This window comes from Melospiza georgiana, chromosome 17 (genome assembly GCF_028018845.1).
Source record: "Melospiza georgiana isolate bMelGeo1 chromosome 17, bMelGeo1.pri, whole genome shotgun sequence".
Classification (NCBI taxonomy): Eukaryota; Metazoa; Chordata; class Aves; order Passeriformes; family Passerellidae; genus Melospiza; species Melospiza georgiana.
In genome coordinates, this window is record NC_080446.1 from 6,032,731 (window position 1) to 6,149,629 (window position 116,899).

Below are 116,899 nucleotides of genomic sequence, written 5' to 3' on the forward strand. Positions count from 1 at the left end.
TTTCCAGGCTGATTTTCATGCAACCCCTCTTTTGTTTTCTCCCAACTTCACTTTGCTCGTGCTGTCCCTGCCCTCAGGGATCCATCGATCACTGTCACCTCCTCCTGCCCTTTCTGGTCACCACAGTCCTTCAGGGTGGGATGGGGACAATTCCATGCTGTGTCCTCGGAGAGGATCCTCTCACTGCACTGATGTGAGGGGTGGCAGGGCTGGCACACACACTCCTGTGTCCCCTACACTCCTGGCTTACCAAAACCCAGCTCAGACAGCCCAGGTGACTGCTGTCCCACCCGTCACATCCCCACAAAGCTGACATTTGGGGATTGTCCTCTTCTCTTTGCCCTGCTTGTGTCCCCATCCCAAAGCCTGGCTGCTGCCAGACTCATCACTCTGAGTGCTGGGCTGTGGCTGGCCAGGACTGCAGAGAGCATTCAGCAGATAGCAGGCAAGAGAACAGTGCCAGACTCGGGGTGATTACAAATCATTTAGACTTAGCAAAACCAGGCCATCCTAAATTTGCAGGCAGCAAAGGAGTGTTTGTGAGCAGAGCTGAAGTGAGTTATTTGAAGATGCTGCAGTACCTCTACATAAAGCATCAGAGTGGTGGCTAAATGCTACCCGAGGCAGAAGGGAGAGTCTGGCCCAGAGCTGCACCCTGGGCTGGGCTACAGCTCCAGTTTCTCTTCAGCTCAGCAATATTCCTGCACAGGGTAAAGCACAGGCCAAGAGGAGGATGGGACGTGCCAAGTGGTGCATTGCCCTGGCCAGAGCTGCTGCTTTGTGCTCCCCTGGCTGCAGGTGCACCTGCATCTCAAACTGGGCAAATGCAGAGGGAGGTGGTCAAAGGAAATCAGTCAAAAGCTCTCAGGTTTGGCCCTTAGAAAATGTTGGGGGAGAGCCTGGCTTCCCTCCCTCTTTTCTGAATTTACACCTCTGGGGCCACAGGTGGCTGATGGATTTTGTGAAGGGGTGTGATGGAAGCAGGATGGAGAGATGAGACCCACCCAGGCATGGATGTTCCCTGCCCTGATCTGCCTTTCCCCAGCTTCTGGTCTGGCCCATCTGCTTCACAAGAAGGTTTAGTCCGAGGGATGTGTGTCCAGCCCCAAGGACACGAAACCCAGGGAGAACTCCTCATCCCCAGGCACTGCCCAGGCTGTGGGGATGGCCTCAGCCCCTTCTGCTCTGACCTGGGTGCCCAGCATCGTGCAGATCTGCTCAGGAAAGAGGCCAAGCCCAGACACTTGGGCTGGGCAGCAGAGCAGAGGTGATTTACACCAGGGCTGGATGGAGAGCTGCCCAGGGCAGTGCAGCTCTGTAAGGGAAACGGGCTGTGCAACTGCCAAAGGAGAAGAGAAGCATCTGCTGGGGCACAAGGGAAGACATTGTTCAGGGATGAAGTCACTGTCTGAGGTCACACAGCCACTTTGTGCTGCATGTGCATCATTCCCACTGCTACCACAGATGATTCAGCATCTCCATCACCAGCAGTGATGGCAGGACTCCCTTGGGTGATGTCCTCTGGAAATTCTGGGCTGAACAGCACCTTGGCCTCCTTGGCAGTCAGTGGCATTGTCTTCTAAGGCAGGAAAACCAGGATGGGAGGTCAGGAGATCTTTGTTTGCTTTTTTCCCTCAGTGGGGTGTATTTTCAAGTGCTGTGTAAATGCATCAGTTGTCACCAAGACTTTTGAGTCAGAGTGACACAGGCAGGACCTCAGTGCCTGTGTGGGGTTAAGGTTCAGCAAAGTCTGGTGACAGATGAGGGAGCCATGGGAGAGGAGCTGCCCTGACTGGAGAGGTTTTCTGCATGCCAGTGATGTGTGCCCTGTGCTGGGTCTCTGCAGGGACCTGCCCAGGCTGACAAGGGGCTGTGCCTGATGCTTTAACTCCCCTCCAAGTGCAGAAGGGCAGCAGGCAGTTCAAATTCCCCCAGCTCAGCATCTGCAGCATGGATTCCACTTGCAATCTTGAAAAAGCTTTATAAATTTTTTAGAGCAGCCCCAAACGCCTGCTGAGTCGGCCAATCAGCTCCAGTGGATTAAGAAAACTTACTTTAAATTATTAACAGCACCCAGCCAGACACGAGGGTAGAGGTGGGAAGGGAGAAGCGCTCATTGCTCATTCCAGTGGATGCCACCAGAGCAGTCAGCACCAGGTTTGGCAGAAGATGTCCATTCACACCTAAAGGATGGTGCCATCTTATGGGATTTCCCTTCTCCCTCAGGAGCCCCCACCAACAGTGCCATGCAGTGCACAGGGTGTGCTGCATGTGGAGATGATGTCCCTTTGGGAAAGCTGGTCACATCCAGCCCCCACACACCTCCCTCTCCTTCCCTCCTCTTCCAGGCCCTTTGGATTCTCTCCTCTTGAGGAGCTGATCCCCAGCTGTACAGCAGAGCCAGCCCTGATGGTTTCTGACTTTCCTACAACCTCAATTAATTTTCCCTCCGCCAGCTTCAAATTTCAGGAAATACAATGACATTTGCAAACTCTGGTCCCCAAAGAAACGGCAATAAGCACTTTGCATCTCCCGAGGCTATTCCTTTTGCTTTGGACGTCCCTGCCAGGATCGGGGATGCTGGTCTGGATTTCCTCTGCTCGGCATCTGTTCCTGGAGGATTTTGTCCCTGTTTCCACGAGATGGCACCGATGAGGCTGCCACGGGATGCAGCCACCGCGACGCCTTCAGGGAGGACCGCAATGGAAAACGACTCCAAAACAATAAAAGTTGCTATAAAAAAAATGCCTCTGGTCTCCAGCTTGTGGTGTCCTAGCACACATCCTGGCCACGGCAAGGAGGAATTGGAGGAGAATTTGGTATTTTAAAATCCATCTCACCAACACAGCTCTGTCACCTGCCATGGGTCACACACACCCACCTGCTCCAACATGGTGCTGGTGGTTTCAGAATTAGCTTGAGCTCGCTGCAAGGTTTGCCAAAACCCACCTATGGTCCAGTTCAGGGGGCTGTTGGGTTTTTTATCATTTCGGTACGACCCCAAAGTGGATCATGTCAAACCAAGAGCAACGCTGCTTGCGTTCCTGCAAGCCCTGTGGGTCCTGGCAGTGATTTGCACATGGTGGGTTGTTGATCCAATCCCAAAACACAGATCCACATGGATTCAAACCCAAGGTTTGGCTGGAGGCAGGTTGTGGCCTCATGGGTACTGTGTTGAGATGCCCAGAAATTCATAATAGCTTTCTTTTCTTCATGCTTTGAAGTGGGTTTAAATAACAATATTTCTGTTAATTCTGTTTCACTAAAGATCGTGACCCAAACCTCCCAAAATGCTGCTGCTGCTGAGATCTCACTGCAGGCACCATCTCCCCTTTCTGCTGCTGCAGATCACCTTGGGCACCAACCCACATTGAAATGAGGCTGAAAGCTTGGCCCTGCTCTGAGCCATGAGCAAGTCTGAGTTAAATCCTCTGGGGTTTATATTTTTGCTGTTCTGCAGTTCCATCATTAATTACCTCACCACTTGTGCAGTGCTACCAGAGTCTCTTTCACAGCTCCCCTGGCATATTTCTATGGAAACGAAGCCGTGGTTTTTGTCAGGCCTGTTTTTGCTTTTAAAATAGCAGGAGAGGTGCAGACTTTGCTCCTGCTCTTCTCTGTCCCCCAGGGTTGTCCCCACTGCCAGGGGTTGGCTTCCATGGGGCACAGGAGCTGGAGGTTCCTGAACAGTGTGAGAGGGATATTCCCACAGCAATTCCTGTTTCTGCTGCTTCTAAGGATGCAGGAAGATCGTGCACATGAGGATGTTCTCCTGCTTGGAAATACCCAGGAAGAGGCACAAGCTGTCTCAGGGAAAACATGCCTTGGGAGCTGGGAAATGCAGGAGGAGCTGGAAGATGAGATTAGGCCATCAGGGGGATAACAGCCTTCTCCTGTGGCTGTGCTGTGCCTGCAGGGATCCCCAGATCCCCTTCCAATTTGTGGCACGCCAAGGACACGGCACTTCAGAGAGTCCAGGTACCGCAAAGACCTTGGGAATCAAATTGATTTCTGTGTTGGTGGATGTGGGGTGTGTGGTGAGAGATGATGAGCCTTGGTGGGCTGTGCAGAGTTTTGGGGATCTCGGCCCAGGGAGCCAGCCTGTGTCTGCCAGATGCAGAAATGGGATGGGAGAGTTTTGGGGAGCAGGCAGGGGGAGATCATGCAGAGCTCTCTGTAATTCAGCTGCATGCCAACTCCTCGAGGCTCTGCCTGGGGACACTCAGCACTGCAGAGCATCAGATGCTAATTAGGATCATTAAGGGCTTTGTGACACAAACAGTGACGATGATGATGCTGGTGCCTCTGGAGCTCTCCTGGGCAGGGCCTCGCATGGTGCTGCCCTTCACAGAGGCTGTAGAGCATCTGTTCCCAGCACTGTCTCCTCCTTAAGGCCGAGTCATGGGCACAGACAAGCTCAGGATGCCCCAGCACGCTGCTAACGCCTCCTCCAGGGAGGAAATGTCCCTTGGAAACATCCCTGGAATGATGCAGTGGATGTACAACTCTCACACCGCCTCCCTCCTTCTCCCTGCCCCACTGCACCTCCTGCAGCTCCCACTCAGGCCCCTCACAGCTCCTGGCTGGGGCTTTTTGGTCAATCCCAACCACTCAGCAACCACAACCCTTTGGGCTGGGGGAGCTGCACTGGGTGGAGCTGGGGGAGATGCACACCTTGCCTGGGGCTGCAAGGTTGTGATGGGAGTCAAGACACTGCCCTGGGTGAAGACTATGAGTTTTGGGGCTTCTTGTGAGACCTGAGTCATGTCTAGGCTTCAGTCAGGGAGAAATGTTTCTGTTGTGTTGTTTGGAAAGGGCTGGGGATCCACCATGTGTGAGGCAGAGCAGGATGTGGGGAGAGAAGGCAGTCTCTGTCACTGCTCCCAAAATAATGGGGGGATGACAAAGACCCAAAGTGATGCTGCTCACCCTTACAGAGACATGGGGTGCCCTATTTTCCTTTCTTTCAGTGGCATAACTGTAAGAGCTCAATTTAAGCCTGTTTTGCATGAATAAAATATAATAATGACCTTGGAAAATTATTTTAGAGGCTTGAACTGGTTAAGTAGATCCTCAAAACTGCCGTGAGAGCTGTTGCTGCTTCTGGCTGGGGGAATCACCTGGGTCAAGTGGTGGAGAAGGGCTGAGTGCAGGCTGACACCCTGAATATGGGCTCCCAACTGTCCTCTTTCCTCCTTATCTCCATCCCAGCCCCTCCTGTGCCCATCCCCACCATCTACTCTGAGTGAGACTACACAACCCCAGCCAACCCAGCCCCTCTCAGTGACAGACACACACACACAGCTCCACACCTTTTGGGTTGGTTTGGTTTGGTTTTTTTTGGGGGGAGGGAGGGAGGGGGGATTTGTCTGGTTTTGGTTTGTTTTTGTTTTTTTTTTTTTTTTCCACTGTGGATGTTGTACCAGTTTTATTGGTAAAATTAACATGAAGCCTCACAAACGCTGGAACATGCTTTTCCTTTTAAAGAATTTCCACTGGACCTTAATGGTGAGCATCCAGTCGTTGACATATAAACTCTTACAAGCTGATGTGCACACGTGCGCCCGGGGGAGTCGGTGGCAGCGTCCTGGTGTCAGGGATGGTTTCTGCGCGATGCACTGGGAGCCCACGATTCATTTGCCAGCCTTCTGGGCCTTCTGGGCAGACTTGGTGACCTTCCCAGCCCCACCACTCTTCTTCTCCACGTTCTTGATGACGCCCACGGCCACAGTCTGCCGCATGTCACGGACAGCGAAGCGGCCTGAGGGACAGACAGAGGAGGAATGCCAGTGAGACACCAAGGCTGGGCTCTCAGGGCTTGTCCCTGCAGGAATGCCAGTGAGACACCGAGGCTGGGCTCTTTGGGAGGGTGGTGGTGGGATCTACATCCTCCTACTCATGGTGCCATGTGCTATCCTTGCCCTTGGAGCAGGGACAAGCCCTGAGATATCAACCCTTGCTAGTCCTAATGCTCCCCTCTATTTAAATTACTGTTTTTAAACTTAAACCTAATTTCTTCTTTGCAAGCTTCCATCACTGCTAAACTTCCAGATGTGCAACATCAGCCTGGTCTAGTTGGAGGTGTATCTGCCCATGGCAGGGGGGTGGAACAAGATGGCCTTTAATGTCATTTCCAATACAACCATCCTAGAACTCAAGTATGGCACTTCCCTGCATTAAAAGGTGGCCTCCACTGAGCAAACTTCCTTCTTTCTTCTCCTGACCAGTTGTTTTAGGGCAGAGAGGTGGAAATGTTTCTGTGCTCAGAAACTATCATGGTTTAGTAACCATAAAGGAAAAGTCTTGCTGCTCCCAGAGAGAAGCAACCCCGCCTTTGGAAACCCAGCTCAGAAGCACATGGGGGAGTAAAAACCCATCCTCAGCTCCCTCCTCATCTAGCTGGGAGAAGCTCAGCATGCCTGGTGTGAGCTCTGCACCCACAGAGCCCTCACACTCCTCCACAGGAAACCTCCAAAGCGCCATTCCCTTACCAAGAGGTGGGTACTGGGAGAAGCTCTCCACACACATGGGCTTGCCAGGGATCATCTCCACGATGGCTGCATCACCCGACTTCAGGGACTTGGGGTTGTCCTCCAGCTTCTTGCCGGAGCGCCGGTCGATCTTCTCCTTCAGCTCGGCGAACTTGCAGGCGATGTGTGCGGTGTGGCAGTCGATGACGGGCGAGTAGCCAGCGCTGATCTGGCCAGGGTGGTTCAGGATGATCACCTGGGGGACAGAGCAGTGTCATGGCAAGGCTGGCTGTAGGAGCATCAGGGGTAGGATGGTGGGGATGGACGGAGATGAGAGATCTCTGAAGCCAGGCGGTGAAACTTGGGGTTTATTGCAAAGGGCCTGGGTGCAGAGCCCTGCTGGGAGCTCCCAGCCACAGCTCAGAGCAGGCCCGAGAGAAGAGAGGGGTAGAGAGGATGAGAGTGTAAGAGCATAAAAGGGTAAGAGAGCAAAAGCATAAGAGAGTAAAAGGGGTAAGAGAGCAAAGTTCCCTTTACAATACAATAAATTGTCTTCTGTATTGAATATTCTGATTCTCACTAACCAATCTAGTACAATATACAAATTCTGTAGCATTTACATACAGCCTATAAGAATCACTATATTACCATACTGCACTACATTTTAAACCCTAAAAACTCCTCTTTGGGCCCCTTCTGCCAAGCTAGTGGGATCTGCTCTGACCCTTGGATCTGCCTGCAAGCAGAAGGAATTGTTTCATCAAAAGGGGATTACCTTCAGCTGGCCACACCATTGTTTTCCCATTGTTCAGTAACTAAGGGATCTCAAAGCTTGCTTTCATTTCAATCTCACTTAGAGTTTCCATATTCTCAAAATCTTTTGCCACGCAATCATATTTATAAGGCTTTCCTGTTTCGTCTTCCCCAAGAGCTGGCAGCTGAGGGATGGCAGCAAGCCAGGCGTGGTGGCACCACCAAGCCCTGCTCACCTGAGACGTGAACTGGGCAGCCTCCTGCGGCGGGTCGGACTTGCTGTCCCCGCAGACGTTGCCGCGGCGGATGTCCTTCACGGAGACGTTCTTCACGTTGAAGCCGACGTTGTCACCGGGCAGAGCCTCGCTCAGGGCCTCGTGGTGCATCTCCACGGATTTCACCTCAGTGGTGATGTTCACAGGGGCAAAGGTGACCACCATGCCAGGCCGCAGGATGCCGGTCTCCACTCGGCCCACGGGAACTGTGCCAATGCCTGCAGAAAAACAGGGACAGAGTGCAGCAAAATTCAATCTGCTTGGTATATCCCTGGGCCAGAACCTGGGTTCAGCAAAAGTAAGATTTCTACACTGGTTGTCCCCAAAGAACATGTTTGATCCTTGCCAAAACCCCCATGTTTTCAGCAGATCAACACCAGGATCTTGATAATCACTATGAGTCCATCCTTCCTACTCAGAGTTTTTTTTTTAAATAAGTAACCCTGAGCAATCTGCATGCTCCAAAAGTTCTCCTGGAGCAGCTGTGGCATCTCCTGCATGGAGGACTGGGACATCCCAGCATGTGTGCAACAACACTGTCCACATCCCTGATGGCCACACCACCAGCTGTGACAGAGAATGAGGGTGGCTCATTACATGACTGGGGTCTTTTGCACCCTGTGTCACCAGGAGACTTTGGGGAAATTCCCCTTTGAAGGCACATGAAGAATGATTGAGAAAAACAACATTGAAAAGAGATTGAAGAGGCTGGCTGGACCCATCTGCTCCTCCACATCCACCCAGCTGCCCCCATCTCCCCTCTTCCTACAGTGTCTCTCCTCCCCAAGGACCTGCCTCCCCATAAAACCATATCCCTTTGCCCCAGCTGAGCTAGGGGAGGACACAGACCTGCTCACCACCTTTCATGTCCACTGCAAACAACAGCAGCCTGCATTAAAAACCCAGCTAAAATCCCACATTCGACCCCTGCAGTGCATGTGTCCTTGGAAAAGGGTGGGAAAGAGCTGGAAAAGTCTGTGCCTGCCTGATCCAGCAGCCAGGGAGTCAGCAGTGCTGTCCACTTATGCCAGCAGGTCAGAGAGCTCACAGAGGGGTATTTATAGCTGAGCAAAGTGTCCCCATCACCTCTGCAGAGGGAAGGGGACACGCGTCAGCCGCGGTGCTCCCTACATGGCTGGCACAGCTCGGCAGGAGGAGGTGCCAGTGATGGACACCAGCATTTGGGAAGCCTGGGCAGGTCACAGCCAAGCTGCCATGCACCAGCTTCAGTGGCCCTCCCTGCTGGTCTTGTCTCTCACCTGGGTCACAGAATGTGTGTTTTGCTGCCTCCAGCTTGCCTGGCCAGCCATGACCTCTGGGACACACAGATTTGCAGCCGTTTTGGCATCGTGTGTTGCCTGGGGGAGAGCTCACAAAGCTGCTGCTCCTCTCTGGTCCCTGGGCACCTTTGGGCATGTCCACCTCCACCCCAGACAGCCCAAGCTCAAATGGGGTTTTTGCCCTGGAACTACCACCCTTTTCTCTGAAGAGAAGAGTCAAATCCGTCCAGTTTCCCAACACCTGGAAATGTCATTCCCAAATTTCTGTGGAATGATGACTCAGTTAAGGCAGAGGAGGGGCAACGCTCACCTCCAATCTTGTAGACATCCTGGAGGGGCAGGCGCAGGGGTTTGTCTGTGGGGCGGGTCGGGGGCAGGATGGTGTCCAGGGCCTCCAGCAGGGACACCCCGCTGGCGTTGCCTTCTTTGCGCTCCACCTTCCAGCCTTTGAACCAAGGCATCTGAGGAGAGAGCAGCCAGAGAACCATGGAATCACAGGATACTTTGGATTGCATGGGACCTTAACAACCATCTTGTTCCACCCCTCTGCCATGGGCAGGAACACCTTCCACGAGACCAGATTACTCCAAGGCCCATCCAACCTGGCCTTCAACACTTCCAACATGCCCTGGGTGTGCCTGTCCTCAGCACCCAGAGGTAAATGCAGAGAGCTGTCCCACCAAGACAACATCCACAAAGTCAGTCCTCCCAAGTCCTGGCTTTACCAGGGTGCTGGGGAGCTCCTTCCACTCCACCATCCCTGCAGGTTTATCTGCTCCCCTCTGCTCAACCTCCCTCTCTCTCTTCTAGAAAGCAACACATCACTAACAGGAGAAAAAGGATGGAAGTGGTTAAAGCCAGCAAACTCACAGCCCACATCCAACACCAACCCCTGGGCACTGCACCAGCTGCCTGGATCCCACCCTCCAGGGATGCTGCCTCCAGCACAGGGACTGCAAGGTCTGCAGCCAAGCACCAGCTACAAAGTGCTCAACCAAGGTGCTCTCCAAGGCGAGCCCCAGAGAGATGCTTCTCCCCACCCTCTCCTGCTATCATCCCTCCAGGGTCTGGATTCTAAACCCTGGCTTAGGGAGGGTGCTGCAAACCCAGCTGCCAAGAGACAGCATTGCTTTTCACAGATGTTCCCTTCTCCTGCCTTAAAGTGGGTTTTGAAACTAAAAATTGCCCAGAAAAGAGGCAGAGAGGGGTGGGAATGGGCTCAGGTACCATGGTTGAATGCAGGGAACTACAGTGCTTTATTGGGGTGATGCTGCACATCTGGAAACTGTAGCAACACCTGGAGCTTGCTGGAAACAAAAATTTAGTCCTGGGTCTGAGGCAACCCTGACACAACAAGCAGAGGTCAGAGTCTGCAAGGCCATTCCCTGCCTCTGCACAGAGAGGGTTAGACAGTATTTTCCCATTATAATGTCAAATGCTTCCTGTGTGTCCCAAATCCATCACACATTTTGTGGATGTGGCTTTTTTCCCTTAGCACCAGCACCAATGGCACAGAGCAGTGGGCATGGGGGGCTGGGGTGAAGCAAGACCCCAAAGTGCCCCCAGCTTCAGAGGCATCCCTGCAGGATGTGGCTATGCCAAGTCTGGTTTCCTATCCTGCAATCTGCACCAGCTTTGGGAAGGAGAGAGGGAAAACATGCATCCAGGGAACTCAGCTTGCATCCAAAGCATTCAGGCCAGCCCCTTTAGAGGGTCACGTCTGACACCACTTGTCTTTCCTGGTGGCAGTGGCAGGAGGAGCCTGGGGACACTCTTGCAGTGGGTTCTGCCCAGGGCACTGCAGGTCTTGCTGTGCAGCCAGACCCAGAGCCAGGCACAGCTTGGCAAAATGGGAGCTGCATCCAGGCACTGAGGGAGCCTCAGTCATCCAGCTGTGTGCAGGATGACTCAGAGCTTCCCCCACCCTGCTGGTGCACGGCCCAAACGCCAGGCAGGGCCCTGTGCCAGCAGCTGCTGGTGGACACCTGCCCACAGGCTCTGCTCTCGAGGATGGTGACCACCAGGTACCCACAGCTCCTGTCCCTCTGCCCCACACAGCTCTGGCACACAGCAGAATAACAATCTCTGCCCATGTCCCTCTCTCCAGGGGACTGCTGACCTGCCAAGAATCAGGTAAAGATGAACTTAGAGACCTTCTGGGAACAAATCTCTGCAAAACCTCAGCATGGCCTCAGGGTGAAAGGCATCTGCAAAACCTGGTTTGTGCTGCCTCCTATGGCCATCCAAATAAAACCTCTGTCATGAGTTCCCCAAATCTACCCCCAAAGAGCAATTCCTACTCCATCACTCCTATGGCAAAAGCAGGATCTGACCAAATCCTGCAGGCAGAGAGGCTCCAGCTCCCCAGAATAACAGCTGAGCTCCAGCTCCTTAACACTCAAAGTTTATTTTACAGAGCAGTCGCCTTTCCCTGGTTTTTCCCAGCCCATGAGCACCTCAACACCCCCCACACACACACTGCAGTGTTGAGGCTGCAGCCCCAGGCAACCACACCAGAGACTGGGAGTGTTTGGGTTGCAGCATCCCATGGGGTGAAAATCTCCCATACCACATTGGAATGGCCCCATTCTGCCAGCTGGAACATCACAAAGCTGCTTCACAGAATACCCCACTTCCCAAAAAGCTCTCAAATGCCAAACTTTGATGGAAGCACAGCCCAGCTGTCATGTTTTCAGTTGGCCTTGGGATTCTGTGCAACAGGGCTGTGGGCTGGAGTCTCCCACACAGAGCCAGCTCCACCACACCACCCTTGCTCAGAGGCAACAGGAGCTGCAGGGACATCATGGCTCTAATCCCCACTTTCTGATAAGTCCCCTGACAGACAGAGAAGTCACTTGACTGCCTTGTGCTTCAGTGAAACCTGTCCAGAAATTACAAGGGAAAATAATCAGAGCTTTTTCAGGCGAGGAAAGAGAGAAGAGACATCTACACCAGGTTCCTGCTTAAGCTCTCACAGAGATGATGCAATATGAGGAGGAGGAGTCTGTACCCAACCCTCTCCAGAAGAGCTCATGCTCTTCCAGGCCAGGTTTTCTTCCCAATTCCCTAGGAGCCAGCTGGTTCCTTAGGACAAAGGAGAGAGTTGTTTCCTGCCCTGCCTTCTCTCAGGCAGCACATCACACTGGGAACCTGCCCAGAGACCCCTCTGGAGGAAGGGGGGTCACAGAGCCCCTCCTGCTCCGTGCCTCCCCTCTGCTGCCTATTTATAGGAGAATTGTTCAGGATCATCTTCCCAGCCCAGCAGCTGCTGACATTTGGAGCCTGCCTGATTTGAGGCACTCAGGAACCACGGGGCTGGGTTTGGCATGGCCGTGGCTGACCTTTATCCCAGCTCTGCTCCTCAGGGAGCAGGAATCTCCCAAGCACCCCAAAAATTCCTTCCTTCCAAGCCATCCCAAGCGAGCTGCCTTTCCTGTGCAGGGCAGGAGCTGTGTTTCATGGCTGTGTGAGTTTGCATTGCAGCACTCCCCTTCCTCAGGACTGTGATCCCTGACCTCCCTCGGTTGCTGCTGGACTCAAGGATTGCCTCACTCACCACAGAGCCCTGCCCTCACCCACAGGTGATGTCCTGAAGTCCCCCTAAGCATCAAATTTCCCATTGGTTTCACAAGAGACTCCTGGGGTGTCTGATCTGAGCAACTTGATCAAGGTCACACAGAAGTCACCAGGAGAGCAGGGACCTTCCCCTGGCCAGAACTTTCCAGCCCATCATTTCTTTAAAAGATTAACCCTGAGGTAGGTTTTCTCCAACAAAAGCAGTGTCAGAATAGTTATGGGCAGCCTGTCTGCCAAAAACCTCCATCTTTCTTAAGCTGGTGTGTGAAATGATGGCATGGGCACACCCAGAGCACCCTGCCTTTGTCTCCCCACCATCCCCATCACAGAGGGAGTAAAAACCAACTGGAAAAGGAGCAGCCTCAAAGGGATACTGTAGGGAACTGTGGTTTTGGCATGGGAAACCTGGTAATTCCTGAAGAAAACACCACCTGTAGGTGGTTTTGGCATGGGAAACCTGGTACTTCCTGGAGAAAACACCACTTGTAGGAGTGAGATCCCAGCACTGGAAGAGGAGGTTTGGCCACTGCAGTGACACAGAGCATGGATGGAATAGGGAACCTGAGACCCAGCTGCACTGTGGGAGCTGCTCCAAGCCTGACCCCAGATTGTTTTACTCCCCTCAGAAAACAATGCCCTAAAAAACACACCCTCCGCTCCTGCTGAGAGTGACAATTGCTGCTCTAATGTCACCATGAGCTCTGACAGGGTGAAAACTTCAAATCCAGCAGAGCCAGGCAGATCATCTCTTGAAGATGCCCATGTTTAGCTGTTGGGTGCCTGGCCTGGGCACAGCACCCACAAACAGTGAGCCCATCCATCCTGCCCAGGGCCAAGCAGAGCTCCATGGCACATCACCTGCTGCCCTTGTGCACAACGGGTGCATGAAATGCTTGCAGAGCACAGAGCTCATCTTCAGCCCAGGTCAGGATCCTCAGGGTGGGGGGAGAAGTGCAACACAAGGCACACTTACATTGGGAGAGGGCTCCAGCATGTTGTCTCCATGCCAGCCCGAGATGGGCACGAAGGGAACTGTGGCCGGGTTGTAGCCGATCTTCTTGATGTAGGCGCTGACCTCCTTGACGATCTCGTCGTAGCGCTTCTCGCTGTAGGGGGGCTCTGTGGAATCCATCTTGTTGATGCCCACGATGAGCTGCTTCACCCCCAGGGTGTAAGCCAGCAGGGCGTGCTCGCGGGTCTGCCCGTTCTTGGAGATGCCAGCTTCAAATTCACCCACACCGGCAGCCACGATCAGCACAGCACAGTCAGCCTGGGGATGGAGAGCAAGAGAATTGCTGCACAGCCCTGGTGACACCCCAAGGGCTTTGAGCAGCTGCCAGCTGCTGATCTGCCTTAAAACTGAGCCAGCTGTGCTATTTCAGACTTGCCAACCTCACACGGTTCTGCATTGTGGGTGGGAAACCAGTGTGGATCCCTCCTGGACTCTGACCAGGACCTCATCTTGATCATCTACAGACAAGGTTTTATTTAAAACCCTACTGAGGTCTTGCAAAAAACCTTCCTGGGTGATGGGTGTGATTCCAGGAATGGAAAGTGTTCCCTAGATTTGCTTTTGTACCAAAACACACAGCAGAAGCTGCCTGGGTTTGGCAGATAGCCATGCCCAGTCCAACTGGTACCTCACTGGAAATCTCACTGGGCATGCAGTGGGGTTAACTCAGCACCCATCAGTGACAGGGAGATGCAGGAATGTCCCACAAAGCAACGAGGGGAAACCATCCTACTCAGGAAGGGTAGGCCATTGGGTTTGGCAATATAACGTGGGACAAAGAACAGTTTGAGGAAAAGGAAGGAGAAAAGATCTGTGGAGCCTCCTTTATCCAATAAAACCTAGGGGATTGGTGGAATTTTCTTGTCTATCTCATCTGGCTGAGGCTAAAATAGTGAGGAGATGCTCTCACACAAAGGGCTGTAGCTCGCAGCATCCCAGCCATCAGGCAGGCCACATTCATCCCACCTTCTCATGTGGGTGGAAATGGGGTGGAGAAACCACCTCTTTGTGCCCAAAGAACCCAGGGAGGTGCAGGACCATGGCGTGCTGGGGCCCCTGGTGCCACCCAGTCTCTGGGGTGGACCCTGCTGAACACTCCTCCATGTCTGCTCTCTCAACTCCCCACCTCCCAAAGGACTCCAACAGCACCTGCACGACCCTGAGCTTGTGAAGAGCCCCAGCCTCTCCCCTGCAGCAGCCCCCTGTGCCCTGGGCCCCATCCCTCACCTGGGAGGTGCCGGTGATCATGTTCTTGATGAAGTCCCTGTGGCCAGGGGCGTCGATGATGGTGATGTAGTACTTGGTGGTCTCAAACTTCCACAGAGAGATGTCAATGGTGATGCCACGCTCGCGCTCGGCCTTCAGCTTGTCCAGCACCCAGGCGTATTTGAAGGATCCCTTCCCCATCTGGCCAACACAGAGGCAAGAAATAGTGAGAAATAGTGAGCCCACAGCACTGGTGATTGCCTCCCACTCTCCAGGGCACTTCCCAAGCTCACACAGCAAATATTTAAAGGTAAAATTGCCTAAATTCAAGATCTATTGGTGGCCTATTTACTAAAAAATACAGCTGAAAGGATATACTGTTCTCAACATGTTCCTCAGCAGGATGCAGGAGAGGCTGTAAGAAGAGCCATGAGGTGAATTTGTGAGTGGGGCTGGATGTAAAGGCAGCAGCCCATGAGGTCTCCTCCATGAAACACCCATCATGGTTCTGCACTGCTGCTGGGAAATCGTGTACAAAAACAAGGAAAGCTGCTTCTTGTCACACTAAATGTCTCTGAGAGGATATTTATATACTTATCCCATTTCCTAATGCTCATGGAGCTATTGAAAAATGGCTGTTTATGAGATTTATTTAATTTCCCCTCAAAGAGATGCATACACAGGAATGTGGTCTAGTGGTGGGTTTGCCAGTGCTGGTTGGACTCGATGATCTTAGAGGGATTTTCCAACCTAAATGATTCTCTGATTCTGTGATCTTAATCCATGACTGAGACCTGTGAGGCAGCCGGTTAGTGGGAAAGGGCATTGCTACATGAGTGAGCCCAAAGCTGGCAGGGGTGGAATGGGTTAAAAGAAATGAGAGATGGTTGCTACGAGCAGAATAGAAACGTGATTGATTTTTGCCACAGAGTGTGCAAATTCACAGGAAAAGCTTCTGTGAGCCGCAGCCAGACCAACTGTCGTTGCCAAATGGCCAAAATCTCAGCCAACATTGTAATGCAGGAAATCACGCTGGGGGAGATTAGCTCCAGTAAATCTTCGTGCCCTGTGATAAAGCACATTCCCTGGTAAAACCACGGTGGCACTTCTGGGCAGCCTTCTCCTTGGGGCTGGAGCCCTTTGATGTCACTGCACCAGGGAGAGCTGGATTTCCCTCCAGCCTGGAGGTCATGCTCCCAGTCTCAGCTGGGATCCTGACAAGGCGGAGATGGGGCAGGAGGAGCCCGCCCTTGCTGACCATACTGTGAGCTTGGCCAAAGCAAGGGGTTAAAATGGGCTCCAGCCATCAGCTCTTGGCCTCAGATACAAGGAGGTTTTAAGGTAGAGAAAGGAATTTAGGCCATTTGCAGATGATTTAATGGTTTCCTATTGTTAGGCAAGGTCAGAGCTGTGATACCCTGCTTCCATCCATCCATCCATCCATCCATCCATCCATCCATCCATCCATCCATCCATCCATCCCCTGCAATCACAGTTTCTCCTGCCCATTATCAATCATGGACAGAGGGAAGCACTTCTCAGTGGCAAGTACTGAACACTCCAGTGATGAGCCCCCCTCCGGAAAGAGGGCAGCATCCCACCCACACCTGCCCTGCCCACACCCTGCCCAGGGGCTGGTCTGCTGCTCTGCTCCATCTCCCACACTCCAGCCCTGCTCCCAGCCAGCACAAGGAATTAATGGTGACAGCCTGTTTCGTAACAGCTGAGTGCTGCGATGACTTTGCAGCTTGCTCCGGAGGATTAAGGGCAAAATCCTAAAGCCAGGGGCAAGACTTCCCCTCCTCAGAGGGGAGGCCAGGTCGAGGAGGTGATGCCCCATCTCTGCTGGGAAGCTGTGAGCTCTCGCTGGCATGGAAAAATCCAGAATCAAGTCTCTGCTCCTGAGCATCCTCCTGACACTGGATTTAGCAAGGGGGTGGAGGAGGAGCTTGCAGGTTTTTGGAATCACTAAATGGTTTGGGGTGGAAAAGACCTCAAAGATCATCTCATTCCAATCCCTCTGCCATGGACAGGGGCACTTTCTACTAGACCAGGTTGCTCCAAATTCCATCCAGCTTGGCCTTGAACACTTCCAGGGATGGGGCCACGTTAACCCTTTCCAGCACTCACATCAAACTCCCCCTTCCCAGGAAACAGGGAGGAGTCATCAGAGTGTGCTCATTCACTGCTGGAAATGGAGGCACAGCAGGGAATGGTGCATTTGTGCATTGCATTAATAATGGGCTCTTCTCGGGCAGGAGGTCAACTGCACATCCCACAGCCTCTCCCCCATCAGCAGCCTACTCCCTCCCTTCTGGATGGGGAAACTGAGGCACAGAGCAGAGCCCTGGCTCTCCCATGGCAGCTGAGTGGGAATCAGCCCCTTCTTGCCATCAGCCATGTCCACATACACATAACCATCTTCTCATCACGTGTGTGACCCCCCCCAGAGCTCGGCACCACACGTAACATGAAGACAAACGAGATCCTTTATTTAGCAAACAGTTTCCCTCCTTTCACGGGGTGTATTCAGTTACCCAGGGCTGGTGTTGAAAAACCCAGGGTATTATCTAGCTCTGCACAATACCTTCCCTGTTCAGTGCCAGAAATAGCCTGAATTTCCCTCATCGAACCCCAGTGGAGGGACAGCTTTCTATTCGGAGGCCACAAATACTGATTATTTAATTTTTTTAAAAAACAGAACAACTCTTCGTTCAGAGATACTGTTACGTCTGCCCTTGAATCAAAAGGGAAAAAAATAAAGAGAGAAATCCTCGCTCTTTTCTCTTAAATAAAACAACAGACTCTGGGGGTTTTTTGTTGGCCTTTTGGGTGCACGCAGGCCTCCATTTCCTGTGAATGCCACCTAATGGAAGCAAACCCTTCCCCAGCCCTGCATCAGAAAATGGAGTCTGTAAGCTCAGTCAATAGGCTATTAATAGCAGCCTCCGGTGCCCGCGGATCCTGGCAAGGCAGTGAAAGTGCCTGTTCAATTAAAATCACTGCAATCACATCGACAATATCCTCACCATGCCTTATCTGATCTTGTAGGTAAAGGGGGGGAATTCGTGGGAGGATATCAGCAATCATTTTAAACCAGGGGAGAGATATAATTCTGTATGGAGGAAGAGGCTCTTTGGCTTACAGATGCAAAAAAAAAAGGCTGAAAGTGAGGCAGGAAAATAAGGGATTAAGCTCAGATGCTATCGGAAAATGAAAAAGGTTAAGGCAAACAGACAGAAAAATGTGAAATCAAAAGTAGCAGCTCTGTAAATCTCTTTTTTTTTTTTTTTCAATTAAATGTGAGATTTTGACCAGAAAAAAAAAATGGGAAAAAAAAAAAAAGGAGGGATATCTGCATTCCCAGAGCGATGACGACAAGCCATCTTCTGAGTGACAGGAGCTGCCCCATGGATAACACAGCCAGGCTGTTCCTGGCTCACCCACCTCTCTAGAATTTACCATCATCAATTTCCCAGCACTCCCAATTGGCATTTTTCTTCCCAAGACTGTTTTTTCCTCTTTAATCTTGGGGTTTGCCACATTACAGGTATCAGGTGCTGTTTTGCTGTGTAACAGCTTCTAAATGCATGCACGATAAAATGGTTATAAATGCCACCATTGCAAGGGTCAAACAAAAGAATTTAACTTCAATGTTTGGATTTCCAGCCAGTTTTCTGTATCACAGTACAAACCAGACCTCCTGTCTGAGGAAAATGGGAATGAGGTTTTTCAACTGGATCAAATGAGTGGTCCAGCTGATGCTGCACCTTGCCCCCAGCAGGCGCTGGAAACTGATGCTTCAGAGTGAAATTCAGGCAGCCCTGACCCATGCAGGGAGGGATTATCAGGTTTTCCCCCCTCACACACCATAATTAGAAGGAATTTCATGCCTTGAAGCACCATGGTTTGTGGCTTTTCCAGAATCCTGGTGATTTCTGCATCTTGCAGACCTCGGCGTGCCCCTGCCCTCATTAACAGCCGGCAGCAGGGAGTCCCCCAGCTCCGGAAAAAGAGGGTGGCCAGCGCCCAAATGGCCTAATTTCCCAAGGCCAGAGAAATTGGGAGGACCCAGAGGCACAGAGGGAGAAAAACAGATGGGAACAAAGGGAGAAATGGAATGCTAGAGAAGGGCAGCACCAGCAGAAGGGGAATATTGCCCGCGGGAGCATCCCCGCGGGTGGGAACGCGGGGCGGGGGCGGGCTCCTCACCTCGGCAGCCTCCTTCTCAAATTTCTCAATGGTCCGTTTGTCGATGCCCCCGCATTTGTAGATGAGGTGCCCGGTGGTGGTGGATTTCCCAGAGTCCACATGCCCGATGACGACGATGTTGATGTGCGTCTTCTCCTTCCCCATGCTGCTGCTGGGCTACGCGGGGCTGGCCGGGGCGGGCGGCGCTGGGGAGGGCGGTGGGAACGCAGCTGCCTTTTTTTGGGGGGGGGAGGCTGCGAGGGGAAAAGAGTCAGGAGAGTCAAAATGAGCCCCCTACGTGCCAGCACCCTCCCAAACCTTTGGGAAAGGATGTCCTCCCCTCGCCCCACCTTCCCGCTGGACCATGAGCCCGGGGGTGCCCGGCCTCGTCTGGCAGCTCTGGGTCAGAGCCAGCGTGCCCTGGAGGAGGCCAGCCGGGCTATTTCGGGCTGCCATGTCCAGCCTCCAAGTCTCGGCAAGACGCCGTGTGTTTATCGGCATCTTGCCCTCCGCCTCGGAGACCCCCAGCTCCCAGCGCTACGTCATCGATGCTTCGAAGGTGCCCTTCCCTCCTGGAAAACCTTCCCGACGCTCAGGGATGCTCTTCTCGCTCTTTCCAAACCCGAGGGCATCTCCTGCGTGCCCTGGGAGGAGCCGAGGGTGCCCGTCCTCCCTGGGCTGCCCCCACCGCTCCCCAGCTGGGCACAGTTCAGGTGACAACAGAGTGTCTGCAAAGCGGGGCGGACAAAAATAGCCCTCGCCTGCTGCCCCGAGCAGGGCTGGAACAGCGGGGCTGCCCAGGGCTCCTCTGAGCCTGCACTTGGCGGGGGTTATTATATTTTGCTGGATGGAACAGAGGGAGGAGGCTGAAAACGCAAACGGATATATCCGGGGAACTGTCCTGGCATCTCCCGGCGTTGCCATGGCTCTGCAGCCGCACACAAACCGGGCACAATTAGGAGCTTTAATCTGACGTCTAAAAAAAAAAATCCAATTTCACGAATCTGCCCGTAGAAGTAAAGGAGGTCAGGAGGAGTTTGCGGCTCTAATAGCGAGTCAGTCATGCGGGTGGGAACATTCCCAGCGAGAAGCTTGCCCGGGCAGCAGGAGCGGCGGCTGCCCCGTCCCTGCTGCCCTTGAGCCCTGCCAGCCCCGATCTGGCCATTTTGCGGCTCCACGGAGATGCTCGGTCCCGGAGCTCCCGGTGCTGGGTGCGGGTCCCTCCCTGTCTGCCCTGCAGACCCCTGGCACACGGGGGGAGATGCAGGATCGCCTTGGGAATTGGGGAACTATTTTTTTTATTCCTTCCCCAAGGCGCCAAAGGCATCCCTGCCCATGGCCGGGGGGTTGGAAGGAGATGATCTTTTAGGTCCTTCCGACCCAAATCATTCGAGGATTCCGTGATTCTAAAGGCAGGGTGGGGGGAGGGGAGGGGGGAGCTGACGGGGGGGGGGGGATTATCAGGTTTTCCTCCTCACGCACAACATTTAGAAGGATTTTCACGTCCCGAAGCACCACTGCTTGCGTGCTATTCCCCACCTGCGGCAAGGACGCACCTGCGGGATGAAGGAATGGTCCAGCCCCATCCTTTCCCTCCCGGGGGTACCTGAACAGCACCCACACAGGGGAGGGGGGCACTGATGCACTGATGCCCCGCAGCCCCTGGGGCAGGGCACCCCCCCCGCATCCCCGCTGTCCCCCCCATCCCGCCGGGGCCCCGCAGCTCTTACCGGGGCGGCGGTCGGGGCGGCCAGAGGCTGCCGGCTTGGGCTCCGCCGGCTTTATCTCCGCGGGAGGGGCCCACCTATCGACGGCGGCAGCGCAATGCAGCGGCCCCCCCGCACTACGGCAATGCGGTACCGGGCGGGGGAGGAGGAGGAGGAGGAGGAGGAGGAGGCGGCGCGGGGGGGACGGGGGGAGGACGACGACGAAGAGGAGGAGGAGGAGGAGGAGAAGGAGGGAGAGGCGGGGAGGGAATGTGTAGGGATGGGAAGGAGGTGGAAGGATGGGAGATAAAGGGATGGAGGAAGATGGAGAGATGGGGGAAATGGAGAGGGATGGGAAGGTGGAAGGCCGAAGTCAGGGGGGGGCGGCAAGATGGAAGGTGGAGAGATGGGAGGAAGGTGGAAGGAGGAAAGATTGAGAGACAGGAGATGTGGAAGGTGAAGGCTTGAGAGGGAGGTGGAGAGATTGGAGGCAGAAGGATGGAAGGATGGGGGAAATGGAGGAGAAATGGAGAGGTGGAGGGATGGAAAATGGAGGGATGGGAAGATGGAGAGATGGAAGACTGAAATCAGAGGGTAACAGCAGGATGGAAGATAGAGGGAGGAGGAAGGATGGGAGGATAAAAGATGGAGAAACAGGAGAGAGGGATGATGAAGACATGAGAGGGAGATGGGATGGAGGAGATGGAGAGACTAGAAACAGAGGGATGGGAGGAAGACAGGTAGATGGAGGGAAGGATTTGTTTGGAAGACAGGGGAAATGATGGAAGTGCTGGCCCAGGGAGACTTGGACTCCCTGTGGGAACCTGGGAAGGGACAGGGCTGGCTTTGGAGGGGGCCACCAAACCCCACATCCCTTGCTGTGCCCCAGTGGTGAGAAGGGCTGTGCTCCTTCGGGCTGGGAGGAGAGGGGTCCCTGCAGGGCACAACACGACCCTGGGCAGACCCTGAGGGCACTGCCCCACATCTCTGTCTCATCAGTCCAGGAGCAAGTGACAGAGCAAGGGACAAACACAGCAAAACAGATTTCTGCATCTGCAACACGTGTGGGGGCTGCTCAAGAATTTGTGATATAACAACAAAATCTCATTTTTAATTGGAAATGGGGTTCAAGTCCTAGGAGGACAAGGAAACCATAAACCTTCAGTAATATAATGACATTTTCTTTGCATAAAAAAATAATATGTAGTGGTCAGAATATTTATGTCTGTGTCAAGTGTGGATTTCCAAGGCCAATCCAAAATTTTCTGTGTCCCAAAGCCAAATATAGGTCAAAAGAAAGCTAATTTTGACTAAAGCTATGAAATAACCCAGAACAATTTTATGGCCCAGACCATCCTTCCAGTGAATTTAACAGCTAATTTAGATACTCTTATGAAAATACTCTTACCTTCCTAGGCTAATGGCTAAAAACTTACTCATTATATGGATAAAAATGTTCCTAACTTCTCATTAGAGCTTAAAAGGAGGCCTTTTTTAATGAATATTATAGCTCATTGGTATTTTCTTAGAAATATGATAGTCAAGCTATCCTTTGTTTTTATGAAGCATTCCATGCACAACATAAAATGTACTGAGTGCCAGGAAAAATAAAAAAGAAACTTCCAAGGAGAAGCTCTAAGAGGATTTAAAGAGATTACCCCAACCTTGTTTTGGGACAGGGGTGGAAGATTTACCACAGGTCTGGATGGGCTGGAGATGGACAGCAAGTGTGATAACGTGGAGAGGGAGAGGTTTATAACTCTCTTATTCTTTCTATCCATATTTTAGTGCTTTGCCCTTTTTTTACACAAAGGCTGAGGCAGCCTGGAAACAGTGGGGCAATGGCTGAGTTTAATAATGAAGATGGGGATGGAGTAAATCCTGGTCACCTCTGCCAGGTGAGCATGGGATGGGCCTCTCCTGCCTCCTTTCCTTCTCCAGTAAATAGAATTTTTGTTTGCCCCCCTTTTCCCAGGCAGGAAGAAGGGAGCTGGGCAGTGCCCTGTTCTGCACTGAAATAGAGCCTGACGGCCCATCAGCCTATAAATAGTGCAGGACCTGAGCAGGAGAGAGAGCTCTCAGACCTGGCTAATCCCGGCTCCCTTAAGCCACTTTACCCCAGCCTGGAGAGGCTTAAAGCCACAGCTGTGTGCCCAGGTTTGGGCACAAAAGGCTCTTCCTTAATGCCAGGTTTGGCTGGCACCCGGGGCAGAGGACTTCACTGAGCACATGTGGTCCTGGGGACCATCAAGCTCAACAGCCATGCCTAAATGGAATAATATTCCCTCAGAAAAAATGGTGTGAATTTGCCCTTAAATGTTCAGCCGTGTGAAATTACAGAGACCCGAGGAAGTGAAATCCGAGGGTGGCTGAAGTTTGGCGTCTTGTCTGCCTCCATCTGGTGTGAGACCCAGGGCCCCCAAAACAATTCCCCTCCATCACACTGGGGCTTGATTCACCCTCCCTGTAAGCCACCACCAAATGATTTAGGGTGACTCAATAAAACAGAAATCCCCTTCCTCAGAAGGGATGGGTGTCGCAGACATCTTTTCATGAAAAATCCTTTCTTTAGGATTTTTCCTCTTGAGAAGCTGAGAGGCTTCAAGAACAAAATGTAAACATTTATTATCTGCTGCTGTGGAATGCAACAGGTGGATCTGTGATCGCTCTCATAGAGTTGTTTCTAATTAATGGCCAATCACAGCCCAGCGGGCTTGAGCTCTTTGTCCAAGCCACAAACTTTTGTTATCATTCTTTTCTATTCTTAGCTTAGCTAGCCTTCTAATGAAACTTTTTCTTCTATTCTTTTAGTATAGTTTTAATGTAATATATATAATAAAATAATAAATCAAGCCTTCTGGATTTATCTGACATGGAGTCAGATCCTCATCTCTTCCCTCAACCTGAGACCCCTGTGAACACCATCACAGATGGGCAGCCTGCACATAAACATGGCAGGGACCTCTTTAATCATCATCACCTCCACCCCACCCAGCCCCACAGCCTCTGGGTTGAGATTTGGTGCTTTAAACTAAGCTAAAATTTCCATTTGCCCACACGTAACAACTGGAATTTATTTTTTCCCCCCAAGAGGCCCTCACAGTGTAACTGGGAGAAGGAATAATCCGCAGTGCTGGTAATTTGTATGGATCTGGGATGTGAGCACTCCAGGCTGCCTGCCTGGATTTGCCTGGCTCTGGGGGTGTTCCTGCCCATGAATGTTCAGCTCACTGAGCAATTGTGTGTTTGTGGTTATAAAATGCAGCAGGTCTCCTCTGAAGGGGGGGGTTTGGGCAGGGCAGATGGCAGCCACGAGGAATGCCAGCCTGGATGCCACCCCAGGAGCTCTGGTCTCACAAGGGAGAAGTTGGGGCTGGACAGAGGGATGGCTGTAAATTGCTGCTTTCTTTCTATGCAAAGAAATAGAGTCCTTGAAAGGAAGAAGTGCAGCCTGGCCTCATGCAAGAGCCATTGGAAAAGCAGATCCAAGGTGGGTAGGGCAGTGGTTGTCCTTTAAAAGGCAGTTTGTGGACAGAGTGGAGGCTTTTAGGTTTCCTTCTTGCCATGTTCAGGCTTTCAGCTCCTTCCACACCAGTTTTGGAGGCTGGGGCCAAGGTTTTGCACCCTGATATTTCAGCATTTACCATCTGCTGGGAGTGGACAAGCTCTAAACACCAAGGCACTGACCATCCTTTGCTCATGTACACATCCTGCATCCCATGGCAATCCTGACTGCTGGTGCAGACAAATCAGGCATTCCCATTGCAGCTAAACCCAGATTAACTGGTGTTAGAACAGGGTGGGATCTTCTGCTGTACATCCCAGAGGTTTCTAGAGCATGTTTACCTGGGCTGGCTTTGGGGTCACACTTTCCAGGCCCCTATGTTTACATGCCATGACCCTCCCAGTGTGTTTGCCTGACAGCACTCCTGGCCCAGGGCACCAAATAGGAAAATATCACATGATTATAGAAACCCAGACTGCTTTGTGTTGGAAGGGATTTTAACCATCATCTCATTCCAACTCCACTGCCATAGGCAGGGACATTTTCCACTGGACCAGTTTGTTCAAAGCCCCATCAAACTGGCCTTGAACACTTCCAGGGTTGGAGTAGGTTTCATGAACTTCTAACATGAGCAGGTTTTTCAGCTCATGCTCGTGTTGTAAACCTGGAGAGGAGAGATAAAAACAGGATTTATGGGACAGAAAGGCAGGGGAAGGAGGAGAAAGGGAGTATTTTAAGGTCCTGCACTCAGCTCATGCTGCTGATACCTTTAAATTGGAGCCAGAGATTTAAAAATAAACGTTGGAAGTGATAACAAGACATCCAAGTCCTCCAGCCACTTGGCCAGCTGGGGATGGAGTCTGGTGTCACCCCTGATGGGACAGCACAGTACCTAGGGCAGGGTGGCTGCTCCTCAGGACCCACCATGGTGCTCACATGGGTTTGGTCACAGCCATTGGTGATCTGAGGTAGCAGTGCTGGAGGGACAATGCTTAAAGGCCTGGAAAACTGTCCCCATTCCTCCTGGGTGTCAGTGGTAGCACACAGCTCCAGGCATGCTCTTCCAGGAACCCCTTTTCCACCAAATATCTGAGTTATGGGGTTGAGGCTGTGGAGGATAAAGCTGCTCAGCCTGAGCTGCTGTCCATGTGGAAGCAGCCAGGATGAACATTTCCATGCCCTGAAATATCTTTTAGCACCAGGGAAGGAGGCAGGCACCATTTCATCCACATCTCATCAGGGACACTGTGACATTTCTGCTGCCTGGATGCAGCATCTGTGGGGGCTGCAGACTCTGATCCCTTAAATCTCCCTGTGAGCTGAGGATGGGGCAGAGCCCAATCTAGGTCAAGCCCAAATGAGATAAGGCACCTCTGGCCTGTGTTCAGTGCTGATTGCAGGATGCTGCCTTGCCCTGGACCATGCTGGGTTTTCAGCAGAGATGTCTGGTGCTGTGTCAAGCTGCACCAGATTGATGTGTTTGTTTTGGCAGCTGTGCACATCTCCCACTTAGGAAAAGCCTGATTAATCCCAGGGATGGCTTTTCCTATCAAACCACAGGCACTGAGTGAAAAGAGCCCTGGCTGCCCACATCTTCTGATGGCTTTGGTGGAAATGTTAAGTGAGATATCTGGATAGCAGCATGAGCTTTGGGTGCATCCAAAGGGTGAAAACAGGATCAGAGAATTTAATGAGAAATTTTTTTGCTGAACCAACCCCTGTAAAAGCCCTAGGATTTATATTGGTGAATAATTTGTTTTCATGTGAGGATAGTGACTGGTAGTGGCATCTCCCCTGATCCCACAAATGTGGGTCTGGGAGTTTTCTGCAGACATGGGTCCTGCTCAGTGTTGCTGCTGGTTTCTGCAAGATGATGTTCCAGTTTTTAGAGAGGAACAGATGAACCATAAGTCAGGAACTTGTGGAAGCAAGTTTACCACAAGCCTCTGGATTGCAGCAAGAGGCTGTCTTCTCTCTTCACTGGCTTTTCCAAATTGGAGACATCCCTTTTGCACACTAAATCAGACATGTTGTGACTCTCTATCTAACTCCCTCCACAATGTATTTTCAGATCAGACTCACAGCTCTGGGGGTCCTGATGCCAATTCCCTGTGCCCTTTGGGAACTCAGACTGCAGGTGAGCAGAGCTTCTCCCATCACCGTGGGGACAGCGATCCACGCCCTGATCTGACTTTGGTTTATTCTCCTGCCAAGGAGGCACTTGGGTCATTGCTGCACATGTCCCAGAAAGGCAGAGCACGAATTTCACATGACAGGTAAAATATGCAGCTCAAGCACCGCGCTTCAGGAAGGTCTTCCCCTGCATTTCCAGGACATTTCCCTTTCCAATTTAAACCCTACAGGCAGGGGAAGATGTCCAGGCATTTCTGTCAGACAGAAGCATGGGCTGAGCATGGGCTTGGTGTCGCCTCTGGCTCTGACAGAGACGGCCCCAGTGTGGCATCCAGGATGAATATTTTGGGTATGTTTTATCCATAGGTGGCAGCAGCTGCCTGCGCCGGGCGGACGCTGCCCTAATCCCAAACCTGGCACGGAGGAACAGGCAGGGGAGGAGGAGGAGGAGGAGCGAGAGAAGGAGGAGGGGAAAAGGAGAACGAGCCTGAACGCAGGTCCTGCCTGCTCCCTCCTCTGCAGCAAGAGTGCCTCAACAGAGGGAGGATTAGGGAAACGCCTCCGTGGGGCAGGATCAGGCTGAACAGCGCTGTGGAGAGCTCAAATCTGTCACTGACCAGACTGCCCAGAGAAGCTGCGGCTGCCCCATCCCTGGAAGTATTCAAGGTCAAGTTGGACAGGGCTTGGAGACCTCTGGGTTAGTGGGAGGTGTCCCTGCCCATGGCAGGGAGCAGGGATGAGATGGGCTTTAAGGTCCCTTCCAAGCCAGTCTGTGGTTCTGCTGCTGTGCCAGGATGAAGTGCTGCCTTCTTACCCAGGAAGAAAATTGCTGCATACTCTGGTGGGGAAGGGGCTGCTGGGCAACCTTTTATTGACCAGATTCCTGAAGCCACTGGGGTGTCACATCTGGTAACAGCATTGGGGTACCCCAAACACCCACTGATGCTGGCCCACGCGTGCTGGTTCCTTCAGCAGTTCCTTCAGTTCTGGGGCTTTTGCTGGCTTCTAGAAATTTCTGCCAAGTTCAAAATGACACAAAAGCCTCTTGCTTAATGGCCCACACAAATGGCAGATAACAAAAGCCAGTTGCCAGAAGCTAAAAGCCAGATTAAAAAAAAAAAAAAAAAAAAAAAAAGAAAACACAGAAACCTTGCTAAAAAGCAAACTGGAGACACTTGCAGTCCTGGGCTCTAGCCTAGAGGCTCTAATGAGAGGAAAACCAAAGAGAAAAATCTATCCAAATCTTGTCATCTGCTCATTTTGAAAGTACCATTTCTTGATCAATACAAATGAAATGTATCTTCCTCTTTTCAACACACCTGATACGAACAGGCTTTGTCCTGGGAAACCAGACTGGCTGCCCAATCTCCCCTGGCTGCTCTGTCCTACCCATGCTGCTCCTGCTGCATCATTAAGGCAAAATGGAATTGATTGTGAGAGGAAAAGCAGAACAAGGCACGAGCAAAGCCCCAGTTCACCCCTCATGGCTGTGGGGGCAGCATCACACCCCCAGTGTTATCTGCTTAATGAGGTGATCCTTTAAAAGCAGCCCCAAATGTGGGTGTAAGTGGTGAAATTGCACAAAGGGACTGGGGCAGGTTTGTTCATTTCTGCTCTATCATTAATTAAAGCAATTAGCCTGCTCAGGCTCGGTGGGGTACACAATCATCCTGTACCTGCTGGGGAGAATATAATCCATTATGGAATATAATCTTTCTATCAATACACTCTAATTGCTCTGTACATTATTAGGGGGGTGGAGGATGCAGGAATTCATCTCTAGGGAGGAACCTGAGAGATGACACAGGCTACACTAAAACAAAAGTGACTTCTCATGTCTGAAGCACTGACTTTTTAGCCTTCTATCATTCCTTTCCAGGCCAGGAAAATCTCCAAGCCTGTGCCCTGGAACTCTCCATGCTGTGTACCCAGGCAGGGCTGGGAGTGTCAGGACCCCGAAATCCAAGCAGTGCTCAAACCCAGTCACACAGCACAAAAGCAAAGCCTTATGCTGGGCATGAAAACAACCACGTGGCTGTTTCAACTGCCTGTTGGAATTTGTGTATTCAAAGTCCATCTCAACCTTTAGCCAAACCCTTCCCTGGAAAGCGCTGAGTCAGTATTATCAGTGGGGAAACTGAGGCACGGCTGGAGGAACTTGGTCCCCAGCTGGACCACGCATGTGCTTCTGTTGGCCCTTTAACCTCTGGGGTAAATTTTGTAAATAATCTATTTATTTACAGACTTTATTTACTTTATCTATTTATTTACTGCCAAGGCTTTCCCTGAAAGCTGTGCTGGCTGCTTTCCTCATGCAGTGTCCATGCCAGTGGCCATGGCAGTGGTCACTGTGGCATTCTTCTTGGGTCAGCTGGGGACAGGGCTCACATGGAATGTCCCCATGCTGGCGTGGTCATACCCCACTGAGAAACACACCCCTGTGGGCAGCTTGGCCTTTTTGCTGTCCCATGAGCTGTGCAGGGAGGTTGATGTCCTGGAGCAACCCAGGGCAGCCTCCCCTGGCACTGGGTCCTTGTCCTGAGGATTAAAGAATAACTCCAGATCAATAAGGAAAAAAACAGACTGGGGAGGAATGAAGCTCGTTGCATGGGGAGTTGGTGACAGAACCACCCCAGGCTGGGATGTGGGCTCCCTTCTTCCTTCAGTCCCTAAAACTGTTAAAGCATCACCTCCAAAAATGTTCTTTTCCACAGCTGCACCAAAACTGCAAGGTTTTACTGCAGTCCTCAGCATGCTGGGCTGCAAAGCTCTGCTCTGGAGCATTGCTGAATTTTAGGGGAGAGAAAATGAGCAATATTTTAGGTATAACAAGTACCAAACTGCCTTTGTGGAGACACCTTAAGGCTCTGGCATCTCTTAGAGCGTTTTGTTCTCAACCCCATTTCCATCCCAAACAGAAGGAAATTGTCTGTGGAGTTTCTGTTCCTCTTCAACACATCTGCTTCCTCTTGCACATCCATTGCCTTGGCTCTCCCAGCCTCACAAAAGCAGTTGTTCATGGAGCAGCAGCACCTGTACAGGATGCTACCCTGGTACCCAAACACAGAGGAGCTGCTCTGTGCTGTTGGTTGTACTTTGGCCTTGCCGCAAGCTTTTCCTCTGAAATAAAGGGTTATTTTCCAAAACTGATAAAGCCCAGCCAGCTCAGAATCCCTTGAATCCCTATTTATTTATTTTTCATGTTTACCTTTGTTTTAAACGCAGCATTGCTTGAAAGGAGAAAGAAACTTCCCCAGCTCGGAACTGGAGCTGAACCAACTCAGAGATGAAGAGATGAGGGGTGGGCAGGATTTTTGGGAGGATCATTACTGAAATTTAGGGGAGAAAAAATGAGCAATATTTTAGGTGTAACACGTACCAAACTGCCTTTGTGGAGATACCTTAAGGCTCTGGCTTCTCTTAAAACGTTTTGTTCTCAACCCCATTTCCAACCCAAACAGAAAGAAATTGTCTGTGAAGTTGCTGTTCCTCTTCAACACATCTGCTTCCTCTTGCACATCCATGGCTCTCCCAGCCTCACAAAAGCAGTGGTTCATGGAGCAGCACCTGTACAGGATGCTACCCTGGTACCCAAACACAGCTCTGTGCTGTGGGTTGTACTTTGGCCTTGCCGCAAGCTTTTCCTCTGAAATAAAGGGTTCTTTTCCAAAACTGATAAAGCCCCCTCGAATCCGTATTTATTTATTTTTCACGTTTACCCTCATTTTAAACGCAGCAAGGAGAAAGAAAGGAGAAAGAAACTTGTCCAGCTCGGAACTGGAGCTGAACCCCCTCAGAGGAGCAGGATGTTTGGGCGGAACCCCCTCTCTTCGCGCTCCGGGCGCTGCTGCGCCGTCCCTCCATCCCTCGGGGGTGTCCCCTGTCCCGGCCGCGACAGCGGCGCCCCGAGGCTGTCCGGGGCGTGTCGGGCGCGCCCCCGCTCCATTGGCGGCGCGCTGCTGGGGCGTGCCCGGCGCGGATAAAGCCGCGGGGCGCGGGGGCGGCTCGGCAGCGCCGCGGCTCAGGCCGTGCGGTGCGAGCGATCCGCGGCCCCGCGCCGGACCCCGGCCCTCCCTGCCCTGCCCTCCCTGCCCTGCCCGAGCCCGCCGGACCCGCACACGGCCCAGGTGCGCTGCCGGGGAGGGGACGGGGGGCCCCGAGCCTTTGCTTTGCCAGGGGGCCGCGCTGGGGTCGCTGTGGGGTGGAATTTCGCCGTGCCTCAGTTTCCCCGCTAAGGTTGATTCCCCCGCGTGTCCGGCAGCTGTTGGCAGCTGGGGCGCTGTGAGCCCCTGAGCGGTTTTTAGAGATTTCTTGGAGAACAAGGGGTCGGGCTGTGGGAAGAGTCAGCGGCTGGCAGGAAGGTGCTTTGTACCCGGAGGAGGGAAAGAACTGGAGCTCCAGTTCAGAAAGAATTTCTCCAGTTCAGAACTGGGGCTGGACCGCATCAAAGGTGAAGCGGGCGGGTTTATCCCGGCTCTGGCTGATGGGGAGGCTGCTGAGGACACGCTGGGGCTGGGGTTTCTTGCAGGAACACCCTCGGTGTGTGCCCCAGCTCAGGTCAGGCTGGGGCTGGAGTTTCTTGCAGGAACACCCTCGGTGTGTGCCCCAGCTCAGGTCAGGCTGGGGCTGGAGTTTCTTGCAGGAACACCCTCGGTGTGTGCCCCAGCTCAGCGTTTCTCTGCTTCTTATGCAACATCCGCCCCAGATTTTGTAACTCCAGATGTTGATCTAAGGAGGGGAGCTGGATTCCTGCAAGAAAATCACCCGGGGTGGGGCTGGGGGGTCGGGAAGGGGCTGTGCCAGGCTGTGCTCTGCACAGGCAGTTGTGTAGGACGGAATTATTTTGGCTTTGCACGTAGCTCTTGGAGCTCTGTGGGTTTAATCCCTGTGCAGTGAGCCCCAGCCGCCGTTCCCAGTGCAGGGCTAGGAATGGAACTCTGTGAATGGTTCCATTTGCACCCCTGCAGCTTTTGGGGGCTCAGGGCTGGGTCGGGGTGGGTGCTGACAGCTGCCTCTGTGCTCCCAGGTTCAGATCTGCACAAGAACCAAGATCAGGAACCATGGCATCCATCCCATCCAGCGGCTCGCTCATGGCCGCGCACAACTATCGCAGAAGTAAGAGCAGGCTGGGGCTGGGGGACTTGGGGGGCTGGGTGGGCACATGGGGGTCTCTGCCAGCTGTGGGGGGATGCGGCTCCAGCAGAGATGGAGCTGAGCTCGGGTCTGTGCTTTCAGCTGCATCCCCATGGGGGTGTTTGGTGAGGAAAGGGCACAGCCAGCAATGTCCCTGCTGCTGCCCACACCCTCCTTGGGCCCCCCAGCCCGTCTGTACCGGCTGCTGAGGGGGCTCAAATCTCTTCACTTGTTACTAAGATTGTAGGGGATGGGGTGGATGGTTTCACCTTGCACTGTTGCTTCAGAAGTGAGCTCCAAAACCAGTCTGGGCAATGGTTGCTCCTGGTTCCTCGTCCGGGAGAGAGTTTCTGGTTTAATGCATTGCTTAAACCAGAGGGAATTAAAGGATTCCCCCGAGATGAAAAAAGCAGCAGGCTTGGAGCTGTTGTACTGAAAGCACATGGATTATACACAGGAATTTGCATCCTCTTGGCCTCAAGTCATCTCTCAAAGCCACTAAATTTTATCCTTGGGGTTGCAGGTTTTTTCCTGCAGAGGTGTTAAGGTGTTTTTCTGCTCCCTATGATTGGAATGTCTATTCCCTTCCTAGTGGTTTTTGCTGGCCTGGCACTAAACTGGGCACGCAGTGGAGTGAGTCAGTGATGAGGCTGAGCTGTATCACCCAGGCACAGCCTCTCCAAGGCTGTGTTTTCCTTCTCATGGCATGACCACGGGTCAGCAGTGGTTCTGATGGCCGTGATTTTTCCACAGGGCGCCTGAGCTCCACATCCAGCACCAGCTCCTGCAGCTCAGAGTACTCTGGGGAGGTCATCCCCCATGGCCCAGGTGAGTGTCACCTGTCCTGGCATGTGGGAGCCCCTCCTGTGGGGTGAGCTTGGGGTGCCCAGGTTGCACTGACCTGGACTCTCCCTGCCATGCCCTGTCCTTGTTCCTCAGAACTGCCCAAGTCTGACCCTGGCCAGTGGTGGTCCAGCTTCTTCTTCGGGAAGACAACTCACCCAGCCATGAGAACGGTGTCAGAGTCCCAGGAGAGGTGAGTGCCTTGAGGTGACACGGGGTAGCAGCACCGGGGGCCATCCCCGCTGCATCCCCAGGGCGCATCCCGACCCCATGGACCACATCCATATGATCCAGGAATGAGCGCAGGGCAGCAGTGCCACACGCGGGGGCTGGCACGGTGGCTGACTGTCCCTGTGCTGTGTGTTACAGCCCGGTAGCCCTGCGGGTGGCCACAGCACCGATGGCCTGCGGGCTGGTGGCGGCCCCGGGCGCGGGACGGAGGCGCCACGCCAGCGAGTCGAGCATCACGGCCGCTCCCTCCCACCCGGCGGGCACGGCCCCTCCTCCCCTGTAGAACCCCGGCTGCTCCAAGCAAAACGCGCTGCTCCCTCGTGGAAAACCGCAGCGACCCCGACGATTCCACTCCAGCCTTTTTTACTCTCTCCCCGTGTAACTAAGCCCTCTCGAAGCACATGCAGGAACACGTTTGTATTTTACCCTCAACTCGTACAATGGCAATGAATAAACTTGAGCAGCCTTTTAAGACGTTGTGGGTTGTTTTTTGTCCGCAAAGCGGTGCTGGGGGTGTTGGTGGGGCTGGACCAGGATGATGGTTTGTCCCAGGATGTGCTGGTGCCAATATCACGTGCCAGCCTGGCTCCGTGTGTTTTGCACATGAGCAGGATCTGGCTGGGCTGTGCTGGTGTTGCAAACGCCTTCCCTCAGCCTCTCCTCTCCTTACTTGGCTCCGCAGCCTGTCCCTGCTGGCACTGAAGTTGTTTTGTTCCCTGAGCACACGGCTGCTCTGCGCTGCTCTGGTAGCTCCAGGGGCAGGAGCGAGTGCCAGGGCCTGAGCAGGTGTGGCTGGGGCTGGGGAAGGATTTGGGTAAACAGTGACCCCTCCATAATGAGGAGAGAGGTTAAACTTGCTCAAGGCATGCACTTATGGACCTGGATATCAGGCTGGAGCTCATGGTGTGGATGGCTGCACTGGATTTGCAGCCCTGGATCCCAACTGCCCCAGGTGCTGTTTCCCCTGATTTTTGCCTTCAATTATTCAATTTGGCTGTTTGATCTTTCTGTGACCAGCCCAATAGCTGGGAAAACAAGAGCCTGCATGAAGGGAGCGCCTTTGTTCCTGCTGGAGGCAAAAAGAAACCACCTTGCAGAGGTTCATTTAAAGGTGCCAAATCTTCCTGTCTGCTGCCGGCCACAGCACGAGGCGTGGGGCTGTCCTGTGGGCACTGGGGGCTGCAGCTGAGGCCGTGGGACCCCTGAGCTCTGCTTTGCCTCCTGGTGTCCCTTGCTGGCAGGACAAAGGGCAGGAGCAGCTGGGGCCAAGTGGCTGCTCTGCTTTGTGGCTGCTTGCAGGGGCATCCAGGGTCATTCCAGTTCTGTTGTTTTTACAGCGGGAAGTGTTGAGTAAGCTTTTCCCTGAGCTCTGGTCCCTGTCAGGGCAGAGTGTCTGTGTTCCCTGTCCCTCTGGGGGGCCAGGGCAGCACTGGCACCTCTGCTGCCCCTGTGTCAGTGTGTGCACCCAAGGGGGATGGCTTCAGGGCTGTTCCAGCACTCTGGGCACTGCCAGCACCCTGAAGGTGACCCCCATGTCCATGGCAGCAGCTGATCTGATGTGACTTCCAGCCAGGCAGCAAACTGCTGTTGTTGTTGTGGGGCTGCCTTTGAAATTCAAGAAACACAGGAAAATCACGATAAAATAAACCATTTCTGAGTAAGACAAGGCAAGGTGGGCTGGCTGGCTGGGACATGTGGTTGTGGCACTGCTTCAGGGTCTTCCCAGGGCCAGAAAAGCTCTTTGGGTGCTGCTCAACCCCAGGTGCCTCAGGGATCTCTTCTGCTGCTGGTTGCCAGCAAAAGCCACGTATTTTGGAGAGACAAATACTTTTTTTCCAAGCCTGAGAATCAGTGTGGACACACAAAGGTAAAGTCAATATTACTGTATTTGCTTGTTGGTCTTGTGATCATGGAGAGACAAACCCAGCAACTGTCCTCAGGCACCCAGGGGAGGCAGTGACAGGGCAAAGGCACCAATGCCACATCCCTGGCTTTCCTCTGGGCACGTTCCCCAGCCTGGTCCAGCTCTAAGTGAGCTGCTCTCTGATGCCATGAGCACATGGATGCTCCCCTATGCAGTGTTTGGATGCTGGATGAAGGTTAAGTTCATTCCCACATTGCTCCAAGGTGTGTTGGATTTACAGCAGGGACTGCAACACCTGTCAGTGTCTGCCCTTCTGCCCATGGTTCCTTGTCCAGTGAAGCAAAACTGCCTGGAAAACCCCTGCTGAATTAAAGGCTGTTTTTCTGAATGTCTGTGAAGTGTCACAGACTCAGACTCCTTCTCTGCTGGGAGTGGAGATACAGAGAGAGTCCAGATCCCCCAAAATGTGCTCCTGGGCAGCTTCATGGCATTTCTGAGAGCTAAGTCCTTGGCATTGCCTTTTATTGCTTTGGATTGAAAGGCTTTTAGGGCCTTTCTTATCCTTTCACAGCCTGCAGACATTTTGGAAAAGCATCTGACAGCCAAGCACATTTATTTTTGTTCTGTTTCTATCTCCACTGCTGTGGGTGTCTCTCTGCTCAAGTAACAAGTGATGAGAGAAAACTCTCATTTCACAATTCCATGGAACAGCCTCAAATTGTGGCAGGAGAGGTTCAGGTTGGATATCAGGACAAATTTCCACACTGAAAGAGTTCCCAGGCATGGGAGTCCCCACCCCTGGAGAGTTTAAAAGCCCCATGGATGTGGCACTTGGGGCCATGGGTTAGTGGTGGGCTCAGCAGTGCTGGGGGAATGATTGTACTCAATGATCTTAGAGGGTTTTTCCAACCTATGATTCCAGCTGATTTCCTGTGTCCTCATGTTGCTGCTGTGGTGGGATAGCAAGGGAAACATTGTGCAGTAGAAGATAATGAAAGGGGGTCCCCATACACTCCACACCTCCCTAATCAATCCCCTTCTTCCTGTAGGGAGGGACAAGCACCCACCTCCCACGGCATTCCACAGGGGCTGATGTCCCCCCTCTGCTTCCTTGATGGTGTTTTAACTGTTGATTAATGCAGATATTTGCTAAAAACTCGTGCTGCTGTTTTCTGCTCACTCGTCCTTTGCAGCAGCCCTCGCGCCACCCCGCCGCCTCCAGTGAGAAATATTTCTTTTCATTCCCTGCCTCTTGCTGCTGGGGGCTGTTTTGGTTTGGTTTATTTCCCTCCAGCAGCTTTGCTTCCCCCTCACCCTTCAAACGCTGATGTGGGCCCTTAAAAATAGAAATGAGCTGTGCAGCTGAAATACATTGCATTAGCCTGAGGCTGCTTCCAAATGCCACTGGGTCAAGGCTCCCATCCTCACACGGGCACATGCCAGGCTGCAAGTGGAGCAGGAGGCACCTGTAACAACAGGATTTGCAGTGCCCTCCAACAGCAGGATCTGCAGGAGGCACCTGTGACAACAGGATTTGCAGTGCCCTCCAACAGCAGGATCTGCAGGAGGTACCTGTAACAACAGGATTTGCAGTGCCCTCTAACAGCAGGATCTGCAGGAGGTACCTATGACAGGATTTGCAGTGCCCTCCAACAGCAGGATCTGCAGGAGGCACCTGTGACAACAGGATTTGCAGTGCCCTCTAACAGCAGGATCTGCAGGAGGTTCCTGTGACAGGATTTGCAGTGCCCACTCCGGAGCAGTGCTGGAGGGACTGGGACCCCAGCGCTCCTGTCTTTGTGGAGTGGATTAAGGAAAAGCCTGGTGCAGTTTTTGGGGGAGGGTTGCAGTGCCCAGCTCAGGCTGAGATCCTGGGAGCAGATAGGAAAATTTGGGTTCCCTCCCTCACCACCAAGTTTATCTACTTTTAGACAACAAGTAATGGCTCTGAGAAATGCCAAAACCCAGCAGACCGTGCTGGAGGGCACACCCAGGCTGTGGATTGGCTTTTCATGCAGCAGAGGAAGAGGAGGAGGAAGGAAAACTGCTGTGGACAGCACCGTGTCATTACATCCCCAAATTCCCTCTCCTCATCCCCAAGAGCTCACTGTGACTGCTGAGTGAGCTGTTTTGGGCCATGTGTGTGACAGGCTGGTGGCATCTCCAGGTACCCCACCATGGATGGCTGTGCCCCACACCAGCCCCGTCACCCCACGCACTCCCCTCTCCTCCTGCTTATTTTTGAGCTCCATCTGGTGGCAGCCAGACCTGCAGATTTACTGTTTTATTGCCATTTGAGCAGCCTGCTCTAGGGGGGTGTAACAAGGTGAGCTTGAAGGTCCCTTCCAACCCAAACCATTCCGTGATTCTGAGGTGCAGCAGCTCCCCACTGTGTTCCTGCCCTTCCTTAGTGTGCCACAGCCCTTCACCTGCTGGATGTGCCTTCAGTCTTTATTTTCCTGCAGGATAGGACCTGGGCTGGGCATAGCTGTGCTCTCTGCTCAGGTGTTTGATCAGGCTGCAAAATGTTTGTGCAAGGAGAGGATTTCCTCTTACAACCATGTCCAAACACAACCTGTTGCTTTTTCCATCTGGGAATACTCCAACCAGGAGCTGCTGGGACAGGGACAGGGACAGAGCAGGCTTCATCCCACCCCTAAACCACATTCCTGCCTCCCCTTTCCAGGCCCCTTGTGCTTGGAGACTTGCTCAGCCAAGAGCCAGACTTGTTTCTGCTGCTCTGCACAGCATGGACACTGCCCAGGCGTGGGGAATGTTACATAAACTTTATTAACTTTATAAATTCCAACGTTGCTGTTGGCTCAGTCCCCCTGGTCACCTGCAAAGGGGCAAGATGAGCTTGTCAGGAGGAATTCTAAACCCCTGCCAGTTGCCTTTCACCCACAGCCTGTCTGCTGCTGCTGCCACCACAATTGTGTTAGGGCTCTAACAGCCCCACTTGGGCTGCCCCTGCCTGCAGCTTTGACATTGTTCCAATTCCTGCTTTTCCATGTGTCCTTCCACTGCTGCCAGGGACAGTCCAGCCTCTGGGAGTGTGCATGGGCAGGGGGCAACAGGAACTTGGTGCAGCAAACTCTGCCGTGGCTAGGGAGGGACAAGAGGCTCAAGGTCCCCCTGCAATGCCAGATCCTGGGATTAGGGAGGAGCTGGGGGTGGTGGGAGCATCTCTTGGCCTTCCCCATGGGTGGGATGAAGAGTAAAGTAGGGTGATGCAGGGTTTTACCTTTGCTGCCTGCACCTGGGATAAAGAGGCAGTCAATATTAGAACACAAGAGATTCATTTTTCTTGGAATTACCACAGGATGGTGAGTGAGACAAGGATCCAGAGCAGAGCAGCCCAGTCAGGAGCTGACTCTGCAGAGTCCTCAGGGCCATGTGGGGAAAAGGGTGGCCGAGGCACACAGGGGTACTTGGGTGAATAGAGTCCAAAGAGACACAAGAAGGGTTTTATCTGCGGTTGCAAGAGTGGGGCTGTTTGCAAATCAGTGCTTCCTTGAACCCATCCTTGGTGGGCTCTTTGAACCCATCCCTGGAAGCGTTCACACCCAGGTTGGACAGGGCTTGGAGCAATCTGCTCTACTGGAAGGTGTCCTGTCCTTGCCAGGGGGGTTGGAACAAGAGGAGCTTTAGGGCTGTGCCCACCCCAGCCATTCCATGATTCCTGGGAGGGAGTGGAGCAATGTGCTGAGGGAGGAGCATCCAGCAACGCCCTGTGGATGCACACACATTTATTGATAAATACACCGAACACACACTACAAGATAAATCAAGCAGAGCCACAACTGAACATGAACTGCAAACCTTCACGTCTGTGTGGGGAGCAGCAGGGGCCTCCCACCCTGCTGAGTGAACGAAGATGTAAACTTTGAGTGATGCCTCCGTGGGGCTTCTCCAAACTGTTACACAGCCAAGCGCTGGCAACGAGCTCTGCACAACTTGTTGCTTTCTGCCTTGGCCACCTCCCTGCACCCTGGCTGTGAGGGGCCACAGGCTGTTTTCTGGGGGCATGTGCTTTCCTTGTAGCCCTGTCAGAGGGCAAACCAGAAGGAAGGAACTTCTTGGCAAGAGCTGGCCTGGAGGGGCTTGTGCAGGAAGGATGGTGGGAAGGGGTCCCTCAGGAGAGGGAGCTGAGCAGCCGCCTGTAGATGAAGCCCAGCTTCTCCCTCAGGGCCAGGAAGGTGGGACGCTCCTCTGTGTTGCCATTCCAGCACTCCAGCATGATGCTGTAGATCTCAGGAGGGCAGGGGCTGGGCCGGGGCAGGCGGTAGCCCCTGGTGATTTGCCGTACGGTTTCTTGGTTTGTCATTCCTGCAAGGAAGGAGGAGATGCCCCTGAGTCTGATGTCCCCAAAGGATGCCCTGAAGGTACACCTGCAGTGGCCAAGATGTCACTGGTGATGCTGTGGTGTCTCTGTGCCAGAGGGGTGGTAGAAAAGAGGACCTGGGATATCCAGACCAACTTTCTGCCCCCAGCTCCTGCACCTGCTCTGCAACCACTGAATATCCCTCTAAGCCATCCCTAAATGGACAATAACCTGCTCATGCTCCAGGAGCTGCTGCCATATCCCTTAGGGAAGGGACAATATAGCATTTCATGGAGTGGGGCAGCAGCCCTACCTTCATAGGGGATCTGTCCATACGTGAAGACCTCGTAGAGCAGAATCCCATAGGACCAGACGTCGGACTTGAGGGAGTAGGTGCGGTAGTTGGCTGCCTCTGGGGCCGTCCACTTCACTGGGATTTTAGTGCTGCTGCTGGTGGAGTAAATGTCATCCTGAAAAGCAATGGCAGACAGGACATGAGGGATGGGGTGAACAGCACAGACACAGCTTTAAGGGATTGCCTCCATCACGGGACAGCTCTATGAGCTCGAGTGGTGGCAGAGAGGGACCAGAGCATCCCCTGAGCTGACCTTGAGGAGCCGGGCAAGTCCGAAATCAGCGATTTTGCAGGTGAGCTCCTCTCCAACCAGGATGTTTCTGGCTGCCAGATCCCGGTGGACAATGTGCTTCTCCTCCAGGTACCTCATCCCATCCGCCACTTGGCAGGAGATGTTGAGCAGGTGGGAGGTGCCCAGGGACTTCCCTTCAGGACCTGTTAATCCAGACAATCCAAGCATTGGGGGCAATCTACCAACACCTTTTTTGGTGTTTTGGTTTGGAAGGAGACCCTGTGCTGGCACTGTGGGACATGAGGGTGATGTAAAACCTCAAATTTGTGCTCCTGTCTAACCATCCTTGTTGTACTGTGTGGGAAGTTCAGCACGGCCATGTGCTCCTCAGGCATGGGACGGGGTGGGCTCTGAGGAGCACCAAGGTCACAGATATCCATGGCTTGTTCAAAGCCAAAGGTGACTATCTGCCATGCAAATCTCCCTGCAGGCCTCTCAGCCTGCTGTACCAGTGAGCTCCAGCTCTGCTGCCGGAACCTCAACCAGAAACAAGGTCAGTGTTGGTGGGAAGGGGAGCACCCTGTAGAAAAACAGGTCTTGGTGGGAGAGGTTTGTTTGGTTGTGCTGGGTCAGGGAAAAAAAGGCCAAGAAAATTAAACTGGGTGATGAGTGGTCCTTGGCATGTTATGAGCTCTGCACATGCACAAACCCACGGGGAGGTTTGGCTGTTTCATTCCTAAAGAGGGTGGAGTTGTCCAAACACAGCAGTGAGATTCTGTGCTCTGGTGGGAGTGGCAGACTGGAGGAGGGATGAAGCTCCCTACCAAAGGGATTGGGCTCCAGGGGTTGATACAGACCCAGCCCACATGGACACCCAGAGGATCATGGCAGACTTTGTGTCCCAAGACCATCTCCACCCATCCATCTACCCATGGATTGCGCTGTGTTACCACTGATCAAACAGGGCAGAAACCAGGCTGGCACTCTGTTAGGGTCCCCATTCAGGTTCATAGGGCCCCTCTGAGGCACAGGAAGCAGTGACCCAGCACTCACTGTTGAGGTAGCTGTGGAGGTTGCCCTTGCGCATGAGCTCGGTGATGATGTACACGGGCTCCTCCAGGGAGCACACGGCGTGCAGCTGGATCAGCTTCTCATGCCTCAGGCGCTTCAGGTTCTGAATCTCCTTGGTGAAGTCTTCTGCTTTCATGTCAGCTGTGGGACAAAGCCAACACAGCCCTTGTGAGCCACTTTCTCATGTAGACATTGGGACTTCAGTGCCTCCAGTTGGGATGAGGACCTTTTTTACCTCCTCACAGCCCATCCCTGCTCTCAAAGCTCTCAAAGCTCTGCACAACCTGTGTTTCAGAGCCAAAGAGATGTTTTCCATGTGGCTTTGGTCCCATTTTCAGGTTCATTGTCCCATCAGGACTTGATGTATCACAAACCCACTTGATTTGATGTGATGTCACTTGTCATACACTCAGTGGCTGGAGCCATTTATAGGGATACAGCCCAAAGTTAGGTTTGTGCATAGAAATATTCCAATGGCTCCTCACCAGGTCCTCCTGCCATTTGCATGATAAAACAGTCACTGTGGCCAAGAGGATGAGGAAATAAAGGAGGGTCTGTCACCCTGATTTTTAAGATTTTCTAAGCCTTCTGATGTTGACATTCTTGTAATGAACTTTCTCACACACTTTCTGTAAATAACTCATTGTTTTGCATTCCTTTATAGAAGAGGAGAAAGTTGATAGACTGTTAGTTTGTCCAGTGTCATTGGAGAGGTGGCAGTCACCCTCCAATCCGCTGTCACTTTTAGAAAACTATAAATGTTAGAGTCAGAAAATAAACTTCCCTTTTTCTTCACCTTAAGAACAGCAGTGTGCGCTTGTGTTCTTTTGTGTCCTATAGCGACAAGGGTCAATGATAATGGCAGTGAACGAGAGACTCAGTTGGCTGCTGTCAACATCTGATTCTCCACGCACCTTTAATGATCTTGATGGCCACTGGCACGGTGTTCCTCCACAGCCCTTCCCACACCTCTCCAAAGTAGCCCTCTCCCAGCTTCCTCCGCAGGGTGAACTCCCAGCGCGGGCGCTCCCAGCCGTCCCTCTCGGGGGGAGTCTGTCAGGTGGACATGGAATGGCACACTCGGACCAGCCAGACAGCCAGGACCTGCTGCTGGGGCCTGCAGCAGCCCTTGGTGCCCACAGAGGAGCAGGACATGGTGCTCCACCAGCCAGGGCTGAGCCTGAGCACTGCCCGTCCCTCTGTGCTCACTGCAGGCACAGAACACACGGGGCATCCTCTGCATGAGCCCTGCTGGGACCCCAGCTGTGCAAGCAGGAGAGTTTGGAGACTACATGGAATACCAAGAGTTCATGATTCACTCCTCATCAGACCTCAAAAGTGGCTTTTCTCCATCCCCACCAATTAATAAAAATGCGTGAATTAATATTACTGCATATTATGGCTGATTTAGATTTTAGTTCATTGAACATTTATTTTGTCCCACACCTTTCAATTTCACTCTTGGATTATTCACATGGTTAATTGCTGTTTCCAAGTCATAATCAGTAGATGGAACTCTAATCAGGAAATGAGCTGGCAATTTGAGATTAATACTGTAATTAGACTTATGAGCACTGCACTAATTGGTATGAAAACTTTATAAAAGCCATGTGTTTTGTCTTATATTCTCAGGAAAAAATTGGAAGGGCAGGTATTTCCAGAATCTGTATTGAACGGAATTGTAACAACTTGGTTTCCAGTCTTTGAGACAGACAACACATTTCAGAAAATTCTGCTCAAAAATACATATAAATGCCTTAACGTGGCTGATCAAAGGCAATGCTGGCAGCTATACTAATGGTGGGCTTTAAATTTAGTTTAATAAACTCAAAACCCAAAGGGACAGACTAATTATTTCTAGTTTCCCTTTCCCTTTTCCCACCCCGGGGAGAGCTGTGCCCGTACGCACCGCGGGGCTGCAGGGCTGCAGCAGGGGGCTCTGGATGACCTTCCAGTGCTCCGTGTAGAAGGCGAGCAGCTCCTCCATGTTGGGGAAGGGGTGTCCCTTCTGGATGTAGAGGCTGCCCCGGGGGCTCTTGCAGATTCGGAAGTGGCTGACCTTGGCGTTGTTGCGCACTGCGGGGAAGCCCAGGTTGGGGAAAACTCAATTTGTGCAGAGATCAGTCCTTCCCCACCTCCCTGCTGGCTCCACCTTCTCTCCTTTAAAGATTCCAAGTCTTCTAATGAAGCTAAAGCAACACAACTCTCCCTTGGACTGCTTCATCTCACTCCCCACGTCCCTTCTGCTCCCACCTCCTGGCCCTCATTGTGAGCCAGGCTCCTTTGGACCACAGAGGTGATGCTTTATTATCAGGTGTAATTAATTAGCTTTATTGCTAGGAATAACTACACCATGGACTGCTCAGACAACATCAGAGCTGCTCCAAGAGGATAAACCAGGAGTGGCTGTGACTCCCACAGCTCAGGGACTGATGGTGGGATGTAGAGTTTGCCATGAATTTTCCTAGGATTACTTTTATGGGGATTAAAACAAATTGTAATAGTACTGCCTGGTCCAAAACATCCTGAATTCAGATTTCAGTATGTGGGAGCAGCCCAGGCCCTGGTAATCTGGAGTGGCAGCATATTTTTAAACAACCCTCAGATGACAAAAGCTGCTGGAATGAAATCCTGGGAGTTAGTGCCACGGAACCATCATTAAGCTGCAGTGAAATGTTTATGGCTTTCATACCCCAGACAGGAGCCATGCACTTTCCTTTGCCACAGTGATTCAACAATCCGTCCCTGCCCTGTAAACTTTCCCCTCACCCTCAGAAAGCAGACCATTCCCTTCAACAAGGTGCTGAAAAACGCTTTAAACTTATTCTTGTTTTCACCCCATGCTAAGCAAGCCAGGAGCTGTTCCTAAGGAGCAGTCTGCTTCCTTTCCTTGTGCTAATTATATCTGGATAATTGCCACAAGGTCACCTGAGAGAGAGTATTCGCCCTTGCTGCTCTCGCTGTCGCGGACGAGGAAGGAGCCGTGCTGGTTGGGAGGCGAGAGGAGGAGCTGCTCCGCTTCATTTCGGCTGATCTTGCTGAAGTACCAGCTGGGGAGCAGAGCAGAGGGGTCACAGCAGGGCAGGGGAATGCTGCACTGATGGGTCTGCATCCATTTCAGGGGATTTTGCACCCTCTGAGCCGGGGAGGGGGAGCAGCTGCTGGGATCCCACTGTTTGCTCATTCCTGCAGCCACCAAGCAAGTGGCACAGTGGCTAGACTGTGTCACAAAACCTGTAGACCAAAGCTGTTCCATTGGGTGGGCTTTACAGGCACTTGCTGCAGTTTATGGTAGCTCACTGCCTGCAGACAATTTCACAGAATCAGAGAATCCCAGAATGATTTGGGTTGGGAGGGACCCTAAAACCCCTCCTGCCATGGGCATGGACACCTTCCACTAGCCCAGGCTGCTCAAAGCCCCTTCCAGCCTGGTACTGAACACTGCCAGGGATGGGGCATGTCCTTCACCAGTCTCTGGACGCTGCTGTCCGGGTCTCAGCTCCATCCCAAGCCCTGAGGTGAGGTTTATACTCTTGGGCTGACAGCCTGTGGTAAATAAAGCACTGAACGACCTGGCGCTGTGTGGAAAATGCTCTGGAGAGGTTGTCCCTGTGTCCTGCCATGACACAGGGACATCTGCAGGCACGGGATCCCTTTCCACTTCTTGACCTGCAGCGCATGGGCAGAACCAGCTCTGAGCCTGGGCATCAATGGAAACACCTCTGGCAATTGCCATTTGCTGCTCCAGCCTTGGCAGTGCTGGCTGGGGACTTCACAGCACCAAGCCAGGGGAGGACCCAGCCAAACCCCTTTTCTCTGTCACCTCACTGAGATTCCTCACTGAATTCCTGTAAGGAAAGGCAGGTCGGCTGGCTGGATCCCGACACAGCGGGATGCACATTAAGACGCAGCTCCATCCAGCCTAAGGCAGCCAGGACGTGAGAAGCCAAAAGTTTCATTAGCTGGGATCGCCAGCGTCTGAGAAGCCGCGCAGGAAATTATACGTGATGGGGTGAACAAATTACCGGGCAGCTGCGAGGCGGCTCCGCGCAGTCTGCCTGAGCGCTCACGGCTCGCTCGGGCGGGGAAGCCGCGCACGGTCCGGCCCTGCCCCGCCCCAGCATCGGCAATGTCCCGGTCCGCAGCACGGGGCTGGGCACGGCCGCGCACGGCTGCTGCTCACACGGGGACACATACACAGGTACGCACAGGTACGCACAGGTACACACATATGTGCACACACACAGGTACACACACAGTTACACACATATGTGCACACACATGTACACACACACAGGTACACACAGGTACACACAGGTACACACAGGTACGCACAGGTACACACATATGTGCACACACACAGGTACACATACACAGGTACACACAGGTACACACATATGTGCACACAATGTACACACACACAGGTACATACACAGGTACACACACATATACACACATATGTTACATACACATGTACACACACTGGTATACACACACAGGTACACACATATACACATGTACACATACACACACACAGGTACATATACACACACAGGTATACACACACAAGCACACATGTACACACACAGGTACACACATACACACATGTACACAGGCACACGTACACACAGGTACACTCACGGGTACACACACACACATATGTACACACACAGGTACACACACATGAACACACACATGAACACACACAGGTACACACATATGTACATACACACAGGTACACACAAGTCCACACACACGTACACACGTACACACACACAGGTACACACACAGGTACACACACAGGCACACACACACAGATACATACATCTGTGTGTGTGCCACATGCTCCCCCCGTAGCCTGTCCTACTCTTCCATGCCACGGGAATAAGGCAGGGAGGGAGCCGACCCCGCGGTCCGCACCGGTGTGGTCCCAGCACAGCCCAGCCGGATGGATTTGCCTTCCTCAAAGCACACGCAGGGAGGGTCTCTCCTACCCCACCCGCACATCGGGGACCCTTCCCGGGCTTCTCCCGCTGCTCTCCTTCACCCCACCCAGCACAAGGCTGGCGCGGGGGGGTCCCCGGGGTGCCGCAGCCCCGCGCTGCCCGCGCTCGGTGACTCAGGGCACGGAGGGAACAGCTGTGTCTCGGGGCGCTTCGCCCGACGTGTCGGGACCAGGTTGCCTTATGCAACGAGGAGCTGGGCTTTTCCCGGCTGCCAGAGGGCTGAGACATGCCCCGAGCTCCCGGCCGGCTGGGAGAGGCACCCACCGGGAGGAAACCCCCAGCCCTGGATAAGCAGGATGGCAGCAACAGCTGGCCCTGCAGAGCTCTGGGCTTCCTGGCAGGTGCCAACCCAAAAATGCTTCTTCTCGTGCTCTCAAGCCATTTGGAGCTGGCAGGGGTCAGGTACAAGCTCCCCAGCTCCCTCTCTTCCTGCTGGGTCCCCTTTAACAAGACGGAAAGCAGTAGAAACAAGCAGGAGCCTTTGCAACCCTGCCCAGAGCCAGCCCAGCCCGTGCCAGGGTGATGCAGCCAGGAAGGGACACCGGCATCTCTGGCGCATCCCCCAAATCTCGCTGCCTCTGCCGAACACCTCCACCCTCCTGCCACGACCTGCAGGAGCTGCAGGGGCTGCAGGGGTGCCCAGGGGATTCAGGGATGCTCAGGGAAAGACAAATCCCCGCTCAGTCCCAGCACCGCTGATGACCAAAGCAGGGGACGGGGATCTGGTGCTCGTCGCCGCTGTGGAGGGTGAGCGCTGCCTCTCCCTGCCCGAGCCCAGCCTCCATCCATGCCCCGGTGCATGCAGAGCCGGGGATACTTACGGGCGGTGAGCAGAGGTGCCCTGGCTGAGGTTGGCCACGTAGGCAGCGGGGACGTAGCCCATGGCCGGCTCCCCCAGCAGCCGCCGGGCTAATACATACTCGCCCTCCTCTCTGAGGACACGCAGTTTGTCCCCTGCGCTTATGCTCAGCTCCTCGGCGCTGCGGGCTGTGAAAGCGTACAAAGCGATACAGAGAGACGACTTGGGGATGAAGGAAATGGAAGTCGCCTCCGAGTTGAGCGAAACGGAATCAGAGCCAAGATACCCCAGCGAGCAGCTCTCCGTCACGGAGCGGGGACGGAGCTTGTTCCAGAAGGATGTCAGGAAGGTCAGGCGCTTCCTGACGAACTGCTCCATGCCCGGCGATGCTCTGGATGCGTGGGCTATGCCCACCGGGAGGCCGGGGGAAAGGGGGATGCGGAGCTCCTGCCGCCGGCCGCGGAGCTCATCCTGCCGGCCCGCGTTACCCGCACGCGTCTGGGCGCTCGCCGGCCCTTCCCGGCCAACTTCCTATTTCTGAAAGTGAAACTGGTTCGTCTGGTGCGACGAGTCTGCCGGCGGGACGAGTCTGCAGGCAGGAGTCCCACGCTCAGACCCACGGGCACATCTGGGAGACAGGCACAGCTGGAGCCGGGCTTGCTGCTCTCGAAGAAGGAGGAGAACGGGTGTTGTCTTATTTAATCATTATTTTAAAGTGTGCTCTTTGCTTCTTACCAAGGCACCATAAACACAGCTCTCTGTTCTTCGAGCAGCTCTGGTCGCAAGTGGCTGACTCCAGCTAATAGCCTTCATCTCACTTGTGTGGGAGGATATTTTTTTTTCCATAGGACAATAATTGCATCCACAAATGTGGGAGAGTTAAAACAGAATTAAGGAAATAACCTTAGAAGAGATCTCAAGTGTTTGGATATTTCCTGGTTGGATATTAGGGGGCTTATAACACAAGATCCTTTGTTCCTTCAGTCTACAATGTCCTCCCAGAGTGACCCCACTAAAGCATTTGCCTCCTCACATTAATTCCCTGTTGCAGAGGATTCCTAGGGAATTAGCATCTCAGATCCACCAGGATCTGGTGCTCACTCAGCTTCCACCAGAAATGGGTCCCTCTCAGAATCAGGAGATCTTTTCCTGATGCAGGGTCTGAACCAGCCTCAGGTGCTTGCAATGCATCCACAGCCAAGCCCTGGAATGCAACCCCCAGCTCTCAGTGTCAGCACAGCCCTGGTCACACTTGGGCACTGACATGCTCCAAACCCCCTCCCAAATCCCACCACCCACAGCCATCACCCAAAAGACCCATTACCCCCTCACATCTTTCATGTGACTTTAGGTCACCTAAAGATTGCTCTGGTGAGAAATCCCAACTCCAATCCCCCAGCCCCCACCTAAACTTTGTCATTTAACAGTTCCATCTAATTAGTGGGAGTTGTTCACCTGGCAACCCCACTCCTGGCCTTGAGCCCATTATTTTGATTCTCCTCTGCTTGCAGTTAGCCTGTGTAGCTCATTTTGGGCATGTAGTTGGGATTTGAAAGAGGCTACTTAAAAAGATATATGAAAAATTAATTGTAGGAGTCTGGGCTGCCAACTGCAACCATGTGGGGTATGAGGAACAAGCTGGACCCACCCTTGGGTCAACAGCTCTAGACATGCTGTGTCCTCCATCCTGGGTGTCCCACGATGGCCAAAAAAATTGCAAAAGGATTTCCTTGTCTGGGTTTTGGACTCAGCAATTTCCTCACCCTCTCCAGGCAGAGATGCCCAGGGCAGAGGGCAGGAGTACAGAGCGCTCCTCAGCGTGGCCTGTGCATTCCTGAACTGATGAGAACTGGGAAGAAAGGGAGTCTTTAATAAAATATTCTGCTCCCTCCTTACCCAAGCAGCACCTGAATAGATGGGTGAGTCCCCCAAGGTCTCAGCTCAAAGCCTTGCCCCCAGTGCCACACTGGGTGTGCAAAATCTCCGTGCATTTTCCCACTGAGTGATGTCTCCGTGCATTCTCCCCACTGTGTAATGTCTCTAATGTGCATTTTTCTCACTTCACCATGAGGAGGGGAACTGAGGATGGAGCACAGAAGGGTTTGCAGACCAAAGGAAAGGGACACCCCCTCTGCTGTCCCTCTGCAGCCCTTGTGTGCTCCTCACATCACACTCCATCAGGAGCAAAAGGGGCTGCCTGGTTGTGCCCTGAAAAAAAATCTGATCAGATGCAGCACAGAGAGCTTGTGCCTCACTGTTTCAAATGAGGTCTCACTGAACTTCAGGTGTGCAAAAGGAGACTGTGAACTGATTTACCTTTATTGACCTTTGCCAGATTAGATCCTCCAGTGGTACCAGCGATAGATGAGTGCAGCTGATTTCTAACAGCAAGGCTTTGGATCTTGATTTGCACCTAAATGAAAGAGTACTTTCAAATGACAAACATCCCTGAGGACTAAATACTGCCTCTGAGCTGAGCCTACCAGACATGCAGAGCACACACTCATCCCTGCAAACCTCTGTCTGCACAGGACACACACGCACAGCTCAGCCCCATGCCAGGAAAGAGATGATAAATCACAATCTTTTTCTAGTATCTTTTTTTATTATTATTTTCCTATTCAGTTCCAGGAGCATTCCTGCTGCTTTGAATCCCTTTTAGTACTATAAAACACCTAAAAAAAAAAAAAATAAGAAAAAGCATGTTCGTAGAAGATTCTGGTCCTTGTGCTGTGGGAAAGAAAGTGGGAGTATGCAGTAAAAGTGATAAAGATAAGGAAGGCACAGATATCTGATGGATCAAGTATTTCCTCTTCAGTCCCCGTGACCAGCTTACAAAGATATATTAAAAAGCAATCCGTCCACAGGTTTGGGGTTGTGGTGGGCACACAGGGACTTCAGTTCTAGCACCACTAAGGAGCACCTCCAAAGAGCACCCAAACCAGCAGAGCTGCCTGCACAGCCCTGGTTTGGCTGCAGAGCACCAGGGAGCCACAAACACAAACAGCATTTTGCATCCACCCAAAACCCACAGCGTGGCCTCCCAGCCTAATTGACAGAAACCAGCAGCTCCCCTCCACTAATGAGAGCACACATTACACCTAATTAGCTGAGGTTCTGTGCCAGGTCCTGTTACGCTTCCACTCAAAATACATCTTCCAGCAAAGAGCCTTCTTGGAGGAAAAAAAGGAAGAGGAGCATAATTCCAATTAAGCCCCTAAATGGGAAGAAAGTTGGAGAATGGAGGTCATGCTGAGGAAAATGGCATTGAGGAATGGCAGGTGACTCTGGGGCCATGGGCTGTGCCACTTGTCACACACAGCTGGCAAAGCACAGCTGGAGATCCAGGGGGGCCACACCTGGCCCCCAACCCTGAGGTTCCTCTTGGTCTTTTTGTTGGCATCAGAAGATGGCTGGGGTTTCCTCTGGGCTTCATGTGTCTTTGTCTTTTATTTTGTAGTGATTTCTCCTGATGTTTCCTGGCACCACAGTGCACTTGAGGAAGGTTTAGCCTCTTAATGAATTGTTTTGGATGGGTGTCCAAGGGACAGCTCACACAAGGGCTGGTGGGTCATGACAGCAGTGCATGGGAAGAGGAGCAGAGTAGAACGGTGGCATCAAAGCAGCTGCAATTTGTCTCTGTTTCCTGGGGGCTGTGGAGGAAAGAGGCACCTTGGCAGACTCTGGGCTGTCCCCATCGAGGGCAGAGCCCATCCCTGGGAGGCTGACAAGGGCAGGAAGGGTCCAGGGGCTGAGGGGCTCGTGGACAGTCAGTGCAGAGGGTTCAATACAGGCAAAAGTACAGTGGTCCTGGGACAGGGGGTGGCACAGGAGATGTGAGAGCAGGCACAGCACCATGGTGGCTCTCTGAGCCCTGTAGGGGTGGCTTGGACTGGCTGGTGGAGAGCAGGAGTGCAGGTCACAGGGCACCTGAAATGGCACAAGAAAGCAGAAAAGCTCTGTGGGAGCAGCTGCAGGCAGAGTGAGCTGTTTGTAGGGTGCCTGGCAGATCTGAGGCAGGAAAACCTTTAAACCCACAGTAATACTTTTCAGGGACCCTGTAAACCCAGGCCTCATCAAGGATCTGAAACGATGGCAAGGAAAAGCCAATTCATACATCACCCTGCACTCTGTCACATCTCTGAAGCAGAGTCTCTGTTTGAGTGGAAAATCTGTAAAGACCAGAACACCAACTCATGCTGATAAACAGCCTGGCCAGCCTCCAGGCTTTCCTTTTCTGCTTTTTCCTGTGTTTATCAGCACAGACCAGCCTTTGCTTGCCCCATCCTTTAATCTAACTCCCAGAGAATGAATGCTCCTCCTAGCACTGACTGCCTGGCAGAACTGCACTTCTCAAAACTCCTCTGCTCCTGTCCCTGAAGGAATAATTTGCAACACATAAAACCCATTCACCTCCTTCTTCAGATTGGCAGGTGCCAGGGAGCTGTTCAGCCTCTCTGCAAGGCTGCAGGGATCTCCATGGGAAGCAGGAGAAGGGAGCTCAGGCTGTGTTCCCCGTGCCCATGAGCACCTGGAGTGGAGTTGTGGCCAGGCCTGTGTCACTGCTGAGAAGCAGGGGGGGTCCCCAGGCTGGCAGGGGCTGGCAGGGACTCTACACAGGCACCTCACAGCTCTGCTGCCCTGGCTTGGGCTCAGCAAACAGAGCACTGGTGCCTTCAGGAGTGAGGAGCACAGTGACTCAGATGGGCAGGGGGAAATCTCTGCCAGTTTGTAAGCAAATGATGGATTGCTCCATCTGCCCAGATGTCCTTGTTCCCCAGAGGAGGAACCAGTCCATCCACTCCATCACTGAGCTTTGTGATATCCCTCCCCACAAAGGTCCTTCCGAGGCTCTTGGATTTGGGGTTATGACATTAAATGTTGTTAGGATAAACCTATCCAGAGTCCCAGGAGAATAGGCCCAGGAGACCTCACCCAAACCACCTGGTCCATCCTATACTTATGTCTTTCCCCATCTTTGCCAAACCAGTTCCTAAAGGACCTCCAGGAATGGATACGCCACCACGTCCCCAGACAGCCCATTCCAGTGAGTCACTAATCATTGCCAGCAGAAACAAGTGTCTAACCTGCTCCATTTAAGGCTGTTACCTCATGTCCCATTCATCCCCTCATTGCTCCATCCTCCCTGCATGGGAACACTGCTGAGGTGTCCCCCACACTGACCCTGTGGGGCCCCAGCCCCGAACAAACGCACTGACCTTACACAAGGAGGCAACATGGTCATCTTCTTCTCCATTTGTCCCCAATCTTCCTGCCCTGTCCACGTGTGCTGCTGCTCCTGTGGTGCCACCTCAGCTGGCTCTCTAGTGCATTCATCTGGGGGGGGAGAAAACAGCAGCTCTGAGAGGAGTCTGCAAAACTGCACAGGTAATCTTTAACCTGTCCCAAATGCAGGGAGTCTGCACAGGTAATCTTTAACCTGTCCCAAATGCAAGGAGTCTGCACAGGTAATCTTTAACCTGTCCCAAATGCAGGGAGTCTGCCCCACTGCACAGGTAATCTTTAACCTGTCCCAAATGCAGGGATTCTTCACCACTGCACAGGTAATCTTTAACCTGTCCCAAATGCAAGGAGTTTGCACAGGTAATCTTTAACCTGCTACAAATACAAGGAGTCTTCACCACTGCATAGATAATCTTTAACCTGTCTCAAATACAAGGAGTCTGCACCACTGCACAGGTAATCTTTAATCTGCCCCAAATACAAGAAGAAAATGCTGGCTCAAGTTTTCTTTGCTGAGGTTCATGACTCCATGAAAGACGAACATTGGGGCACCAAGTGTTACCTGTTTCCGTAGGGAAGTGACTGTCTTCTCCAGTTCAGCCACAAGGGACTCGAGGTTCTCTCTGGAGGAAGATCTTGGAGAGGGTGCCTCGTCTCTAGGGTCAGGGATGAAAAGTGAAAGGGGTTAGGCAAACTGCAGCTTCCTAGGGGAGGGAATCATTTTGCCTTCTCCAACATCAGCCTCCAAGTGAGCATCAAAGGGAAGGGCCCAGCTGCCAAAGAGTCCCTCAGCCCAGGTGTTTACACATCAGAGCTGGGCTCTGCACTCAAGTGTGGAGGACTGGCTGAGCTCAGCACCTCTCTACTGATCCACCCCTGACCCCAGGTCTCCGCAAAGAACCAGACTCAGAGGCGTGGATGGACTGAGTTATTGAAACTTCTGTTTCATAAACTGCAGGAAGAAGGGGTGATACTGCACCTGGGCAAGGCAGGCTGGTGCTTTGCAGGGTTTTCCTCTGGGTAGCTGAAGCCAGGAGACCTCTTGCTTCGGAAGCGCTGCGAAAGAGCCCTGAATTGCCCTCGTGTCCTGCAGTCTTGGGAAGGAAGGGAAAGTCTGCAGTGAGCACTGCTGTTTGAAACAGGACGGTGTGAGCTGCACAGCACAAGGCAGAGCTGCCCTCCTGCACCATCCACCCTGGACACATCTCTTGGGCCAGAGGGAAGGAGGCAACCAAGGTGTGCAAAAGGGCGTGCATCACTCAGGGATGACCATGTCTCAAATGGACATCTGAATCAGAATGCAGCCCAAGGGGACCATGGCAAGATCTGAGGTTTAATAGCAGAGATTTAGGCTCCCAAATGAATCTGTGAAGTGGCACGTGGTGGGGATCATATCCTGTTTCAGTCTCTTCCTCAGTCAGAGACCAGAGCCCTCAGTGAGGTGGGCTTTCAGACAGATTAAATGAAGCTATCAGAGTTAACAGGCTTCCTAGAGAGGTGGCCAATGTCCTAAATCTCTCAGTTTGGATATAATAATAAGACATAATTAATAATTTGCTTTAACTTTTGATCAGCCCTGAATTGGTCAGGAGATTGGACAGGAGGATTGCTGCAGGTCCTTTACAGCTGAAATACTTTATTCCATTCCATTCCATTCCATTCCATTCCATTCCATTCCATTCCATTCCATTCCATTCCTATTTTCCGTTCTCTTTGCACCCATTTGCTGACAAAGGGGTCTCATGGTACAGCCAGAAATCAGCTACAATTCCATAAAAGCTGCTGTGGCACATGACAAATGCCACCCAGAGTGGTGCCCACACCAGGCAGTGCCAGAGCATCCCCTCCTTACCCTCACAACAGTCCTGCCACAGGCGGAGGTCCACGGCAGGGATCTCCTCACAGCTGACCATGCCCTGCAGGTAGGATGGCACCTGGAACACGTCCCTCTGCAGCTGCTGGATGTGGTCACTGTTGTCACAGATGACACGAGCCAGGGACGCCTGTCTGATCTGAGTCAGCTGCGCCGCCGTGAACACTCCGGGGTTCTCATACCAAAATCTGCAGTGGGGTGTAATCACAGCATGACTCAGGATGGGAGAGGAGGGAGTGAGTGAGTGAGTGAGTGAGTGAGTGAGTGAGTGAGTGAGTGAGCGAGGCTGGGAGAGGAAGATGAGCTCCCTGACATCTGTGTGGCAGCACCCACACCCCTCAAAATGAGCGTCTGCTCCGGTGTCAGGTGGCTGCAAACACAGATGGCTTTTTCTGAACCACAAACCCCTGTGCTCCTGCCCTAAGTGCATCACCAGGCAAAGGTGTCTCGTTCACACAAGCAGCAAACAGGGAGAAAGAAGCTCCCGTGGACATTTTCTACAATTTTCATGAGATACTGGGAACATCCTCAATGATTCCCAGTGTTTTGTAGCGAAATGAGAATCATTAAATCAGGAAAGGACACCTTTAAAGGAACTCTGACAAGAGTTCTTGCAAACACACTGCTCAGAGAACACTGTTCCTCATATCACAAGACAATAAATAAGAAAAAAAATACATATTCTGCTTTTTCCTGTAAGGCAAAAAACCTCCCAAAGAGAATACCAAAGGATTTGGGATGATTCTGATGGCAATACCTGTCTCCATCCCTCAGCCTTCTGAACTGAGTCGTTAACAGGCACATCAGTGTTGGTCCCACTCTGGTCCCAGGGACAAGATCCTCCACCATAAGTGCTGGAAACAGGTCAATATTTTTGGTAGTTCCATATAAACTGCAGGATAACAGATATTTAAAAAAAAAAAAAGTTAAAAGGCTCTCAAAGAGTGGGGATAATATAAATCTGATACCAACATAGAAATTTGTATTTCAGGAACTCATCTGGACAATATTTTTAATGGTTTTATCTACAAGACAATAGGATAAAGACCTGCCTTGGAAGAGGCAGACAGGGCAGATAGGACGCAGTTTAATCTGACTGGAAAATAGCTCCAAGGCTCAATCTGCTCCCAAACTACACCACAGCAGTGCCTGACAACATTCCACCCAAAACCAGACTGATCACTTGGAGAAACTTCATTTGTCTAACCTCATTGTTAAACCACAGTTATTACCCTATCTTAACATCTGTGGGGGGCAATATCTGGGAAGGTTAATCCATGGGTGTACTGGAAGAAGCAGGAACTCTCAACTGACTGGTCTCCAGTAGTTTTGATCCTTCCACATCCAGGCTACAGTACCTCCTGAGCTTTTCTCTGATCTCCAAGTTCTTGATCTCATTTCGGAGGTCCTCAAATTCCTGTGCTGAGGAGAGGTTGCAGAAGACCCTGAAGTCGTTGTAGGGTGGGATGCCATGGTCTCGCCCTCTCTGGATGTTGATAGCAGCCAAGTCCAGTGACACAGAGTGTGCCATGGAGAAGAGTTTCTCTGTCAGCTCCATGTTGAGGAGTTCAGAGGGCACCCTCATTTTCCCAGGAACCCCAAACAGCCCACGGAGGAGGGGGTCGATCCCCCCTTCCTGCATGATCCTGAAAGGGGAGAAGAAGGCCTTGTGCAGGGGGATGTGGCCTTGTGGGATGGGCTGGAAGGTCTCGTTCAGCCGGTACAGGATGGGGTTGATCAAGGTGTGCCCAAAACGGAACGCGGCCGTGGCAAAGGCGTTGAGAATCCCCGCGTTGACGTTGGGGTTGTAGCCTTTGTACTCACCCAGCATCTTCATCCCAGCCTCCCCGAGGACCTTGGGCAGCCACTGGGCATAGGTGATGTGCTGCATCTGGGCACCCACAATCTTCCTCGCCTCGTGGTACAGGAGATCCCCGTCCCAGTGCGGGTTGAGGGCGGCCAGCTCGGCGGCAACGCGGTTGTGCTCCCTGAACCATAGCGTGTGCATGGCCGTGAGCCCCAGCTGCTCGTTGGCACGGTGGTCTCCTGCCAGGAAGCAGGGCACAGGGCTCTCATTCTCATCCCTCATGCACTCTGTGGGTGGCCCCACAGCAAAGGGAAGGAGGTGCTTCCCCGAGCTGGGCACAACTTGCCCTCTCTTCAGCAGCCCTCTCCGGCCGCTCAGATCCCGCAGCTCCCGCGATTCCTGCTCCGTGCTGCCGTAAACGTTGGAGGCGTCGATGTAGGATGTCAGGTGGTTGATCTGCTCTCTGGCATAGACAGAGTTCATCAGCAGGGAGGTCATGCCGCTGCCACACACGGGGCTGGAGCGCACAAAGAACATGCAGCGCCCATTCCGCACGCGGGGGTCGTTGGCAGGGACGGTGATGGAGAAGCAGGGAGGGTCGTTGGTGCACACCTCGCTGCAAGGGGCTCCGTCTGAGAAACGGGACATGCTGATGGCTGCCACCGTCTGGTCCATGTCGTGGTCCAGGAACTGGCCCCACTGCATGAGCATGTGCGTGAACTGGTCATCAGGGGTGATGGTCTCAGTCCCAATCATGGCGGTGGAGACAAGGCGAGGTAGAGGAAGGGGCAGATCCCTGGCATCTTCTGCCAAGGAAAACCCTCGGGGCAGGTTGAATCCGTTCTGGTAGGCAGGTTTGAGGAGCCTCTGGAAGGCTGTGAGGGACGCACCCCACATGGGGTGCTGGAGGTTGTTACAAGAGCCGTCATGGGTCCTGTACTTCTTGTGGAAGCAGATGTCGGAGCAGTTGGGCGTGCGGCGGTGCGCGGAGCAGCCCGACAGGTTGGCGATCATGGTCAGGTAGTGAGGGGACACCAGGTCATTGTAGCGATAGCCTGCAGAGGGAAGGGCAGAGCACCAGGTCAGGCATCACCTGCAGCCTCCTGATTCCCACTGTCTCATGGGAACAGCTCTGTGTGAAAACCCCTGTCGGGATGGGCAGGCACGGCTGGGTCTCTGAGCGTGGTGTTGCTGTGGAATTTATGGGAGGCAAAGGAAGCACAGGATCACATCTGACCCACAAAGCAAAAAAGAAAGGGAAAAGAGTTTAACTGCACAGAGCTGGAAAACAGAAATGTGACTGGCAGAGCAAACTGTGGGGGTGGTCTTGGTCCCTATTCTAGGTTTATTTTATGGCTCCCTGGGTTTTTGCTGCCACCACGAGCTCTGTCACCCACCCAAGCTCTACGTGACGAGCAGCAGGAAGCCGTGGGTGACTGCCAGGGCACTGCTGGCCCATGTGAAAGCGCTGAATGATGCTGCATTGTGTGGATGCTGACAGGGCAATGAGGAGGAGAAGCTGGCAGTCCAACCAGCCCAGACCAGACCTGCTGCCTGGAGAGACATTCCTTGCACCCTGGAATACATCCAGGCAGGAAAAAATATTTACAGGCCCCAAACACACAATGCCTGCTACATGATGAATCACACGTACAGGTAGAAGCACACAGTGTACAAGAATGTTGGTTGTATATTAAGGAAGTGCCAGGTAGGAAGTTTTGGGGTCCAGCTGCTGCATGATTAGACCTCATTAAGTATTTTTGGTGTTACACTGCTTTGTTGTTTGCTGTCTTACCTTGATAGAAGGAATCTGAGTTGCTGGGACTTACCCGGGTTTGTAGCTAAGAGGTCAAAGTAGTAGAGATAGAAAAGGGAATTCCACTTCCTCTGTAACGGCACCCAAATGCCTGTGAGTTCACAGCACTGTTCTCGTTGCCATTTGGAGGGCAGGAAACACCTCAGACCATCTGTTGAGGGTCTGAACTTCAGACCCACAAAGATACTCCTTTATCAGTGAGATGGCTGATACTTTTTTAAAGAATAGAGCTTTTATAGCCATCTAAGAAACCTTTACCAAAACAGGAATTAAAATATTTTCCTGGGTATCAAATTGGTTCAGTGAACATAAGACCAGCCCTTCAGCTGTTAAAAAAAACCATGAGACATAGAAAGAATTGCCACCCAGACAACACATTTCTTGATATACCCAACATTTATCTGGATTTTTGATATACCACTGCACATTTTAAACTTCCTGGATGTCTACACATCATTGTTTTCATTTCATCCTGTGCACAAAACTAAGGGAAATAAAATCTCTCCTACCTGTGACATTCATGTCCACAATCAGCCCTTGCTGCACGTGCTCCTGAATCAGCTGCAGGGTCCTTTCAAAGATCTCCCCTGCCCTGGCTGTCTCGAGGGTGTAGGGGTCCCTCGGGTAGCGGAACAGAGCCAGGAGGTCATTGGGAGTCTTGGGGCGCCTGTTTCCAGGAATTAAAAGTGATGCAGGATCATTAAAATTAATCAACTCTGCCCAGGGCAGTGAGACCCTACAAGCAGCAAGAGTCAGGCTCTAAGCTGGTCTAGTGCTTGGCCCCCAAATTAGTGCATAAGACCAACATGGCTTGTCTGCACATTGCAGATGATTAAAGAAAGGATATTTTTCCCCAGGAAAATGCACATATTTAATTCCCTTAGTTTCTCTGGGTTTTTTCTGTGATAGTAACTTATTTTTTCACTTTTCAACAGCTGAAACCCAGAGGGTTTCAGGCTTAATACAAACTATCCATCCTTCCAATAAAAACATATATTGGGGTAGAAAAGGATTGAATCATATTCACTCGAGAATTTATTTTTTCTTGAGGAAATGGTTGGAATTTTTATATTATTATTTCTGCACACTCTCCACAAAGTCAGTTGCATTCATAAAATTACTCCTTTGATAATTTTCCTTTTTATTCACTATCTCCACAGCCAACTCCAGCTGACAAAACGCAGATAGAAGTGACATAAGAGATGATGCTTATGTATCTCACTTTTCCAGAATCCCAAATCTGTTGGGAAGCTCTATCACATCCTACAGGGTGCAGCTTCAACCTCCAGCACTTGAAAAAATCCTGTATCTTTGCTTTGCGGGCTGCCAGCGCTAAAATGAGCTTTGAGAAATCTTCATTTCTTGTGGGTTTTTATCACTTTTCTGCCTCAGGCCGCAGCTCCAGGCCCTTCCCACACTCACTTGCTGAAGAGCTCGGTCCGTGTGGAGTTGATGGCGTGGTCCACGCTGCTGATGGCCTCGCGCAGCGATGTGGCCACAAAAGTGTCCCCGCTCCGCCCCACGTCCGTGGCTGCCCAAAGCACAGAGAAACAACAAAACAACCTCAATTTGCTTCCGCATTAATGGGCCCTCCCAGCTCGTGAAAATCTGTGCAGCAGCACCAGCTCCAGGGACCGCGCTGCAGAACAAACAGCTTTTCTGTTTGTAATACAAACAACATGGGTTTATTTTATTTATTATGAAGAATGTGAACTGCCTGAAAAAGGAGGTGACTTTTTCAGGAGATATCTATGGGCACACATACAGAGTTTTCTTCTGTACAGCTTTCCAAAAAAAAGGTCTGTTTTGGTTAGTGGTTAAACTGCAAAAAGAAAATGGAAAAATCACAATGGGTTAATCCAAAAGAATATATTTGCTTCCCACAAAGGTACTTGTCAAATTAATGAAATTAATTTAAATATTAAATTGGGCACCCACATATATTAATATATAATCATATATTAATTTTCTGTTTGTGGAAGGCTTTACTTATTAATTACTGCTAGTATTTAATAGATATTTATGATAATAATAGTCCAAACTTAGTGTTAACACATTTGCTACATCATTTTAGATAAAAATACCGAACTTGTTGTTGGAATACCTTCAGAAGTACAGACATCACTTCTTTAAAATTACTACAGGATGCATTTTTAAGCCAGGGCCTTTGCCACAGCTGAACAAACCAGTTCCCAGTTGGCAACTGGTGTATGCTACAGCCAGCTGGTGAACGAGGCACCAATCAAGAACAAACCACAGAAATTATCTCAGGAACTATTTCAAACAACAAAGACGTTTCTGACTATTTTCAGCTCCTTGCTTACAGCCCCTGTATGGCATATGTTACTAAATTAATCTAATAAGCCACTCATTAGCCACTGTGGCTATTGCTGGAACAGCTCTTTACTTATATTTTAAACTTTTTGTTTGCCCTTGATTTCTTTTTTCCTTTGCCAGTTTTCTTACCCTCTGAAAGGTACAATTTCCACTCCTGAGCTCTGGTTTGACCAGCAGAGGAGAGCTACTCCTCCTTGTTCATTACACCTTCCCTAACGCACAGAGCAGGAGATTGAAAACCAGACCTAGTTCCCATTCCCAAGAGTGGTGCACAGTCTAAGGCTGCACTTGATGATCCTGAAGGTCTTTTCCAGCCCCACTGATTCTGTGAGTCTATGATTCTATGGCTGAGCAGACATTTACACCCCTGCATTTGCAGTGACAATATTGTTCTGCTCCTCCCTTCCCCGGTGTGTGAGGTTTTGGTCAGATGATGATTTGTGAGCACATTGGCACATTTTAATAAGTTTCTCCCTCCCAGCAGAGGCAATAACTACATGGACACTGACAGCTGGGCTTGCAGGAGGAGGTTTAAGACAACACCTTTGGCTTTGCAGGGAGCAACTGCAGCTCAGCTGAGCAAACAGCAAGGGGCAGCTGGGAGATGCGTGGGCTTTCTCAACAAGGTGACTCCAATCCAAAAGGACCTGTCTGCAAAGAAGCTGAAGAAACCATTTCTTACATAATTATCTGCTCAAAGTGTAGCTGTCAACAGAGCACAGCAGGTCCTTACAGGGGAGCCAGAGAAGGCTCAGGGGGAGATACAGTACCGGTGATAGTGAGCTGCATGGCACTCGAGGTGAAGCCAAAGGGGTTCCTTGCTATGCACTCGTATCTGCCCTGGTCAGCCACCCCCAGGTCCTGAATGGAGAGGGTCCCATCCTGGCTGATGTGGAACTTGCCGCTCTCTGTGATCTGGATGCCCTCCTGTTGCACCATCAAAAGACAGAAGCTGTGTCAGAGCACGGAAAGCTTCCCACCAGCCCAGCCTTCAGCCTGCTCAGCAAACCCAGGCATGGATGTGATGAGCAAATGTGGCCACCAGATGTTAGCATTGCACTTCCAGAGAAACCAGAGAGACGTCCAAACACACCTGTTCCTGATGAGAACCACAGTGAGGAGGTCCCTGCTCAGCTCCTTCCCCAGGTTTTCCCCACAGAACATCCCACACAGACACCCCACACTGCCAGGCTGGCTGGAACAAATCCCAGGCCCTCATGCCCCCACAGAAGTTTCATAGCACAGAATTAAGTTGAAATATTTTCAGTTTTAGGACAGCCTGAAACTGGTGGATTTTTGCTGGCCTTGACCTGCAAATCCCAGCTTTTGCTGGCTCTGACAGCATCACTCAAACCCAGCCTCTCAGCCTGGCTGGTGGCAGACGTGACTTCAGGTTTTGCTTTTTTATTCTCCTACTTCTTACCATCTTTCTGCTGCCCTGCCACAACCTAAAGCTTGCTCTGCTGCCCTCTCAGGCCTTTCCTTCTGCTCCCACTGCTGGTTGAGTGATGTGAAATCACCACGTACCTTGACCCAGGTGATGGTGGGCCTTGGGTCTCCCTGGGCAGCGCAGGAAATGGAAACGTCCTGGCCTGTCTCTGCCACCAGGTCTTGGGGGGGATGGAGGAACACTGGGATCACTGTGCAAAACAGGGAAAAAAAGTCAATGGGGTGAAAAATGCACCAAGGAAAATAAAGAAATCTGTGTGTCAAAAAACATCTCAGCATGGGGAATGCTGAGCTGCTGCTCTTGCAAGGGCTCTGCAGAGGGGCAGCAGCAGCTCACCCTGTGCTCTCTGTCTCGCTACCAAGCTCTCTGTTCATAAATTTATGTAATTTATGTTCATTATTTTCAGCTCCTCTGCATCTCTACTTGGGGCAATTACACAGGAATGTGCTGCACCATTTAAAATCCTTAATTCAAAGGCTTTCTAGAAAATATGCTTCTATTCTATTCTATTCTATTCTATTCTATTCTATTCTATTCTATTCTATTCTATTCTATTCTATTCTATTCTATTCTATTCTATTCTATTCTACTCTATTCTAAAACTATACTAAAAAAAGAGAAAGGATACATTAGAAAGCTAGAAAAGAATGATGATAAAAACCCATGACAGACTCAGAGAGTCCGACACAGCTGGCTGTGATTGGCCATTAATTATAAACAATTCACATGCTGGGTAAACAATTCTTCAAATCACATTTCAGAGGAGCAAAACATGGAGAAGCTGAGGCCTCTCATCTTGCCAGGAGAAGGAACCCTGGTGAAGGGATTTTTCATGAAATATCACAGTGACAGTAGGCCAAATGCAGTCTTCCCTCGCGGGTCTGTGCCTTTCAGCACAGAAAGTTTAACATTCTCAGCATCCGGGGTTCCAACAATTTACCACAAAAGCAATGTCACGGCTCTGCCAGCCCAGCTCACCTCGCGGGGTCACGGAGAGCTGCACGGGGACGCTCGTGCCGCCGATGGCGCTGATGGCGTGGCACTCGTACTGCCCGTGGTCGTGCAGGGCCACGCGCCCCACGCGCAGCGTGCCCGTGGCCAGCACACTGTGCCGCCGGTCGCTCGGCAAGGGCCCACCTGCGGGACCAAACAGCTCGTTAATTCCCTCATCCCACTGGTGACAAAATGATTTTTTGCTTTGGTGCGGTTTTCGTATCTATCCGCGGCTCTGGAAGCGGTTGTTGGATTGTTATAAAGTTTCCTAACGCTAGCGCTTTTCCTATTACGCCAACAAATTTCTGAGGGCTGGTTCTGATCTTGCTTCTTATGGGAATCAAGGACAAGACACCTTCCCAAGGCACTTCCTTGTTTATTAGACATGGACAACTAGCAGGGATGGAGGCTTCACAAGGGGTTGAAGCAAGAGGGTTACCTGTGTTTCTAACTAGGGATTCTTGTCAATTATGCAAATTTGCTGAACTTATAAAACTGTACTTGCCCCATGTCACATGTGCTTTGACACATGTGCATTTTCAGCACATTTTCAGCACATTTTCACCGTGCAATTTGCCATATTTGCACCTGGATGCGTACCGTTCAAGACCTGCTTTTATATTACTTCCTATATTAATATTGTCACAAAAGTGTTTTGTGTTGTTTCTAGATTCACTGTAGGGGTTTGTGTGATAGTCACACATTTCATTTCCTTCCCAGCATCAATTGCTCTGAAATACCACCTTTACACACTGAGTTGTCTTGTCTGATCAGCTGGGAAGAGCTGGAACCCTTTTTCTTTCTTCCTAAGTATTTTCTTAGTGCAACCTGCAGATTTTTTTGACCCTTGATGGATAGCAAATCACTCTTCAATTCTCCAAACTCTCTGTTTCATCAAATAAATGGGAACATTTGGCATTGTCTTTCTAAATTTTTTGGTCTGATTTTTTGGTCTGGAAACAGTTGTTTCAATATTTTCTCTATTTCAGGAGAAAAGCTAAAAACTAAACTGCTTTAACAAACCCAAATAAAATTACCAAAATTTGTCAGGCTAGCAACTTTTTTTTAATATACTCCATTTTCCTCCATTTATTCATCCTCTAGTTGTTCATCCCAAATACCAAAACCCCCTATGTTCTCAAAAGTGGCTTTGAGATGAGCAATGCTCATCTTGTCTTGCTTTCAGCATGTGAAAGCACTGTAAAGCTCCATTGTTTTTTTATTTATGGAGTGCCGAGTGCAAACCTGGTTACAATGCAGTTATGAACCTCACTTCTTGTCACTGTGCTCCTTTCCATGTGCCTAGGATATATTTTCTGGGAAGTGGAGGAAAACAGGTTAAAGGAGATGGAGAACATGCTGGCAGAGCAGAATTTCAGCTGGTCCTTCTTAACTCCGCGTCAGGGCCATTGCTGTGGAAGCTGGAACACAATACCCACAAAATCTCCCCAGCCCTAAACCATTAATTATGGCTTGTGAAGCATAAGGAAAAGTTGGAGGACCTCTGGGCCAAGCATTATTGGCTTCTGTCCCAGAAAGTGTTGGATGAGATCAGTTCAGTGGAGCCAGCATTAACAATTATTTGAGACTTTAAAAGTTCACCACCACCTGTTGTCCCAAAATCTTTTTTCCTAAGCTATGAGAAAACTCTGAGGTGTGCCAGTGAATGTGGAGAGGTGTGCCTTCTCCAACGTGCTCCACAAGGGCAGCAAATTAGGGACAATGACACAGAATTGGCACATGGTGGTACTGCAAAAGGAAGTGGTGGAATCATCCCCAGAAGTGTCAAAAAAAAAGTGCAGATTTGGCATTTAGGGACACGGTTTAGTGGTGAACATGGCAGTGTTGGGTTAAAGGCTGGAATTCATTATTTTAGAGGTCTTTTCCCACTCAAACAATTCTGTGATTGGCATCCATTGATTTGGAGGTTCCAGACCTTGCCTTTTCAGAGGAGGTGGGAAGCCACTGCAGGAAGAAGTGTAATGCCTTCCATGGGTTTCATGCTGATGAAAACCATCACACTCCTTCCTTGTGACGGAGACCCAAGATGCTCCTTCCTCAGTGTTCAACACCATCCTTGGTGATCTACCACACACCTCCTTGTGGGACTGGGTCTGTGCTGGTCACAATTTGTCCTGTGCCACCACTGCAAGCCACCACCCTGGGCCAGCAGCTCAGCTGTTCCCACCCACACCCCGTGGATGATGGCATGGGAGAGAGAAGCCACAAATGAAGTAAGGCAGTACCTGCCCTTGTCCAGGTAATCACTGGGGGAGGGTGACCCTCAGCAGAGCAGGGGAAATCCACACTTTGTCCCTCAGTTACTGTCTGATCCGTGGGAATGACAAGAAACCTGGGAGAATCTGGAAGGGAAGGCAATGACTGAGGAGCAGGAAACACTCAGGGAGCTCATGGGAGCAGAATCAGCCACAAGACTCAAACACACCCCACTGACTAAACACAGTGTCCCAGAAATGTCCCAGAACCCTTCCAGGCTCAGCCTGGGAGCCCTGACCTTGCACTATGATCCTTGCTGTGGCCTGGATGGAGCCCTCAGAGTTGCTGGCATTGCAGTTGTACTGCCCCTGCTCCGAGAAGGTGACGTTCTGGATGAAGAGTCCTCCAGAGCTGGTGATGGTGAAACGGGAATCCTGTGGCAGAGGAGAGCCCGAGCCAAGGGTCCAGCTGATGCGAGGCTGGGGGTGCCCAGAGACCCCACACTCCAGGGTGACACTTTCCCCAACCAGCACTTCAGTGTTCTGGGGCTGTATCACAAAGGTGGGCTTGGCTGGAAGGAAAGGAGAGCTTTAGGAGCCAGCTCTGCTGCTCACTGATGGGCAGAAGTTGCTTGGGCTGCTCTGCAACCCAGCAACCCACTCTGGTTCTACCCTGACGTCCAAATCCTCACTCTGAGCAATGCCCCCAGCATTTTCCTGCACCTCCTCACACCCACTCACCCAGTGCTGGAACATCCCCACACCCCTGTGCTGCAGAATTGATCCCAGACTTCAAACTCCCTCTCCAGTCCCAAATTACCTTCAATCCCTAAGTACCCCTTTTCCCAATCCAGTGGGAACCCCTGAAGTTCAGACCTGCCTCCACTCTCTCCCCCAGCACACCAAGAATAACTTGGCACATACAAAGCTGGGACTGGCTGATTCAGCTCCATTCCCATCCCCAGGTTGTAGAGGGGTGCACAAAGCTCAATTACATGGGGTGCCAAAATAGCGCAGCACGACCTCCTGTGTCTTGACCTCCCCAGCAATGTTCTTGGCCATGCACTGGTAGACGCCTTTGTCCGACTCCTTGGTGTTCTGGATCATCAAGGTCCCATCTTGCAGCAGGTTCAGGCGGTTGTCATCTTTCATGTCAATTTTATTACTGAAAAAAACAACCACAAACAGGCAAAATCTGAAAGGAATAAAGACTGGTGGTCCCCCCTCTGGAGGGATCTGGGGGCTTTGCATTGCAGTAGGTTGGTGTTTCTTGGAGCTATTCTGAGACTTCATGAAATTTGCAGCAAGAATTCTGACTCACAGCACTGAAGTGCAGCTCCAGCTCTGATTTGCTCCCTGGGTGAGCTGCTTTTTCTCTCCCCACTGATTACACAGGACATTTACAGCCCATCAGGAGAGCACTCTGTTCCCGTGTCACAGCATTGCTGCCATTGTCAGGACATCCTGGCCCGGAAAGCCTGTTCCCCTTACTCACTAAGTGCAAATTTAACAATGAGTTAATATTGTTCTTGTGTGCAGCCATTGCTATTCAAACTCCAGACTCAAAGGCCTGAGAGGAGCAAAAAGCTCTGAGAAGTCACCATGGGACCCCAACACAGCTTGGACTCCAACCCAGCCCGAGAGAGCTGTGAAACATCTTCCTTTTCTCTGCAGTGACCTGTGACTCCTGGATCCCAGCCCGTGGCAGAAGGTCCCAGTGCTGCATCCCATTTGTCCCAGCACGAAGGAATCTTGGATGGCTGCAGATGATGGAAAGGGAAGAAGAGACCTCTCTCCCCCTAGGACAAAGGCTGAACCCACTATGCAATCTAATCTGCTTGCTGGGCATTTATTTAATTCCCCTGGTGTCTCCTCTCTCCAGCCCTATCTCGTTTGTTGAGCATTTATTATCATTATCCTTCTCACAATGCTGTCTTTGGGAGCCTGCCAGCATTTCCCTAACAAAACCTTCCTTCCAAAGGGACTTAACTCAGCCATAAACTTTTGCTCTGGGCTGAAACTCTGCCTGGTGGGGGGTTTGCTGAAGAAGCACACATTGATCATTTTTATTAATAACCAAGCCCTGCTCAGGCTTCACCAGACAAGAAGCTCATAAAGCAGCAAGGCAGCTTCACTTCCACAGTGGGCACAGAATATTTTATTGTGCAGCATTTCCCAGAACACTCTGGCATCTAGCACATAACCTTTACAAGACTTTGCAAATTCTGTCCTGCAGTGGAGCACAGCAATTTTTCCCTTTGGAAAGAAACCTCATACCTAGCACAACCAGCCTTTAGTGAGAAGCATCTCAGCAGTTAACAAATGGCAAGCATGGTGGCCGAGAGCAACATGAAACTCTAATTTTATTTTTTTCCTGATCAAAAGACAACTGCTTTCAGCCTGCAGAATGTGTTTATAGGAAAGTTATAAGCTCTTGGAATCCATTACAAACGCAGATGAAATATTTCAAATGCAGATGAAAACACCACTTGGATTACGTGGTCACCAGAGAATGCTGTTAAAAGGAAGGTAAATATAACCCATGAAATAACCATTTCTTTTTTTCTTATTATTTTTTTTTAATGTTGTGTGAAACAACTTTTGTAATTACAGGCAGGCACTGAAGAGCTCAGTGCTTGAAAACCTTTGCCACCCCAGGGCTCCTTGAATGTGACTTACTTGTTGTGCAGCCAGATGATGGCAGGCTTTGGGTTTCCTTCTGCCCTGCACGTGAAATAAACTGTGTTTCCCAGGAGCACATCCACGTCCTGGGGCTCTGAGGTTATTCGAGGCCTCTCTGCAAAACACAATTTGAACACAACCCAGTCCAAAGCATCACAAAAATTCAGCCCAGCTGGGGTGTGGTGGGGCCAACAACACCCATCCTGCAGTGCCCCAAGGAACAGGCACAGCCTCAGGCACAGCAGCATCCACTCAGAGCCACCCCAAAATTCACTGACACCTGAAAATATCATGAAGGAATAGCACCTGTAAAGGCCCTGGGGAATTGCTGCTGTTCCTATTCGCAGTAGCTAGGCAGTGGATGAGTTCCCACAGCCCTGACTGTACAGGGGTTCATTACAGAGCTGGTCCCTGCCTCCCCCCGAAGAAGCAAAGTCAGTAGCATCCTCACTTGGGTTGTTTTTCTGCCCTTGGCAGCCTGCAGCTTTCTGCTCCACCTGAGCACAGAGCCAGCTCCCTGCAAACCAAACCACTTCCTTCCCAACAGGATTTCATTCATTATGGCCCTAATTCATCATCCTGTCCCTCTCCAGCCAAGCCTTTCACTGTGTTCTTCACTTTGAATACACTCAAGCACCAAGCAAGTTAAACATTGAAAGGATGTGCTAAAACAGGGAGGAATTTATGGACAAGCCTGGAGTGCCTGATCTTGATTCAAAAAGCCATTCCATTTCACAATCTGCATGCTCACCAGTGATCCAGTAAAACCAGCTGGATTATTGCTAAAATTGAGAACCTGTCACCCCCTCCAATGGAAGGTCAGTGTCCTCACTCCTCATACCACAAATTAATGGCTCAGAAAAAATCCCCAAAGGCAAGGCCAGCACAGCCCAAACCCAGCACAGCCCCACAGTACAAAACACTGACCCAGGGCAGATTTGCCCCTGTGGCTCACAGCTGCTCAAAGCCATGGGTTAATGGTACCAGCAGCTTTCAGACTGACTCGAATATCAGCCACCTGCATGGGTAGAGCTCTGTGCTGAACTCTGTATCATTTGTCTTCCCAGCTGGCACACCACCAGGGTGAAAGCCAAATGCCAGCAAAATCTTCCCACCAGGTGCTCTGGTAATTTGACAGACACCCCACTGTGTTTCCATGCCTAAACCAGAACAAATTTGCACTAACAGCTGTACTGTGGCACTGGGAGTGTGTTGGGGAGAGCGTGCTGTGTGGCACAGCCACTCCATGTGTCCCCAGCTGCTTTCCCTAGGCCCTTCCCATCCTCCCTCCCCTGAGGTCACAGACCTGTTTGTGCCAACTCAACTCTTTCCATGGCTGTGCCCTAAATTAATCTGTGAAATGGTCAAATTAAAAAAAAAAAAATGAAATCATAAGAGAAAAGCTGGATTCAATGGAGAGCTCTTCAAAATCCAGCTGATCTCACACATTTGGCTCACAGCAGGGCCATGCACAGCTGGGCTGGCATATCCAGGGGGGATGCTAACAGCCAGCCCACGTGGGTGGGAATTTCTCAAACTGACTCTGCCAGCAGCAAAGCACCATGGAACTACAGCCAAGGTTTGTACCAACCTCAACTTAAAAATCAGAGTTTTGTCTCACCTCCACTTAAAAGTCAGAGATTTGTCTTTTTCTATATGAAATAACTAATTTTAAGATTTTTTTCAGAACAAAACCCAATTTAAAACTCTAAGTTTAAAGAATAACAGGCTAACAAAATCCAACAGTTACACCACAATCAAACACAGCATTCAGCTCCATATCTACAATGCTCTCCCTCAGGTTTCCAGTTGTGTTTCCTGCCACTGCAGCTCTCCCAGTGTTCCCCTTCTGTTCAGCCTAATGTAGGGTGTTTCCTGGTTTAGCCACTGGTGCAGCAGATCCCTTACCAGCCATACTTTGTGCAAAAAGCCAAGACCTATATGAAATAACTAATTTTAAGGGTTTTTTTCAGAAAAAAAAATACTAATTTAAAACTCTAAGTTTAAAGAATAACAGCCTAACAAAATCCATCAGTTACACCACAGTCAAACACAGCATTCAGCTCTATGTCTGTGATGCTCTCCATCAGGCTTCCACTTGTGTTTCCTGCAGGCCTCCCAGTGTTCCCCTTCTATTCAGCCTAAGGTGGGGTATTTCCTGGTGCAGCAGATCCTTTGCCAGCCCTACTCTGTGCAAAAAGCCAAGACAACACCCACCAGCCAAAGCGGAGTGTCGCAGACATTTCTCCACAGAAATCTTTTCTTTCGGATTTCTGCATCTTCTGGAGGCCAGAGGCCTCAGAAGACAAGGTAAACAATTATTATCAGCTGCTGGGGAATGCAACAGGGACACCTATTTTGATTGGTGATTGGTTCATGTTCCCATGTTTATAATTAAGGGCCAATCACAAGGAACAAGCTAGGGACTGAGTCCTTGGCCACAACTTTGTTTTAGATTTCTTTCTATCTATTCTTAGCCTGGCCTAGCTGCTCTGCAAACCTCTCTCTACATTCTATTAGTATAGTAATAATGTATTATATATAATATCTTAATAAATCAAGCCTTCTGATTCAAGAAACAAGATTCACCGTCTCTCTCTCACCAGCTGCGACCCACTCAGGTGCAGTAATAGCGGAGCTGCCTCCAACACCCCTGGGAATATCAGCTTCCTCCTGCAGCCCCACTGGGATTTCCCCATTCCAGCAGTGAAGGAGGGAGAAACCAGGATGCCAGCCGAGGGAAGAGGGAGGCGAAGGGCAGCAGGGAGGAGCTGCCAGCCCGAAGCACAGCTGCAGGGCTGCGATCTGGCTCACCACAGTTGAACTCCCGGGCGGTCAGCGTGGCGATGGAGCGGCCGTGCAGGTCGCGCGGAGCCTCGCAGGTGGCGGCGCTCTGGATGCTGCCCTGCTCCGCGTGCTGCTTCAGCAGCTCTGCCAGCCACAGCAGCTCGCAGTCACACACCAGGGAGTTGGAGTCCAGCCTCCTGCAACAGCAAAAGGCAGCTAGCTGAGTGCCCAGGCTGCAGCTGCTGGGCTGCCTCCTTCTGCACGGGACACAGCCCTCCAGGGTCGCCTGGGTGGTTTGCCCTGCATTTGGTGACATCCCGAGTGAAAATCTGAGATATTTCATTGCCACGATGGTTAGCTAGGATGCTTGACCAACACTAGAAACTATTCCGGTTTCAAATATAAATTATTCAGTTAAACTGGATTATGCAGTTTCGGGATACTTGAGACACTGAAATGTTGGGGTTTATCCTGGGATGGAGATTTCCACCTTTACTGAATTCTGTAAGAACTGCCTCTGTTACAGCTTTTCTCTTTCATCTCCACCCCCCTCCCCCCATTTATTTATGTGTGGATGGGATCAGACCCTTCCTGCAACCAGCTGTGAGGAGCTGCAGCATTTCTGCACCACTGGAAGAACTTTTATTACTGCAACACAAGCCTGAACCACAGCAAATGGAGCTCCAGTGACCTCGCAGTGCCCCCATCCTCTTCCCTGCACTGACCTCATTCCTACAAGCAGTGCTCTCCAGGAGGATAAATGAGGACTACAGGGGGATTTAGTTTGTTACTGCTTCCCCACTGACAGTTTTACAGTCCACGGGTCTGAGCCATTGTCATGGTTTTCAAAACCAGGACAGCCATCCAAAAACAAAATTTAAAAAAAAAAGCCTAAACAAACAAACAAGCAAAAAAGGAAGAAAAATCTAACACTTTCAGGGTCACATATTTGAGAATGTGAGATTTCACACAGGGCCATGACCGAGTATTTTATAGACATCCCATCTTTTTCTCTGGCACCTACAGAGAGCATTTCACAAGATATTCCCTCTTAAAGAGAAGTGAAGCATTTAACCTGCCTGCAGAAATCACTGAGGGCAGCAGTGAGAAATACATTACTTTATGGTATTGAAAATCATGGCAGAACACCAAAATTCTTTACCTTTTGAATTTATTTTTTTCCTCCCAAACACGTCATAGAACTTATTCCCAGAGATCATAAAACCAAAGCAAGAAAGAAGTAAGCTGAAGAGACAGGCAGGTTATGTGGGAATGGCACTCTGGGGAATTCCTGCATGGAAAGGGAATCATGCCCCTTGGCACTCCTCTGACTAATTTCAATCTAGAAAACAAGCCTTTTCTTTTATGACTATGATTCTTCTAACCATGCTAGATACTGATCTACAAACATGTTCAAGGTCATATCCGTGACCTGGACTTTCTACATTTTTCAAGGATGTTTTATGGGTTCAAAACCTTGTGAAGACTTTCCAGGAACGTTCATTCCTGTGGCATTATTAAGCTGTAAGCTGATTATAATTAGACACTAGCATAAAGAAACTCCTAACTGCTTAAATAAGCTTTCAGGTCCAATCAAAACTGTTTTATAAACCAAGCAGTGGCCTTAGAAGTGCAACAACTAAAAGCTTTGCCAACCAGGCACATTCTTCCTCAGGTCCTGCCCATCTGATTGAAGATAAACAAGTCCTCTTTGCAGGCAATATTTTTTACTTACAGCCGTTTGAGGGATTCCAGTTGAGAGAATGTCCCTGGATGAATCCTGGAAATCTTGTTGTTGTGCAAGAATCTGCAGTGGGAGAAGCCATGCCAGAACATTATTCAGTATTTGCACCGTGAGGATGATAACACCCCAGGTCACAACTCAGTTTCAATGCAAAGGCCACTCATCCAAACGGAGCTCAGTGTTTGGATTCCATGTTTGTTCCCATGAGCTGGAGGGATTTCATCCCTTGGTGGGTGTGACGTAACCTGCCAAAGGCGAGAGCGGGCGTGGGCTGCAAATGGTGACTCAGGATGGGATGCAACAGGTTGGAACTGGACCCTTCCAGTCTCCCTGCACAGGGAGGAGAAAGGGCACAAAATCCCCTCAGACTGGACCCACCCTCTGTTTTCTGGGCCTGGGTCAGATCCAGTTTAGAAGGGATCTTTTCCTTCCCCTGTGCAGATGATGTGACAATTCCACAAGGGCAGCCATTGCTGTTAGGCAACTCCTGCATTGGACTCCATGTAGTTATTAGCCATGAGCAAATCTAATTCAGACAACAGCCACCTAAACTGAGGCAAATTCTCACTTCCAGAATCTTAGCACACACATAAAACTCTCCAGTTAGGGAGAAACCCTGCTTGCACTAAAATGCAAATATTAGTGGAGACCAAGAGGGGATCATTAATTCCCCATTCCCATAATGGTGGAGGAATTTACTAGTGTTGGTTACATCTAAAACTCGTAAGAGACCATTGATAAAAGAGATGAAGCAATTTTAGTAGGTGGTGGAACAGGAGAGCACACAAAAGCAGCACAGCTCCAGTGCAAATGTCTGCACACACACGTGTGCACCAGAGTCCAGCCTGGTTGCCCAGCTTGGAGGCTGAAAAACCTTCCTTTAAAATTTAAATCCAGAATTTTTGTTGGATCCAATACAGTGACTGAGATCAGCCATATGCTGATCCAGGTCTGAATTTTCCTAAGGGTGTGGGATCCCACAGTTTTATTTCTTTGGCATGTATGGACATAAGGCACATTTCCACACAACCCAGGAAAGTCTGCTGGTTTCTCCATGGAGTGGGAACCACACATGGACTGTTGTGCTGGTGGCTCCATTACTGCTAGAGGCAATCCTGGGGAGCAGGAGACTCCATTTCCTTAGTTCTCTCAAGAAGGATGTGGTGTGTTTTTCTTGTTAGACTTTCTTCTGACTTTATCCCTTTTCCACCCCCTTTTTTTAGCTCACTCTGCCCAACAGTGACTAACGTTGCTGACCTTATGCTCAGAGTAAAATTTCACTTGGCTTGACCAGCTGTAGGACTTTCTGCAGATTTACTCCTATTTAGATGGAAACCTGAACATTACATAAAATGGGAAATTCCCTTCACATCCTCAGTCACTCTCCCCCTCGGCAATTATGTAAAATCTCTTTCTTTAAAGAAGTTTCTTTTTGCATTTTGGAGATCACACTCCATGCTAGCAAAACTGCTACACTAAATAAAGGGGGTTTTCCCCTTCTCCTCACCCTCTTAGTCCCAATAAATATCCCATTTTTACTCACAGCCTTTCAAGTTTAGGCAGGTCACTAAAAGTCTCCAGCTCCAGACTTTCCAGGTTGTTGAAATGCAGGTACCTGTGACAGAAATCACACACAGATTGAATTTAAGAGGCAGAAGATCTTCCCAGATCAACCCACCAGTGCCCCCCAGGATGTCACCACTCATCTCAGGGCAGATGTGGAGAAGCCAGAATCCATGTTAGTGTCCCCAGTTTCCACAGGCAAACATAGAGGCCAACATGCTTTTCTGCTAATGCAGACTAAAATTTTTAGTTCCACTAAAATCCAAAGTGTGACCTGCCACTCCAGAGGCCAAGGGGACCTCCTGCCCATCCCAGGTCACCCCTCGCCATCAAGAAAAGAAATGTGGTGCCTGCAGAGCAGCTCACCACAATACCTGAGCCTCCCTGTTGCCATGAGCTGTGACATTCACCAGCACAACTGACACATTCCTGACTTTCAGATGGATTTTTTACAGTCCCCAAATTGCCTAAACTATTCCCCTTTATTTTACACAGGCATAAATTTCACAGCAGACACAGATTAATCACAGATCTACAAATACTCATTCTGCTATTGTAGCTGACTGCATTGAGAAATAATTGCCTAAGCCTCCACATGGCTGCTTGATTTGTAATGGAAAGATTCATGATAAATGGTGCAGTATCAGAGAGGGTGACTCAGATTCTGCACTGGAGGGGCACAGTGGGGAGGACAGGGATGTGCTCCAATCGCTCTCAGATGCCTGCTGAGATTGCTTTGGACCTTGAGGAAAGCATCTGATCCTGTCCATCACTTGGGTTACACTTTTTCTTGAAAAGCTGGCTTGTGGGGACAGGAAAACGGGGTAGGATTTGAGCAAAGCTATTTCTTCTGGAGTTAAGCCTGCCTTGATTGAAAACAGATGGGACTTTCAGCGGGTTGTTTGTTGGTTTTGTGGGTTTGTTGGTTTTGGTTTTTTTCTTTTATTCGTGACATCAAGTCTGGAACACTCACTGCTGAAATATCCCTGTGGGCAGCTTCAGCTCTCTAAGCTCAGCTTAGAGCCAGTTTCAGCTTCCTAAATTTTCTCCCAGGCATCCTTGCTGAGCTGGCTGATGAAAAACCACATTGTACACAAGCTTGGTGGCACACCTATTGTTAGGATTGCCTGAAACTTCCAATTATGCTCTGTCCTCTTGTGCTGTCAACCTAGAGAACAAGCTGGATCTTATTCCTTTTACAGCAAAGTCCTTGGTCACATTCCAGCCCTATAAATGCTGCAGCTGGGAACAATTCAGGAATTAGACCAGTTTCACCTTTGGTCCCTGCTCTCCAGTGATACAAGCAATTCCTGTATTTCAATTATTTAGGAAGAATAAGTCATTAGGAAGGAATTGTTCCCTGTGAGGGTGGAGGGTGCCCAGAGAAGCTGTGGCTGCTCCATCCCTGGAAGTGCCCAAGGGGTTGGATGGGGCTGGGAGCAACCTGGGATAGTGGGAGGTGTCCCTGCCCATGGCAGGGCATTGGAATGAAATGAGCTCCAAGATCCCTTCCAAATCAAACCATTCTGGTATCTGTGATTCAAATATCCAAGCTCACACTCTCTCCACCAGTCCCAAGTAAGAAAAATCCAGACCCAGTTTAGGAAGGCACTTCAGAAGAGTCAGACCTCAGGCTGCCCATCTCACCTCCAGAGTGGTGCACTAAGAGTCAAAAACCAAAACTTCTTTGAATAAACAGCAGAGTTTTGCCCTAGACAGAAAGGGAGCAAATGGGGACTGTTGGAGTGATGGACTCCAGCTGCCAGGAAAGCACAGGAGGCTCCCTCCAGCCCAGACTCAGCACAGAGTGCCACGAGGGAAGGTTAGGACTGTGTTTGTTTGGATCCTTCATCTTCCCCCACTGCCATTTCCAGATGCTTTGCAGCATGGGAGCAACCATCACCCTGGTAGCTCCCAGGAATACTTGGAAGCCCCAGCTCCCAGCTTGTACTGCATCCACTCATTTCCAGCAGAGCTCTGGATGAGAGAGAAAATCAATCAGCACCCTCAATTTAAGTAAAGGACCAGATCTGTCTCTCTGCTTAAAGAATCCCCAGACACAAACCCAGCAGAACATTCTGCTCCCAGCCCTCTCTCCTCCTTCATAAGGTCCTTGGAAATAAAGGCCATCAGAAGCACAGCTGGGTTCTTCTATGCTCCAGAGATTTGGGTGCAGGAGAAAACACACGGAACACCAGTAGGAAGAGAGCTCAGCACTAACTAACCAAAACCAATACCCTGAACAGCTGGTTTGAAATGAACCCAGTGTAGTCTGGTGATCTGGATGAGAAAAGAGCAGCAGCTCCATCCTACCCCTTGCTAAATGCCTGCTGCTCCCCAAGCCTGGCAGCACAGCATGCAAACAAGGCTCATCTGTACTTACAGCTGCTCCAGAGAATGCAGCCCGTGGAAGGCATGTTGCTGGATGCTCTGGATTTCATTTTTATACAGGTAGCTTTAAAAGGAGAGAAATGAAACAGCATTAAGGGAACTAATCAGCAGTTGTGTTCTAAAAAGTCACAGGAAACAGCAATGACCCTCTACCCAAAGCAGAATTTGCTGCCTGGGTTCAAGGGCAATGTTTTATAGCTCTGACACTCAACTCCAAACACACACAGTATACCCTTGACTGGCAAATATTAAAAGTGGGTAGCTAGATTTTGAAGAGATCAAGAAATTATTGAGCCACCAACTCACAGGTATTTCAGGTTCTCCAGATCTTCAAAGGATCTTCTCACGATTTGTTTTATCTGGTTGTTGTTCAGCAGCCTGTTCAAATCAAGAAAGAAAAACTCAGCTGGTGAAGTCAGCATGTGTGAGATTTGTGGCATTTCTGTTCTTGGATGCCCACTGAAAAATTCTGAGCCCAGGTGTCACAGAATTAAAGATTTAATGGGGTTGGCAAGTCAGGGTTTGGGTCCTCACACCAGCCAAGGCAGTGAGAAGGTTTCTCACCCAGAAGTGCCACTTCCAATATTGCAGTGTTCAAAGTATTTTCCATACCTTTTGCCACAGTTTTCATCCCAAAGCGACAAATTCATCCAGGAAAGGGATGAGGGGATGGGAGACAGGCAGAAAGAAGCAGTGGGGAGTAAGATATTAAACCATTGCTGCCACTCTCGTACAACCACAGTGGGTTTTGGAGGTGCCTGGTTGTGTTCAACAAGTGAGCAGGGGAGTGCAGAGCCAGTTTTTAGAAGTACAAATGCAGTTTAAAACACCAGTTCCCAGCGGAGTTATAGGAGCCACAAAATGCTAATAGCTTTGCTCTAATCACTTTGTAACTGATACCCACAAATAAGAAATAAATTCAACGTTGACTCCTGAGGCTGCTCAGAGACAACCTCTTTTGATCTCAGGAGCTTTGTGCCAGATTTTAATCCGAAATCTCTGGGCCACGTGGCACTGGAGAGCTGTGTGACACCGGTGTGTGCAGTTGCCATGGCTGTGTGTGCAGCTGAAGGCTGGTGCCAGTGACCAGGAGCAGCCCAGCTCTGCTGCAGCCACGCTGTGCAGCAGTGGAACCACAGAGCAGAGCCCTGCAGAGCTCTGCTGCAGCCCCTGCCAAGCCCAGCGCTGAGAAAACACAATAAATCACTTATAAATAGCTCCCTAACACACAGAGCGAGCTGCTCCTCGTGGCTGCACTCCCACGGGTCCCTCGCTGTGGCTCTCACTGAGGTTCAGGTCTGGCAAAGCTCACAGCTGGTGGAGCTTTTAGTGCTGAACAGTCCAGAGCAAGGATTTCAACAGGCACCACTCATTTTTAAAATTCCTAAGTGGAGCTGTGGGCAGAGAGGGAATCTGTGACTCTGTCCTGCAAAGATTTCTTTTTCAGGTGTTGCAGGAAAACCAGCAATTTCTGTGCAAGCAGCCAGACCTTACTGCATTGGGTCACATTAAATACACGTGCTGGATGTGCATTTTACAAGCTGATTTTTGCCATAGCTCTGCTCTTCAGGAACAATCTGCCACCAGGCAGCAGGTGAGAAGACAGTTCAGCACTTTCCCTGCAGCAAAACCCAATCTTCTGCTTTTCTGGACAAAAAAGAGCAGCCAAGCCTCTGTCATTACAAGCCAAGGTCTTTTCCTGGTCAAAGCCAAGATTGTGTAGGTAAAGAATGGAGAGAAAAGACAAAGAGATGGGGAGAAAGGGTAAAAAACTTGTGGGAAAAAGAACTTTTGGGAAAAGAAGATGAAGGTGAATCAAACACCTCAAGGATCACAGAAGAGATAGAAGATGTCAGAAGCACACACACATGTGATGGCAGCTTCACAAGTTCTCTCCAGGCAGCTGATGCAGCTTTCCACCAGCTTTTTCTCAGGTGGAGAATTACACCGAGGGTCAGAAAAAGCATGTGAGAAACTCAAGAGCAAAACAACTTCGTACATCAGGCAACGAGCGAGGGGTTGAGAAAAACCTCATTGCCCCGGATTTGCCCATCCTGCCTGGAGCAGGGGTGTGGGTGCCACTGCCAGGCTGCACAGCCCAGGGCTGGAAAGCTCCTGCACAGCTGGAAGCAACAGCTCCACACACACAGCCGAGGTCAAACAGCCCGGGCTCGCTCCTAGGGATGCAAAAATGATGTCAAGTCCCTGGAACACACCATCCTGCTTTGACAGCCAGCTATGCTGAGTGGAAATACAGTCCCTGAGCATCAACCCCAAAGCTTATCTGATGACTGAACACCCCAGGGCTGGCAGTGACTGCCTGAGGGCAGTGTGGGAGAGAGCTTTTGCCTATTTGCCCACAGGACAAAGACAACCCAGGCACCAGCCCTGCTTCCCTCCCTGCCCCATCAGCTTCCATCTCTGGCCAGAGCAGGACCAGGCAGCTCCTGCTCTGTTATCTGAGCCCCAGTTCTGAGCATCATTGCCATGGATGTGAGCAGCTGGCACACACCTGCATCGGCCATTTGCCTGCCAGGGGACAGGTGGCACTGACCAGGTGAGCAGGGTCACACCAACAGCCTGAGCAGCCCCGTGCAGCAGCACAGGCTGCAGCCCTTTGCTGATTGTTGCCTTTAATGCTCAGAGTTCAGACCAGGACTGATCTCCACTGGGATTTCAAATTCCATCATGTTGTCTGGCTGTGTTTTGGGGCTATTTAAAAGCATTATCCCAGTCTGTTTTGTTGTCTTGGCCATTTTGTACAGTTCAAGGGAGTGTAATCACTGAGCCAGCCAAATAAGATGAATCCTGGAAGTTCAGATGGCAAGCAGCACGCAGGGCTCTTATCTCATCGTCTGATACTTAAAAACTTGTTCATTGCCTGATTTAGGAATAATAAGTGCATGGAAGAAGTCATCTCTGCTTCCTGTCTCAGGATTCCCCATTGTAATGGAAGGATAAGTCCTGGAAAACACTGGAAAGTGAGATAATGATGAAGTCCACAATAGCCCACTTATTCCAAACTGCTGCTTTCAGAGAAATCCATGGACAAAGCAGCACAGCTGGCTCCTAGAGAGAGTTTGGATGGCTCCTGCACAGCTGTCTGCTCCCTGACTCCTCTGCAATTCACCAGGCAGAGCAGTGTGCCAAATCCTGCCATGGCCTGGCTATTGTCCCAGCTGCCATCCACAGCAAAAATGCCCAAATTCCTGCTGCCCTTAGAGGGCTGGAAGCTGGGACCCAGATCTGCTGGGAATAAAAGGCAGACAGAGGCTGGGAAGATAATTATCTCCCTCATTATCTTAACCACACCCTGTAGCAAACCAGGCTAAATTAAAGGTACCAGAAGCACATTTCCTGGCAATGGGATGGGGCATTTCCCTTCATGCCCCATGAACTGGACTCCACATGAGTAGGAGAACTCACACAGGTTTTATTCCTGCCAGACTCTTCTGGGATGTTTGAGATATACAAGCACCATGAGATGTGGCCCAGATTCACCAGGAGAACATTTTACATTCAGTTTCCTCTAGATTTTATGTGTGACTGCCTCTCCTTTCTCCTTCCCCACCCTCTCTCTAGGTTTCCAGTCACAGGCTAAAGTTCCATTAAATGAGTGGTTTTCTGTTTTGAAGAATGTATTAAATGATGTGACAGGACAGAATTCAGACTCAAACCATGTTCTCTTTCCTCCTTTCATTTGACAATCCACATGCTGCAGTCATTGTGACAAAGCAGCTATTTTTTTCCTCACACCACTAATAGAAATCATCACGTAGTGTATTTAGAGGGGGAGGAAAACGGAGTTTTATGTTCAACCACACATTCCCCCTTGTTGACAGAATGATCTGGAATAGTTATTTCCCATATTTAAGGGAGGAACTTTTATTCTGAGATCCAGGCAGGCTCTGACATCCCCTCCTTGCTGGCAGGAGCACATGCTCTCAGCAGTTACTAGAGAGTAAAAGACAGAAACTCCACATTGCTGCTCTGTTCACTCTCAGACTCTTCACCAGCAGCAGCACCTAAAGCAGAGCTGCAGGACTCACCAGAAATGTTCTGCTCTCACCTGAGCAGAAAGAGAAACATGATGTGAGCAGTGGCAGGGCAAAGGGCCAGGCAGAGGCACAAGCAATGTGGTCTCCACAGAGTCCCTGTTCTCCAGGGTGCCTCAGGAATACCAAAATACACACTGGGGGTGTAAAGAAACTTTGGTCCCTGGCTTGGACACTTCTATGGGGGATGCTGGAGAGACCCAGGGAGCAGCAACCCTGTGAAAATACAGCAGGGAACCAAAGGGGTTGACAGGGCAGCACTGACTCCCTGGGAAGTCAGGGCTGTCATCATCCATCCCCACCCAGAAATGACCTAAAGGAGCAGAAACTGGGAAGCAGGGAGAGGCTGTGCCTCACCATGGGCTCACAGCATTTCCTCTCTCTCCCACGGCACCTGCTCTGAGCTAATACTGGCTTCAGCCATGCAGCAAGTGATGGCAAACTGCAGCTGGATCTGGGGGAGCTGGGGGTGCCATACATGAGGGGTTTGCCTCACTCTCCCTGCTACTTTGGTTTTTTTTTTGTACCAAGGGGAAATATTAAGAGTTTAAAACTGCCCAGCACCATCAGCACAGATGGGAACAGAGCAGAGCCAGCTGGAGGGGACAAGGAAATCTTACAACTCTCTGAGATGTTCAGCCCAAGAGAACTTCTCCACCTGCACACAGGAAGTTCCCAGTGGTGCAGGATTTGGGATAACTGCTCATTCATTCCCTGTGGTGCTGCACCAGGAGTGCCCGCAGTGACTGTGACTCTTCCACACGCAAAGCTCCTGTTTTTAATGCTAAAGTAGTGCTCTGTGATTTATCAAATCTCCCACATCAGAAGAAAGCAGAGGGAAGGGTCTGAGCTGTTGAGCAGCCCCACTGGACATCCACACAGGCTGCTCTCCTGTCAGCATCTCAACCCATCTCCCTGCATCCAACACAGGCTACAAAGGTTTCCTTTTCAGGGTGGTTTATAAACTGTCAAACTTGGACACAGAACAGCTGCCCTGCCCTAAAGGAGATGGAGAACAGAAGCTTCACCAGAATCTGTTGCTCTTCCTCTGCCATTAGTGGGAGAAGCTCTTTTAAAAACATTTATTTGCTTATGGAAGATTTATTTAAATTCAATGGCAGAAAGCTGCAAGCTCAGAGCTCTGCACGTGGAACCTGAGCTATTTTATCTTCCAAACTTCTCACTTCAAATTTTCTGGACAAATTTTCCCAGGAAGTCTCTCAGGGATTTTAAAGGATTTATTCTCTTTATCACTTGAAACACTATCTAAGTCCTCAGGCAAAATTTACCATCTAAGAAACACCAGCAAATTCTTCAGCTCTTGTCAGTTTTGATGTGGGAATTGGACAAACCAAAGTTCCTGGAGAGAAATTTCCTTCAGGAGTGTGAGGTCCAATGTTCTCTCAGTCAGTTATCACACTCCTCAGCTGTGGGAGTTTATTACAAGTGTGAGAATAACTGAGTGCTCCAGTCTGCTGGCCAGATAAGGAAATACAACTAAGCATAAGAAGTACTATCTAAATGGAAAGGTTTCCTTGGCAAATCAGGTTGATTTTCAGAATCCAAATATAAAAATGCAGTTTTGTTGGAGCAGTGCTTCACCTGGTCCAGTATTCCAGCTCTGACAATGGCCACAGGACACTGTTTAGGAAAAGCAGGAGTGTCTGCCCACCATCTGTGAAAACACACTGTTCTTTCTGCCCTGGCATCCCAAATCATGAGCTCAGGGATGCCAGAGGTGCATTCCTGACTATTCCCTCTAATATCTGTTCATGACTTGCTGTCCTTGAGGTCTCAGTCCAGGAGACAGAAAGGAAAAAGAACTGGAGACATTTGTGGAGCACAAACAGCTGTTAGAGAGAGAGTCAGGTCCTTCTCCTCAGCCTGGCTCTGTCTGTGTATACTCTGCACAGAGTGCAGGAGTCAGAAGACAGAAGCAAAATCCTGCAGGGCTCTGAGAGCTGCCCAGTCCAAGGAGGTGGCAGGGCAGGAATTGGGACCCTTACAGAGCTCAGCAGGTTGGGTGAGCCCCTGTCCCAGTGAAGCCCTGCCAGCATCCTCCTTTTCCCCAGGGCTCTGCTGGAACTCGCCCGGTGGTCCTGGGAGCTGCTGCCAAACATCTGCCTGCAGCACACTGATCTGACATCAGCTGGAACCCTCTGTTTCCTCACTCAGGAGAGCTCCAGGGGTGGAAGAGCAGGGCTGGAGATCAAGAGGCCTCAGCAGAGCTTGGTGATAAGACAAAACCCTGCAGGTTTGGACTCTATTATCTCTCTAGATAGTGTTCTCTCATTTCTTGCTGTATCTGACCCTATCTCAAATGACAGAAATCCATCCAAACCATCCTTTCTTCTCTATTATTTTTGGCAACTAAGTACCACACACTGCTGTTTGAGAGACTAACCTGGGCTGTTCTGGATGAACAGCACCAGTGGCAGTAAAGTTTTTGACCAGTCCATTGGAGCCACAGCCAGGGTACTCTGAGCATCCTGCACTCATGGCTTGGCCACTCAGCCCCAGACACAGATTGCAAGGATCTTGGGCAAATGCTGATTTTTCAAGGATAACACTTCAGCAGGTCTCAATAATAAAGTCCTGCTGTAATCCCAAATCCCATTTTTCCTACAACTGCTTAGTGTTGACTGAATGCCTTATTGCCCAGGTCTGCCACCTTCACAGGACCAGGGACTTCAGACCACTCAAGGCCAGAGAGAAAAAGACAACCTGAATTTCTGTTACCATTTGGGATCATGGATGTATGAACATCTGTCAGGTTCCCAAAGGAGCTGCTTTGCCTCACTGAGGAATTTCAGCCTGGACCTGGAAATCCTGTGGCTGTTAGCACCGTGTCACAGCGCGAGTAATTACATCTGAGCCCCAACACCCCGACTGCATCCAGCACAGTGCAGTGCTGACACGGCTGCTGGTTCTGATCTGGGAGCTGGGGTGTTTGCAGCTCCTTGGCTACGGGGTGCAGATGCTCTCAGATCTGTCTCCAAGCCCTCAGCCCTGCAGCAGCCAGAAGGAGCAGAGAATCCCAGGGTTTCCCTTGGGAAGAGTGAGAAGCTGGTTAGGGCAGCAGTGTGAGCAGTGATGAGAGTGTGATGCAAGGCTGGAGGGGCAGCTTTGCACCCCCACTCCTACCTGGATAGGGTAGATGTAGGCACCTCTTCTAGGGAAAAGGGAAAGATGGCATTTGAAGGATGCTCAGTGGAACTCACACAGAGCAACTGATGTGGTTCATGAGTTAGAGGAGACCATGGAAAGGAAGATGATTTTAATCCACCCCTCCACTGTCTTGATACCAGATGAGAACTTCTTTTATGGGCTACTCTAAGGCCATACCTGCTCAAACATCTTCTGTCAGTGCTAGAGCTCATTGCATTTTATTTTTAAGTAGAGAACTTAATTGTGAATAATGAAAGTTATTAAACACCACATTTTTTTAAAAAAAGAAACATGACACAGGGTGGAACAGAGGGAATTTTAAAGCTTTGGCTGGATATGCACAACTTGACTGAAATAAATAAAATCCCAAGGCCACCTTCAAGCCACGTTAGGGGACAGTACTAACACAAGTAATAAATGGATATCCTTGGAGTGCAACTTACAGTGTGTTGAGGTTCTTCAGTCTTCTGAAGGCTCCAGGTTGTATCTCCTTGATGTGGTTGAAGCGTAAATCTCTAAAAGCAGAGAATATAAACAAGCCATTAGAGCAGGGAAGGGAGTGGAGAAGGATAAGGGACAATGATTGGGGTCTGCTCTTGTCTGTAGAGTCAGGCAAAAGCTGGGACAAGCCTATAGTGCTAAAATTCTTTATTCTAATTCCACAGAAAACCAGACACTAAAAGGAGTCAAGGAATCATTCCCATGAGAAAAGAGTCTGCAGCAAAACACCCCAAGTTCACATGCAATTACTCTTGCATCTCATCCTGATTTATAGAGAAACACACATCATCAAGTGGAGCCATAATTTAGCTCCCTACTAAAACTGCCTCTGCCTTACAATGGTTAAATCTGCTCAAATAACCTCATATAACAAGAATTTCCCATTTTGCTCTGCAGTGCTCCAAGACTTACAACAGCTTATCTCTGCCTGCATTTCAGATCTGTGCCAACTGCAATTAGAATTACTGGAGTCCAGGGGATTCTGGCAAATTTCAAGGGCTGCCCATGGAACTACATCAGCTTGGAACCCAAAACCATGGGGTTTGGCTTGCTAATGGGATAATGAAATAAGAGCTAAGTGGTTTAACCTGGTTAACCAAGGATAAACACATCTATAGGGAACGTGGTGCATTGATTTGGCACCTTGCATGGCCCAGTGTATTATAACAAATCACAAAAGCTGACAAATGGGGATTGCTGCAAGTTTCTGTCCAAAGCACACACTGAAGTGGATTTTGTTTTTCTCCTGCACTGCTTGATCTATCACATTTAGGGAATACACAGATATTTTTCCATGTTAAGGCAGCCTTTTAAGGGCATTTTCTTTAAGAAGAAAAAAGCAGTTTGCAAAACGTAGTCATTCTATGCTAAAAAAATCATTATAAATTTTCTTACTTTTTAGGCAGAAAATGTTGGGTTTAACTTGCGTTGCTTCAAATGTTCATTTCTTGCCCCTTTTTTCTCAGAGGGAGTTCTGCATCTTTCTTCCCTGTCAATGTGAATTTGAGGGTATCTTTATGGATTTTTCAGGCAATGGCTGCCACCACGAAGCCAGACACAATTAAACCCTGGCAGCAGTGACAGCACACTGTGCTGCCTCTTCTCCATGGCCTCGTTAAAAGGAAACGAGGAAAGACCAGGAGAAAAGGTGAAGAAATGCAAATTTGATTTACAGCCTGCAATGCACAAACACCAACCCTGCTGCCCTGGGGGGGTGTAAAGGGCCCTGTAATCAGTGCAGGCTGCAGGTAATAGGGAACATTGTAAATACATGGGAGGAACACACAGGGGTCAGGGCTGGAGCTGGCCATGCTCAGGGAAGGCAGTGAAATGGAAAATCCAGTTCTGGGTCACAGGCTGCAGGTGGGGACATAAAGCCTCAGACAACTGCAGTCCTTTAAACCACACAGAACTACCATTCTTTTTAAACTACACCACCCCCAAGGAGCATGTAATAAAGCTTAGCTCATTGTTTTAATGAAATATTTTAATTTTTCTTCTGTTTTATGTTCCAGGTAAAGCCTTTAGATGATTCTCTGGACCTCAGCTATCCTTCAGTCCTTTGGCAAGTTCTTTTGGGTTTGCTCTCCATCACAAAGGCAACAGCTTTCCCCACAGACAAAAATGGAACAGAAACACTGCATCCCTTCTCTGAGCACTTCATTTCAAGGAATGATGTGAAATAACTGGAGAGAGTCCAAAATAAAGCAATGGGAATGATATGAAGTTTAAAAAACATGACAATGAAAAGAACTGAAATTGCTTATTTAACCATAGATAAAATAACTATGGCAGGAAATTGCTACAAATAGAAAGGGCAAATAGTCACTGACTGAAACTGCAGATTCAAGGGTTTTTTTTAAAATATCTGAATTAGCAAGGCTCATAAAACACCCAGTGCACTTTAGGTGAGACAGGCATTAGCCACACATGGTTTAGGAAGGTAGATTCTGCCCTGGAGCATGGACCAGGCTATTCTGCCCCTGTACCCCAGACAGCATCAAAAGGTACCAGTGTTGATGTCCCTGGGCATGCAGAGGAACCTGCATATTCCTCTTTACTATATAATAATTCCAATACTTGGGCTCATCCTTGGCATTTTCACTCCAGACCTTGCCTCAGCCTAAAGCATCGCCAGCAGCAAAGGGCTGCACTGGGAATCCCTGGCTTGAATGTGTTTGATTGAGAGCATTCCCCACTGAGTTTGTCTCCTCTCCCACAGAAACACTTGTTCCTCTCTATTCCCAGGGCACTCACTCTGGAAATTCACGTTTCTGCTCAGGAACAAATGTGTTTTTTTACAGGGACTCACCACAGAGCCTCTCCCAGGGCAGCTGCTCCCAGCTGCCCCACACCACAGCAGCTGGGCTCCCTCCCTCCTGCCCACTGCTTTCCACCTGGGAATTCGAAAAATGGGGGGAAAAAATAATCCCTCGTAATTTTACTCTCCCCCATGATTTCAAGGATGGCGGTCTGGGATTACAAATGACCTTCCCACAAGGAGCAGCTGCTGCTAAAGGATTCTGGATGCTCATCTGCCTTCACACAGAGAGGAGGCCTGGGACAGCAGCATCACCCAACACAGATCCCTCTGGACAACACCAGTTTGACTGGCTCTGCTTTAAATCCCACCGAGCCCTCATGCTCTGACAGGGAAGTGACCTGGGATGTGTGGATAATCCTGGAGCTGCCGTAGAAATCAGCCACCTTTTCTGAATTTGGGGAATTATTGACAGAGACTACAAAGAATGCCAGAATTTGCACATGGATGGGGAAATGGATCTTTACAGAATTACACAGTGTGAGCCTCTCAGCTGCTATCAGAACAATCATCCCTGCAAGCCTTCTGTTAAATAATTATCAGTGATTAGCACATAAAGCAATCAATGGCTTTTACAAGAAACTTCCACTTCTGTTTAATCTATTTAGGCTTTCACAGACTCATGTATTACTATGTTAACTAAGCAGATAATTAGCTACAAGAGGCGTTTTACTGCAGTTCTGTGGAAATTACTGGGTTTTTGTGTCATTGAAGAATCCTTTGTGCTCCCAGCGCTGTGCACAGCAGTGATGCTGACAGTTCTGCCCGGAACTGGTTGGAAAGTGGCAGCCACACAATCACCACCAACAATGACACAGAGAGTAAAGGTGCTTTTACAGAGATTATTAGGTGTTGAAGTTCCTCCCAGTGTTTCCAGAGGAAGGGAGGGCGTGAAAGACATCCTATAAAAATATCCTATAAGACAAGTTTCCAATGTACAAGAAGAGCCAGGACATTTATCAGAAAGATGCTCGTTCCTCACATTTATCTGCACAACATCAGAGTCAGCTCTGCAGGTTCCCCAGTCCTGCCAAACCACTCCAGTCCTGGCAGGAAGGGAAAACTGCCTTGCTGAGATGGAAATGAAGAGCTCCAGACTCACTGTCATCAGCTCCCCAGCTCAGGAATGTTCCTGTCCCACACGAGTCCCCAAGTGGCTTCAATAAATGACAGCCTTCATCCCAGAGCCCCTTACATGGACAGCTGAGCCCTGCCAGCCCTGAGAGGCAGATGAGGAGGCCATGGGGAGGCTCAGGGCTGGGGATTCTCCAAGTCCTGGCTATTTTGGGCCTTAACCAGCTCAAGACATCAAGATCTGGCTGTTCAAAGAGCGAAGAGGAAGGAAAATATGTTGAGCACGGAGATACAAGGAAATGAAATGATGGGATCATGGTTGAAACAGTGGAGAGCGAGCAGCTGCAGGGAGCCTCACGCTGCAGAACAGGCTGTGGCTCCCTGCTGCACTGCCACACCACTTATTCTGAAGATTCAGAAACAGTAGATTTTAATTAAGAAAATTACCACAGGCATTCCTGAACCCAGATTTTTAAGATCACAGCTCCCACAAACAGGAGTCAGGTTTTGTAAAGGGCTCCCTCTGCGTCAGCTGGGGCAGGAACTTGACCAAAATCCAGCAACCAGTGTACCGAGCTGGTTTGATCTCACTTTTTCTGTCCATGTAAGCTGCTGGGAATGCTATGCTGGAAAGGGCAGTGCCAGGGCAGGAGGGATCTGCTGGTGCCTCATTCCTGGTGGGATCATTTCAAATACCACCTGGCATCCCTTTAGCTCTTTCCAGGAAGGGTAGGGCCAAGGATTACCTCCAAAACACAGTTTTGGTCCTAAACATGTATTCAAGTTGGAAGATTACAAAAAAAGATGCTGAATTCATCAGTGTTAGATAATTTGAGCTATTATTTATTAACAGTGATGAAGAGTAGGGTCTGATCTACCCAAAGCAGCTGAGTCTGTTCTTGGGCATTCACAGCAGCATGATTCTCTTAACCTAATGCATAATTCCTTTGCACCATTTATCCAAGATACATCAAAGGAAGAAAATTTTCCCTCCTCCTGAAGTGTGTTCTGACCCTGATTCAGAGGAAGTAAAATAAACACTTTAATATTGAGTCTCATGTAGCTAAAGTGTCAGTCTTCCACTTTTTTACGAGCATGATCAATAAAGTTTTTATCCAGAATACACACACATTCTTTCACCAAAAAAATACTGACTTCTCCTTAAAGAGAACAGGAAAGAGTCCTGGTATCCCTACAGGGAGAGGGATGTGTTGAGGGCAACAAAAGTACAAATACTCAAGTGGGAACCAGATGCTGAAGCACTGGAAGTTCAGTAAAAGCAGAATTTTAAACACTTAAGGTAGTTACAATCACAAGACTTAGAATGCTTCCATCAAAAGATGCTGGAATGTTTCTAGAAAGAAAATATATTTGAAATACCTTCCCTCCCCATTTTCTTGCCAATGAAGAGACTTCTAAAAATAGAACATTAAGTTCTTGGTCACCTCTAGAAGGTTTAATAAGGATTAAATACTACAGTGAAAGAAGTTAGAAAGAGATTCTACCTGGCACATGCAGAATGTGTGGGTGTGCATTTAATGGCTGTATATAAGATTATCACAGAAGAGGAAATGAGTAATCCCTTCTTAAACCCAAAACACACGACAGAGACCACAAACAGAGCAGCATTTCCAAGAACTCATTTGCTCAGTAAACCTTTCCCCAACAAATGTATAAAATTCCTTCTCAAAATGTGCTTATTAATAGACCAAGAGAGCTACACCCTGTCTTACTCCAGCCTTCCTCCTGCAGGAGGAAGAGAGGACCTGAGCAGGCACCAAAAGCAGCACAACAAGGAAGGGAAAGAAAACTTGTCCAGCTGGCCAGGCTTACACTGCCCAATTAGCAACCAGGTCTGTGCACAACTGGGTCACCTTCAGTTCATGCCAGCCATGTGCTCAGATCCCAGATCCTGCCCTGCGCCCTCAGCTATGTTTCTCCAGCAGTACTCATTCATTATGTGCCCTGCATAATGCAGAAAGAAGAATAAACCCATGGATAATTGGATTGCAATCCATTAGCTGCCAGCCAGAGGGGAACTTCTTTCCATGGATTTCTTCTACTCATGTCCACACGTTTGGAAGTTTATTGTTTTAAATGTCACACTGCAGAACAAATGGCTGCGGAGGTTAAAGACCTATTGAAATTTTCAGTGTATGTTCCACAGCTGTTCCCTTCCCTGGGCTGCTGGCTGGAAGAACTGCCTGAATCCCAGCAGTAACCAGCAGATCACATCTGGATAATCGTGTTCCAGTTGAACAGACACCAGCCAAAATACGTTTGCAGCTCTACACCATGAATTTTTATGGCTTATCTGTACGCGTGTAGTCGTTCCTGCCATCCCATTCTCTGCTCGGGATTAAGCAAGCAGTCTCCATTACCAAGGACAAATAGCCTACTGCTAAAACCAGACTTTGGGCCAGATCCTCAGCTGTACCCAGCTGGGATTGGGAAGGGAGGAGGGAAATGGCGACCCAAGAGGAGCCAGTAACAGCTCATCAATCCCGGAGCTGGTTCCGTGCCAGCCCCAGCATCGCTCAGGGAAGGCGATGGGCGGCCCCAGTGCCGCCAGCTGGCTGCAGACCCAGGGGCCATCTGCCAATGGCAAAGCACGGCCCGTGCCAGCCAGGAGACTTCCCCACTCTTCCAGGATTCTTAGAGAGGGTGGCACGGAGTCACGGAGGTCAGAAAGTCCCAAACTCCCAACTTCAAAGCAAATTCCACCTGGAAGCTGCAGCTGTTCTTCGAGGGAACCGAGCTGGAGCCTGGGATCGGTGCTGGGAGCTGCAGTCACAGACTCAGCCCTGTTCACACCAAAGAATAACTGTGGAAAATATCCCAATCCCACATTTTCTGCTCAGAATAACTCCGTGATCAAGCCTATTCTTGCTATAATTCCAAATGTTCAGTCTGACACAAGGGTTCTCCCAGGAGAAACGCTAACATACCAAAAAGCTGGAGGAGTCAGGGCTTGGTTAAGAAGCATTCCTTGATCTTCCACAATTCAAAAAAAGTTTAATTACTCAAATGCTATTTATAACAAATACAAATGGGATACTGGCTGGGAAATGCATTTGCATATATTAGATCTTCAAGATAGCCAGACAGTCAGGATTTTTGCTTGCCACACAAAGGCCCATGATCTGCCAACAGAGAGCACTCACCAGGCTCATCTCTCTTTATGTCTATAATGACAAATATGTGGTTTGCTTATAATTATGCAGACAGCAGTAAAAGAGGATAAAATGGATAAATAATCTTAAAAATAGTGGTTCATGAAGAGTCATCTTTCTTTGCAATATCGTGAGATATAAAAATCTCACATCTGTACTATTTCTTTAATGTTTTTAAAGCCAGTTTCCCATTCAAGGTGGTGCAGAGAATGAAGTGTGCTGCTGCACACCATTCCAGAACTGGGAAAGAGTTGGTGAGACAGTAAACTTCCCTCCCTCTGCACTCCAGGAATCTCGAGCAGAAACTCACTCAGGCTCCACTGTGACAGCAAACATTGCCTCATTGCAAATAGAGAACAGGAATTAAGCTTCAATGATCTCAGAAATACCTCAGTTCAGCCAATGGAACAAACCTTTCCCTCAATAAAATCTAGATTTAAACAAGGAGCAACAAGTTACTTTGCTAAAATCAGTGTCAGGGTACTTTAAATATTTTAATATTACAAGATGCAGGGGAATAAGAGGGAGAAAAAGGTTGGTAAGAGTGTGAAGAGAGATGCTGCAAATCACTGTCAGAGCATTTAAGACTGCCCAGTGAACAGGTACAGAGCAGGGTCACACTGCAAATAATCATCCCAGCACCAGCCCAGGCAGTGAGAAAGCTCTGGCAGCTGCAGCAAGGGTAGAGCTCATCCTGTGGGCCACCAATGCAAGAACCTCTGTGGTCTCCACCCACCACAGCAGACCTGGATGGCAGCAGCCCAATGCCAGCATCCTGCTCACAGCATGTTCCTCTGGCTGCCAGCAGAGAAAGTGCATTACAATATCAGTGAGATGTTCAAGGGAGAAATGCTGGTATGGATGTGCCAGCTGAGATTAAGCTGAACTTGTTATAAGCAAAGGGAAAAGGCTCAAACTCATGTTGGAAAAGTTTTGCAACAGGCAGCAGTTGAAGGAGGATGAGCATGAAGATTCATTTTTGACAAGTCTTTCCAGCTACTTACAAAAAAGGGGTCATCCAAGACAAGGGATCAGATAAGAGTATCACAGAGGGAAGGATTTTGTCACGTGTCACTGCATCTTAAAGCCACCTTTAAATTTAGGATTAGTTTAGAATCACAGGGAAATGCTCTTCTGCGCCTATCAATAAGAGCTCTTGAAGATTGTCCAAGAATTCAATGTCCTTTTCCTCCACCTTTCCTGTTTGAATGGATTCAGCCACCAGCTCCCTCATCTTCTTATTTCTCCAGTATTCTGTGAGTTGCCACAGCTGTTACTTTCCAAATAAACCTCAGCTTTGATTTGAACAGTTCAAGTAGAAAGTGGAAAACCAGTACTTAGAAATTCAGTACTGAAATGGTGTTGTATATATAAGGGAAGTGTTTGTGTCACTGGAGACAAAAGCCTGAGCTGCTCTATTTCCTCTCTCCCCTACACCCATACACAAAGCCTTCTAAAATGCAAACTGTGCTCCTTTCCATAAGCTCAGTTTAACATTTTTGACCTTTGATTCCCCAAAACTGTCTTCCAGAGCTTGCTTGGAATTACTCTCATTAAATTTTTCAATTCCTTGATTGTCCCATTAGCAATTAACTGATGCCAGAAGCAGCAGTTTCTGTTTTAAAAGCACAAAACAGTTCTTGAGGATTACAATTCTGTGGGGGGGGGGAAAAACGGATAAAAAGTATGCCTTTGGCCTTTTTGCCTTCTTTCTCCTTTTTTTAAAGACCAGGCAGGTAAGAAAGGCAGGAAAATGAAGTGGTTACTCACAGAATGTTTGTCTGGGGCGGGATCTCGGGGATGGTTTCCAACATCAGATGCATGCATCGCACCGTAGTCCTGAAGCACAGGCAGCGGCTGGGGCAGGAGCACGAGAAACCAGGCAGGAGGAGAAAACACAAAAAGCCCCCAAGAACCGAAGGTTTGAGCAGCATGGTGTTTGCTGGAGCGTATTTGCCTCAATTCTGAGCTGCAGGGAGCTGACAAAAAAAAAAAAAAAAAAAAAAAAAAAAGTTTCCCAGCCCTGAGGTCCAGGAGGAGGGGACTCATCGGCATGTGTTTGCAATTAAATTAAGGCAGTTTGACAGTCCAGCCGCCCACCCTCTCTGCCATTCTGCACATCACATCACTGGAGATCACACTGTCCCCACCCCTCTCTGATTGTGGCGCTGAAATACAAACTCGTCTATTTTCGCCTTGCTGCTTCTTTTAAACAGCAAGTTAACTCCACTTCTCCTCAGGCATCTCTGAAAGCACAGTGCACCTCCATGAACAGCGACCAAAAAACGACCTCGTGGTCCAGGGCTGAGCTGGGATGCAAAAGATCCAGGGCCAAGGTTTTTATGTCAATTTTTTTTGCCCTAGCACAGTCTGCAAACTAAAGAGAGAGATTTATCTAACAGCCTGCCAAATGTATGGTGCTGTAAGGCTTTCAGGATGGAGGCTGGCTCCTATTACATGTCGCTACAACATCAAGCAAAAAATTTGCCTCCAACCATTGAGTGGGCATGGGATGTAACAGATAAGGGATTTTAAAAGGGAGATCACTAACAGAGATAAACTGCAAATAAAGACTAAACCCCACCCAGGAGTCTGTAAAGTTTCTCAGGCAGAGTAAAAGCTGATTCATTTCAAAGGTCTTTGACCAAGTATAATTTCTTTCAACAAGGATGTAATTTGGAAAAATGTTTTTGAGAAATTCAAGGCAATTCAGGGGTGAAGAGGGGTAAAAAATATGAAATCAGTTGAGTTTGAACTGTAGGGAATGCAGTCCTCCATTTGTTTCTCCCCACTGGAAGATAAAATTGTGATGCAAAAGGCAGAATTTGTTTCCAGTTTAATTAATCACCTTTATAAAGAAGCTGCAGTGAAACCAGCTTATCTTTAGGTTTCAAGCTATTGCTACACAATATCCTAAATGTATATGTTGAGAACAAGGGAGGCATTAACATACATTAGGATTTTTACTGAGTAATTTCCAACACAGCAACATCCCACATAACCTGGCAGCTCAAACGAAAGCTTCCCATCAACCTGCACATCTGCTTTGTACTGTACACTACAAAATAATTAATATGGCAAATAAGACAAGAGTGACATTTAAACCTTCCTGGTTAAGATTCTCTGTCACTTGAGCATTTGGGGAGACTGTTTGTGACAAGTCTTTCCAACTACTTACAAAAACGGGTCATCCAAGACAAGGGATCAGATAAGAGTAGCACGAAGGGAAGGAATTTCATGGCATGGAAGGTAAAAGATGTATTGGTTTTTCCAGCTATAAAAGAGAATTATCCTGCAGGCTTTCTGCACTCAGCCCTCAGGCAATCGGCTGTTTGTTTGCCGGGCCATCACTTGGAAATCTGAGCAAGTTCACTGAACTCATGGATTTGGGCAGAGTGTCCTCTAGCGGCCACCCAACCCAACCCAGGCCAACCCTGCTCACAAAACCAGGTTGTAAAAAGCCAAATTATCATCTTCAGCCTTCACACAACAACCGGCAGCTGAAACCAGACTGCTCTGGTGAACAGCACAGCTTTTAATTCCGGAGGCACTGAGTGCTTTAGAAGCACATCCTTCATGTGCATCAGGCAGTGTGTGTTATGTGAAAATCCTCCTGAATGAAGTTCTCTCTCTGTGGAATTGCATTTCAGGTCTGGCTGTGCTGTGGGGGAGCAGCTTTGGGATGGATTGAGGGGCGTTTGCCCATTGCTTTGTAGGAATGGGATCTTGAGCCAAGGCAGCAGAGCCAACAGAGCATGGGGAATCCCTTCAGTACAAGGCAAGTTCTGCAGCCCACACATTTTCTGGACAGATCTTCACCACTCCTCCCCTGCCTTGCTCGTCTCCCATCAGGATAAATGGGATGTTGGTGAGGGTTAAGGAACACCAGCAATCCCAGGCCCCTTACTTTCACATTAATGTGTCTTATTTTCCATTAACATGACAAATTCTTTCAAAAGGAGTGTGCATCTCTGAGCAAGAACCAAAACTTGTCTCCTGAACAGCAGGAATGATGTCAACCCTTGTGTCCCATGCTCCAGCATTTCCAGCCTCGGCTACGCAGGCTTTTCACACCTGTAGAAATCAAGAAAGTTGGGGGGTCCCTCAGGTGGGTTTTTTTCCCCTTCACCCTTTGTATTTTTTATTTTTAACTCTCCCTTCTATCCCTTTTTCTTCAGCAGAAAGATTTCCCTCAGGGGACCTGCTCCCTCTCTACACCCCAGGGGACTGTGATGCTCTATGTTTTACAATGAAGTGAACATAAACATCATCTGACAAATTTAATTTCATCGATACCATTTGTATGACACATCCATGGCTTTGCAAAGCGGAAAAGGATTTTCTTTCAGCACACACCACGTGAAGGAAAACATTAACGTTGAACTAATCTCCTGTTATAGCTGGGAAAAGGACATTTATCATACACACAGATGACAGGAAGAAACAGACAGGCAATTATCCTATGGAATAAAGGTTAACAGATTCATTTAATTAGCAGCAGCTGTATTTGCTATTATGATTAGATTCCTAGCACAGCTGAAACCAAAATATTGTTCTCAATACTGGAGAAATGAAAGCCTTGAACACCCGCTCTCAAAAATCCCCGTTAATTAAACAATCCAGGCAGAGCCCAGGGGACAAGAGGGGAGCTGCAGTTCAGAATGCACAGAACAAACTCCTGACACCTTTGGCTTAGGCAACTCCTTGAAGTACAGAAATGGATGAAATCACCTTTTGATATCTGTTGTTTATAGTCAAACAGGCAGGAAATTAGGCCCACTCTTTAACCATTCTGACGTATTAAATCTACATCAGTGCTGTGTGTGCTGATCCCAAAATTCATCCTGCACAGCTGCATTACCTCAAGGTTTGGAACTCATCATCTGGGCAGGTTTGAGACATCACATTCTGAGGAGTTCATCTAAAACTATGCACCTGCACCATACTGTTAAACACTTCTTCTGCTGTTTTTGTGTCTTGACCTCCACTTATGGAAATAAGCACTCACCTACAAAGTATTCTAACCACAACATAATGCAAAGCCATGTTAAGAAGGCTAAAAAGTTTTTACTGAGTTTATTGATACAGAAACACTTATTAATAAAGTTTAAATTGCATAACACTTCTGCATGCCTCAGGCCAACTGAACTCTAGTTTCTATACAGAGATTTTTCAGCTTACACACTCATGACTAAAGCAGTTTGAAGTTCAGCTCTCTTTGCAAATTTGCTGCAGGATCAAAACCTAAAAGGAGTCACATACAAAAAAAAGTGACAACTACTGAGAACACAAAAAGAAACAAAGCAGGTACAATTCCTGGACAGCTCATAGATCTATAGAAACCCAACTCTGCCTCCATCCCTCTGCTAGAAATGCTTACAAAACTACAGTGCAAGTGCTTGTGCACAGGGAAAATGTATTTACAATTCCCCTTTATTTACAGGCTATAAGCAATACTATTTCACAGTTATATTATACATAGAATTTCTACTATCTGTTTAGATCTGTAGGTTTTTTTGGACAAAAGGACAATGACAACCTAGAACATAAATTTCCTGTGTGTATATATATATATATTTATTTATTCAACCTTATCCAGGAAAAAATAGCAGTATTTATGCATCTTATAGAAAGCTACAAAAATCTAGCAAATGTAATAAAAAAGGCAAATCTGGTGAAAAAAAATCTGATAAAATACCTTTTACAACTGGGGCTGGGATGGGGATAAAAACCAAACAAGGGATAAATGAAAGATAATCCTCCCTCAACTGGTCAGCTTTAACAGAATCTCTGCAAGGCTTACTAACAGGAACCTGAAGTTTAATGTCATTTTTAAAGGGACTCCTTTAAAATGTTGTGATTAAACTGAAGGTTGACCTGGTAGCCAAGAGCAGGAGGCATCCTGGACTATGGAGGGGTGTGGAAATTGTGCCACAATCCAGAAAGGCACATACCTGGCATGACACCCATTAAACAGACTTTTCCAAAAAATAAAGAAGCCACAGCCTGTAGGGAAGCACAGAATAATTACACACAGATTCTATAAACCCTCTATTTACCACCATATTCAGGATTTACATTTTTAGAAAGAAATTCATGGGAGTTGCCAGAATCCAGTGATGGGGATGTGCATCTTTACAGGAAACATCAGCTCAGTGACCACAGAACTGCCCCACTGCAAATAAAGACATCAAAATCCAAGGGAGCAAGATAACTTGGGGTACCATTGAGACCAGAAGTGGAGACATGAAACCAGAGGCAAAACCCAGCCTATGCCTGTGTTACATGCCCGCAACCACATGATACAGGATTATCAGTCAATATTCCCTAAGAGACACAAAAATCCTGTTAAGCAAGGAAAGTTCTCCACTTCAGGCTTAGACATATATGTTATTCATTTATTTTCAAAGCCACACAGAACTTTGAAACTATTTTTCATGAAGCAAGTTGTGCAACTCAGGACCATTTGGCAACACAGTCTTCACTCATTCCTCCTCAGAAATTGAGGAGACAGCACACATTAAAAAACCAAAAGATATCAAAGTGATACCAACTCAGGTGTTTCTGATGGGGCAATGCCTTAACACAGTTTCATAACCTGCTGAAAGAGAGCTTTTCATGCCCCCTAGCTTTAGGACTATTTCACATCAACACAAACTCCAGAGTTTCTTTCCAGCCTTTTACCAGTTCAGGTACATTTCCCAAACAGGCTGAACCAAGTAAACCTCCTCTAAACACAGTATTTTATCATCCACAGACACTGTGGACTCCTCATTCCTGGAAATACCCAAGGCCAGGCTGGATGGGGCTGGGAGCAACCTGGCCTAGTGGAAGGTGCCCCTGTACATGGCAGGGGGTTGGAACAAGATGATCTTTAAGGTCCCTTCCAACCCATTCTGTGATCCTATGATTCCATGGCATTCCCTTCCGTCACCATGACAGAGAGATCTGGGAATAAAAATGACAGCTCACATCCACAGAACTGCAGAGTGACAAGTCCTTCCATCTGAACCTGTTAACATTTCTACTTCATTGCTGCAGGAATAAAATCACCTACCCAGCTGAGCAGCTCCTCTCCACTGGGGAGCACTTGTTTAATTCTGCCCACCTTGCCACAGCAGGGACACACACACAGGAACACCTGAGAACTGCATCAGTTTGGCTCCCTAGGCTGCTCTCAGGTTCTGCAGATCCCCCACAAAACTCTGTTTGGCTGATTTACTGCTCAGGCTGGTGCTCTGCACCTCACTCTGCTCAGCCCAGACAATCTGAATTATCTCACATGACAGCAAAACGCACGGATACTGCTTCCAGCTTGCACAAACTCACTGCCCTGCAGCTCTTCTCTACCCTTTTCCCCTCTCAGAATTACTCTGTAAACATTTTCAGAGACAGCAGTCCCAACCCTGACTACCTTGCATCCTGTCAAAGTTAAACAGCTTTGCAATTCCTCACTTGCCTCCATAGCTTTGAAAGAACCACAGAAACCTAACAACTCATTCTCTAGAACAGGGGTTTCCCCTTAAAAAAACCAGTATTTTGTAAAACTTTTTACTAAAAAATTATATATAATTTACAAGCAAAGCAGACCAGCCAAAGGGGAGCTGATGCTTTCCTTCTCATTCAAAGCCTGGATGCCACAAGGGTAATGTCAAAAATTCTTTCCTTTCTGTAGAAGTTGTGCTTTTCAGATTACTGGAAGAAACATGATTTGCCAGGTCAGGTTTTAACTAATTACCTCCATCCTCCATTAAACACACACCATGGCAAATACATGGCAGGTTTAGTGGGAGAGAGCACAGACAGGAAAGGTCTTTGGGGAGCTGCTCAGGAGTTTTTCCCAACTGATATTCGGTAGAGCAGCCATGAGATTTTCAGGGATATCTCCTGCAGTTAGTTTCAAGGGAATTAAATCCTCCTTTCCCTAAGCAGCTGAGCATTTCACCAACTTGCTTCCTAAGGAATCCCTGCTGTAGAATAAAACTATAGCACACAACTGAGAAGAAAGAAAGAACTCAAAAAAGCTATAATGTCAAAGTTTACAGCAGCCACATTCCCCAGCCAGCCTACTGCCTCGGGTGTCACACTGGCAGGCAAGCAAGTGGGACACGTTTGTCAAGCCCTAAGGAATACTTTATTCTCTGCCTACTTCCCACTTCCTAAAAGAAGAAAAACTACTTTTCCCTGTAATAAAGCAAGTAATACTTCAAGGGATCAGGCAACGGCAGGCTCAAGACCTTTTCTCTCAAAAAGTTCACGGGAGGCTCTGGCTTTAGTTCAGAGGGTTTGGATTCCTCCTCCTCCTCCAGCCTCTCCTCCTCCATGTCCTCGCAGTTGTTGTTGTCGTCGGAGGGGCTGGAGATGCGGCTGGCGAACACCTCCTTGTCCAGGAACACGATGGTCTCCATGCGCCGGCGCCGCAGCCGCCTCCTCTTGAACCTGGGGGGGCTCTTGAGGCCGTCCCCAGCCCTGCCCAGGGCCTCCTGGTGGATGATCTTCTTGATGGTGCCTCGGATGGCGATGCGAGCCAGGTCCTGCAGGCTGCGGACGGCCACGGGCGCTGCGAGCAAAGAAACCCGGTGAGTACAGACAGAGAAACTTCCCCCCCAGAGGTACTCCCAGGAAAAGTTCTGTTTGCTCAGAGTAAATCAGGCCATTTGAATTCCCTGCTGGGATTACACAAACAGCTCTATTCAGCTCCTGTCAACCCGGATAAACTGTGTTGCAACTTTCCGAATGAAATTTAATTGCGCGTTTCTCTCATTAAAAAATGTCCTGCCTTGATTTCAAGTTGTCAATTATTCTAAGATGCACATCTTAAAGATTGTTTGAATGCAGGCTTAGTGATGGGAGCTGTGATTGTTTCATGGCTTAGAATCAGGTATTTTCCTCTGGTAGATAACTAAACCTGAAGTCTGTTTAATTCTTCCATAAAATAATTTTTCTATTGCTCAGCTCCTTCAGCTTTGCCAAGTTCCGCACTTATAAAACACAAGTACTATTTATGCTCTTCAAAAACTGCTTCAGACTTAGTGAGTGAAGACAGGCTGGAAACCATTTTGTAGAAGTAATTATAGCAACATCACAGTAAGTTACTGTATTAAAATGCCTCCCACATTAATGGCTTGGAAGACTATTCTGTCTCCTGCACTTCTTTGCTGCCAGTTTAGAAATGCAGAAAAAAAAATAAAAAATGTATAGATGCACACAGATCCATGAACTAAAATAAATTAAAACTGACACAAAAAGTCTCTGTCCTCTGCCAACAAGTGAACTTTCCTGGGACCTAAGTGAAAAAAGTAAAAAATAACTACACAGAATTTATGGGCAGGTCTCACTACAAAGTGAGAACATGCTGAAACAGGCACTTGTTGGATTTCCTAGCATGCTGTAGACTGTTCCCTGAGCTCCTGTCATGCAGACACCTTTCCAGGTTAAGACCAAAGCCTGACTAATCTCTTTATGAAAGTACCTCTGTCTTCATGTGTTCTTAAGAGGCCTCTTGACACTGAAGTCTTAATCTAAAGATTGGGGCCACTGATACGACCTGCACTTCAAACAGCTAACCAAGAACTGCACAACTTGTATCCCTCGAGCATTCCAGGTTCAGGATAACTCTGGATTGCTGGGGGTGAGTGTCTTTGAGCAGATACAACATTTGTTCACAGGTGGTGCTTGTTTATTTCCCTCTCCTTGTGGCACAGTGCCTGAGAACCATGACAGGATTCAATCAATCACTCAGGACCGGAACAGAATGTGCAAAAACAAGGACAAAACACCCTGCAAAGTTCAGGTACAACTTCACAAGAAATAATTTGTGTTTAGAATGATGGCCCAGTGGAAGGTGTCCCAGTCCCCAGCAGGGATATTGGAATTAGATGATCTTTAAGGTCACTTCCAACACAGGCCATTCTGTGAGTCTGTGATTAAAATCTATTAAAATCTATCAACTCCAATGCTTGCACAAGACAGACAGCTGCTCAAAAAAAGGAAGGACTTGGAGTAATTTTCCTGGAAAGGATTCCCAGGGATGTTACAGCTCACAGCCAAGCAGAAGGAAGTTCCCCAAGCTCAGGAATGTCTGTACTCACGCAAGTGAACGAGCCTTGGTTTTCCTGAATCTGTGTGGTTTGGCTGAATCAAAGGAGCAAAGGAAACAGCAAGAATCTTCTTGGTCTCCCAGGCAGAAGGACCAGTCCGAGTTATCTTAGTCAACTGAAGCAAAACAAGGAGATTATTGTCCATTGTGGGAACTACAGTGAGATTTTTGAACAAAAAAAAACGAATAAATGAATTTTCTGCCCGGACAATTTGAAGTAATGGAAGCTGCAACAGTAAATGAGAAACAACATTGGATTTTTGAAAAAAAAATTTGGGAACTCCTTGCAGGACTAGCCCCAAGTAACTCCATCTATTCCAACAGAGCATGGGCACTGGAAATTTGGGTCACTCTGCTTGCCCAGATCTCCCTCCAGGCTGGAGCAGAGCAGCTGTGCCTGACCTCTGGGAAAACTCCTGAGTCACCACGAGCACTGGCTCCTGAAAAGGTCACAGATCAAATCTCCTGCCCCAACCCACTGCACAGCCTCTCACTGGGAAGAAACCCTGCACCCTGCTCCTCACATTCCCTGACAGTGGTAAAAGGTCAGGCACTTGACCCACTTTTTACTAAAAGAATCCACTGACACTTGTAAATAGAGACATCCTGCACACTCCTTCAAGAGCCAGACAGGGAGCAAAAAGTTGTGTTATGCCATTAAGCACAACACTAAATTATATAATTAAACAAAGCTTTGCTCACATTTTCTGCAGTGTGAAAGTAAAACTGCAATTAACAGATTGTAATATATGGAAGACTGCAAAACTACAAATTTCTTAAATATTAGGAATGTGCAGAGTTCAGTTTTCAGTCATTGTGAAAACCAGTGCACTTAATTCTTTCTTCAGCCTGCTACACGGGCAAGATAAAAGAACAGCTACTGGCCAAACCATGATCAGAATTAAGAATAACTGAAATATGAGTAAAAAGGCACTCAACCTTCTCTTCTAGAGGCATGACAAGAATTCCCCCAACTTTCAACAGGTTCTTCATGTAGTCCTCATGCTCCTTCTGGACTCCAGCACCACAGTAAACACGGTCATACTGAGTGCAGTCTGGAGAAATCTCTAAACAATTGCCAATGACAAAGGATGGCTCACAAAATTCAAACCTGAAAGTGAAAAAGATTTGTATTAGGCAAGAATAAAATGATTTATCAAAATTAATTATTTTCACAATTCTGGAAAAATTGAACTATGGAAAACACTTGAAAAAAACCCCACAGTTCTACAGGATTTCTCCTCCAAAGCCCATCTATTCTGGACATTATTGTTAATAGACCACAGCTATAAGTCTCAAAAGCACAGAAAAATGAGGTCAGAATTCATGGATTAAAATCTCCAAAGGATAAAGATGTATAATTTCATACTTGAGCTGCAGGTAACTCTTCAGAACAAGCTATTTTTAGCCACCTGATGCTGACTCAGTTATAAAATGCAAATACAAATACTAGACCTGCACTCCCAAATGTCAGTCTTTTAAGGACTGCACCTGGGTTTATTTTTGCATTTTCAAAGCTTTTAACTGCTTTTCAGATGTGGGGAATTACCACCTGATGATACAGAAGTAAGCTGTGCTGAAGCCAATGGAAGTTTTGCCATCAGCTTCAAAGAACTGTGATTTCACCCTTCATAAAAAAGACTTTTTGCCTACAGTATTTCTGACTTGGTTTAAAAGAAGAATGAGTGATTCTCTGATGCCTGTGGTTTTCTTACAAGCTCCCTAAGTTTTAAGCCCTATGGTTAAAGGCTGATTTTGGTAGAAGTTGCTCAACACATCCAATCTTTTACTGGTATCTTGAGTGGCAGCTCAACATAGCACCTATTTATTCCTAATGCTTCCTGGAGCTTTCTGGGTTTGCAAAGAGGGCTGGACATTCAGAGCAGCCAGAGAACAGTTCCTGCACACGCTGTTCCAGGAGCACAACCCAGCAGACATCACTCAGCAAAGCCAATTTTCCAGGCATGGTAATTTCTGAATTCAGCTTGCTTTTGCCTCATTGCTATATTTGTCTGGAGAGAGAAGAAAGTCTTCCTTAAAACATCTCCTCAAACAACAGCAACATGACTGAAAAAAACCCTGTTGAGAACCAGAAATTTTCAGTCTTCTGCCAAAATGCAGAAAATACAACCCCCTCCCCAGCAGCTTCCCAGAGCAAAAGGCTGAGTAGCCTAAAATCCTGCATGCCATGATTTTCATTTTCTTCCTCCCAGGAGAGGAGCATATCAGGTATTCACAGATGCTTTGCTTCCCTGTTTGAACAGACTGTGAAACAGATCCAAAAATGTGACAGCCACAACTTTTACTGCTGAGGTTACTATTGGCAGTGGTTATCTAGCTGGGAAGTTATTACTTGTGACAGCAGCAGAATGGAGGGTCTAAGGAAGAACATAAATCAAATCCCAGGCAGTTTTAGTACCAACTTAATCATCATGAAACTATCTTCATATTTTAAAATGCCATTTTTCCTTCTTCTCAGATAAAACGTATTAAGCCACTACAAAAACCAGTTCATAATCTCATCACTATGCAGGCTCTCAGATCACAGGCACAACCAAGCACTGCTACTTGCAAGTTTTAAGGTGTTACTGCAAGTGCATTTAAAAATAAACAAACTTCCTCAGCTCCCTCTAAGCCCTGCAACATCAGCACTGCTATTAAAAACTCTGCAAACATTTCTGAAGCTCCCTCACGACACACACAGGCTTCGAAGGTCACACACTGCAGCTCAGCAAGCCTAAGGAGCCTGAATCCTCAGATTACCCTGAATCCAGAGGGGCCACATGGGAGCTAGAACTGCCCTGAGTAAAGCCAAAAGCACACAATTAATCCCAACAGGCATTTTGCATTCTTACTTGTCAAAGCTGTCACTTGTTTTAATGAAAAAGTCCAATTTCTGCTTGGCGTACTCGATCACGTCAGAGTGAAGCTCCACACCGTGGTTAACCCCAAAAGGACCTGCAAGGGCACAACACCAGGGGATGGCAACAGCAACAACACCAAATCCAGCAGCATTAACACACTTTGGGCTCCTTCCTCCAGCAGATTGTTCCATGAGTGTCAGAGTCGGTGTTTGTGTGGGGTCAGCTCTCTCACTGCTACAATGAGATTTGCAACCCTATACCTGCAATTTCTGGCAGCAATTGAGCCTCTTGTGCACAGCTGATTCTGAATCATTTGCTCTGAACTATGCAGGAAACTTCTCTATAGGAGGAAAACACTGATGCCACTGCTGTGAAAGTGACCAATGGCCTGCATAGGCCTGCATGGCCTACAAATTTTATTCTAAGTAATGTCAACAAAACTAGGAGAAAATCACAAATGGGAAATGAGACTTCATCCTGAGAATAAATATCCCAGCAGTTAAAATTCTGGAGACTCCCCCAGATTTTACCCTATAGCCACTTGCTATCTATCCTGGCAGCACAACTCTGACTGAAACACTGCAGGGGGAATTTAAATTGTCCGATTCCACTTGGATAATTTGCTTTGTGCCGCTGTAGATGTGGTCACAAAATCAGTTCTGCTGCACTAAAGTGTCTTCCAGAGAATATTCCCATCTGTGTGCTGAGGAGTTAAAAGTCGAAAATGAATCTCAAACCTGTCTCAGACAGGGCTGTGAACACAAACCAGGCACAGAGCAGTCACAGCTTTTTGTGAACTTGCTCAGCCCCAGTTTCAACTCTGCACTCCTGATCCTGACCTGGGGTCTTGCTTAAGGGGAAACAAATCCAGGTTTATGCCCAGACCTGCAGGAATCCATTACAGCCACCTTTGGAACTACATTGCTGCCTGTTCTGATCTGCCACAGAAATCTGGATCCCATCCAGTTCCAGAGAAGGCTGTGAGAATCCTGATAAATTGCCGAGCAGGATTAATGCATTCTTTCCTTTCCCAGCTACCTTTTTAGCTCCATTAGTGGAGGAATACCTCATCCCTGATTTCAAAACCTGCTTTTAAAGCTCTAATACAAGCAGTTAATGTGACTGAAGAGGTATTTACCCAGGATGAGTCCCACCATGGAACTCAGATAACCAGTGCCACTGCCAAGGTTCAGAAACGACAGCCCTGGTTGCAGGTCCAAAGCTTCCATCACCTCTGAGTAAATGCACGGTGCTGAGAGATGAATATTTCCGTGCTTCCATGCCAAATCCTTGTAGGCATTGTCTTTGAACTCCTCCAGGTAGTAATCTGCCCTATCAATGGCTCTGAATGCCTGCTCCACCAGCTCTGTCCTGATGTACTGGGCCTCCTTCAGGTTATCAATTAATTCATCGTTGTCTTCTCCTGCACTCACTGCACCTCCCATCTTCAGCAGCCTCCTATAAACACTGAAAGGGAAATAACAACAAAGCAAGGTGAGGTACAGAACATGCTCTCCAACACCAAATTATGCTGTTGTACATGGAGTGCTTTGAGAGAGATCTTTACCTACTCCAAGCTCCAGAAAAACCTCACCCAGTGCTCTCCCCACCCATCCCAACAATGGCAAGCTAAATGCAGCAGATCTGGCATCCAGTACCTGACACCAGTAGGGAAAAAAAACAATCACAATAGGCAATTTCAATGGGCAAGGCCTGTCTTCAAACCCTCCCACCGTTTTACCAGCACATCAGCTTTTCCACTGAACCCTTTCATAGAAAGGATTATTCCAGCTCCTGCGCTTAGGGGTCATTTTTCACTGCAAGCCCAAACAACAGGGCAAGTTTGGGCTGTCTGTCAGAGCTCCTGTCACACACAAACTTTCCACCTCTAACAGCACCTGACAAGACTAAGAAATAGGCAGAAAATCCAGAAAAATCTCAAATTGCATTTCCTTTGAACGTGCATTGGGATGTTGACTGCACAGAGGTTCAAAAAACCCAACAAAACTCTGACCTGTCAACCTTGCTTACTTTGGTAATGCACTTTAGCAAATGCACTTTCACACAGCTCATCTCCAGAGCCTGAGCCAGCACCATTAGTAAAGCACTTAATGACACAGACAGCAGCTCCACAGAGAATTCCCACTGCAGCCTACAGGTTTTAAAGGAAAATGTACAGGGGAACAAAACCACTCAGAATTAACCCGGCTTCTTCTCCCCTTCTCAAATATTAAGGGGAAAAATCCTTTCCAGAAAGCACAACATGATTTTAAGCCGTGTTTGTTTACAATGCCCTTCCCTGCTCACAGCAATAACCACAAAGCAGCAGCTTTGGAGTTCATTCCTGGGATCGGGAGATCTGCCTACAGCGAAATTGTTGGGGTCTGTTTGTTACATTCAGCCAGAGCAAATTATAAACTTTCATTTTCTGAGGAAACAAAGCAAAGCTACAGGACTCCAAGGAGATTTCACAGTTGTTCAAATAACACACTGTTCTGATTACCTGTAGAGGCAAACAAAACAGGATATACTTAGGCAGGGAACTCGAGCCAGTTCTTAATCCATTCATGTCTCAAACACATTAATCCAGTTCAAGACCATTAATAACACTTGAAATAAAACATCACCCCTCTCCTTTCCACAGTTACTCCTTCATTTTCTCTACAAAAAATGTCTCTGTTTTATTACTTCACAGTGGGAACACATCAGTTTGAAGGTTCAGGTGGGTTAATATACCAATTATACTTTCCCCCTCCCCTTACATACACAAAACCTCACTGCATTTGCAACACAGGGCTGCCTGTATCTTTTATTTAACATTCCACATTAAAATACTCTCTTCACCAAGAATCTTGATTCCCTTGACTTTCCTTTATATATTTTTGTTCTTAAGCTTCCTTTATTCTTCCACTCCTTTTGCTATTAAAAAAATAAATAAAAATCTACATTTTTAGATTTAAAGCAAGAAGTTGTGCCTTTAACAGTGCTCCACGTTGGATCCCAAACAAATTCCTGCTGATGTACGCAAGCCCCACTGGGACAACTGGTCTGACCTGGTTTCAGCTCAGCTCCATGGACAAGTGCTCTTCCATGTTCTACGCCACGGAAAACAACAACAAACACAGCTGGCTGAGACATTTTCATAATGGGAGCAGGGATATCTGCCCTGTGACAGGTGTCAGTCACTTCTGAAATCATCACTTTCCCTGCATATTAACCTACTTCCACTAAAATGTGTGTTTTTTAAAACTCTGACATTCAAAGGTCTCTCCTCATGTGATTCCACACCTTTGTTTATTTTGGTGGGAAATGAGAACCCACTAGGGCTTATTGTTATTAAATTTTTCTAAACAAAACCCTCTCCCTCCGCAGCAAACCCCGGGTGCATTTTCCTCGCTTCTAAGGCAAAGCAGAGATTTCCCCAAATCTGAGCAGGGACAAAGTCCACAGGCAGAAACCCGGACCGCTGCCCAAAACAGAGCCACCAAAGGGGGCAAAGCAGAGCCACCAAAGGGGGCAAAGCAGAGCCACCAAAGGGGGCAAAGCAGAGCCACCAAAGGGGGCAAAGCAGAGCCACCAAAGGGGGCAAAGCAGAAACACCAAAGGGGGCAAAGCAGAGACACCAAAGGGGGCAAAGCAGAGACACCAAAGGGGGCAAAGCAGAGACACCAAAGGGGGCACAGACACCAAAGGGGGCAAAGCAGAGACACCAAAGGGGGCAAAGCAGAGACACCAAAGGGGGCAAAGCAGAGACACCAAAGGGGCAAAACACAGACACCAAAGGGGGCAAAGCAGAGACATCAAAGGGAGCAAAGCAGAGACACCAAAGGGGGCAAAGCAGAGACACCAAAGGGGGCACAGACACCAAAGGGGGCAAAGCAGAGACACCAAAGGGGGCAAAGCAGAGACACCAAAGGGGGCAAAACAGAGACACCAAAGGGGGCAAAACAGAGACACCAAAGGGGGCAAAGCAGAGACATCAAAGGGAGCAAAACAGAGACACCAAGGGTGGAAGGAAAACAAACCCGAAGGCGAACCGGGAGCCTGCGGCTGCAACCCCGGCACAGCAGCACCGCTCGGGGAGGGCTCAGAGCAATGCCCGAGGCACAGAACCGCGGCTGCTCGCCCCCGGCAGGTCTCCAGGGCAGCCCCTGCCCCGGCACGGCACCGGGAGAGGCACAGGGGAGGTTATTCCCGGATTTCAGACAAAAGCAGTACCTCAACGGATGGCTCGGCTCCGTTCGCTTCGTCCCGTTTCGGTTCGCCTCGGCTGCGTTCGGTTCGGTTCGGTTCGGCTCTTTTCGGCTCCGCTCGGCTCAGCCAAGGCCGGCGCGCTCGGGCCGTAAACACTGCCCAGCTGAGCTCCGCTCGCGGCACTGCGCATGCGCGGAGCGCACGACCGCCGCGGGCGGGGGGGGGAAGGGGAAGGGAGGGGAGGAGGGGAAGGGGGGGTGGCAGGACTGTACCACGGCTGGTTCCGTGAGGGGAGTCCCGGGCATGGAGCCGGCTGGAATTGGCTCCATCAGATCGGGGAAAACTTCCAGCAGCTTCTCCCAAATCCACCCCACTAGCCGAACCTTGCCGTGCACACTCAGTGTAACATACCAGGACCAGGCACAGGCTGCCACTCTCATTTTGCCCATCGCAAAGCTCCTGGGCACATCTCCCCATGGCAGCCTGGGTGCCTTTCCCCATTCCCGGACTCTCTGCCCTTCCCGAAGTTCGTGTTCCCATCACGAGGCTCCATCTCCACACCTGCTCCTCCACCTCACCGCCAAGGCTCCATCTCCACACCTGCTCCTCCACCTCACCGCCAAGGCTCCATCTCCACACCTGCTCCTCCACCTCACTGCCAAGGCTCCATCTCCACACCTGCTCCTCCACCTCACCGCCAAGGCTCCATCTCCACACCTGCTCCTCCAGCTCATGGCCAAGGCTCCATCTCCACACCTGCTCCTCCACCTCACTGCCAAGGCTCCATCTCCACACCTGCTCCTCCAGCTCATGGCCAAGGCTCCATCTCCACACTTGCTCAGTTGTCCCAGCTGTCCCAGGCCTGGTGCCCTGAAATGGTGCTGTCACAGCACCTTGTGGGATTGGGGCATCCCGGTGATGCCTCAGGTTTAGCTTTTATGTTTTTCAGATTCTGTGCTACTTTCTGAGCTTCATATTAGGAGATAGGAAGCTCTCTTCACAGAGTAGCCAGACAAAATTCCTTCTCTAGCTGGGGACCAAGGACAAATGATCCAAATCTCAGGCCCAAGAGCACAAACAACGTGGGCTGAAGAGAAAATAACAACCAGGATGGGACTTCATAACCTAAATCTATAATTGGAAAATTAACTCCAGCATGCAAATGGAGAAAAACTTATAAAAGTGAGAGACCCTATGTCCAGTTGTGCATTTTGTGACCATTTTGGTTCATCTTGAGTGCAGCCCTGGCTGGGCTCTTGTGTTGCCCAAGGTGCATCCGTGGAGGCCTTTTAATAAATCCCTGCTTTATTCTTTAACTCCATCCAGCCTCTGTTCTGGGTCAGCCTGCTCAAGGCATCCCAGCATGCAGGAGTGAGGGGCTGGGGGATACCTGTGAGCTGCTGGCACAGACACAAATCCAAACCTCCTGAGTGAGTGAAGCCTGGCCAGCACCAGATATTCTGGTATCATTAGTCAGGCTTGGGAAAAAATCATGGGAACTTAGGGGAAAAAAATAATTGTGGTGGGAACTGGTTGATATTCTTCATTTTGAGCTGATGAACATCCAAATTTAGTCACATGATCAGATTTATTTTTTTTGCCTGCAGGCATGAATGCCACATGTGAATTTACTGATGGATAAATAAGTCAGATGCAGATTCACCTGATTCCAGGGGCTTGAAGGAAATATGGAATATTGTTAAACTTCACAACGTCTAACATGCCATTCATTTTGTGTGGGATCCCTGTCCTATAACTGAGTGTTAGGGCACAAATTTAAATTTTACACACCTGTGTGAGCTCCTTCAATGACCTGGGGAAAAGCTGTCTCCTGTCACCTAAGACAGAGAAATTATCCTCTAAAAGTGTGTGTTTGTTTTCATGTGTAAGTGATCCACCGAGCACTGGCTGATGCTGCAGATTTGATAAAATTGTCTGGCCTGGCCTTGGATCTAGGACATCATATGGCTCTAAAATGAGAAGGAATAACTGCAACAAGAGAAGAGGCCTCTTAATTCAAGTTCTCTGGAGATGAATTGTCAAAAAAAAAAAAAAGCTGTCTTGGCAGACACAACAAGCCTGCAGCAGGAAAAAAATAAGAATTACCCTGGTAAATGAGACTCAAATAGGAGAAAGTGAATCAGCATCCAAGATTTATTTATGCTTTAAGGTGATTATCTCAGCTCCCTTCATTAACGTGATAACAGCAGACCCTGCAAACAGCAGCAGGGTAATGCTGTAGATGTCTGCACTTTCATTTTGCAGGAGACAGCTGCCTGGGAGAATGGGATTATTCGTGGAGAGCCAGCTCTGAAACTCCTCCTTGCTGATTCAACTGAAACAGGCCGTGGTGATTGCACTCTCCTCGTCTTTCACACAGAGAATGCTCGGGGATAATGGCAACCCACTGGAAACTGCAAACACAGGACACACAAACTCCCTGCACGTGTGGTTCCATTCAGCATCTGCTCCCTTTGCTGCTGGAATCACTTGAAAAATAGCAGGTGGGCTTGGGGTTTTTTGGGGGTTTTTTAAGTGCAAAAATTGAGCCAGTGCTCGGTGGGTCACTTACACATGAAAACAATTGTTTTTACCTTTTACGACAGTCGCACTTTACGGCAGTTTCGCGACAGTCGCGCTTTTACGACACCTTTTACGACAGTCGCGCTTTACGGCAGTTTTGCGACACTCGCGCTTTACGGAACCTTTTACAACAGTTGCGCTTTACGGCACCTTTTACGACAGTAGCGCTTTACAGCAGTTTCGCGACGCGCTTTACGGCACCTTTTACGACAGTCGCACTTCACGGCACCTTTTACGGCAGTCGCGCTTTACGGCAGTTTTGCGACAGCCGCGCTTTACGGCACTTTTACGACAGTCGCGCTTTACGACCTTCAGAGTTTGGCTGGGGCGGGGGTCACAAATGGCAGTGAGCTCACAGGGGCAGAGGAGAGCAGTGCTTGTGCTTCTTTCTGGCAGCAACAAGTCCTCAGGAAGCCCAGTAAGAATCTGAGGGGTGTTTTAAGAATTCCCAAATCCTCTGTCCCCTCATGGGTGTATTCATGACTCCTCGCAGCCTTAAACTGTCAAGATCAGTGAAGCTTGCAGCTTCTGTTTCCAGCCAGAGAATTAGCCAGGAGAAACACACACAAGGAGGATATTTGGCCACTGCAGGTCCCCACCTCATTGCCTGCACCTCAAACCTGTCAGGAGCACAGCCATGGGAGGGAGCAGCTGAAAGGACTCATCATCCCCCAGGGACAGGTTGTTTTCTGCACCTCTGACTCTGCTGCACATGTCCCAAATCTCTGGTGCCACCCTGTGCCCAGACAGCCCCACTGTCACTGCTCCATGGGCTCATCCCCATCATCCCACTGGTTCTCCTCCCCTGGCAGCTTTTTCCCATTTCATTTCTTCAAGAATGTTGCTGTGGCTGAAAACACCTCCGTGGGTGTCAGAGCATGGGGGATACCAAAAATTGCCTGATAATATTGCAAAAATCCCCACATTTAGAAAAAAATCACAGTTGGGAGTTTCATCATTCCACGGGTCTCTAGCTGCTGATTCTCTGTGTTTCTTCTTTCTCTGCTCTTTACAAATTCCTTCCTCTCCTCCTTACACTGGGGCTTTGTGAGCCAGGAGTTACAGTCAGCAATAATCAGTGACTCTCCCCTGCCTACAAACCCCTGTGGGCAGCTGCCCCTGGCTTGGAGAGACCCAGCATCCCTGGGAGTAGAAAAAGACGAGCAGGATTAGGAAAGCAGAGCCTGGTGGCACTTCAGCGGCAGCGTTTGTATCCCAGCCCTTTCACCACAAGGTGTCCCCAGCAGTGCAGGCATTGCCTCAGGGCTCTGAGGTGGCACCTCAGCATCTCCCGGGCTGGGGCAGGATCCCTCACAGGCACAAGTCCCTGCTCTCAGGAACCACAGTCTCACCAGGGAGTTTCAGTCTCCATCCTTCATTAGCTGAGATAATTGCTGAGAGCGAGCAATTTTCACAAGGCCAAGCTGAGGCCAAGATTTTTCTTGTCTTTATTTCCCCCTGTTTTACAGTTTCAAAATTATTTTTTAAGCCAATTTCTTTAATAAATATTTTCAAAACAACGGTCAGCTTGTATTAACTTCTGATCTCTTAGTGATATTGACTTAAAATGAGATGATTTCATTTATTTGGAAGATCAAACAGCAGAAATGCATTTTAGCCCCCAAACCAGGGCCCAGCAGACTGAGCTGACCTGCAGCCTGGCGATACAGATGGTTGGTTAAGTCAGCAGGGTAATTAGTGAGTGACAGGAGGACTCACATAAATTAAGAGCTGGGGGAGCATTAAATCATAGGGGTATATTTTCACCATATTTTTTTCATTTTGTAAAATATGCTGTGCTGCCTTTTCTGTGGTCAGTTTGGCTCTATACCACTTTCATATGCAAATATTCTATATATGCATATGCACACACATGCATATATGCAAATACATGCAGACAAATGCACTTATACTAGAATTAATATTAACACACTGACAGCAAATCACTTGAGATCGTCTTGCCCATGCAAAGGATTTCTATATTTATATAAATGTGTGTGTGTGTGTGTGTGTGTGTGTGTGTGTGTCCTCTTGCTTCACTTCATCTCAGGGCCCTGTGAGTAATTGCTGAAGCAAGAGGAAGAACATATGTCTTGATTTCCACTGGATTGCACTGCACATAACCAGTGCCACACGGAAAAGGACTCCTGAAGCCCTGGATTCATCTCACTTAAGTGTGTCATCGAAGGAAGGCAGCCAGGAGATGCTGCAGCCTGGCTGAGAGTGGGAGGAGGTGTCACCAGGCATCCCTGACAGTGGGGACATGGGGCAGAGATGTGTTTCATCTCTTCTTGGTACTGCCAGGAGCACCAGTGAGCCCAGCTCTCTGTCCTGTCCCTCTGCTGTCTTGTTGTGGCCCATCTGCCATGATTTAGGAGGCAGCTCCCAAATAAAAATCTCAGGAATCAAGCTTTTCATATTGATGGAGCAAGAAAAGCATTCCTGGATCTTTCAAGTGATTTGTGGATTAAATAAAATCAATGGGTTTCATGGATTTATAAATAATAAAAATGCCATCAGATGGCAGCCATATCACACTCCCCTCCTTTGCCTTTGGCAGTCCTCCGTGTCCCACTGGCAGACTCACTGGTGGGGCTGAGCCAGCCACATTTGTCCCCTCGAGGACCACAGGGGCTCGTCCATCCTGCTCAGAAAGCCCTTCCAAAACTTCCCTCCTCCAGCAATAGGAAAGTATTTTCAAATATCCAGTGGAAATTTATTCCTGGCCAAGATGTGCCTTATTTGATCTCCCACCTGTATTATCTTCTAACATAAATCATTCTCCTTCCTCCCACCCTGAATGTATTTATGAAAAGTAATCATATCCCCTCTTAACCTTTGTTTTTCTAGGCTAAACAAGCCAAGCTCTTTTAATCTCCTCTCCTAAGACAGGATCTCAGTTCTGCTAATCACTCTGCCAGTCCTTCTCTGCACCTGTTCAAGGATAAATTAATCTTTTCTTTTTCCAAAGAGAGACCCCAGAATTACACACAATATCCCACACGAGGTGGTACCAATACTGGTATTTCTCTGTGTCTGCCAAATAAATGGTTTGTTGCATGAGACTTTCTGCAGAACAAATGGAAAATAGATGCAAATCCATAAATTAATCACCATAACAAAACCTTAAACATAACAGAACCTTGCTCAAGGAGATCACTGTTACTTGGACTTGCATTCTGCTCCTTTGCATTTGTGGGTGCAGGTCCTTAATAGGCCTCAATCAGTGAGTTTCCATATTTCATTTGCCCTGGATGAGCACCAGGACCTAGTATTAAAGGAGACAGTGAGGAAAGTCTTTTCTTTTTATTTTCCCAGTATTTCCCTCAGCCTTTGCTGTGGCAAAACACCCTTTGAAATCCCAGCTGACTGCAGAGATGCAAAGTCAAATGATGAAAAACATTTTGCATTCGTCTCTTCTCTTTTCAAAATGATTTTCCAGTTTTACTTGGGGTTTAATTAAATTTCTGTGACCCAGGCAGGGAGCTCAGCCTTTCTTGATTAATGCTCTTTTAGGTGGCTCTGCTGATAAGAATTTAGCATCAACAATTGAGCTAACAAGCCCCAGTGAACAGTTTATAGCAGGAGACTAATTCTATTAACGCTTTGCAATGTCAGGACTTCACTTTGAGCTAAGAGCTGAGAGTAGAGATGGGGGAGAGGGAGCAAATGTAAAATTTGGGAACTAAATCACCAAGATTCAGCTTTTTTGTGGGCAGAGCTCATCTAAAAACTATTTTAGCTGACAAAATCAGAATTTCACCTGTTCTTTTTTTTTTTTTCCTCCTGACTGATGTTCTGCACTTTTTTGGCTCGTTGTGATAAGGACTGGAAATAAGGAGCGGAACTGAATGGCAGCATTGATAAGAGAAATGAAAGGGTAATGCGATGACATGATACTGGAGTGGGGCCTCTGCAGTTAGCCCTGCCTGTGCTGCATGTGTACTGCAGTGCAGGATGGTCAGGACAAAGATACTTGTGCTGACAGTTTCAAATTAGTCTGTTGTGACAGAAAAATTGAGGTGAATGCTCTGCAGAAACCTTCCTGTTACTTTTTGGGTAGACAGTAGAAATATCTTTCAGGTCTGTTGTGATTCACAAGAATTTTCTCTCTTTCCTTTTCCTCCCTACCCTGCTGAAAATACCCCTAAAATCTCATTCCATGGTACAAAGTTTTGGCCAAGATATTGCAGTTGTCCCATTCACCCAGAGCTCCTCATCTCCAGTACCTGGACACCCAGGTTTGGACTTGTGTGTTTTGAGCTGCCCACAAACCTCATGCAAGAACCTCCTTTGTGGGAGCCTCAGAAGCCAGAGCATTATTTTACAGCTGCCGTTTTCCTGGACAGCACAGATGCATTTCTCCATCCCTGGCCACCATCTCTGCTGTTGACCTTTCTTACTTCCTCAAGGAAGGATTCCCATTCATTGCTGCTTTGCCTGGGATCAGTTCTGTGGTTCTGCAGGGCTGGAGGAGGATGGGGATGCCCATGGACAACGGGGCTCTTCTGAGGCTGGTGCCTGAGCTCTGTCCCAGCAGGAGCCCCCCAGCACCCTTCAGGACCTCTGAGCTGTTTCCCTGCCCTTCTCAGGAATAGGGGTGGACAGGTGGACACTAAGTGCTGCTGGCAGGTCACCAAGGGTGGCTGCACCCCTGTGTTCACCCATGCTGTGGTTGATGTTCACAGGCTGAGCCTAGTTTTAGTTTATTTATTTTAAAAACAGGCTAATGGTTCGATTCAATTATTTAGGGATTTTTTTTTTTTTTGCTGTCAGTGCAGTCATGGGGAGGATTAGCAGTGTTTCAGCCCCTCATCGGCAGTGATGTCCCACCTCATACACTGCTCCTGCACAAACCCCACTCCCTCAGCTGGCAGCCCTTTGCTGTCCCTGGATGAAACCGATGACAAAACATGCCGAGGGCACACAGCCACCCTCCCTCCCTCCCTCTCCCCCCATGACTTTTGCTACAGCATCACTGCAAATTGTAGGTGTCAGCAGGGGAGCGCACTCATCAGGGGACTCCAGCCATAATCATTGCAAAGCGGATGCGTGGATCTAAGTCCTGGATGCTCCCCAATATCAAATCACAGCAGGGACCCAGCTAATACCCTTGTTCCCTCTCCTGAAAATGTGAAGAGACCCACTGAGAAATCCTTGATGAGGGAGGCTCAGACAGCACTCCCGACCTCTCAGGGCAAGAGGCAGCCAAAGCTTTGGTCCCCAAAGGCACCTGCACTGGCAATGCTGCCAAGGCTGTGCTCACCATGGGAGCCACATCCTGAGCACGGTCAGAGATCCTCCTGCCTCCATCTCTACAGCTGTTGGAAGTGGCCTCTGCACAAAGGGCAGTGTCCTCATTAAATCCCGTGGAGGGTTGCCATGTGGCCAGCAGAAATTTTGTTTTGTTTTATTTTGGGAAGCAGCACAGTAATATATTCACCACCTCCGAACGTAATGGGGTGACAGATGGGAGCTGGGCCCTGGCTTTCATGGGAAAGGCTCCACTCAGCAGGGAAGCAGTAAGTTTCCCACCTAATCTTCTGCAACCTTCAGACTCCTAACAACTGTAAGAAGCAAAGCAATGGGTAGTTATTAAATGAATGACTTCATCCTCAAGATGGTAATAAATATTTTATAGTTTTATCTCTCCACCCTGTAGAATGCTCCAGACAGACCAGACTGTTTATTAATCTAGCTTCTGGATTTATGTTCTTTAATTGCTAAACAGCCTCAGCATGGTTAGGCTGGATTAATAAATGTTGGAGCCTGAGTGGGAGTCCTCTAACAAATGGCAAAACCAGAGGAGCTTGATTTTGGACTTGGCTTATCAAAACCAACTTTCCTGCAGTGCTAAGGCCAGGTTAGCCCCTGTTTGAGTAGAAACCATTCCACTATTGCCTCATGCTCAGTGTAGGTGGACTTTGAGACTTGTTGTGAGTAAGGAAGAAGTCAGGAAAAGTTCTGGCACATCCTGGTTTCAATAAGGATGTGCTGGTGTTAACCTGCAGTGGGCGGGATGCTGCGAGGGCATCTTAGCATGGACACGTCCTTCTGGGGAAGCTCAGGAAGAGTGTGTGTCCTTGTTCTACCCCTTTGTGGCTTTTTGGGTCATCACAGATAGTCCCTGTCATTTAAACAAAAGAGCACTGCAGTCATAGATATGAAAGCAGGCTTTAGAGGTTCATATACTTCCTTGTTGACAGGGTCAAAAATGTCTTCAAAACAGATACTGCCATTTCTACAATAGTTGCTGATTTCTTCATCCCACTGAGGGATGGGGATGAAGGCGGCTGGAATGACAAGAGCTATTTGTCTGAAGAATGCATCATCCTCATGCTTTTTCAAAGCCTCAATCCCACAAGCCCTTCTGTACAAAGCAGGAGGTCGTTTCAGGATATATCTTCTCATAAAGCGTAGGAGAAGTGAGTTTGCTAACAAGTGCAGGCCAGAGCCTTTGAATCCAACCAAGCTGTGCTGGAGCAATTTCCTGCTCAGGGCTGCCCTATTGGCTGCAGTGTCATCTCCAGCCCATCCCACTGCTCCCCAGCCTCACAATGTCTTTCTGAGGTCCAGAAGGGATGAATTTGATGCTAAATGGCATCTCTGAAGGGCAAAGTTGGTTTCTCTCCCCAAGTAGCCTGATGGGAATGAGGCAACCCCTTCCTGACCACGCAACTGTGTGTTCTTCAGGACCCCTTGGTTGTGGGAGCAGGATTCGAGCCTTCACTCAGAGAAGCTGTAGGGCAAAGGGAACAAAAATCAAAAAAATGCACGAGGCTGGGAAAGACCCCCCCCCCCCCCTTTCTGCTTACAGCTGAAAGCCATGGCTGGAATGCCTCTCTGGGAGAGATCGGGTCAATGCTGACAAGTGGAAGGTACCACTGGAGGAATAGGTCATTAGCAGCTTTTAACAATTAACAGCAGCATGAGTGAGGCCAAATGACTCTCATTGGTCAATGGTTTATCGATGTGTTTAGACGCAACCATATGCTTTTCCCTGGCATCCTTGAAGCCGAAGGCCCACTCTGCTCTGACATTCCTCTCTCACCCTACGCCCTGTTGGAGGAGGCTTAAAAGCTCTCCTAAGCACACCTATAAACTGACAGTGTACCATCTTAAACCAATTCAATTCCCTTCCCTGCGATAAAGGACGCCGGTTCCGAGAAGATAACATCTCCCAGTGATGGCTCCCCGAGCTGCAATTTAGCACAAATCTGAGCGCTCTATTATCCAGCTCAGCCAATTCGTTAAGGAAGGACAGGCAAGCACGTCTATTAGCTCGATCATCATAATCAAATATTGGCACAAGGAACTGCTCAGCGCTGCAAAGTCGAGTGAAACCCCCATAAAACAATTATGTGCCCTTCAGGAAAACAGCGTGCCAGCCGCTGAGGTGAACATGAGTCCAACTGCTTTTCCTCCTGTGAGAAGAGGACAAAATCTCATCAACTCCAAGTTAAGTCCAGCAAAGCCTCAAAGGGACTTTGTTTTTGGGGCTCCTGGGCAATCTGGGCTCTGTCTCCAGCAGTCCTCGTTGTTGAGGGTGTTTAATCTCAGGAACCACTGGCTAAGGGATCCTAAGCCTGTCCTAAGCTTCTGCTGGTTGTTCTGCATCAGAACACCTTGCAGACAGTAAATGAAGGCAGAAAAATCTTCCAGTGAACACCCATGGCCATGCATATGCTCAAGGAAAGGCTTTAGGAAATCTTCCTTCTACCAAAACTTTTCTCCACATTTTTTTTCTATAGTTCTTGCCTTTTCAGCTGGGTTTTACTCTACCCCTTCACTTTCATGCATGTGGTAGGGCCACCTCCTTCTGCTGTAACCCAACAGTGCTTGTGCTTCTGTGCAGAGACAGACAGAGAAGTTCAGTTCAGTTAATCAGACAATTTAATTTCTTGGTGATGAACCTGCCTGAAATTCCCATTTGATCCAATTCACGCAGCTCCAAATGGCCTTAACACGATTTGCATTATTTCACCTCTGCTACAGCAGAG

At 49.1% G+C, this 116,899-nt stretch overlaps 5 protein-coding genes across 6 annotated transcripts; 1 reads left to right on the plus strand and 4 right to left on the minus strand.

Annotated features, from left to right (window-relative positions):
- Positions 1–5,413: 5,413 nt before the first annotated feature.
- EEF1A2 (eukaryotic translation elongation factor 1 alpha 2) lies at positions 5,414–18,996 on the minus strand. Its single transcript, XM_058036084.1, has 7 exons — positions 18,785–18,996; positions 14,594–14,773; positions 13,328–13,624; positions 9,089–9,239; positions 7,460–7,716; positions 6,492–6,726; positions 5,414–5,761 (listed from the first exon to the last, which is right to left on the minus strand). The coding sequence occupies exons 1-7, from the start codon at positions 18,926–18,928 to the stop codon at positions 5,634–5,636; spliced, it is 1,392 nt and encodes a 463-aa protein (XP_057892067.1). The 5' UTR covers positions 18,929–18,996; the 3' UTR covers positions 5,414–5,633.
- An 11,130-nt stretch (positions 18,997–30,126) lies between these two features.
- PPDPF (pancreatic progenitor cell differentiation and proliferation factor) lies at positions 30,127–32,786 on the plus strand. The gene is made up of 5 exons (XM_058036351.1): positions 30,127–30,234; positions 31,134–31,222; positions 31,994–32,068; positions 32,180–32,276; positions 32,453–32,786. Exons 2-5 carry the CDS (start codon positions 31,168–31,170, stop codon positions 32,595–32,597), a joined length of 372 nt encoding a protein of 123 aa, XP_057892334.1. The 5' UTR covers positions 30,127–30,234; positions 31,134–31,167; the 3' UTR covers positions 32,598–32,786.
- A 4,920-nt stretch (positions 32,787–37,706) lies between these two features.
- SRMS (src-related kinase lacking C-terminal regulatory tyrosine and N-terminal myristylation sites) lies at positions 37,707–46,402 on the minus strand. Of its 2 annotated transcripts, XM_058036232.1 has the most exons (9): positions 46,252–46,321; positions 45,988–46,153; positions 43,089–43,210; positions 42,070–42,236; positions 41,075–41,213; positions 40,143–40,301; positions 39,111–39,292; positions 38,816–38,972; positions 37,707–38,507 (listed from the first exon to the last, which is right to left on the minus strand). In XM_058036232.1, exons 2-9 carry the CDS (start codon positions 46,047–46,049, stop codon positions 38,314–38,316), a joined length of 1,182 nt encoding a protein of 393 aa, XP_057892215.1. In that variant the 5' UTR covers positions 46,050–46,153; positions 46,252–46,321; the 3' UTR covers positions 37,707–38,313. The 2 variants fall into 2 exon arrangements, with proteins under 2 accessions (XP_057892215.1, XP_057892214.1); XM_058036231.1 differs by having other exon boundaries at positions 45,988–46,402.
- Positions 46,403–48,636: 2,234 nt separating this feature from the next.
- LOC131090684 (peroxidasin homolog) lies at positions 48,637–91,093 on the minus strand. The gene is made up of 23 exons (XM_058036217.1): positions 90,930–91,093; positions 82,535–82,606; positions 75,175–75,246; positions 74,861–74,932; positions 72,458–72,529; positions 70,906–70,977; positions 69,198–69,367; positions 66,381–66,498; positions 64,697–64,866; positions 64,001–64,273; positions 63,732–63,848; positions 61,471–61,629; positions 60,570–60,682; positions 59,813–59,969; positions 58,128–58,236; positions 57,215–57,372; positions 54,441–55,944; positions 53,840–53,974; positions 53,062–53,270; positions 52,189–52,303; positions 51,772–51,865; positions 51,185–51,302; positions 48,637–49,895 (listed from the first exon to the last, which is right to left on the minus strand). Exons 1-22 carry the CDS (start codon positions 91,091–91,093, stop codon positions 51,207–51,209), a joined length of 4,221 nt encoding a protein of 1,406 aa, XP_057892200.1. The 3' UTR covers positions 48,637–49,895; positions 51,185–51,206.
- A 2,331-nt stretch (positions 91,094–93,424) lies between these two features.
- PCMTD2 (protein-L-isoaspartate (D-aspartate) O-methyltransferase domain containing 2) lies at positions 93,425–106,510 on the minus strand. Its single transcript, XM_058036366.1, has 6 exons — positions 106,341–106,510; positions 103,261–103,589; positions 102,114–102,216; positions 100,198–100,369; positions 99,251–99,374; positions 93,425–97,719 (listed from the first exon to the last, which is right to left on the minus strand). The coding sequence occupies exons 2-6, from the start codon at positions 103,565–103,567 to the stop codon at positions 97,334–97,336; spliced, it is 1,092 nt and encodes a 363-aa protein (XP_057892349.1). The 5' UTR covers positions 103,568–103,589; positions 106,341–106,510; the 3' UTR covers positions 93,425–97,333.
- Between the last annotated feature and the right edge of the window lie 10,389 nt (positions 106,511–116,899).

What these genes read in the sequence shown, in the direction of transcription:
- PPDPF (XM_058036351.1), top strand. Translation starts at nt 31,168, where the DNA reads ATGGCATCCATCCCATCCAGCGGCTCGCTCATGGCCGCGCACAACTAT. An exon ending in GGTCATCCCCCATGGCCCAG is followed by an intron (nt 32,069 to 32,179) that starts GTGAGTGTCACC and finishes CTTGTTCCTCAG; the next exon opens with AACTGCCCAAGTCTGACCCT. An exon ending in GTGTCAGAGTCCCAGGAGAG is followed by an intron (nt 32,277 to 32,452) that starts GTGAGTGCCTTG and finishes TGTGTGTTACAG; the next exon opens with CCCGGTAGCCCTGCGGGTGG.
- LOC131090684 (XM_058036217.1), bottom strand. Translation starts at nt 91,093, where the DNA reads ATGCTGCTCAAACCTTCGGTTCTTGGGGGCTTTTTGTGTTTTCTCCTC. An exon ending in CTGAAGAACCTCAACACACT is followed by an intron (nt 75,247 to 82,534) that starts GTAAGTTGCACT and finishes TGATTTGAACAG; the next exon opens with GCTGCTGAACAACAACCAGA. An exon ending in CTGCATTCTCTGGAGCAGCT is followed by an intron (nt 72,530 to 74,860) that starts GTAAGTACAGAT and finishes TTTCTGTCACAG; the next exon opens with GTACCTGCATTTCAACAACC.
- SRMS (XM_058036231.1), bottom strand. Translation starts at nt 46,343, where the DNA reads ATGGAGCAGTTCGTCAGGAAGCGCCTGACCTTCCTGACATCCTTCTGG. An exon ending in GGGCGAATACTCTCTCTCAG is followed by an intron (nt 42,237 to 43,088) that starts GTGACCTTGTGG and finishes GCTTCCCCGCAG; the next exon opens with TGCGCAACAACGCCAAGGTC. An exon ending in TGCAGCCCTGCAGCCCCGCG is followed by an intron (nt 41,214 to 42,069) that starts GTGCGTACGGGC and finishes TCCACCTGACAG; the next exon opens with ACTCCCCCCGAGAGGGACGG.
- EEF1A2 (XM_058036084.1), bottom strand. Translation starts at nt 18,928, where the DNA reads ATGGGGAAGGAGAAGACGCACATCAACATCGTCGTCATCGGGCATGTG. An exon ending in TTGAGAAGGAGGCTGCCGAG is followed by an intron (nt 14,774 to 18,784) that starts GTGAGGAGCCCG and finishes TGTGTTGGCCAG; the next exon opens with ATGGGGAAGGGATCCTTCAA. An exon ending in CTGCCCAGTTCACGTCTCAG is followed by an intron (nt 6,727 to 7,459) that starts GTGAGCAGGGCT and finishes TCTGTCCCCCAG; the next exon opens with GTGATCATCCTGAACCACCC.
- PCMTD2 (XM_058036366.1), bottom strand. Translation starts at nt 103,567, where the DNA reads ATGGGAGGTGCAGTGAGTGCAGGAGAAGACAACGATGAATTAATTGAT. An exon ending in CATGGTGGGACTCATCCTGG is followed by an intron (nt 102,217 to 103,260) that starts GTAAATACCTCT and finishes GTGCCCTTGCAG; the next exon opens with GTCCTTTTGGGGTTAACCAC. An exon ending in TCATGCCTCTAGAAGAGAAG is followed by an intron (nt 99,375 to 100,197) that starts GTTGAGTGCCTT and finishes GTTTTGCTTCAG; the next exon opens with TTGACTAAGATAACTCGGAC.